This window comes from Myotis daubentonii, chromosome 3 (assembly GCF_963259705.1).
Source record: "Myotis daubentonii chromosome 3, mMyoDau2.1, whole genome shotgun sequence".
Taxonomy (NCBI): Eukaryota; Metazoa; Chordata; class Mammalia; order Chiroptera; family Vespertilionidae; genus Myotis; species Myotis daubentonii.
In genome coordinates, this window is record NC_081842.1 from 187,630,485 (window position 1) to 187,753,106 (window position 122,622).

A 122,622-nucleotide genomic window follows, 5' to 3' on the forward strand; every position below is an offset into this window, starting at 1 on the left:
GTGTTTATCACGGTGCTGTTCTCAGCCCTGCGGGTGACCGTCTGCCCAGTGTCTGCCTCCACCATGAGTCCCATGAGGGCAGGGGCTTTATCTTCCCCACTGCTCTGTCCTCATTTATTTATTCACTCAACAAATACTGAGTTCCCACTGTGTGACAGCCACCAGGAAGTATTAGGGATACAAAGAGAATAAGTATGACAGAAATCCCTGCCCTTTGGAGCTTACCTCCTAGTGTAGAAAGACAGGCAATAAGAAAATGTCATAGTCTTTGAAAGTAATAAGTATGACAAACAAACAAACAGAGGAGTATAATTGAGAGGGTTGGGGCACAATTTTATATAGAGGTCAGGTAGGGCTAAGAAGGAAGGAAGGGAACCATTTGGCTACATGGGGAAGGGCATTCCAGGCAGAGGGAACAGCAAGTACAAAAGAGCTGAGGCAGGAGGGTTCCTGGCATTTTGTGGGAAGAGCAGGGAGGCCAGGGTGGCTGGGGCAGAGTGAGCAAAGGGCAGGGCACAGAGCCGGCAGGCAGTGGAGGAACCTGGCGCTCCCTTGGATTTGGGAGGCCACTGGAGAGTGACAGGGAGTACCTTGATCTGATTTAGGTTTGAAAAGAACCAGTCTGGCCACTGTGGTAAGAACTGATCTTTCTGACACACATTATTGGTTAAAGAAATATTTTTGAATGAATGAGTAAAGAAGAATGAGAGGAAAGAGACAAGACTCGCTACCGAGGTGAGAGCTGGAGAGGCAAACCCAGAGGACACTTCTAACCTTGACACTCAGTGATTCTGAGTACTTATGAGGAAGTAAAAGGGAACAGCTGTCTGCTGAGCTGAGTGAACCTTTTTGTTGTCAGGGTATCTTAGTAAATGTTCCAGAGGTCAGAACACCTCTTGTAGGTCAAGACTAGATGGCTTCAGCACCAGTTGGTTTGGCTCAGTAGATAGAGCGTCAGCCCGCAGACTGAAGGGTCCCGGGTTCAATTCCAGTCAAGCTACCTCAGTTTCAGGCTGGATCCCCGGTCCTGGTCAGGGTGCAGGTGTATGTAGGGTGTATCTCTCTCACATTGCTATTTCTCTCTCTGTCTCTCCCACTCCCTTCCACTCTCTCTAAAAATCAATGGAAAAATATCCTCAGGTGAGGATTAACAACAACAAAAAGTCTAGATGGAGAAACTATGAGCTGTGTTCTCCGTCTGTACTTTTAGCTCAGTGTTGCAAGTGGACTCACAAGGCTCTGTGTTCTCCTGCAGGTCCTCCATCCAACCCTGAGGGACAGCAGGCCTTCCTGACCCATCTGGTCTACCTCCGTAAGCAGTACTAAAGATAGAAAAGGCCCAGGCAGCAGGCCTGCTAGGAAACATTGGCAGCGGAGCATTGTTTGGCTGGGGCCAGGAGGCTGTCCAGGGTGGCAGGCTCTCTGTGGGCAAAGTCCTGGATTCCAGGGAGCCAAGGCCAAGGAAGGCCAAGAATTCCTCGCTTTAATTTTGCCTCTAATTCCTCCCAGAAATGAGGCGTGTCAGTCATCAAATTCTCTGGTTTTTATGAGGCGATTATGGTGATTACTATATGTTGTTTTCAAAGAGGCAATTAAGTGGAGGAACCAGACACTATTTTCATTTCTCATTAAGTGATTAGGGTTTGTTTGGCAAATCCCAACATCTGTGGCTAGAGGCGGGCTCTGTAGAGCTTGACTTGGGCACTGCACAGCCTCTATGCACATAAGCATCCAGCACCTCCTTTCTTCCCTGGCTTCTCCTTGCCTGAAGAAGCTGGAAGGAATCCTTTCATTGTACCGATTATGAAACTGAGGCACAGAATGGGGAACTGACCAGCCAATATTGCATCACTAGCAAGCAGTAGTGTCAGGTTCTGCCTCCCCGAGCAAGACTCCAGCCATTATACTATGCTTCCTATTGAAAGAGGGAGCTTTCAATAAAGCTGTTTCCACTGAGGCAGCTTCGCTTCTGGGAGGAGCAGTGAAGGCTGCTTCCTTAGTATGGGGTCATTTTCCCACCTGATTCTCCTTTCTCCTAGAACAGCCACCACATCACAAGTATAGCAGATATTGGGGGTTGTCCACCCAACAGTCATCCCCAGCCTCCTTTTCTTTTGCTTACCTCTCAGCAAACAGAGGGCACCCAGCCTTTCCAGTGGTTAGGAGAGGCTACCTGACCCAGTTCTGACCAATGAAACACATGGGGGATTCTCCTGAGGGACTTCTGGGTAAGATTTCTTCCCTTTCCAAGTCGCTTAAGGAGAAAGCCTTTGCTTCATACTCACTTCCTCACTCTGCTTTTAGATGTGGTTGCTTACAAGGATGCCTGGAGCTGAGGCAGCCACCTTGTAACTTGAGGCAACATGCTAGCGGAAGAAAGCCAACTGTTCCAATTATCTATTGCTATGTAGCAAATCACCCCCCAAATTCTGCATCATAAAACAATTTGTTCCTATCTCTCACCATTCTACAGGTTGACTGGGCTCAACTAGATGATGCTCACTCAATGTCTCCTGCATGGTTGTAGTCTGACAGAGCTGAGGCAGGAGTCATCTAAAGGCTTGACTGGGCGGAGTGTCCTGGATGGCTCACTCACACACAGGTGGCAGTTGATGCTGGATGTCCCACGGGGGCTCAGCTAGGGCTCTTGACCAGGATACCTGCGTGTGTCCTACAGCATGGTCGCTGGTCTTTCAGGGCGTGTTTAAGCACTAAGCATTTTATGTATGTATGTATGTATGTATGTATGTATGTTACTCCTCACCCAAGGATATTTTTCCCATTGATTTTTAGAAAGAGTGGGAGGGAAGGAAGGAGGGGAGGAGGAGAAAGAAAGAGAGAGAAAGAGAGAGAGAGAGAGAGAGAGAGGCATCATTGTGAGAGAGACACATCATTTGGTTGCTTCCTGCATGCATCCTGACCGGTTTGGGGCTGGAAATCAAACCTGCAACCCAGGTGTGTGCCCTTGACCAGGAACACGCCACCCTTGAGTGTGGGGACCAACGCTCCAACCACTGAGCTCACTGGCCACTTTCAAAGGCCCAGAAGCCCTGGCCTGTTTTGCTCAGGGGTTAGAGCATCAGCCTGCGGACCAATGGGTCACATATTCAATTCCGGTCAAGGACACATACCTGTCAGGGGCACGTATCTCAGTTGCAGTTTCCTCAGCCCATGCAGGAGGCAATTAATCAGCAAGCTTTTGTTCTTCATTCTTGGATGCAAATGGACAAAAATCACCAAACATTTGAAGAAGCCTCAAATGAGAGTAAGACAAATAAAATGACCTCAAAGGAAATGGAAATAATGAAAAAAAAATAAAAATAAAAAAACAGCCCGGCCGGCATGGGTCAGTGGTTGAGCGTCAACCTATGATCCAGGAGGTCACGGTTTGATTTCTGGTCAGGGCACATGCCCGGGCTGTGAGGTCAATCTCTAGTAGGGGACATGCAGGAGGCAGCCAATCAGTGATTCTCTCTCATTGATGTTTCTATGTCTCTCTACCTCTCCCTTCCTCTCTGAAATCAATAAAAACATATCTAAAAAACAACCAATAAACAGAAAAGAACTAAAAAATTGTTTACATTCTATTAATAACCTCACAACGATTTAAAAAAAACCTGGAAGGTATGAAGAAAAAAGAAAGAACCAGACAACAAGTGAGAGCTCTTAAATATTTAAATATACAAATAAATATGTATTAAAAATTAATAGATAATAGAATGTTTTCAAGTTAAGAAAATCTCTCGAGGAGAAACCAAGATGGCAGCATAGGTAAACACCGGAGTTTGCTGCCTCGAACAACCACTTCAAAAATACAACTAAAAGACGGAACGGACATCATCCAGAACCGCAGGAAGGCTGGCTGAGTGGAAGTTCTACAACCAGGAGGAAAAAGAAAAACATACCGAGACTCAGAGGAGGCTCAGTGCTGAAGTAAAATACTAAGGTGTGGAGGTGCATGTGGAGCGGGCTGGCGGCTGAGGGCGCGGTTGTCTTTTTCAATCAGGAGGGAGTCTCAGGCTCTGAGCTCCAGTTCCGGGCGAGTCTCTAGGGACCTAGACTCATACGGGAGAAGCGGGACTGTCTGGCATCGCTCAGAACCCTAGGGCAGCTTTCTCCCTGTGGGGCTTGCAGCGATTACTGGGACACTGAGAAGCAGAGCCTCTGAGGGCAAGACTGAGAGCAGCCATAATTGCTAACCCCGCCCTGTTGATCCCGTGGGACCCGCCCCACCCAAGCCCTGCAGGGAGACTTTTGCTGGATAGCCTCAGGCAAAGGCTAGATTAGCACCTCCCTAGAGATCCAGGAGCCAGGAAGCCCAGAGGACCATCCAGTTTGCAGCTCTGTGGAACCATAAAAGACACACTCAGGGGGCAGACTCAGTGAGCACCAAAGCCCCATTGAAGCAAGTCTAGCCCCAGAGGGGTGTCTCCAGCACAGAAGTTCTCCCACTGCAGACACAGCTGATTCTCACAGCCAATTGGCCTGGAGGTCAATTCCTCCCAGTGACAACTACAACAATCAAGGCTTAACTACAACAAGACTGTGCACAAAGCCCACAAGGGGGTGCACCAAGAGTGTCTACCTCAGGTAATTGGGACACTTAGCACAGAAAGGCACTCTATCAACACAGTGAAGCATAAAAAAATGCTGAGACAAAGAAACAGGACACAAACAACAGAATTGGAGGAAAGCAAACTGTTGGATATAGAGTTCAAAACCACACTTTTAAGGTCTTTAAAGAACTGTCTAGAAGCCGCCGATAAATTTAATAAGGCCCTCGAAAAGACTGGTGAGACCGCCGATAAATGTAGTGAGATCCTCAAGAAATCTAATGAGACCCTCGTTGTTGTGATAAAGAACCAACTAGAAATTAAGCATACACTGACTGAAATAAAGAATATTATACAGACTCCCAACAGCAGACCAGAGGAGCGCAAGAATCAGGTCAAAGATTTGAAATACGAAGAAGCAAAAAACACCCAACCGGAAAAGCAAAATGAAAAAAGAATCCAAAAATACGAAGATAGTGTAAGGAACCTCTGGGACAGCTTCAAGCGTACCAACATCCGAATTATAGGGGTGCCAGAAGATGAGAGAGAGCAAGATATTGAAAACCTATTTGAAGAAATAATGACAGAAAACTTACCCTACCTGGGGAAAGAAATAGACTTACAAGTCCAGGAAGTGCAGAGAACCCCAAACAAAAGGAATCCAAAGAGGACCACACCAAGACACATCATAATTAAAATGCCAAGAGCAAAAGACAAAGAGAGAATCCTAAAAGCAGCAAGAGAAAGAAAATCAGTTACCTACAAGGGAGTACCCATACGACTGTCAGCTGATTTCTCAACAGAAACTTTGCAGGCCAGAAGGGAGTGGCAAGAAATATTCAAAGTGATGAATACCAAGAACCTACAACCAAGACTACTTTATCCAGCAAAGCTATCATTCAGAAGTGAAGGCCAGATAAAGAGCTTCACAGATAAGAAAAAGCTAAAGGAGTTCATCACCACCAAACCAGTATTATATGAAATGCTGAAAGGTATCCTTTAAGAAGAGGAAGAAGAAGAAAAAGGTAAAGATACAAATTATGAACAACAAACACACATCTATCAACAAGTGAATCTAAAAATCAAGTGAATAAATAATCTGATGAACAGTATGAACTGGTGATTATAATAGAATCAGGGACATAGAAAGGGAATGGACTGACTATTCTTGGAGGGAAAGGGGTGTGGGGGTGAGGGAAGAGACTGGACAAAAATCGTGCACCTATGGATGAGGACAGTGGGTGGGGAGTGAGGGCGGAGGGTGGGGTGGGAACTGGGTGGAGGGGAGTTATGGTGGGAAAAAAGAGTAACTAATGTAATAATCTGAACAATAAAGATTTAATAAAAAAAAAAAGAAAAAAAGAAAATCTCTCAGAGAGTGAAATAAAAAGATAAGGAAAGATGAGAGACATAAAGGAAGTTAAAAATCCAACAACTGGAAATTCCAGCAAAAGCAGCTTAAAATGGAGACTTACTTAAATGTTACATAAGAACATTTCCCATTAACAAAATTCATAAAGTCTTTTAATTAAAAGAGTTCAATATGTGCCTAAAAATGGATGAAAAAAATGACCCACTCTCAAGTACAATATCCTGACATTTTTTAACACAGGGATAAAGAAAAGATCTAAAGCTTTCTCTCCCTCCCTCTCTGGAATCAAACCTCAGACCCTTCAGTCCGCAGGCCAATGCTCTACCCACTGAGCCAAACCAATCTGTGCCTTTTCCTCTCTTCTTTTTCCCTAGAAGAAGGAAAGGAGAAAGGCAGAGGGTTTTGAATCCGTACCAAAAGGAGGGATAAAGAACTCTACTTGGACACAGAGCAGTCCAAGTAAGACCCCAGAGCAGGGGTGGGCAAACTTTTTGACTCGAGGGCCACAATGGGTTCTTAAACTGAACCAGAGGGCCGGAACAAAAGCATGGATGGAGTGTTTGTGTGAACTAATATAAATTCAAAGTAAACATCATTACATAAAAGGGTACGGTCTTTTTTTTTTTTTAGTTTTATTCATTTCAAATGGGCCGGATCTGGCCCGCGGGCCGTAGTTTGCCCACGGCTGCCCCGGAGGCTTGAAATAGTGTACAAGTTGGGGAATTATGATGTGTTCCAACCATAAAGTGAAAGAAAGGATGGAAGGAGATGAGGTTGGAGAAAGGGGTCCCAGGCTGTCCTCACATGGAAGTCATTACAAAGCCTCTCTTTCCCACACTCCCTCTTCACTCTCTTTCTCCCTTTCACCAGGTTCATCTATTTGCTTTAAAATAACCCCTCAATCGAAAATTGAAAACAATTCAGACCTTCGTCAGGATTTTCACCTTTATCCTGAGAACAATAGGAAACCATTTGGCAGACTTAATTAAATGAGTGGTCAGAGCAGGTTTTCTTTTTAAGTTTATTCTTGTTGCTGCATTGAGAATGGTCTGAGAAGGAATGGACAAGAAAGATTTGGACAGAGCAGTCAGGTGGTGATAGGTAAGAGAGATCATGGTGAACTGAAGTGGTGGTAGCAATAAGGTAGAAGGAGTATTGGACAGGTGTGGAAAGTATTTCTAAGGTAGAATTGATAGTTCTTGCTGATGGGTTGAATGATCTTTTACCCTCTCTGCATCCACCCCCTTGGGCATTTAACTTTGAAGTGTCCTCTGCCTCTGTCTCTGGACTTGACCATGTGCCTGGCTTTAGGTAATAGAATGAAGCAGAAGTGCAAGTATGGTGCTTCTAAGTCTATAACTTGAGAGGCCTTGCTCTTTCTTGTGTTTCTATCATCTCCACGAGGACATTCCTGAGGTAGCCTACTGGCATGGAACAAATACGTGGCAGAGACTTGAAGTGCCCAGTCAGCCCAGTTGAGACTCATCTAGAGTCTAGACAAACATGGAAATAAATGATGAAAGAGAAAAACATTAATTTCAGAAAAGCAAGGACCCCAGGCAGAAAGCTGGGAAGGGAAGTCAGGATGACAGATGTCCAGCAGGCTGGACACCAGCAGACCAGACTGGAGTAGAACAGAGGGCCATGGCAGGATATCCCTGGGGAGAGAGGGAGACTGGATGAAAGAAAGACTGGATGTAGCCCTGGCCGGCTTGGCTCAGTGGATAGAGCGTCAGCCTGCAGACTGAGGGGTCCCGGGTTCGATTCCAGCTAAGGGCACATGCCTGGGTTGTGGGCTTTATCCCCAGTGGGGGGTGTGCAGGAGGCAGCCAATCAATGATTCTTTCTCATCATTGATGTTTCTATCTCTCTCTCCTTCTCCCTTCCTCTCTGAAATTAATAAAGAAATATATTTAAAAACAAAAAAAGATGTAAACACGAGGGAAAGATGAAGGCAGTTAGGAACTGAGGAAAAGAAAAAGGGGTATAAGAAAGGAAATGCCATCTAGTACGTACCAGCTCTGCAGTGAATGATACTAACACCATCACATGAAAAACACAATATATTCATTTCTAACTTTCTGGGTACACCTATAAACAAAGCACAGAAGACTTGATTGTCCAGCTGGTGACAGAAAGGAAGTCAGAGATTCCAAGAATGAGGAAGATTCTATCTGCCTTTGTTGTCTGGGAAATGGAGGGGCCACGGGAGAAGGGCCTGCGCTCAGCCTGTAATGGAGAGAGTGCCCCGCTGGTACTAGAGGTCTGGAATCCACGGCACCTCTCCTCCCATGCAGATCAGGCCCTCCCACCCCAGCAGCAGGACCATAGCAGCGTGACCATCAGTCCTGCAATCCCGAATTCTGCCAACAGTGCGGATGCGGTTGGAAGTGGATTCTTTCCTAAGCCTCCAGATGAGAGCCAGGCCCAGCTGATATCTTGATTTCACTTTGTGAGCTGTGAGCAGAGAACCCAGACTTCTGACCTACACAACTGTGAGGTAACTAACATGTGGATGTCGTTTAAAGTTGCACAGTTTGCGATGACTTGTTATACAATAGGAAACTAATACACCTGGCATGTCTCCCTCTCCCTCCCCCCCCGTCTGCCCCCAAATTCTTACTTTGTTTATGTCATAAGAGGTGTTTTGGCCTAGTGGTTAAGCTCCCAGAATGCAGACGGGCAGACCTGGCTTAGAATTTTTCCTCTAGGAGGATTAGCAGTCACGAACACAATAAACATCCAAAAAACAGAACTGTAATTACTGTCCTTATTCATTCTCTGTTCAGCTCTCCCTCCCTCTGTAAATGCTTCCCTGACTCCCCGCCTCACTCCTCTGGCAAGTTCACCACACCCTCCCCTGCACTTTGTACTGGCTGTACTGTCCCGCGCTGAACTGGTTAAATGCCCTGGCCCGGACTGTTTGCTTGTTGAGCCTGCCACCGCCCCTGTCATGAAGGAGCTCTGAAAATGTTTATGGAGAAGGAGAGGAACTTTCTAGAAGTCCAAGCCACCCAGGGAAGAGGACTGCTCAGGGAGGGGTGAGTTCTCTGTTCCTAGGGTAGCGCCCAGTCAGGGATGCTGAAAGTGACTGACTGGTGCCGCCTGGGGTCTTTCTGCCTTCGCTTGTGTTTTGAAGCCAGGATTTGTTTCACAGAATCACACACGGAAAAGCTGGGTGCTGAGGGGTGAGAGGCTTCTCCAGCTGGGGTTGGGGGAGAAGGCAGAGAAAAGTGCTCCGCTGGGCATTAACTCATTCATTCAATACTTTTTTAAAATATATTTTTTATTGATTTCAGAGGAGGGAGAGGGAGAAAGAGAAATATCAATGATGAGAGAGAACCAATGATCGGCTGCCTCCTCCACGCCCCACACGGGGATGGTGCCCACAACCCAGGCATATGTCCTGAGTGGCTGGTTCATAGGTCAGCGCCCAACCACTGAGCCACGCTGGCCGGGTGTTCAATCAATACTTTTAACGTTGTTCACTTTTGCAGTCCATCTTTGGGAAGTGCTGAAATAGACTGATAAATAGGTGGGATGTTGGCAGCTGCTCCTGAAAGAGAAGCTTTCTATAGAGGCCACATTATGATCAAGACCTGACAGATCCAGTTCTTGGAGGAGCCGTCTTGGGACTGAGCAGGGACTCTGATGTATGCATCCAGCCAGGAGGGAGGGAGGCTGCGGAGCTGTGGTTGTTTCGGTGGTTTGGGAGAGAGAACGGGTGAGAATGGATGCAGAGAGCCTCACAGTTCCGCACAGGGATTCGGGACAGGAAGGTGCACCCTGGTGCGTGCAGAAACAATCCACCCGCTGGCAGAAGCAGCGGAAGGTGAATGCAGGATGGATCCTGGGCGCCCCTTGGTGGCCGGACTGAGTAACTACACTTAATACCACCGAGACACAGACAATGCCCAGCTGATTTGGTATTTCATTTACCTCAGGACTGGGAGGCCCACTCTCCCACCCAGGAGGGACCACCTGTTGTAGTAAAAATGATCTGTACAGTGCATGTGCCTGGGGCTGTGTGGTTGTGTTACCCAATTGTGTAAGTGTATACACGCATGAGTGTATGTATGTACATTGGTGTGTGTCTGAGAGCATGTATAGTGGAGCCAGTGATTGGACATATGTGAGTTGTGTGTACATGTATGTACTAGGTGATAGTATGCAAGCATGCATTGTGAGCCAAACTGTACATCTATATGTTTGTATGCATATGTATCTGTTGGTGTGATTGCTTGTCTGAGTGCATGTGTGTGAAGGTAACTTTTGGGGCCTTGGCTTTCTTTTTTCTTACACATTGAAATAGTTAAGCATTATAATCGTATTGTTTGTTTAAAGTTTGCTCTTGGATGCAGGCCTGTTCCAGAATAACTAGCAGATGCGAAAAGCATCCATTATGTATTTTTGCAATTAGCCGAAAACCCAGAAACTTTTCTTAAATAACAGACACAATTCTGTGGGTTGCTTATTGCTCGGAGCCACCTCCTTTCTCCAGCTCGGGCGAGCCAGCCCTGGGCCCAGCCCCACTCTGCCCAAGCCAGCGAGGGTTTGCAAACTGTCCTCAGTGAGATGGAAAAAACATTAAGGATTCAGAGTAGAACTCACGGTACAGCTTATGGCGGGGGGAGAGAGAGAATAACGAGGGGAAGTGGAGCAGCCTCCGAAATCGGAGGAACCTTTGTCAAATGGGCTCTTCCAGCCTCGCAGTTACCCAGCATTCTATTGTGGACCCAGCTAGACAGACACGATAAACCCACATTCCTCTACCTGCTGTTGAGTGCATTTCCTCGCCTTATCTTTGTACACTCCTACCTCCCACTGTTTGGTACATGGACCCCCATCCCCTCCACAGAGGGACCCCACCCCTCACTCACCCTCACTGCCATGCTTTTGCTAGTGCTATTTTCCTCTCCCGAATGCACTGCTTCTCTCCTCCAATACACCCAGGAGCCTCCTGACCACCAGTAGCACGGCCACCAGCAACACAGCCACTGAAGCTTTGTGGAGTGCCCATCCCAGACACTGGGGAGGGCACCGGGAGGCAAAAGCAGAAGCTTGAGTTAATTTCCCAGTATTTGGGTCCTTATGGGAAGACACAGACTCTCACCATGTTCCTTAGCCTTTCCTCCCACGTCCATGGGCAGGGAACTGTTGTGTCCTGGGTTACAAGAGGGCCCAGAGAATGTGGCTGGGGTTCCAGGTGGACTTCAGACTTAGTGACAACTGGAACAGGATGGCCCCAAACCACAGAATCCCAGAACTGGCAGACTAAAACATCCTGCCAAGTAGGCATCCGGTCTCTGCTTGCACACCTCCAGTAATGGGGAACCCATCATTTCCCCAAGAGCCCAGTTCACTGTTGGGCGGCTCTAAGTTCAAAAGATCTTTCTTGCATTATTTCCACTGCCCTTGCTCTGTCCTCAAGCCACACTGACCACATCTACTCCATCTTCCTTCAGAGTTCTGGAGATCGATGGTGGCCTCCTGGGCTCTCCTCATCTTTTAGGACAGTAGCAGCTGCTAAGTGAGATGAAGTCAGCCCTATGTCAAGTTGGCATTCACTGACAACTTCTTTAGTGGGAGAACATTTGTGATCCCCTTGCAGTACTTCTTCCCCCTCAACCCACAACCTTCAAGGATGGCAGACTAGGCAACTGTTTGATTACTGAGCTTTCCTGTTTGTTGTTATTAACTTATGAGTTTATCAAACACTAAAGATCTACTTACTCTATGCTAGGCAAGAAGGCTTGGTCCTTCGCCTGCAAAGATGCAAGGCTGGGAGTTCCCAAATATCTGCTCTGGTCACTTTGTTTAGTACAGTGGTTCTCAGCATATCAATATCAGCATCACCTGGAACTTCATAAGACATGCAAATTCTTAGGCCACACCCAAGATCTACTGCACCAGAAACCCTGGGGGTGAGCCCAGCAATCTGGGTTTAACAAGACATCCAAATGATTCAGATACACTTGAAAGTTTGGGAACCACTGGTTTAGAGTCACCTGGGAGACTTTTAAAATTAAGTTAGAATTTCTGGGGTTGGGGGCTGAAAGCATTAGTTTGTTTCTAAATATGGTCTCAAATACATGCCCAGAATACTGAATGAAATGTCCCTGAACCATCACAAGATCTTACTTTGCTTTTCCAAGTCCTTCTTCGGAATGATGGAGGTAGAAGCATGCAACTGTGGAGGAATGAAGCTGGGAGGAAGGAAACTGGGTGCCAGGCCTTGTTCTGTTTCTATCTGGAGGGCTTTGAGGAGGACACACTCCTTTAAATATCCAGTAAAATGTATAGACAATGTAGTAATAATAAAATATATTAAGAATCTACTCTGTGCAGGTCATTAAGAGAACTACAACGATCTCGAAAGCCTTTCCCAAAGACTCCACTGAGCAAGAACTACAATGCGTAACCACGGAGGAGAAAGCTGCTCACTTCATTCTTCCCGGCCAGTCTTTTCTACTGGAAGTCTTAGAAGGCTTCCAGTAGAAAAGTACACTAAGAAGTTTCAGATCTGTAACATGAGCCACAAACTATCAAAAGTTTCCATAAAGCAGAGATTTTCTGTCATAACACGGTAACATTAAAAGAGGTACAATAGGTAAATATCTGTCAACTAGATTGAACTATGGATAGTTGGATGCAATTTTCACCATAACATTGTTTTCTGGCCCAGACTTTCCTTGCTTTCTTTCCAAGACAGTCACACTTTAAATCTTTCTACAACTTGTGTGCTAAAAGTAGAGGAGACTGATGGGGTCAAAAATTCATCTTGGCTCCGCCCCCAGGACTTTATGGTTATCAGCTTCCAATCTTCAGGCGGAATGAGAACAAAATCCTAAGGAGATTGCAAACACACCCAGTTGGGATCCAAAGTTCAGTGATGCAAACTGTAGCTACAGTGACAGCCAAAAATAAATTTCCTTTTCAATTTATTTTTTCAACAAATATTTACTGAGTGCCTACTATGTGCACTGGGACACAGAGATGAAGGCAGACATTTTTGCTGTCCTGGCTCTTATAATGTAGCAGAGGAAAGCAACAATAAGTAAGCAAAGCAACTTCACAAATTGCACAAGTGCAATAGAGAAAATAAATGAGGGTAATAGGCTAGTGACTGGGGAAGCATGGTGGGGTATTAGAAGTCGCCTAACATTGGGCTCTATTACAGGCAGGCCGAATGGGCTGAGAGAGACAGGAAACAGCTCTCTAAGGCCCAGAGACCTGGGTTCCAGTTTTAGACTTACAGCCAACTAGCTATAAAGACTTTTCCTTCATGTAAACAAACACACAAAATTGCCTTGGGCTCCTTGGGCCTCAATTCATTAATTCATGAAACAGGAAAGTCACCATATTAATCCCCCTTGTTGGAAAAACTAAATGAGATCACACAGGTAAAAAAGTTTGCGTAAAAGCATTAAAAGCACTAAACAGAAATACAATCCATTTAAGAAAACACTGGATTTGAGCTTAACTAGTAAGCATGTTGAGGGCAAGGGTTGTGTATTACTTATTGTCATATCCCTAATAAATCTGTCTCAAACATATTTTGAATGAATGGCCAGCCAATTTTTTGTAACTTCAGCATTTTAGTGCTATTCTCTCCTGGTCTAGTGACAGACACACTGCCTAAGGAAGATGTAGATTTCCTGTAAAAACTCTCTGATCTCAGTCACAAGGGTTAGCATCTCTGAAATCTCACTTCCTAACGTGACCAGTCCGCTAAATTAAGATGGCAGATCCTTGCATGAATGTAATTATAGACTGTAATAATGCCTCCCCTATGCACCTAGCTATTATTACTTCAGCAATTGGCCATAACCTTGTATCGTCATTTAGCTGATGACTAAATTTAACAGCTACTTTCTTAAGTCAAATATACCACCTGAACTCAGAAATAGCTATAAAATTACTCAAATCACAAGTTCAGGGCAAATGGAGACAGTGTTAAGGAGTCACATTCCTGAAACTCATTTGCAACAATAAAATAATCATGGAGAGAAATGGGAATGTGGTCTATGACCATGAAGACTTTTGGGCAGATTAAAGAATGGTGTTTGGTGGGAGTGATTATGGGCAGAATTAAAGTGAGCTCTTCCAAGAGCCAACATGTCTGAAGCAGAACTGGACTGAACCAAATCCTGCTCCCTATTCAAGTGTTCACACTCCCCACCCTCATCCCATCCCGTCCCCTGGACTTCTGAATGTTCCATTAACACACAGCAGCAGCAGCCTCAGCCCAATAGTCACCCTCTTTCCCCAAACAGCACTGATCCAGATGTAAGACCTAAACAGAGGGAAAAATACAGATAGATTTTGCATTGACACATTTAAAACAAGCGGAGCCCAGCAGGTGTGGCTCAGTGGTTTAGAGCTGACCCATGAACCAGAAGGTTCCCATCCCATCCGTGGTCAGGGCACATGCCTGGGTTGTGGGCTCAATCCCCAGTTGGGGTGTGCAAGAGGCAGCAGATCGATGATTCTCTCTCATCAATGATGTTTCTATCCCTCTCCCTTCCTCTCTGAAATAAAACATAGGGGGATTGTGATGCAGCTGTTTCAACTTGGTTGTTTCGATGTAGGACTATTTTGACCCAATCTAAAAGTTAGCCATTAAACTTTAGCAACCCCCCCCCCCCCAAATAACGTGTCCATCTTGACCACTACCCCAGTTGAGGCTAGAACAATGGTAGTGCCTCCTGTGTACGTTACCTGGCGATTAAAAAGAAAGAGTTTTCATTTTGACAGGCCATTGTGATGCAGCCTCATCACAATCAGATACTTGAGCCTAGTTCTCAAAGCTGCTTTGGAGCCACTAGTGGGAATGCTCCTCTATAGCAGCTTCTCGAATAACGACTCAATGTCATTTAGTTATAATGTTGGACCCTGACTCGTTTATATCAATTAGCCTATGTTAGAATTGACTTCATTACATATCATTTCACTTACAGTTGTTAAGCGAGGACTTACTGTATAAAAATAATAAACCAAGGGTGAGCCATGCACAACAGCTTTGTGCTTCCAAGTACTAACTGCTGAACTGACTCAATGTCTTTCCCCTCCGGCTCTGGGAGCCCTCAGAGCAGGTGAGTGAGGACCAGTTCCACTGGAGTCCCCAAAGAGCTGCAGGTTTTATAAACCAGCAAAAAAACCTATTCAATCAGGGCTTTTCTTAAAAGTCCATCTTGAGTTTACTATCAATTCCCCCTACCCCCACGCCCAATATTTTAGAAGCAGCTACTAAGAGTGTATTTCTTCCAAGAAGCCTTCTAACAGGTAGTATATGAGCATTCCTTAAAGTTCACACACATGGCTTTATTTGAATTTTACTTTCTCTTTTTAAAGGTGGTTACTCAACCAAATGAGAATACATCTGCTATGTATATGGTATGCTGCTTAACGGCTTCATTCCACTGTGTAGAAGATAGCTCTTAAAGTTTGCCTCAACTATCTCCTTGAGGGCTAGAATGTAGAGGAACCCCTGCAGACGCTTTTCCTCTGGTTGATTAGGGCATGAAAGGCCAGTTAGGAAGCTGCATAGTTTCTTGAGAATGCATCATAAACAGAAAACAATTTTCTGTGGCTGAAAGAACCTCACCTGGAGAAATGTTGATTAGGAACCCTGTCTCCCTAAACAGTACAAAATAATTAAGCCCTCTTCTCTTATGTCAGGGTCTTATGAGGACAGTAATGAAAAAAAAAAAAAGCCTCTTTGGAAAAGAGGGACCCAAGAGAAGCAGGTTCTGCTCTAATGAATGGGGGCGCACAGGGATCCCATATAAGTCTGAGCAGACAGCCTATAGTCGGTATGGCTGACATGGGGTATAGGATGGGAGCCAGAAATTCAACTGTTCTCTTCAGCTCTCGACAGGAAAAATGGTGAGTACAGAACTTAATTGAGGTCCAGAACTAACATCACAGTCACAATAACCATACCCGTTCAAAGGAAAGCAGGCCTGGATCCAAGAGAGTGCTTACACTGGAGTCCAGGATGTCAAAAAAAGGGAAAGGAGATTAGGACCATTTTTACCTTTTTCCTTTGGTGCATAATAAATGAGCTTCCTTTCTTTCATTAAAAAAAAAATACTTAGAATGAAACAGTACTGAATTTAGCAGAAATATGCATGAAGGCTAGTGAGAAGTGCAGTAGACTATATGTCAGCCAACCAAGACAGCTAAAAGGTCTATCAGCATCAGTGTTAGTTTTAGACAGCAAGTTCTTGGAAGGCAGAGAATGTGTTTGTAGTACTATGGCTTGTGCAATTAATGTGTGTTTGAAGAGGAAAGACCAAACCTCCAGGACCACTGAAATGTCAGACAACCACTTAAATTACATGGACAAAGCCACAAACCCACAAAAAACCCGCATCCTGAGACACACTACTTGCCTGCTACCAATCCCCTCTCAAAGAGACAAGGAATCGATGCTGCAGGCTGGCAATGAAATCGGCTACTTGTGCCTCAATCCAGATTACTTCTTGAAGGAATGGGGTAGTAATGCTTCCTGCTTAATTCAAGATGCACAAACATAATACACAGAGCAGAAAATTCTCCTGGATCCTCAACTCTGCTTTTGCTATGTGAGGATGCACATGTTAAGTCTCCCATATGCTTGTGAAAACAGAAATCTGAACCAGCAAACAACAAAGGCCACAGCACAAAATTTATTGGAATTATTTACTAAATAATCCATATATATCTAACATCACTGAATGGAAATAATGTTAATTTTTTTTTTTTTAATTGCAAGACTTCCACTGGGTTCTTTCAAGAAAAGTCAAAAACTTCTTGGTGACTGTGTCTTTAACAAATGGAATGACCTAACTAGTGAATTTAGATGTATCTCAGTCAGCTACTAAACTCAATATTGCTGACATGTTTTTCTATTTAAGCAAACAAAAAACAAAGCTTCATAGTTTAGTAATTATTATGTTTCTTGGTTTTGGTTCTCAAATGCCGCAGAAAGATATTTGATGAAAGGAAGCAAAGCACCTAGTCTCCGCAGTCTCCTTAAAATCCACACGTTTAAGGTTGCTTTCACAACACCAATATAAATATTTAGATCCCCATCTGATAGGTTTCTTCACTTATGTGAAGAGGAACACATTCAAAACCTTAAGTCTTCACTCTTGCTTCATATTACAGCCATTTTATTAAATTACCCATAAAAGCTCTCTGTCCTGGCTGGATGGAATCACTAGATAAGAATTCATTACAACCTCCTCCAAGAAACCAAGATGTCAATACAAATTTTGGTGGCTTATATGTTATAGTACTTATGGATACTTTGTTTTTTTAATGGCAAGTATATAGCAAATTCATCATTAATAAGTGAATTTCATAATACACATAGAAATAAATAAATCTATTACAAGACGGGGTGGTGAACAAAAGTAGGTTTACAGTTGTGAGTACACAAAACAGTTAATAAAGCTGTTGTAATAATCATAATGTGCATGTCTTTTTCCATATGAACTTTAAATCTACTTTTGCCCACCCCTGTATACGAATATACACAAATTGTCCTCACTATTCCCAATGGCTTTAAATATAAAAATTTAATTATATTAACAATTATACAAAGTCAAATTTTAATTATGTTAATTATACAAAGTCAAAAAGGTGCTGAAGACCAGAAACATTTTAATAAGTCTCATAATAAGAACCTTGATACCACTTTGCATTGGTGATGTCAGAAAAAAAGAATGGAGAAAATAAATTTCTCAGAGATTTTTAAAGGAAGAATAAATTTAAGGAAAAATTCCTTTGGACTCTACAGCCTTCTTTTTCATTCTGTACCTTTCCATGCTTCAACATATGCCAAAAAATAATTTACTGAATAAAAGTAGCCAGGAAGGAAATCAAACATTTATAAGATATATTTATTATTTTTCTGACCAAAGTGCAGTGATTTTTAAATCTTCTTAAACAAATAACTATGAAAAAATATTCAAGGAAATAAAATACAAATGGGAAATTTAATCATTAGATTTCTTCTACTTTATACTAACCTTAAATTTAGTCTAGAGAACAAACCAAAAAAAAAACCCCAAACCATTTTACCATAAATCTAGTACATGCATTTCAAGGTTTCACTGCTGGGAATTTTGTTGAGATCAATTTAATCATTAATAACACTATATAATAGAGCATAAGGAACACATGTCATTAGATATGACCCTTGCCCCTTATCCTCAGATTTCTGTCAGAATAAAGCTGACAATTCTGCCAGGCTCTGAACCCCCAGTGCCCTCATCCCAGTCCCTGGAAGCAGACTATGCCATGTCATACAACTTTGTACAAATTGTATTAAAACTAAAACATAGCTGAGTTTTCTTACCTTTTTATAGGATATAGTCAGTTATTGGATAAATACTAAAACACTTCTAGCAATTCATCTTATGAGTTTACCAAACACATTGTGCAAGAACTAACTACACAAAAAGTTCCTTTGGAATTTGGTCCACAAATTCACTTAACAGGTTGGAAATTTAAAACCTGCAAGAAAAAGAGGAAGTGAGGAATCCCTAATCCTGACACGTTGTAATCACTAAAGGGATATATGCATACTAAAAAGTTTTGCTCACAGAAGGCACAAACTATAAAAGGGATATCCTTATCGAATAAAAACAAAGAACTAGCTAATGCCCTTCCTTGTTTTGTGAGCACCATAGCTAAGACAAAGTTAGACCCGAATTCACTGTCTATTCCTGTGACAAAAAAGAAAAAGAAAAATTGAAGATAAAACATTTAATTTGTCTTACTATATACTTTCTGGCCACTAATTGTGATGTAATTCTGAAAGATTAAAATTGCCTTAAAAAGGGATTGTGATAGCAGCTATCAAAGCAATATTCAAGCATGATTTCAAGGATGCTTTCAGGTTTAGTTAGCCTTCTTTGTCAAAAATCTTCACAACTTCATCAAAAACCTGTAAAGGAAAAAGATAGTAATAATTTTAAAAGCAGATATTGTTAAAATACCATGTGGCTTAGAAGTGTATTGATTTTATATTAATTTCCAAAGTAGATAATTAAAAAACACATTATGATTTCTTAGTTTTATTTATTTTACTTTTGACAGTAATATAATATCATAAATAATACATATAAGCCCTGGCCAGTTTGCCTCAGTGGATAGAGCATCAGCCTGCAGACTGAAGGGTCCTGGGTTCGATTCCCCGTCAGGGCATGTGCCTGGGTTGCGGGCTCGATCCCCAGTGTGGGGTGTGCAGGAGGCAGCTGGTTGATGATTCTCTCTCATCAATGATGTCTCTCTCTCTCTCCCCTGCCCTTCCTCTCTCTGAAATCAATAAAAATATATTTTAAAAATACATATAAAATTATGAACATGTTGCATTCAATCTTAGGACAAAATAAAACTTCTTAATCGGCTACCAAAAATTGATAAAATGGAAGTGGCTTATCTTCCTAGTTCTGATTCTAAAACACTAAAGTTTTCTGATATATTACCTCACCACTATACAAAGTGGCAATAGATTAAAAAAAAAAAAGCAAAAATGACTATACAATAACAAAGGAAGGTCCAGAGGAAGAAGATTCAGGAAATCAGGGGATGACTGGGTGAATTAAAAAGCACTAGAAATAGCTGCTGGGCACTGAGGGCTTTTGAACCACAGTTGAGAGAAGACAGCTGACTTATGAAGGAAGACAGCAGTGCTGAGCCACGGACATCGTGCACCTCTGGAGCTACGTGTTTTTATTTTTATTTTCATTGAATTTATTGGGGTGACACGGGTTATCAAAATTATATAGGTTTAGATGCACAATTCTACATCACATCATCTGTACACTGCATTGTGCATTTACCACCCCAACTCAAGTCTCTGGCCATTAACATTTATCCCTACTTTCCCCCACTCCTGCTGCCCCCTGGAGCTCTGTGCTCTGTGCCAGAAGAAATGAAGGCAGCCTCGGGCTCCTGAGCTAGATAACCTGCAATTCATATTATGAAATTTTTTTTAATGCTCATGGTCCAAAGCATAGTCTCAAATGCCAATTTTCCAGTGTTTGAGAAATGAGGTTTGGAATTAATAAACCACCCAGTTCTATGAAGACAAGTCTGAAGTTGTAAAACCCATTTTAGACTCTATTCAAAAAGGAGAAAAAGCCTAATTTTTCATTTAATCTCCAGTGTCTTGAAAAGCAAACTGTTCTGTCATACTATTTTTTTTCTCCTGCCTATGCCCTCCATCACATTTTTACTTGACTTTTTTCTTTTTAAGGGAGGATAGGGATACTCACTTCATCAACAGATTTAGAAGCATCTATTTTCTTGACTTTTCCCATTTCTTCATATAAGTCAATAACTGGCTTTGTTGACTGAAGATAGGTTTGAATTCTGGAAAAAAAAAAAAAAAGGCAAATATTGCAAGGTTCTAAGTATTCATCTGTTCTCCTCCATGTTATAGGATAGCTCAGAGAACACTGGATTTGACCCAACTGACTCCCTTAGCATCTTCTTAGATAAGCCAATTCACATAGTTAAGCATGACATTATCTTTTTCTGGACCAAAATGAGGCAAGTATTTAACCTGCTATTCAAGTTCCAAACTGAGACTGAGGTGGCTTATTGTATAAAAACTGCAAAGTACCTCTTTTCCAAGCTCTCCCTGTTGTCATCACTCCTACCACTACTCTTTCCCCTCTCAAGACATCGTTCAATACAGATCTAAAAAGAAAAATAAATACAAAGTTATTATAAAAAAAAGAAAGATATGAATTTGTCAATCTTTTAACCTGAAAAGAGAATAAAGTTTGAAGAGTTTAAAAAAAACCTGCATTAAACTGAATGTATCTAATTCATTAATCAACATGTAAAGTCCTTTTAAATTTAAACATGTGGTTCAATTTATATAAACTAGATTAAGTAAGTACAGAGCATAATACGAATTCATTCATGACTCAGTTTTTCCTGTGTATTTTTTTTTCAAACCGCAATAAAAAGAAGATCTATGTGTGTATGGGTCCATCTAGGATACATTATTAACTTATTAGGTATGAATTACATGCCTTTGACTTTGTTCTATTTTTGCTTACTTTTCAGTAATTCCATAAATATCCAAATATTGAAGAATCAACATATTTGCATTTGAATAAAGTACCCCTTGTTAATCATGAATAAACATTCCTTAGTTATAAAGCTGTGGTAACATTCTAAAGTTAACTTTGAAGAGTAAGTGAAAACATATTTTTGGGGGTTGGAAGAAGAGAGTTACATTTTAAAACAACTCAAAGGCTTCAGCAAGTCCCTCCACCAGAGGCACATTTGCAATTCAACCAGACAACTTCCTTTAAAGCAGAACTTCAGATTCTTATTCTTTCAGGCTGTTGACATTAATTTAATGAAGTTTACAGGTGTGAAAGGCCTTTTAATTAAATGAGTCCAAGAAATAAACTCAGTTAGTCAAAGGTATGTCTAAGTATGCTATTGGAAGTGCCAGAAAGAAAAAGAATGCTTTCCTGCTTTTTTTCAAGATCATTTTACACTATGAACACAAATCAGGCTATCTTAACTGTTGCCTTAAAATAGAAAGTTTTCCCAAATTCCCAGAAATACGTGCTTATTTTCCAATAAACAACCATCCCAAGGCAAGATACACTCTCTAATAGTGCATACCTCAGAAGTAACAGGGCAGCTTCATTACCTAACATTATTATACAAGTCAAGTTTTACTTAAAAACAAAGCAAAGAAAATTCTTATTATTTTCAAAATAAAGCAAAGTTTAGGTCCACAAGATTGCTGATGCCAAAAAGTGTTTAACACTCCAAGAGCAAGACAGTGCTATTCTGTCCATCCAATGTTCCAATTAAAAAAAATATTGCTGCCAATATAAAATGGAATATAAGTAAAGAGTGACTGCATTTCTTTAATCAATGAATCAAGTTGTTTAAAGCCCATGTGGGCAGATGAAGATGTTCATTACCTCATTATCACAATCAAAAAACAGAACGAAAGATACATCTGCCTTCCCATCCATGGTCTTATTCCAACCTTGAAGGTTGTCTTCATTTCTTGGAAACCCATCAATCAAGAATTTATTCTTCTGAGCATTGGCAGCCATTATCTGATCCATTTCCTAAAAGGAAGATTTAGGGTCAATACTACATTAACAATTTCTTAAGGAGGGTAGTGGATATATTGGTGTTTCTTTTATTATTCCTTAAATCAGAAGTAAAGCATGAAGGATGCATGGACAAAAAAAAGACTTAAAGAAAATGATCTGCCCTGGCTAGTGTGGCTCAGCTGGTCATGCCATGCACCAGAAGGTCGCTGGGCTGATCCCAGGTCAGGGCACATGCCCAGGTTGCGGGCTCAATCCTCAGTATGGGGATGTGCAGGAGGCAGCCAACTGATGTTTCCATCTCACATGAATCAATCTCTCTCCCTCTCTCCCTCTCTCTCTCCCTCTTTCTCCGTCTCACTTCCTTTCTCTCTAGAAAAATCAATAGAAATATATTTTTTAAAAGAAAATGATCCAATTAGTATTACCAGTAACATGATTGCCTCGAACTAGTGGAATTATGGGTATGTATCCTTCCCCCATTTTATGCACATTCACATACAATTTGTGGGCAGGTTCCAAATGTTCTACAGTAAGCATGTATTACTTTCACATACACATTCACAGCATAAAAAGAAATGTAAGTATTAATCAATATCTTCGCTTCGGCCACTAGAGACCCAAGCCAGCCCTCGCCCTCCCCTTCCCAAATCATCTTGCTGTGGTGAGAAGTATGCTGCATCTAAAGGCACTCAGATTCTCTGCAATAATTCAAGTCCAATTGCAAAAATCCTTGGGAAAATATAAAGAGACTGCTAGCATTAATGATTAGTATAGGAGTTAATATTCTCTCTCTTTTTAAACTGCAGCTAATTAAACCTAAATGTTACTGGCTACCCCGAAACACAGGTAGCAAAGAAAACAATACATTCAGAGAGACAGCAGAACACCTCACCATCCTCTTCCAAAGTCTGAATTTAGGTAGGAGAATGTGGATATGTGAATGGGGGATGCAGATCTCTGATCTCCAAATCCTTACACTACTAATCCCCACGGGCTAATAAGCTCAGATGCATGATTTGGTCAAACTCCCGAGGAGCCTCTTTTCCAAAGCAAACCAATATCTAGTCCCATAAGTGCTCACACTGTCAAGACCCCTGATTCCTTTATCTGAGTGTTGGCTTTATCCCAACATCTAGCTACTCCAATATTCACAACACTTCCACACAATTCTTTTGGACTTCTGTTATAGCATTTCTACCCCAATTATGGTAGTGGAAGATATGAGAAGAGGTACATCCATATTCTACTCACTCAACACACATTTGAGGCCAACTATCAGGGAACATGAAAAGCAAGGTCATGGTCCCTGGGGAGCTCGAAGTCCAGTGGATTATAAAATGTAATTAAATGTGCTAAGTTCTATGATGAGGTATAAAAGGATGCTATGATAAAACAAAGAAGCAAGCACTAACTATCTGGGACATTCAGAAGCTTTACCCAAGAAGGGCACATGTGGGAGGCAGTCAATCTATGTGTCTCTCTCACAGTGATGTTTCTCTCTCTTCTCCCTTCCTCCCTCCCTTCCACACTCTCTAAAAGTAAATGGGGAAAAATATTCTCAGGTGAGGATTAACAACAACAAAATTCAACAACAAAGTTCAAATATTTTCATTACTCAAAGAAAAGGCAGATTTAACTTATCATTTCCTTGCTAATTGAAATTGGTTGGCATTCACATTCCTTACCCTCTTTAACAAACTGATGGTTATCTCAACTGGCACAATCTTTCCATCTTTAATGTACTTTTCAATGAGTTCACCATACTGTGAATCTGGGTTTTTCCTTTCATCACGAAGAAGTTCTCCTGCAGAAAGGTGTGTATAGCCATATTTCTGAAAGAAACAACACATAGGGAAAAAAAAATCAGAATACATTCAACCTAATAGAACTATTGTTTTTTTCCCTTCGTTTTAATTTCTATATTCTATTTCTTTTCTTACAAAAAAGAAGTTTGGCTTGTATATTAAATAATTTAATATTTTAAGAGAGATTTCATGCGATCTCTCAGTTTGCTTAAAAATATACTTTACCACTCAGCCAGTGCGGAGTAGTGGTTGAACATCAACCCATGAACCAGGAGGTCACACAGTTCAATTCCCAGTCGGGCACATGCCTGGATTGCAGCAAAATGATGACTCTCCTCATTGATGTTTCTATCTCTCTCTCCCTCTCCCTTCCTCTCTTTGAAATTAATAAAAACACATTTTAGACATATACATTTATTTATTTTACCTACATAGGGCATGGTAGCTATAAAGGTCACAAACCATGAAATCCTCCCAAAATTTATCTAATTACTCAAGACATTAACACCTCATTATATTTCTTCACAAACACTATCAACAATCAATGTTGAAACGTTATTAACCTTCAAAAAAATGCCTAACAAGTATCCATAAGATTCAAGGCAAAAAACAAAACAAAAATCTTGGCTGTGTTTTTTATATAGCAATGCAAATGTTCAGTGAAACACCAACAATACAATTGCTCTTTATGGATTGCCTCTGCTATATGAAAAACAAATTCCATTGTTTAAAACCCACATTCTATAAAATCTGTTTCCCTTCCTTAAGCTCAACATGTCTAAAGTGAACTCATCAGCATTTACACAATCTCCATTCTTCTGTTTTATTCCCTTTCTCAGTAAACAGTGTAAGTCCTACACAAAATCAGCTTTCCTGGCCACTCTGGTCACATCAAAAAGCATCTTAGAGTATTGCTGTCTCTCCACCTAGACCAGCATCTTCCTTACTACTCTCAAATGTCCATTTCCTACATCTCTACTGAGGTCTCATTAATAGGGAAATACAGTTACCTATTTTATATGTTAGTGGAATGAGTAAATGAGATAATATATGGAAATCGCATACCAGAGAGCCTAACACATAGGAGGGGATAAAAGCCATCAATTATATATATATATATATATATATATATATATATATATATATATATATATATATATATATATAATTTTTATGTTATAATATGTGTATATATAGTCAGTGTAATGGTTTTGATAGAAAAACTAATCAAGGTGTTTAAGTGAGATGATAGATATGAGTATCTTATGAAAGGTCAGTAAGTATAGTTTCATGACTGTGATTATCATTATTATTAAGGACTTACAAATGATGTATTAGGTCATAGGTCACATTATAGGGCAGTTGAGCTAAGTCATATACAATGCTATGGTGTTGTTCTGCCATTTCCCCAAGGTCAGAATGAGAAAACAATATAGATCTAAGAAATAATACTGAAAAGCTTTCTCTACTGAACTTGCACATTCCCTCTGATTAAATCAAAAGAACCGTAAAATCTATTTTCAAAATATTTTTACTCCCAAATATGACGACACTCAGAACTACATTCAATGTTCAGTTACAGCAATCATATCATCCTAAATTCTTAAGACTTCCTAAGTGGGTTTTATCTTATCCATAATAAGTGAACAATAAATAGCTGATAACTTAAATCTTATCTTTTTTAAATATATTTTTATTGATTTCAGATAGGAAGGAAGAGGGGGAGAAAGAGATAAAAACATCAATGATGAGAGAGAATCATTGGTCACCTGCCTCCTGCATGCCCCACACAGGGGATCAAACCCACAACGGGTATGTGCCCTGACGGGGATCAAACCGTGAACTGATTCATAGGTCAATGCTCAGCCACTAAGCCACCTTGGCTGGGCTTAAATCTCATCTTTCATTTCAACATTAATATCTGAGGCAGCCCATACTCCCACCCTCCTTTCAAAGTAGTATTTCAATTCCACATTTTACAAAAACGAACTCTTCCAATTACCCAGGCTATGGTGAGTTTTTCTTCTTTTTCTTTTTTTTTGGATTGCAGAAGCCATGTTCTTTACCCCTTTTCTATTTCCAAAAATTGTTGGCAAACTTGTCCTTGCTTATTAAAGTAAGTTAACAGTTAGGTAGTCAGCAAATACTAAATAGTTTATTTGCTGACTAAAATTTGGCATAAAGTTTGGTCAGAATAAACAACCATAGTATAATTCATGTCTCTTAGTCATATAGCTCCTTCCAGTAGAAGAAATGACCAAACGTGTATTTAGTTGTTGTAATAGGCTTTTTAAAAATTTCTAACATTTACAGAAAAATGAAATATGAAAGTGTTTAATTATTTAAACTGTTATTTTAAAATTATTTCCACACCACACCATTTTAAATGCCTACTTTGTTCACCAAGTATAAGCAAACTTTTGAAAGATGGGTGTAGAAAGGACTTTATAAAAAATGAAGTGTGACATACTTTCCCATTTATTATGTACAATTTTCAAAAGGTATTTTGCATATACTGTCAACAAAATTTTAGAGCAGCTTCATTCCCCACTGCTTACTTTGGCTCCTGCTTGGAAGTCTATGCTTGCTGGTTGCTCTCAGCTGGTCTAGAGATTACAGCATATGGTAATGTTGAATAATGCAGAGACAAACAGTACTAAACAATGCAAATGTTCAGTGAAACACCAGCAATACAATTGCTCTTTATGGACTGCCTCTGCTATATGAAAAACACGAACATTTAGAAGCCCAGCTAGTGATTTAGAAATTAGTACATACACTGTTTGTTTCCTGACATTGCAGAACTCAAATCTGTAAGCTTTATGTTGCATTAAAATGGGTTTTGCATACCATTTTTAAAAGAGAAACCAGCTACAAACTGTAGAGGTATACAAATGGAATTAAAAAAAAAAATTAGTCTGTCAAAAGAGAGAAAACAACCTAATCTGCAAAGTCCTAGGAAACAAGGAATTTAAATAAATATAAGCATGTCAAACCTACATGTGTCTTTCTATTTCTCATCCACATTCCACTGTTTAAAAATCTTCCATTTATTAGTGATTTTTTATACTCTATTTTTCTTAAGGATTTTGCAGTTTTCCTCTTACCACAGAGTTTCTACAACAAAAAAAGCAGCTATTACTTACATATTAGTTATTATAGTATTTTAGTAATACTATACCTTTTTTTCCAGTGGGATGACATTTTTTTAAATTTCTTTATTGATTAAGGTATTACATATGTGTCCTTATCCCCCCATTACCTCCCCATCCCCCCCACTCATGCCCTCACACCCCTGTTGTCTGTGTCCATTGTTTAGGCTTATATGCATGCATACAAGTCCTTTGGTTGATCTCTCTCCCTTACCCCCACCCTACCTTCCCTCTAAGGTTTGACGGTCACAGTTATACTTTAAAGAGCGTGTTTTCAAAGTACTCTGCTTTCATTAAGTAATCACTGATGCCAATTTTAAAGGAAGCAGAATGGGTATTTCCTAGGCTTAACCAAAACATTTTTACATTCTCTGAAATTTCCGAGCAATTAAAACCTAGTGGTCACTAAATAGAGTCTTAAGAGCAACATTCAAAACCACAGCAAGTTATAAATACTATAAACTACAATAACTACCATGACATAAACTACTATTCAACTAAAAATAGTTTTCTAGTGACAAATGTATAAACAATTCATTTAGAGTAACTGTCTTTATGTTTTACTTTCATTTTCTTCTTTAAGAAGTTAAAAAACAACTCAACTTTTATGAATCACACACTAACATTTGGAGGGAGAAAAAAAATCCCTATGTTCTCAATAAGACAAACAGACATTCTATATTACTACAACTAGGCAAATGTTGATAATAATGATATCAAACCTCAAATCATCTTGATCAATTTCTCTCACTTCCTAGGCCTAAACCCTAACTAACTCTAACCCTGTCTTTCCTTCTTTCTAAATTTAGCTAATGTGGTTCTATGTGAACAAAAATAAACAACAACAAATAAAGAGTTCAAGGTAGCCGAAACCGGTTTGGCTCAGTGGATAGAGCATCGGCCTGCAGACTGAAAGGTCCCAGGTTCGATTCCGGTCAAGGGCATGTACCTGGGTTGCAGGCATATCCCCAGTGGGAGATGTGCAGGAGGCAGCTGATCCATGTTTCTCTCTCATCGATGTTTCTAACTCTCTATCTCTCTCCCTTTCTCTCTGTAAAAAATCAATAAAATATATTTAAAAAAAAAAAAAAGAGTTCAAGGTAAATGGCAAGTCCTTGGAGGCAAGAAGAGATCCACTGGACTGCTACTGAGCCTTGCACTACATAGAGGAAATATATATTAGATACAAATATATTTTTAAAGAAACCAGAAAGAAAGAAGAAAAACTGTCAATATTTATATATGGCATGATATTGTATATAGAGAAACCTAAAGATATGAAAAAACTACTAGAACTGATAAATGAATTCAGATTACAAAATAAATATCCAGAAATCAGTTGCATTTTTATAAACCAATAATGAACTATCAGAAAGGGAAACTAAGAAAACAAGCCCATTTACAACTGCATTAAAAAAAAATAGCCAGGAATAAGTTTAACCAAGGATATAAAAGGCCTATACTTAGAAAATTATAAGACACTGAAGAAAGAAACTGAAGAAGATACAAATAAGTGGAAGCATATACTGTGTGATAGGAAGAAGTAATATCATTCAAATGTCCATTCTACGCAAAGCAATCTATAGATTCAATGCAATTCCTACGAAGTTACATTTAATGGCTATTTCACAGAACTAGAACAAAAAATTTACATGGAACCACAAAAGCTCTAGCTGGTTTGGCTCAGTGGATAGAGTGTCGACCTGTGGACTGAAGGGCACCGGGTTTGATTTCGGTCCAAGAATCGTTGCAGACTCCTCCCCCGCTGGGGCCCTGGTCGAGCGCATGGGGGAAGCAATCAATCGATGTGTTTCTCTCACATTGATATTTCTCTCTGTCTTTCCTCTCTCTTCTACTCTCTCTAAAAATCAATGGAAAAATATCCTTGGGTGAGGATTAAAAAAAAAAAAAAAAAGACAACCCACTGAAAGGGAGAACATATTCGCCAATGACAATCTGATAAGGGGTTAATATCCAAAATGTATAAAGAACTTATAAAACTCAACACCAAAAAAACAAACAATCCAATTTAAAAATGGGTGAAGGACCCTGAATAGACATTTCTCCAAAGAGGACATACAGATGATCAGCAGACATACAAAGATGCTCAATGTCACTAATCATTACAGAGATGCAAATTAAAACCACAATGAGATATCAGCTCATACCTGTCAGAATGGCTATCATCAATAAATCAACAAACAAGTGTTGTTGAGGATGGAGAAAAGGGAACCCTCGTACATTGTTGGTGGTAATGCAGACTGATGCAGCCACTGTGGAAAGCAGTATGGAGTTACTTCAAAAAGTTAAAAATGAAACTGCCTTATCACCCAGTGATTCCACTTCTGGGAATATATTGGGGGGAAAAACCCGAAACACTAATTTGAAAGAATATATGCACCCCTGTTTTCATGTCAGTGTTATATGCAATAGCCAAGATTTAGAAGCAGCCCAAGTGCCCATCAGTAGATGAGTGGATAAAAAAAGCTGTGATAGATTACACAGTGGAATATGACTCAGCCGTAAAGAAGGAAATCTTACCTTTTGCAACAGCATGGATGGACCTGAAGAGTATTATGCTAAGTGAATTAAGCCAGTCAGAGAAAGACAATTACCATATGATTTCATTTATATGTAGAATCTAATGAACAAAATGGAAAACAGTCTCATGGATACAGAGAACAGACTGACAGTTGTCAGAAGGGAGAGGATTTGAGGGGCTGGGTGAAAAACATGAAGGGATTAAGCAAAGAAAAGAAACTCATAGACACAGTCAACAATATGGTGATTACCAGGGAAAAAGGGGGTTGGTGGGAAGTAGAAGAGGGTAAAGGGGGGATAAATGGTGATGAAAGGAAACTTGACTTGGGGTGGTGAACATACAATACAATCCTATATAATAAAAGGGTAATATGCAAATTGACCAAACGGTGGTGGAACGACTGGTCGCTATGACGTGCACTGACCACCAAGGGGCAGATGCAGGAGCTGCCCCCAGCCAGCAGGCTCCGATCGCCCGATGGTGAACAGGGAATCGGGGGTGGGTGGCAGCAGGGGACAGAAATGGCCAACCTCTTGGTCCCTCCCTCACCCTGCCCCCCTCAGATGGCAGGCTTTGATCACCTGATGGTGAACAAGGAATTGGCGGTGGGTGGTGGCGGAGGGGTGAGGCCGGCTGCCAGCAGCCGGGGAAGATGGCCCTGATTGCAGGCCAGGCCTAGGGACCATACCCGTGCACAAATTTCATGCACCAGGCCTCTAGTATACAGATAGTGTACTATAGAGTTGTACACCACAAACCAATGTAATTTTATTAACCAACATCACCTTATAAATTCAATAAAATTTTTGACATATAAATTTTAAAAATAAGTAAAACAACTGATTTAGTTACAATTATTGGATGTCCTTTAAATAGTTGATACGTTTATGAAGCATTTAAGACTACGTTTACTTTGCATTCCCTATAAGATCGGTGAACCTTAAAATCTAAATTGTGGTTATGTACTATCAACAAAGCACTTTTAGCAGAACACCTGGAAATGCTGCAGGTACTATTCATAGCCATCCAGACTCACCAGTCTGGTATTTGTTGCAAACAGTAACTTTAGAGCCTATAGCAACCCAGCAACAATTTGTGTAGGGCTCTCATTATTTCAAAGGCATTTCCAATAGAACTTTTCCCAATTACTGGGTACACTAGCTGAAATGTCTGGTAAGGACTTTCTAGGAACAGTATCTGCCAGTCTTAGGGAACTTTTCTTTGACTGCAAGTGTACACAGATAGTACTTAAAACTGATCAACTGTTTAGAGGGTTAGAAAAAGGTTTTTCATATAATCACCATTAGAGAAAGGCTAACATTAAAAAAAAAAAAAGGCTATCCAGTGGGAAAAAAACTTAAGTGTAATATTTGACTTAAATTGCTAGCAGATTTTCAATCTCATTTTTAGTCTGTCCTCATTGTATTTTCAAACGTGTGCACTGCATTTGACCATACCTATTTAATTGCAAATCTACATATTAATATAAACTATGGAAGTTTTAAACCCAGCTAAATCTTTTCTTAAGCAAAAAGCTTAATAGGGTGATTTAATAGACAGACTCCAGATTAACATGAAGCATACTTCTTTCTCTAATTAAAGAGTGATATTTTAAAAGCTTACATCCTGTAAAGGAGAAATGAGGAAGGATATAAATTAATTCAACTACAGATGATTACAGCACTATTTCATTTTCCTCAAAGTTTTGCTTTTCATATAAGAAAACCTTAATTCAGGCAATACTTGGAACTTATTTTAAATCCATAAATATTTATTGTCTACCAGATGCCAAGCAATGTGTTGTTTCAGGGAAGGTAAAAGGTTATATTCTCAAAGGATGCTTAGGATTTGCATATATAAAGTGACTTGAATCCTATTATTAATTGAGGCAATTCTTCTTCACATATGCATAACTTTTGCTAAGGAATTCAGTCTTAACCAGCACTGTCTTCCTGGGAAGAAGTTGATCCTGCAGAGACAGTGGCAAGAAGATAGAACAATAAATAAAACTTAAATGAAGGATGAGTTAGAAGCCACCAAACAGGCTGTTTCCTCATTTGTGTAGACCTGGATAGCTCTCTAACATTTTGCAGAAGGCTTCTCAGATAATTGAAGATATTTGGTATCTGATGTATATACCAAAAGGCCCCAAAATCAACTATGAATTGAAATGGTCACATTCCCAATTTCATTCCAGTTGGTCATTTCCAGTATTTTTATTTCTTTTAATTTATCTCAGCCCTTCCTAATCGAACTACATTCCCTATCGCAGAAGGGGATAGAAAATGGCCAAAGATGAAGACCAGGCCCAGATTCCCTCAGGGATTCCATGAACTTAGAGGCAATAATTTGAAAACGTCTAACATTAATGGAAAGGCACAGAGGTCTCATTGATCTTAGGAAACACTAATCTGATCTTGTTAATTAAATGATCAATTTTTACTTAAAGTCACTGCAGAGCCTACAAGCTATACACTCATATCACTACAACCCAAATATTGTAGGTGGTGTACTAGCTGGGAATTCAGTTAATTTAGTTCCTGTGAGAACACTGGAAGGACATACATCAAATCACTTAGCTGTAGCCCTAGTCTTTGAGCTTTCACCTTATGAAAAAAAGGTTTTTTTAAACACTAAGTAGGCCCTACTGTACATTTATTCTTATTTTAAAAAGGTAAATAACATTAAAATGAAAGTATCATTTACCCAGGGAATACCAAAAGAAATCACCCTAAGAGAAATAACTACTTGAGAATGTAATTTATAAAGAGCCTCATCACAAAATAACCACAACATTTTAATAGCTCAGGTTCTCTTTGAGAACTAGAATTTATTTGGATTACAAATCAGCACTTGAGAAAAATGTGCTAAGGACACCAAAATCTGAATTCAATAATATGTGCAAACATGACATTTGAGCATCGCCCAAGTTATCAAACGAATGCAGAAATGCTTTTAGAGAAACACACAGAATTCAGTAAGGATCACAAGAACATAACCTTGCATAAAGTCATCTTCTATATATATAAAAGCCTAAGCGATCCTCCGACTGGCTGACTGGTAGCTATGACATGCACTGACCACCAGGGGGCAGATGCTCAATGCAGGAGCAGAAACCACAGGCATGGAAACATGGAAGAGTGATGAATCTCAGAGGTAAGGGGGGAAGGAGGAAGGTGGGAAAAGATTAACCAAAGATTTTATATGCATACTAGAGGCTCACCTGTGGGGTCCCTCGGCCTGGCCGGCGCCCTCTCACAATCCGGGACCCTCGGGAGATGTCAGAGAGCTAGTTTTGGTCCAGTCCCCACAGGCCAGGCCGAGGGACCCACCGGTGCATGAATCCGGGCCTCTGGTATACTTGTAACACTGAACTAGAAGTTAAGAGATAAAGCTTTATAACTACATTTTGTCACAACCCAGTGTGACACTGGGAAATTTACTTAACCTTTCTTAGATCTCAGTTTCTTATTTGTAAAATAAAAATATCTACACTACCAGAAATAATATCTACACTATATAGTAAATATCATCATTAGCTGTTAGAACTAGAAGCATCTCCTGAAGAACATACTCCTAAAAATGTGCTCTGTGCTAACAGATTCAAGACCTAATGTGAGAGTACTCAGAAGGGTCAGGGAGGAGTCAAACTCATACAGGTTAGTCCTAGAGCAGTGATGGCGAACCTTTTGAGCTCGGCGGGGCAGCATTTTGAAAAACCCTAACTTAACTCTGGTGCCGTGTCACATATAGAAATTTTTTGATATTTGCAACCATAGTAAAACAAAGAGTTATATTTTTGATATTTATTTTATATATTTAAATGCCATTTAACAAAGAAAAATCAACCAAAAAAATGAGTTCACGTGTTACCTCTGACACACGTGTCATAGGTTCTCCATCACTGTCCTAGAGCAAAGTCCAAAATAACCAGTGGCTAAACTACAAATTACATACCAATAAAGGAACAGAACCACTTAAGTGGCTCAATAGCAAGTGAAACATATACAAGAAAAGAGTAATGTCAAAAAAATAACCACAGAATAAGTAAGAGTATGCTATATAAAGATCCAATTCATTATGTAAATAGTCTCAAACACAGAGGCTCCAAAATTGGCATCACAAATGTATTTGAGTACATTAAAAACCTTATGAGAACCAACAAGAATTCACCTTGCTTTCTATCTTCTTATAAACAAACAGATCAATAGCTTTCACAACTAAGAATGACTAATTAGAAAATATACTTTTAAAAGATCCTATTCAAGTCAATTATACCTAATTTTTTAAAAAATCCTATTCTAAATAGCAATGAAGATTTAAATTAATATCAAATACAAAGAGAAAAGCAGAATAAAATTCAAAGTAGCCTCACATTAAGGATAAAAAATTCCTATATAATCAGCATCATCGCCCTTGGTCAGGTGGCTCAGTTGGTTGGAGCATTGTACCATGCATCAAAAGGTTGCAGGTTCGATCCCTGGTCGGGGTGCATACGGGAGGCAACCAATTGATGCTTCTCTCTATCCCCCCTCTCTCTAAAAAAAAATTTTTTTTTAATCAATAAAAACATTTTTGGATGAGGATTTTTAAAAAGCATCATCTAATTTCAAGAAAAAAGAGAAACAGTACCTGTACAATCAAAAACTTATTTAAAATCTAAAACAAAGTAACTGCAGAGAATAGCAGCAAAAATCAATTTAAATGTTTGTATAAAAATTTCTCTGAAAAGTGATCCATTCTTTAAACAAAGGAGAAACAAAAGTATAACATAGCAACACAAAAACATACTGCATGGGCATAAAGTCAACAGTTATAGGAGATAGAAAACAGTCCAGTTTTATAGCCTAGAAACAGATGGAAATTTAGAGACACACTGTTGAGAGGATCTAAAAGGCACAGCAGCAAAGATTTAAAAGAAAACATATTTCAATGAAGCCCTACTCCAGACAGTAGAGTTCAAAATTATAAGCAAGATGTTCTGGAAATGACACTTCCATGGCTAAGACAATATATCCACACTACTTCTAGTCTCCAGAATAAACCCTTGGAGCACTTTCAGAACTTTATTGTGTCAAGCAACCTCTCTCAATTAACATTTTAGAGAAAATTACTCTTGCTGGACAACAAAGAATATCTTCATTTATAGTCTACCAACCTGTGCTAACAGAAGTGTGAGCAAAATCATTATTTGGCTTTAAAAGGTAGTACATATTAGAAGTCGCATGTGTCACCCAAGAGAAAATTAAGAAGGAGCTGGAGAGGCCTATGGATGGGGAGAAGACATGCCCATTGCTGCTGCTGCGTGTCTTCACCACCAACACCTGGTGCCACTACCGCATGGACGAGTTCTCCAGCGGGAACATGCTGTCCAGTGAGCTGCAGACCTATACCTAAATGGATGCACTCTTGAAAGAACTGACTGGCTTAGTAAATGAAGTCTACCCAGAAGCTAGAAAGCAGAGTACACACTTCAACTTTGCAGCTATTTTCACAGATATTAAAAGACCTGGCTATTGAGTTAGGCACATCATGTCTGGGAGAAAGGGGCTGAAGACATTTATGAATGCATTTTGCTTAATCTCTAAGAAGATACATTTTTGATGGCATCAAATCTTAGTCCACCCTGGGATTTAATGTTGACCATAGATAACTGCACCCATCTATATAATGTAGAGCAGAATACTATAAGGGACTCCTGATTCTTGATTAGAGCCTATCTTTCATGTAAGGAAAATGTCCTTAAAAAGTGCTAAGTTTATGGGAAAATTATATGGAAAAAATTTTTCACTGCCATAACTATACAACAGGAAAAATGTTGGATACCATTCTGCAAAATAGGCAACTTCTCCCACCCCACTAGCCTGATTTAATTTAAATCCAATTTGCTCTGGAATCAGTGAAGGGAGTAATAAGAACCTTTTACACTCTTCCTTTCCATCTACCACTATCCCTTCTCTTTCCAGTCCCAGCTCTTAGTCCCAGGTATAACATAGACACTTACAAACCTCTTTTGTAGTTGTGGACTCACTTATCAGTCTTTTGATCTCTGCACCATAGGCAATAGGAAGTGTGGACCCTGAGAATGAAGATACCTACTATGAAGGGCTCCTGATGGCTAACTGGGTTAAAAAACAAAAAAACACACCAAAAACCAAAGCCTTGCAGTCATTTCTACACAAACCCTACTTCAGGGAGAAGCCTGCACTAAGCCACCCACCTCCTTCTGCGCTCCTTCAACTGAATTGCCTTCCTGCACTGTTTCTGCCATCTGAGCATCTTCACCAACCAATCAAACTGGGAGGATTTGAGTCCTCATTTGCATGAGGACATACCAATCAGCTCCCCTCTGGCTGGGAAAGCTACTTTTCCTTTCCACCAAAGACAGAAGATTGTGTTTCCCCAAAGATGTCTGCCAGAGCAGAACAGAGCAATCTAACTAGAAAGGGGGCAGGCCCCAGGGCTGTCTCACAGCAGTACTGGTCCCTCAGCTGTTCTGCTTCATAATTATGCTGTAATACTATGAGCTGTTTCACAGCCTCGCTGTTCTCACATTTGTGCTGTATCACAATTGAGCTGTCTGCACTGATTTGAGCTTTTTCACCACACCCCAAACTGGAGATTCCTTTGGCGCTGATTTGGCACAGGCTAAAAGTATACTATGTTCTAATTAATACACAAGATGTAAGGCCTTATCAAAATTTAAAACTTCAGTGCTCTCAAGGACACTACCAAGAAAATTAAAAGATGGGAGAAAATATTTGTAAATCATATCTGAATAAGGGACTTCTAGCTAAATTATATAAACAATTTTACAACAATAATAAAAATATAAATAACAATAAAAAATGGGCAAAGACAACTTTTAAAATACAATATTCAGGGTGAGGGGGGTGCAAGGACAAAGGATCCAATTAGACATTTCTCCAAAGAAGATATACGAATGATTAGTAAGTACAGGAAAGTTGCTCAACATCATTAGTCATCAGGGAAATGCAAATCAAAACCATAATAAGATACCACTTCACACCCACCAGAATGCTTCTTAAAAGTAACAACAAAGAACAGATAAGTGTTGGCCAGTACTTAAAGAAACTGGAACCCACCCATCTTGCAGGTGGGAATGTAAGATGGTGGGGCTACTTTGGAAGTCAGGCAGTTCCTCAAAAGGTTAAAAATGAAACTTCTGCACATTATATACCTGATATGGGCTTAATATCCAGAATATATAAAGAACTTGTATAAGTCAAAAACAAAAAGACAAACAAAAATTTTAAATGGCTCAAGGACATGAATAGACATTTCTCCAAAGCAGTTATACAAATAGCCAACAAGTAAATGAAAGATGCTCACATCATTAGGGAAATGCAAATCAAAGCCACAATGAGATACCACTTCGCAATACTAAGATGGTTAGAATTAAACAAACAAATGGAAATGTTGGTGAGGATGTGGAGAAAATGGAACCCTCTTTGCACACTGCAGGTAGAAATGTAAAGTGGTTCAGCTACTGTGGAAAACAGTTTGGTGGTTCCTCAACAAGTTAAACAGAATTATCATATGACCCAGCAATTCTACTCCTAGCTATATACCCAAAAGAATTGAAAACAGGGCCTCAAACAGACACTTGTATGCCAACATTCATTGTAACATTATTCACAATAGCCAAAAGTTGTAGTAGCCCATGCCCAATAACAGATGAGTGGATAAGCAAAATGTGACATATACATACAATGAAACATTGTTCAGCCATAAAAGGAATGAAGTTCCCATACATGCTAACATGGATGAACCTTGAAAGCATTATACCAAGTGAAATAAGCCAGATACAAAAGGACAAATACTGTTTGATTCCACTTATATGAAGTATTGGAAATAGGCAAAATCATAGAAGCAGAAAGTAGATTAGAGATTACTAGGGGCTGGAGGAAGAGAGGAATTGGAAGTTATTACTTAATGGTATAGAGTTTCTGTCTGGGTTGGTGAAAAGTTTTAGAAATAGTGGTAGTTGCATAATGTTATAAATGCAATTAATGTCACTGAATTGTATATTTAGAATGGTTAATATGGCAATTCCATGTTTTATTTTGCCACAATTTTTTAACAATTAATAATGTAATATAATAAATCATTAAATCATACTTGAAATGGGTGAACTGTATCTTTTGTGAATTGCTATATTTCATTCATTTTTTAAAATTTACTTATTGACTTTTAGAGAGAGAGAGGAAGGGAGAGAGTGAAGGAGAGGGAGAGAAAAAGAGAAACACTGATTTGTTGTTTCACTTATTTATGTATTCATTGGTTAATTCTTGTATGTGTCCTGACCAGGAATGGAACCGGCAACCTTGGCATATCCGGACGATGCTATAACTAACTGAACTACCGAGCCAACGCCTCAAAGTTATTTTTTAAAATATATACATTTTTTTATTTTAGAGAGAAAAGGAGAGGGAGAAAGAGATAGAAACATCAATGATTAGAGAGAATCATTGATCAGCTGCCTTCTGCACATTCCACACTGGGGATCCAGCCCGCAACCCGGCCATGTGCCCTAACTGGAAATCAGAGGCCCACACTCAACCACTGAGCAACACTGGCCAGCCTCAAGTTATTTAAAACAAAAACAAAAACAACACAGAACACAATTTCTGAAAAATCCGAAACAACAAAATCTCCAAAGTAGAGAATTAAATAATGTACCTAATCTATAGATTATGATATTGTTATATGGATTATATGGTAAAACATTTAACATGTAATACGTTTACAACTTTATAAGTGAAAAGTAGGTTTTCGGAGAGTATGAGCCTAATAAAAAACAAAATGTCTGGAAGACTATACCCCAAAATTCTGATTATTGGTGGTTTTCTCTGGATGACAAAATTACTAGTAGTTTTTTACTCTTCTAATTTTTCTATAATGTATGTGTACCACTTATATAGTAAAAAATGAAGCAAAATAAAAAGTATACACATCTTTAATAATAGGACAATTAAGGTATATATACGTATTAGCTATAACACTTTCTGATCATTAAGTCATTTGGCATCTAATAACCCATTTTAAATATAATTAGCATTTATACTATAAACTTCTCCTTAAATCCACTTGTCCTTTCTAGAATTCTTAAATGTTCAGTTAACTACAAACATTTTCTCTAAGTAGAAAAATCTTTCACATTCAATACAATAGAAAATGTCATACCAGATTTTTAAAAATCTGTAAACTGTTTAGTGAGTAATCATTTTTTTATGCTGTAGTAAACAATGGGAATAGAATGCTCCTCAAAACTACTTTTCCAAATTACTCTTTCAATTCTTTCCTATAGATCTTTTCTAAAAATAAATAAATAAATGTTACCATGAACATACTTACTGAGTGCCACGTTCTGTGCTAAATACTGTAGAAGCATGATCTCATTTCATCTTTATAACAACCCAGTGAAGTTAGCATTATTATCATCACTTTACAAATGAAGATACAGAATCAGAAGTTAAGCAGTACAGTCACAGGTGGTGGACTAAGATTCAAACAAACATCTGACTTCAAAGTCTACATTCTTTTTAATATTATGCTATATTGTAAGAAAATTGGCCCTAATATCCCATTTCTTAAATCTTTTTAATGAAAAACCACATACATACACAATTTTTCTATTTCAAAAAACTTATTTCTTCTCCCGCCTTTACACATTCTTTGTTAACATTCTGAAGTTCTATGAAATATAGCAGGAATTTAGAACTACAATTCCTTGTTGCTCTCATTCATACAACACAGAATGGCAAAGAAGATACATATTCATAATGATTGGATAATTTGCCTCGAGTGAGCCTACATTGGATTGTATGGTATATAACACTGACATCTAGGATACAGATCTGTTTTAGGGCTGACAAGACCACCTACTTCCACACCCCTCATTTTACAAAGAGGGAAATTGAGATAAGCTGACTTGCCAGTTAGAGCAGAGAAAACTGGCACTTGAAACTAAGTCTCCTGACTTAGTGACTCTACTCCTCCACAGTGGGTCCCTGAGGTAATTCCTAGGTGACAGATATGGAGGCAGTCTTTTTCCCTCAAGCTACTATTACCTTTGAATACAGAATCCGCTGGTGGAAATTAAAAAGGAGACTCAAAGCTGATGGACTTGGTCATTCTGTTGTATCCTAGGATGGAGATGTGATCAGGAACTTTATCCATACACAAAGAGCCAAGCATATTCGACCCACCATTCAGCCAGATTACAACCATCCTTGCTTCATTTGCTTTATTTTTGCCATTCTCCACTTCTGATACCATTTCCACTTTCCACTTGTCTCACCCAATAATCATTAATTAAGTAGCAAATAAGATTTTTCCACCATTTAAAACCTAATTACATAATCAAAACATCATCTGGGCTGTCTCTCTATACCCAGTAGACACAATAGAAATTCATGTTATTATCTACCTAACCCTAAATCATAAAGGTAAGTCCTATAGATCAAGTTAAATACAATACTTTCCAATGGCAAACATCAATGACTAATACATTATGGAAGTTCCAAACAGGGCAGGGAAACAGTCTTTTCTGTGCCTCAAGTTAGGCATATTTAATTGCTTGTTGATAGAGAACACAATATAGCTTAATAATGAATGGAACCAACTTATGGGTCTTCTGGAGAAGAGTGATGGAAATCAGGCATGGAACATATCATTTCCTGGAACCCAGTCCCTCAAAGTGAAAGTTTCTGAGAATGATAGTTAAGAACAGATGTTTTTTCCTTTACCAATATGATGTTTTGTTAGTTTCGTTAACCAGGCAACACTGTCAGCAAACAATAAATATAGCCAGTTACACCTGTTCTTTATTAGGTTCTAAATGCTCTTATCACATGTTCAGTCTGTAAAAATGTTCTTGATTTGTCAGGTTAAAGTAACTGAAATGATAGAGCAAATACATTTTCATATGGCAACTGGGCTAAAAGTATTAGCTTTTAAGGTTAACAAAAGTTAGTGTGATCAGGCCAACATGACACAAAGAATAAGAGAGTTCTCCCGTCTCCACCCTTTCTACCTTGGTCAAAAAGTTCTACTACTAGAGCAACTTCTCTGAAAAACTCTTAGTTTCAATTCAGAAAGACAATCATTAAAACACTGGAACTTGCTCTGGGTGAGTCGGTGAGTGAATGTGAAGGCCTAGGACATTACTGTACACTACTACAGACTTTATAAACACTGTACATTTGGACTACACTAAATTTGCAAAACATGAGATTAAATAAAGCACAGGAGAAAATAACATAACCAAGACATGCTGTAAACATGAGATGTGGGAGGCTGCTGCTCACACAGCAAACTTTTTTTAATATAAGTAGAAAGAATAGACTCTAAAATAACAGTAAAAACAGTATGTGCTATACTTTTATACGACTGGCAGCCCAGCTTTGTTTAGACCAGCATCACCACAAACAGAATGGCTGTATCACCAGGCAATAGGAATTATTTGATTCCTAATAAATAATATTATGAGACCGCCAACACATATGTGGTCTGTTGTTGACTGAGTGCCATTATGTGGTGTATGACTGTATATATCAGAAACAAATTTTGGTCATCTAAATCACCAAATATATATATTTCTTATAAATTACAATATCACAGAGAGACAAATAATTATAAAAATAAAGGGTGAACTGCAAACTGATAAATGTTATAAAGAACAACAGAATAAAAAACTGCTAAATATTGAAAGATAAATATCACATAATCTCACTCATTTGTGGAATATAATGAACATTATAAACTGATGAACAAAAATAGATACAGAGACAAATAAGCATCAAACAGACTGTCAAACTTCAGTGGAAAGGCGGTAGATGGGGGTAAGAGATCAAACAAAGGACTTGTATGCATGCATATAAGCATAACCAATGGACACAGACACTAGGGGGGTGAGGGCATGTGCTGGGGAGGGGGCGGTTGACTGAGGGAGGTCAATAAGGGAAAAAGGAGACATATGTAATACTACATGCAATACTTTAAACAATAAAATAAGAATTTAAGAAAAAGATAAAAACAAAACAAAAAAAACTGGTAAATACTATAAAGGACAACAGAATTACAAATGGATAGATGTGATGAAGTGCTCTGAGAGCATATAGTAGAGAAATCTGACCTTGTCTAAACGTGTGAGGGCCAGTTTCAGAGGAAACTTTTGCTCGTGGTTCCCGAGCTATATGCCAAAGTGCCTGGAGTACAGCAGCAAATTCACAAGAGTGCCCTGGGTTTAAATTTCTAAGGGAAATAGTAATATTTGATGTCTGTTAGATAGCATGTGAACTAGAAGCTCAGGGTAGTTCAATTTCAATGTTAGATCATGGCACGTTCTTTTTGAAGACACATCTCTGTGATGCTAATTTTTTGGTGGACAGTTGCTGTGATAAAAACTAGCACCACATGGAAAAGGAAATGAGGATGGAAGTGTCCAATCTGATTCCAAGGTATGAGACACTACAGTGCCCAACAGGCATTTACATCCCATTAGTAAGTAATTGTGGAAAGAAAATTGCCACTTTTTGTTTTAAATAATATGTATTATTTCTTCAAACAGCTACTAAATTGTTAGAAAATATTTATTAAGTACTAGAGGCCCGGTGCATGAAATTCATGCGGGGGGGTGGGGGGGTTGTCCCTCAGCCCGGCCTGCACCCTCTACAATCTGGGATCCCTCTCGCAATCCAGGACTGCTGGCTCCTAACCGCTGACCTGCCTGCCTGCCTGATTGCCCCTACTTCTGCCTGCCAGCCTGATAGCCCCCTAACTGCTCCCCTGCTGGCCTGATTGACGCCTAACTGCTCCCCTTCCAGGCTGATTGCCCCCAACTGCCCTCCCCTGCCGGCCCGATCACCCCCCAACTACTCTACCCTGCTAGCCTGGTTGCCCCTAACTGCCCTCCCCTGCAGGCCTGGTCCCCCACAACTGCCCTCCCCTGCCAGCCTAGTTGCCCCTAACTGCCCTCCCCTGTAGGCCTGGTTGCCCCCAACTGCCCTCCCCTGCAGCCCGATCATCCCCAATTGCCTTCCCTGCTGGCCTGTTTGCCCCCAACTGCCCTCCCCTGCCAACCTAATCGCCCACAGCTGCCCTCCCCTGCCGGCCATCTTGTGGCAGCCATCTCGTAACGTCGTCACACGAGGGCATCGCGCGAGGGCGTGATGCCACCTAGGCTTTTATTATATAGGACTAGGGGCCCGGTGCACGAAATTCGTGCACTGGGTGTGGGGGGTGGGGGAGTGTCCCTCAGCCCAGCCTGCCCTCTCTCACATACTGGGAGCCCTCAGGCGTTGACCCCCATCACCCTCCAATCGCAGGATCGGCCCCTTGCCCAGGCCTGACGCCTCTGACAGAGGTGTCAGGCCTGGGCAGGGGACCCTCATTTCCCCCCATCACTGGTTCTGCCCCCAGCCCAGGCCTGATGCCTCTGGCCCAGGCATCAGGCCTGGGCAGGGGACCCCCAGACCCCTCCGATTGCTGGCTCTGCCCCTTGCCCAGGCCTGATGCCTCAGCCAGAGGCGTAGACCCCCATCACCCTCTGATCGCCTGATAGGCCCCTTGCCCAGGCCTGACGCCTCTGCCAGAGGTGTCAGGCTTGGACAGGGGACCCCCATCTCCCCCCGATCACTGGCTCTGGCCCCCGCCCAGGCCTGAGGCCTCTGGCCCAGGAATCATGCCTGGGCAGGGGACCCCCATCTCCCTCTGATCGCTTGCTCCACCCCCGCCCAAGCCTGACGCCTCTGACCCAGGCTTCAGGCCTGGGCAAGGGGACCATCATATCCCCCCAATCCCCGGCTCAGCCCCCCACCCAGGCCTGATGCCTCGGCCAGAGGAGTTGACCCTCATCACCCTCCGATCACCAATCACCGGATCGGCCCCTTGACCAGGCCTGAGGCCTCCGGCAGAGGTGTCAGGCCTGGGCAGGGGACCCCCAGCTCCCCGCGGTTGCAGGCTCCGCCCCTGCCCAGGCCTAACGCCTCTGGCTGAGGCGTCCGGCTCGGGCAGCGGGGACCCGCAGCTGCAGCAGCCCTGCGATCGTGGGCTCTGCTTTAGGCCCACGCAAGGGACCCCTAGCTCCCGGGACTGCCAGCTTCGACCGTGTCCAGCTCCCATCGCTGGCTCCACCCCTACTTCCTGCTATCACTGGCCAGGGCGGCAAAGGCGCCTGATTCTCCGATCATGGCTGGGGGGTTTCCGATCACTGTCAGTGGCAGGGGGCTTCTTCCTGCTTTCCCTTTCGCCTCCCTGCATTGTGCCTACATATGCAAATTAACCACCATCTTGTTGGCAGTTAACTGCCAATCATAGTTGGCAGTTAATTTGCATATAGCCCTGATTAGCCAATGAAAAGGGTATCGTCGTACGCCAATTACCATTTTTCTCTTTTATTAGTGTCGACTAGAGGCCCAGTGCACAAAAAATTGGACACTCGGGGGGGGGGGGGGTCCCTCAGCCTGGCCTGTGCCCTCTTGCAGTCTGGGACCCCTCGGGGGATATCCACCTGCTGGCTTAGGCCCGCTCCCCAGGGGATCGGGCCTAAGCTGGCAGTCAGACATCCCTCTGGCAGCCCAGGAGCCTTCAGGGGATGTCCACTTGCCAGCGGGGAGCAAGCCTAAGCTGCAGTCGGACATCCTTAGCACTGCTGAGGAGGTGGGAAAGGCTCCCGCCACCACCACTGTGCTGGCAGCTGGCAGCCTGGCTTGTGGCTGAGCAGAGCTCCCCCTGTGGGAGCACAGTGACCACCAGAGGGCAGCTCCTGCATTGAGCGTCTGCCCCCTAGTGGTCAGTGTGTGTCATAGTGACCAGTCATTCCCAGTGGTTCTGCTGTTAGGGTCAATTTGCATATTACCCTTTTATTATATAGGATTGTTTGGATCTAATTTAATAAATAGAATTATTAGATACAGTATTTCTTTTGGACTAGCATGGTTGTGAAAATATTTACTGAGATGCTAAGGAAATCTTTAGCCTTTGGGAGTCTCTGTATTAAGCTAAGATGTAAAGGATGAATAGGCATTTCAAACACCAGTAGAAGGAGCAAAGGACAGAAAAGACAGGGTTCCCAGTCTTAAAGACATCATACTCTAGTTAAGGAGGCAAAACTAAAAGATAAAAAGTTTTAAAACAATTTACTGTTTAATATTTGCAAAAATATTTCATAACTTTTCTCATGAAATTACATGGTGTGTGTCTATTTCCACTCAAAATTGAGAACCCCTCGCCTAGAAACTTATATCCCTGCACACAGATACAACAGTTTGCATTCAGGGAGTATTTCTGGGTCAATCGCACTTCCTTTTTTTCTCCAGTAGCAATTTTATAGCTTTAGCCTATGTTACGCTTTTCTCAGAAATGAAACCTCCAGCCCTGGCCAGTGTGGCTTAATGGTTGAGCATCGACCTATGAACCAGGAGGTCAAAGTTCGATTCCCTGTGAGGGCACATGCCCGGGTTTCGGCTCGATACCCAGTAGGGGGGGTGCAGAAGGCCAATGATCAATGATTCTCATCATTGATGTTCCTATCTCTCTCCCTCTCCCTTACTTTCTGAAATCAATAAAAATATTTTTTAAAAAGAAAAAAAACCAGGTTTCACTGTATTTGCAATTTAAATATATATATATATATATATATATATATATATATATATATATATATATTGATTTCAAAAAGGAAGGGAAAGGGAGAGAGAGATAGAAACAGCAATGATGAGAGAGAATCATTGGTCAGCTGCCTCCTGCACACCCCCTACTGGGAATCGAGCCTGAAACCTGGGCATGTGCCCTTGACTGGAATCGAACCTGGGACCCTTCAGTCCACAGGCCAACGCCTTGTCCACTGAGCCAAACAAGCTAGGGCTGCATTTTTATTTCTTAGTGATTTCAAATTAGAGAAGATTAACTTTCCCAACTAGTATGTAACTTTGGTAACTTAAAATAGAAAGGCAAAAAGAATGAGGAAGCTTTCAAAAGTAAGGATAGTAATATCTGAATATAGTCATTCCTCCAAGTTCTTAACAAAAAAGTCCTGTTACAACCACTTTTAATGAAAAGGTGGTGCTTCAGAAGAGTCAAGAATTCTGTGGACTATATCAGAGATAATTTAAACTTCCTTAATACAAAGCAAAACAAACAAACAAAAACCTATCTCTTACTCCACCTTATCCCATCAAAAAGAAAAAGGCCTCTTTTTAAACAAGTTTAATGTCCATTGGATCTTCTCATCTAGTTCCTTCTATGAATGGTAATCTGCTTCAGGGATTTGTAATCAGGAGCTTGGAAATTTTAGAATGCTCAGATTTTCACAACCATACCATTTACTCACTGAGAGTAAACAGAAATGCTACACAAGAAACTTGAGTAAGACAGAGCTAGGTTTCCTTCAAAACCTTCTATCTAAAATTGGGAGAACTAACTGCGACTTGGGCGCCCCCTGGGGATCAAATTTAAAAAATGTTTTACATCTCTAGTTTAGACTGTATCCTCTAAAAATATTCAAAGAGCCCACTGGTATGGCCCAGTAGTTGAGTTTTGACCTATGAATCAAGATGTTACGGTTAGATTCCCAGTCAGGGAATATGCCCGGGTTTCGGGATCGATCCCCAGTAGGTACCGTGCAGGAGGCAGGCGACCAATGTTTCTCCCCCTCTTCCTTCCTCTCTGTAATCAATTTAAAAATATATTAAAAAATCAAAACGTTCAAAGAATACTTATTAAGCACCTGCTGAGTGCCAGGCACAAAGTTCAACACCTGAGACACAAAAATAAGTAAAATCAAGTTTCTGATTTCTACATGCTTAAAGTCATTATCACCCCAGTCTAAGGACAGTAGGTAGGATTACCAAAGTATGAGTTACCCGCAAAGCTTGGACGTTATAACACAGAAGGTAAGAATTTTGTTGGGGTGCTATAGAAAGCAATTTGGCATGGATATATACTTCAGTATAATTTATTTATGTAAGAAAAATGTTCACCATCTTTAAAAGAGTTGGTTTAACCATCTCTGCTTGCTAACACATGCAAAATTGCAGTTCTTATTTTCAAAGAGGTTATGGCAGCATAATTTTTCTTGAGTCAAAACAATATAAATAAATTTTAATTTAAAAAACTCAAAAATAAGGCAGTATCCTCATCATGATTTTTTAGTAACAAGTTATTTCACAACAACTCTACTCTCACTAACTCTAAGAGGATTGCACTGATTTTAAAAATGGCTAATTTTCGGGGGAGAACCAAGATGGCGGCATAGGTTAACGCCGGAGTTTGCTGCTTTGAACAACTACTTCAAAAGTGAAACTAAAAGACGGAACGGACATCACCCAGAACCACAGGAACGCTGGCTGAGTGGAAGTCCTACAACTAGGAGGAAAGAGAAACGCATACGGACACTCAGAGGAGGTGCAGTGCTGAAGTCAAATTCTGAGGTGCGGAGTGCGCTGAGCGGGCTGGCGGCGGAGGGCCCGGTTGGCGTTTTCAATCGGGAGGGAGTCGCAGACTCTGAGCTCCAGATCCAGGCGAGTCTTTAAGGACCCAGACTCAAACGGGAGAAGCGGGACTGTCTGGCTTCGGTCAGAGCCAGTGCAGCTTTCTCTCCGAGCTTTGCAGCGGGTGCTAGGACTCAGAGGGGCAGAGCCCCTGGGGACAGGACTGAGAGCAGGCATAACTGCTCTCTCCGGCCCACCCTGTTGATCCTGGCGACCCCCCCTACCCAAGCCCTGCACAGAGGCATTTGCCGGATAGCCTCAGGCAAAGGCTAGATTAGCACCTCCCTAGAGGACAGAAGTTCTCTCACTGCTGACACAGCTGATTCTCATAGCCACTTGGCCTGGAGGTCAAACCCTCCCTGATATTAGCTACAACAATCAAGGTTTAACTATAAGACTGCGAACAAAGACCACTAGGGGGTGCACCAAGGAAGCATAACAAAATGCGGAGACAAAGAAACAGGACAAAATTGTCAATGGAAGATATAGAATTCAGAACCACACTTTTAAGGTCTCTCAAGAACTGTTTAGAAGCCGCCGATAAACTTAATGAGATCTACAAGAAAACTAATGAGACCCTCAATGTTATATCGGGGAGCCAACTAGAAATTAAGCATACACGGACTGAAATAACGAATATTATACAGACTCCCGACAGCAGACCAGAGGAGCACAAGAATCAAGTCAATGATTTGAAATGCGAGGAAGCAAAAAACACCCAACCGGAAAAGCAAAATGAAAAAAGAATCCAAAAATGCGAGGATAGTGTAAGGAGCCTCTGGGACAGCTTCAAGCGTACCAACATCAGAATTATAGGGGTGCCAGAAGATGAGAGAGACCAAGATATTGAAAACCTATTTGAAGAAATAATGACAGAAAACTTCCCCTACCTGGTGAAAGAAATGGACTTACAGGTCCAAGAAGCGCGGAGAACCCCAAACAAAAGGAATCCAAAGAGGACCACACCAAGACACATCATAATTAAAATGCCAAGGGCAAAAGACAAAGAGAGAATCCTAAAAGCAGCAAGAGAAAGTAACTCAGTTACCTACAAGGGAATACCCATACGACTGTCAGCTGATTTCTCAACAGAAACTTTGCAGGCCAGAAGGGAGTGGCAAGAAATATTCAAAGTGATGAATACCAAGAACCTACAACCAAGATTACTTTATCCAGCAAAGCTATCATTCAGAATTGAAGGTCAGATAAAGAGCTTCACAGATAAGGAAAAGCTAAAGGAGTTCATCACCACCAAACCAGGATTATATGAAATGCTGAAAGGTATCCTTTAAGAAGAGGAAGAGGAAGAGGAAGAGGAAGAAAAAGGTAAAGATACAAATTATGAACAACAAATATGCATCTATCAACAAGTGAATCTAAGAATCAAGTGAATAAATAATCTGATGAACAGAATGAACTGGTGATTATAATAGAATCAGGGACATAGAAAGGGAATGGACTGACTATTCTTGGGGGGGAAAGGGGTGTGGGAGATTCGGGAAGAGACTGGACAAAAATCGTGCACCTATGGATGAGGACAGTGGGTGGGGAGTGAGGGCGGAGGGTGGGGCCGGAACTGGGAGGAGGGGAGTTATGGGGGGGGAAAAAGAGGAACAAATGTAATAATCTGAACAATAAAGATTTAATTAAAAATAAATAAATAAAAATGGCTAATTTTCAAAAACAAATTGAGTATGAAAGGGCACAGAAAATAGAAACAAATAGTTAGAAAATAAAACTAAATTGAAAAAGACCAGTACAAATAAAAGGGAAAAGTCAAAACTAAAACCCCTCAAACCTTTCCTTCCCAGTTCAGAACACTTTCAGAAGATACCATATCAGATTTGCCCTTCCTTCCTCGAGATCTGGGAAAGCATGTAGTAGAGGTAGAATTCCTCTTCAGAAAGAAAAACAGGTACAATCTTCCCTCCAGTCACACTCTTGTTCCTAAAAGCAATGCCCCATGACATCAGAGGGTCAGATAGTTGTAGGTTCTGTAGCCAGGGCTCTAAAATGTACTTCTGGCAGCCTGAGTTGGAAATCAATGTACTTTTCCCAACGAAACAATTCTATTTCAGCCATATTTCAGAGCTCCTATGAGCTAAATTAGCATTGGCATGATAGTTGGAAAATTTAACCTTGTTTAAATTACAATCTTTTGGGATTCAGCTATTGTTTGCCTATATAATAAAATATTCAATCAAAATACAAGGGACTCATAAAGAAAAGAATAAAAAAACCTCTAATTTAACTGACCACAGACTTCCATTGTTTGTTTCATCAACTGGGGGACAGCAATTACTAAATTATAAACTGTTTGGAATCTGTAGACATCAACTTAATGTTTATGGCAATTGGAATCAAGAGTAACTATTTTCATGGAAGATAACAGTTTAAAACAGCTTAAGCTCATGTAACTGCTTAAATCTTAAAGAATAGGATAATAAACTATAAAACATATCTCATCAGGGAAATCTTGTAACAGGTTTAAAATGTCATCAGCCCTTACTGACCATAAATAAGAATAAATACTAGTTATAGAATGTGGAGATTATTTTTAAACCAGTGCAGTAATACGGGTATTATTAGTTGGGGTGTGGGCAGTTAAAGCCACTTTAGGATTCAGAAACAAAATATTTAAATGCATTCAAATATAATGGTCCTAAGTTTTAAAAAGTTAACACTACTACGAAGTAAAAATAACCAATCTCATAAATTAAGTACAGGAAGTCTAACACTGAGAAAGAAATTATTTGCATCTATGTGTGCCAGAGATTTTACTTCATTTAATATTCACAAATACCATACTAGGTAGAAATTAATTCCCCCTTTTTACAGAGAAACTCAAGCTAAAAGTAACAACTTGTCTGGGACTAAAGAAACAGTAAATGGCACATAGACTTTGACCCCACATCTGTTTCTTAAGTCTTTGCTCCTTCCTCTATCATGCTATGTACATATGAGTCATTTCATACATAAAACAAAAGCTTGAGATCATCCAATTGCCCACTTGTCTTCTAAAGAGTAAAAAGAACCATCAAAAATGAGAAAAATACTTATGTATTTTTTTGGTTGAGTTAGTTCCACTTTTACCCCTAAAAATAGTCAATAATGATAAATGCAGCTATAGGATATATAATGAAGTAGATGTCACCATCCGACTTTTTCTGGATGTTCTTTAGAGAATAATATATAGGACAGGAGTGAACGGTGTGCACACAGAGGGAGAGGAGTAGAGGCCCAAAGCTAAAAGAAGCCATATCATGCAACAGGGGAGGGAATTCTATCAGTTCTGTGGCAACACTTTTGTTGGTCACCGAGTTTCACAGGGACTCAGTGTTTACAGCACGCTGGTCGCCTCTTACGTTTCTATGTATCTTGTTTTCCTTCTCTCCCAAATAGTCCCCCAGACTCTCCAAGAAGCATTTCTTAGTGTCAGCGCAGGTAACCAAGTATCTGTTTGAAAATTGTTAACAGAATTGAAATGGTAAACTTATCACCACTTGAAGAAAAAAAGAATTAGAAAGTAACACAATTTCACAATTCCAGAGTTGGACGGTATTTTATACTGAGTTTAAAACTGGGTGTACAGCCTCTTAAGTTCTAGAGGGGGCAACTGAGACTCGGGGGCAGTGACCTGGCCGTGGACTCAGCGTGAGCTGGCAGCAGGGCCTGAGCTTGACGCTCAGAACTGGGCTCCACGGCTTTTCCAACCACACGAGCTCGGGCTGTCAGGGCTGGTACTGCCAACTGAAGGGGCCAGAACGCGCCACTGGCGGGCAAAAGAACACCTATCCTAACAGCCTGTCCGCCGGGATTCCTTTCTGGGCTGATCAGTTGCGGGCTTGCGGTTCAGAGAGCCCACGGGGAGGGGCAGAGTAGAAAAACCGGTCTCTTCTTCACCCGGCAGCTGTGGGCGCACGACGCCTCTGACCTAAATCCGGCTCCCGCTGCCTTCACCTACTCCACGCCCAGCGACACGCTGACCTCTGCGCTGAGGGCCCCCGAAAGCTGACCCTCTCGGAGTCCCTCTCCCAGCCCACTCTCAAGACGAACTTTGTCCCAACATATAAGGAAAGAGGGGCGCAGGAACAAAGCGACCCCAGGGAGTCCCCATCCATTCCCGGCGCCCCCCGAGGCGGGCGGACGTGGACTACCAGTCCCGACGTGCCACGCGCCGGCGGACCCTCAACCACCGCCACGCGGGTGGCGCGACGGTCGCCGGGATTCGTAGTCCGCGGCCCCGCGGCTCCGAGGGGCGCGGACCTCCGGGCGCGACAGGACAAGCCGGCCCGGCGTCTGGTCAAGCCTCCAGACCGCCAGCTGCCTGGGCCTCACCTCGACGATGCGGGCGCACTGGGTCCCTTTGCCGGCGCCGGGACCGCCAAGAACGAACACGACCAGCGGCTTCATGAGGCGGTGAGGGCAGAGGAAAAACGGCCGGCGGGTCACCAGCGGGAAACGAAGACCCAGGTCGTGCAGCAGCCGGCGGCCGCAGCGATTCAGCATACACTGCGTCTCTGACAGCAGCCCGGCCGGCTGAGGCGCGGGGCGGGACGGGGCGGGACAGCAGAAGGGGGTGGGCCAAGCCGGCGCCCGCCACGGCCCGCCGCCAAGGCTGCCGGGGCGTCCCGGTTTCGGCCGGAAGGGGAGGGGCTCCCACTGCTCGGGGGCGGCGGCGCTAGGGCTCTTCCTCGGCGGGGCGGGGCCTCCTCCAACCCTCTCCTTCGTCCGCTCATTTATTGGTTCGATCCGTGGATTCTTAACCTGGTGCAGCCTGTGTCAGGCCCGTGCTGGAGTCTGGTGCGACACTACGGGAGAGCAGAACCTGTTGTCTCTGTTCACAAGGAATTTAAGTTCCAGTGGGGAGGCAGCCGACCTGAGCAAGTCAACACACGAATAAGTAAATAAATGCAAACAGCAACAAACAAAGAAAAAATAAATACAAATAGCAATGTGAGCTTTGAAAGCATAACAAAGGATGAATGTAATTTGGGTAAAGTAGTCAGAGAAGACCTCTGAAGAGGTGACATTTAAGCCAAGACGTAAGGATAGGAAAGAGCAAAATCAGGCAAAGACTAGATTATAGTGTCCCACAAAAACAGAAAAGGGGGCCCTAACCGGTTTGGCTCAGTGGATAGAGCGTCGGCCTGCGGACTGAGGGGTCCCCAGGGTCGATTCTGGTCAAGGGCATGTACCTTGGTTGCAGGCGCATCCCCAGTAGGGGGTGTGCAGGAGGCAGCTGATTGATGTTTCTAACTATCCCTCTCCCTTCCTCTCTGTAAAAAATCAATAAAATATATTTTTTTAAAAAACAGAAAAGGTGTGCAAAAACCCCGGCGTTAGAGAAGACAGACCAGAAGTGTATGAATGACAGGGAGAACAGAAGGTGGAAGAGTTAGACTGGTGGCAGGTCATTCAGGCCCTTTAGTTATGGAAAGGAGTTTGGATTATAGTCCAATTGCACTGGGAAGCTCTTTAATTATAACTCCATTTCTCTGCCCTCTGCATGAAGGAAAAATCTTAAGAAAGAAGAAAAGGAGTCTAAGGAATGAGTCTTGTATCACAGACCTTTAAAAGTTGGAGAGAGGAGGAGGAGCCTGAAAAGGAAGAGCCAAAAAAGGTAGGAGGAAAACCATAAGAATGTGGTGTTCCAGCAGAATATCTGGAGTAGGATTTTGATGATGCATTGGTGAACATTGTGTTATACTAATAAATTGGACTTGGCATCAGGGAGAATTTAGACTTATGAACTCTATGGTGTCACCCAAAGCAGATCACACACTATATTTAATTTGAAACTAGATTGAAAGAGGAGTGCATAGGTGAAGACAATAGAGAGAATAAGGGTCAAGTCTTAGTTTATTAGGATGTCATTAGAAGTAATAATGTCTAATATGGTAGCCACTAGCCACATAAGGCTAAATTAATTATGTTAAATACAATTTAAAAATTCATTTCCTCAGTCATACTAACCACATTTCAAGTGCTCAATAATCACATGTAGCTAGTGGCAATTGTACCGGACAATGTACATACAGAACATTTCCATCATCACAAAATGTTCTATTAGACCAGGGGTGGGCAAACTTTTTGACTCGAGGGCCACAGTGGGTTCTTAAACTGGACTGGAGGGCCGGAACAAAAGCATGGTTGGAGTGTTTGTGTGAACTAATATAAATTCAAAATAAACATCATTACATAAAAGGGTACGGTCTTTTTCTTTTTTAGTTTTATTCATTTCAAATGGGCTGGATCCTGCCCGCGGGCCGTAGTTTGCCCACGGCTGTATTAGATAATACTGTACTAGAGCTTCTATTTAAGCTACTAAGATTGATATGAAAGAAAGGAACAGAGGTAATCCCTTGAGAAGAAAAATCACATGGGTTCCAAAGGGCACGGGAAGGGCCTTAGATTACTTAAAAGAACTCAGAGAAAACGAAGTTCATTTATAATAGGAGTTGGAGGAAAGGTATAGTTACAAGAAAGTTTGAAGATAAGGAAGCATTCCTGTCTGATAACTTTATTTTCTCAGTAAATAAAAGGCAATATCAGCTGAGGGTAAAGAGAAGGGAGTCGGGTGTTTGAGAAGACAGAAGGTATGAAACAGACATCTTTGAGAGTGGAAAATTGGTGTTCTAAAGAAAACTAATCAGCAGGACTGCAGAGCAACATTAGGAACTCATTTGGTGGCTGAGTTCGTCAACTATCAAAGAGAATCAATTAGGTATTCCAAAAAGGATTTATTCTGGAAAAAGAAAGGATTGTAACCCAGTATGTACAGACATAGCAGCATGTGCACAAACTAATCATGAGTTAGTCCCTCAGTCAGGCTGGGACTCACAACCTCAGCATCACCCACAAGCGCTCCTCTCTGACCTTTGGGTTAACACTGACTATGCTAAGAGATTGCACTGTTCTAGAGCTTCTTCCCAGGTTCTAGAATCTAGCCCCTTCCACAGGCCCTACCTATTGATTGATTATATGCAGGTTAAGGTCTCTGTCATAAATTTTATCAAGATCATGGATTTAACCCTTAGCCGGTTTGGCCCAATGGATAGAGTGTCGGCCTGTGAACTGAAAGGTCCCAGGTTTGATTCCAGTCAAGGGCACATGCCCGGGTTGTGAGCTCAATCCCCAGTGGGGGACTTGCAGGAGGCAACCGATCCATGATTCTCTTTCATCATGGATGTTTCTATCTCTCTCTCCCTCTTCCTTCCTCTCTGAAATCAATAAAAATATATTTTTAAAAAGAGATCATGGATTTAAAATATTTGAAGATGTTTGACTGTTCAGATGCAGGCATAGAGAAGACAGTGTTGAGTTTAGCCAGGGTAGGAGTTTTGCCAAACAAGCACAACAGAAGGAGAAAGGACCAAGAGGGTATTTGCAACAGAATGTTTATGATGATGTTTGTGAGCTCAAACCATATAGAAAGCATTTGGTAACCGGAAGTGTTTAGTAGTGTGAGTAGTTTTGTGAACAGAGAGAGGAGACACATGGAAGAGTTTTTCAAAAACACGTATCTTATCACACCATGTAGTCACATGAATCCAAGGAGGCTAGGATTCATGAAAGACACCATGCCTCTCTGATGCTTGAACATTTAACTCCTTCTTAGCCTTATAATAGTGCTCCTACTCCTTGGTGGTGGCAGAGAAACAATGAGTCCCACCTAAATGCAGACAACAGACCTTCAATAATAATATGACTCCATAAATATATATTGAATAAGTGGATGTTACCCAGTAGAGGGCCATTCCTTATCTGAATTCATAGATTGAATCCATAGATTAAATAAATTGAATGAATATATATTGAATGTCCACTATGTATCAGGTATTTGACTTACATTACATTTTCTGAAGCTACAAGAGGTATCCTCAAAACCCACTCCTACCTATATGTGTTTATTTATCATCAAGTACATTTCACTTACATTACCATTTAATAATCATTACAATTATAATATCTGTAGAGATTTCTGGGCCAGGATTTGCTGTCCTGGACATCAACCCTCTAATTGTTGGATCATGGAAAGTCATTGATGTCCCAGGAGAGGAGTGAATGGTACACAAAGTGCTCTTATATACCAACCCATATGAAAATAATTCAGTATTTTAACCATCAATAGAGTCTTACAAGTTTTGTTGGCTAAACATCAGCCTTGCCTTATAAAATCCTTGTAATGCTGTGAAGTTAGTACTGTCATTTTGCAGATGGAGAAACAAAGCCAGAAAGTGGAAATACTTTAAGACCACATAACTAGTAGATAGCAAAGTGAATTTCAAACTCAGCATGTACGGCTTCAAAACCTGCATTCCTTACTATGCTGCTGTAAAAAGGAAGGAACTCTTACCATTTGCAACGTCATGGATGGAACTGGAGAGCATTATGCTAAGTGAAATAAGCCAGTCAATAAAGGAAAAATACCACATGATCTCACTCATTCGTGGACAATAGAGACCATTATAAACTTTTGAACAACTATAGATACAGAGGCAGAGCTGCCTCAAACAGATTGTCGAGCTGCAGCGGGAAGGCCGGGGAGGGTTGGGGGGCAGGAGGTAGGGGGGTAAGAGATCAACTAAAGGACTTGTATGCATGCATATAAGCATAACCAATGGACATAAGACACTGGGTGATAGGGGAGGCTAGGGGACTGTCTAGGGCGGGGGGATAAAATGGATACATATGTAATACCCTTTGTAATACTTTAAGCAATAAAAATTAAAAAAAAAAAAAAAATCAAAAAAAAAAAAAAAAAAAAACCTGCATTCTTTCTCTACAATACTGCCACCTTAGGAGATAAAAAGTTTCATATTCACAAAATCCCTTTAAAGTTAATGTTATTACAGATAAGAAGACTGATTTCAGAAAGAAGTATAACAAGAGGTATCCTCAAAACCCACTCCTATCAATATGTGTTTGTTTATCATCAAGTACATTAGGTCTTTTGGGCATATATTCAATGCATGCATACTATTCCCATATATAGTCAAGTTCCTAGAAAAGTCTGTAAGAGCTTCAGAAATAGGGCTTCGTCACCATTTATTTGTCCTATTGATCATAATTGCCCTTTAGAGATAGATCATCTGTTCCCATACTTCCACTTTCCCATTCTTCACCACGCCTCTTTGCTGGTATATGCTATTCATTTTCCAGGATTCAACTCAGATTTTACCTCCTCTAGGAAACGCTCTCTAAATTTTCAAGACTGGGTTAGGTGCCCCTCTTTTGGGCTTTTACACATACCACCTCCCCACTTACTGTGTCCCTTGTTTACTTCTGTTGTAGCACTGTGGTGTATTGTGTATCTCCACACTAGATTTACAGATCCTTGAAGGAAGGGACTAGGTCTCATTACTCTTTATACAGTATTACAATGTATTAATTGTTGTAACATGACTCACTGGTATGTGTTTTTTTGTTAATCCTCACCTGAGGATATTTTTCCCACTGCTTTTCAGAGAGAGTGGAAGGGCGGGAGAGAGGAAGGAAAGAGAGAAAGAAAGAGAAACAGTGATATGAGAGAGACATATTGACTGGTTGCCTCCTACATGCACCCCAACTGAGGCCTGGGAGTGAATCTACAACCCTGGTACATGCCCTTGACCGGGCATTGAACTGCACGCTGATGCTCTAACCACTGAGCAAGGTCATGATTCACTCTTTTAAAGGAACTCCAAGGTTCTTGGAAGATTTAGACTAGAAATAAAGATATGTTACAAATAATACCGCAGAAATACAAAAGATCCACTATGGATAGCTATATACCAAAAAAGTAGAGCTAGAAGAAATTGATAAATTCCTAGAAGCATACAACCTACCAAGACTGAATTATGATGAAATAAAAATCTGAACAGATAGATTATTAGCAAGGAGATGGAATCAGGAATCAAAAACCTCCCAACAAACAAAAGTCCGGGACTGTCAATGTCCTACATCCCACACGGTTCAGGGTTTGGGATCTGGAGAAGGGGCTGCATGCAAATGAAAGAGATGAGACAAGAAATAATAATTTGGAAATATTGGGGGCCAGGGGAAAGAACTTCCACTGGTGCCCAGGCCTTGCCAACCTTTTATTCAATTTTGGATACATATCTAGCTCTTAGGCATGTAATTGCGGTAATAGACAGACTATCTTAAAGGTCAGTAAATATTAGAAAGATTTACTCTGAGAATATTTGGTCAGGAAATAGCTTGAGCCCTCATTGTCTGGACTAAACAATCGGTGCATAGCTCTAGCCCTTGCCATGGGCTCAAGGTTCACCAGGTTCTGGGATCCTTGTTTACTCTTCTCTGATAGTGAAGACACGGGACCTGACATCTTCACTGGTGAATTCTACCAAACATTAGTACCAATCTTTCTCAAAAAAAAAGAAAAGGGGAACTACTCAAACACATTTTATGAAGCCAGCATTACCATAATACCAAAACCAGACAAGGATGCCACACACACACACACACACACACACACACACACACAAATATTACAGGCCAATATTCCTGATGAATTTAGATGCAAAAATCCTCAATAAAATATTAGCAAACAGAATTTAACAATACCTTAAAAGTATTTTATACCATGACCTACTTCTTATTCAATATAGTATTGGAATTCCTAGCCAAGAGCAATTAGAGAAGAAAAAGAAATAGGCATCCAAATTGGAAGGAAGCCCAGCCAGCATGGCTCAGTAGTTGAGCCTGTGAACCGGGAGGTCATGGTTCCATTCCCGGTCAGGACACATGCCCGGGTTACAGGCTCCATCCCCAGTGTGAGGCATGCAGGAGGCAGCCAATCAATGTTTCTCACTCATCATTGAGGTTTCTATCTTTCCCTCTCCCTTCCCCTCTGAAATCAATTAAAAAAAAATATTTTTAAAATATTTTTAAAAATTGGAAAAGAAAAAGTAAAACTGTCACTATTTGCAGATAACATACTATTATACATAGAAAACCCTAAAGATGCCATAAAAAAAAAAGTTAGAATAGGCAAATTCAGTAAATAAAGTTGCAGGATACAAAATCAATACATAATGTTTGAAAGAGAACAATCCCATTTACAATTACATCCAAAAGAATAAATTACAATTTCACCAGGGATTTGAAAGACCCAAATACTGAAAACTATAAGACATTTTAATTAAAGAAGACACAAATAAATGTAAAGATATTCTGTGCTTATAGATTGGAAAAATTAATATTGTTCAAATGGCCATACTACTTAAGGCAATATACAGATTCAATGCAAATCCCTATTAAAATCCCAATGGTATTTTTCACAGATATAGAACAAACAATCCTAAAATTTGTTTTGAACCACAAAAGACTTCAAATAGCCAAAGCAATCTTGAGAAAAGAATAAAGCTTGAGGCAGCACACTCTCTGGTTTCAAACTATGTTACAAAGCTATGGTAATTAAAACAGGATGGTATTGTCATAAAAATACACACATAGATCAATGAGACAGGGTAGAGAAACTAGAAATAAACCCATTTTCTTATAACAATATTTGTGCAACAAATTTATATAAATTCACATATGGCCATTTAATTTACAACAAAGGAGCTAGTTTTCTTGAATACAAAATTAGGATGATGGTACATTAACTCAAATTAGCAAAAACTTTCAGTGAATTTACTGGTGTGTGTTATTTACTTATTCTAGTCTTTTTTTTTTTTAAACATGTTTTATTGATTTTTTACAGAGAGGAAGGGAGAGAGATAGAGAGTTAGAAACATCGATGAGAGAGAAACATCGACCAGCCGCCTCCTGCACACCCCGCACTGGGGATGTGCCCGCAACCCAGGTACATGCCCTTGACCGGAATTGAACCTGGGACCCTTCAGTCCGCAGGCTGACGCTCTATCCACAGAGCCAAACCGGTTTCTAGTCTTTATTTCAAACAACTTATTCTAGTCTTTATTTCAAACAATCCAAGCTTTAAAAAATAAGTAAAATAAGTCAACATGAGTTAACACATAAATTGTTATTGTCACCTCTAACAAGAGGCTTAAGAATCTATAAGGAAGTTTGCATAAATTGACAGATTAGCAATTCCCCTTAAAAATATGATGTTCCTTAAAAGTGAAATTGTAGTTATTTTTAAAAAGCAATCAGCTTAGTTCAGAAGTGTAAATAGAGGAAGGGAAAGTTGGGTGTTGGAGAAATTTAGTAAATGAGTAGCAGAATTGACAACTGATTACAACTTCCCTGTTCCTGGTGATAACAATAGCTCTTTAATTCCCAGAGCCAGCCTATTAACAGGAACGTCAGCATTCATAACATTAAACATTTACCTGGTCTAATCATAAGGCCATGTCACATAGATAGTGACTAAAAAGGAAAATGAAAAAACAAAAAATGAAGACAGTTGATATGTTAGGATATAGACTTTTGGATGATTCTCTTTTCATTTGCAATTTTTTCTTATAACATTGTGCAACAAATTCATACAAATTCATATGTTAAAAAGCGTATCATAGTTCACTGTGAAGAAAATTAAAGAACCTGCAAATTTGAAATATAAAACTGGTAGCTTTTCTCTGTTAAGGCCAATAGCTATAACAAGTCCATAGTGTCCTAAAATGACACTATGACACAAGAATTTGTGCACTCAGGGGGGTCCCTCATCCCGGCCTGTGCCCTCTCGCAGTCTGGGACCCCTTGAGAGATATCCACCTGCTGGCTTAGGCCCGCTCCCCAAGGGATTGGGCCTAAGCTGACAGTCAGACATCCCCCTGGTAGCCAGGGAGCCCTCGGGGGATGTCCACTTCTCAGCGGGGAGCAGGCCTAAGCTGCAGACATCATTAGCGCTGCTGAGGAGGCGGGAGAGGCTCCCACCACTACTGCTGTACTGGCAGCTGGCAGCCTGGCTTGTGGCTGAGCAGAGCTCCCCCTGTGGGAGCACACTGACCACCAGGGGGCAGCTCCTGCATTGAGCATCTGCCCCCTGGTGGTCAGTGTGTGTCATAGTAACCAGTCATTCCCAGGCGTTCTGCTGTTAGGGTCAGTTTGCATATTACCCTTTTATTATATAGGATAGAGGCCTGGTGCATGGGTGGGGGCCGGCTGGTTTGCCCTGAAGGGTGTCCCGGATCAGGGTGGGGGTCCTGCTGGGGTGCCTGGCCAGCCTGGGTGAGGGTCCGATGGGTGTTTTCAGGCTGGTCACACCCCCTTCAGGGTGGGGGTTCCCACTGGGGTGCCTGGCCAGTCTGGGTGAGGGGCTGATGGCAGTTTGCAGGCTGGTCACACCCCCTTCAGGGTGGGTGTCCCCACTGGGGTGCCTGGCCAGCCTGGGTGATGGGCTGATGGCTGTTTGCAGGCTGGTCTAGCCCCCCCCCCCCCTGCCTCAGTGGGGATCCTCACCCCATGGAGGTTTGGCCAGCCTGGGTGAGGGGCTGATGGCTGTTTTCAGGCTGGCCACACCCCTTTAGGGTGGGGGGTCCCCACTGGGGTGCCTGGCCAGTCTGGGTGAGGGGCTAAGGGCCGTTTTCAGGCTGACCAAGCCCACTGGCAACGGAAGCTCCCACCCTCTTCTTTTTTTCTTTTTTCTTCTGGGATTTATTTACCTTCTATAATTAAAACTTTGTTGCCGTCACTGGAGCTCAGAGCCGGCTCCTGCTCGCTCCAGCTTCATGGCCACGGCCGGCTAAAAGCAGGTATCTGGGGTTTATTTACTTTCTATAATTGAAACTTTGTTGCTTTTAGAGGAGCTCAGAGTTGGCTGCGGCAGGCGGGAAGTTGGCTTCCTCCATCACTGGAGCAATCAAGCCTCCTGCTTGCTTCAGCTCTGTGGCTGCTGGCCGCCATCTTGGTTGGGTTAATTTGCATATAGCCACTCTGATTGGCTGGTGGGTGTGGCTTAAGGTGTAGCAAAGGTACAGTCAATTTGCATGTTTGTCTTTTATTAGTGTAGATAGGGATTAAAGAATAGCATAGCATGTATTCTGTCTATTTAAACTGGCTTGCAATCTAATAATAATACATATTTGCTTTGGATTATTACCTCTTATTACCCTGTCTATAAAATTGTACCTTATTTGTTCTATGCTTGTCATGTCCTTCCAATTCTCCATTCATTCCACATTGCAGGAAGCTTACTGTGTAGTAGGTCCTTGTTAAAGCATTTGTAGATTTTATTTCAATAAGTAAAGTCCTAAAATTTAGCTTACTTTTTCTCTTTATTCAACTGAAATAGCATCTACACTATGCATATCGTTAAATATATACCCTGCTTAAAGTCCAATAGTAATAAAATGTTTAATTGAAGTTCTTTTTTTTTCTTTCTTTTTTTTTTATTAGTTAAGGTATTACAAATGTGTCCTCATCCCCTCCATTAACCCCCAACCTTCCCCCCCACCCCCGCCCCGCACACTCATGCTCCCATCCCCCTGTTGTCCATGTCCATTGGTTTGGCTTATATACATGTATACAAGTCCTTCTGAAGTTCTTTTTAGTATTTGAGTTATTAAACAACAATAAGATATTTTATTTTGTTCAATAAATAGCATATGCTTCAACTCTCCTCTTGCTTTCCCTTTTTTCTTTTTAACCAAACTTTATTTTTTATAGCAGTTTTAGATTCACAGAAAAAATGAGAATGTAGTACAAGTTTCCATGTACCCTATATACACACAGCTTCCCCTATTATTAATATATTTAGTATGGTACATTTATTACAATTAACAAACCAGTATTGCTACAATATTACTAAAGTCCTTCATTTATTTAGATTTTCTTAGTTTTTAAAGTAGTGTTATTTTTCTGTTCCAGGATCCTATTCACCATCCCACATTAAATTTAGTTGTCATATCGCTCTAGGCACCTTGATTAGTTTCTGGCTTCCCTTGCTTTTGATAACTTTGACAGTTTTGAGTACAGGTCAGGGATTTTATAGGCTTCCTCATGATTGGAATTGGTCTGATGTTCTTCTCGGGACTGAGATGTAGGTTATTGGAAGGAAGACAATAAAGTGCCACTTTCATCACAGCATAAGTGTACATACTATCAACATGACTCACCACTAATGTTAGTCTTGATTATGTAGCTGACATATATTGGTCAGATTTCTCCACTGTAAATTTACTGCCCCCCACCTCCCCCCAATCCCCTTCCATACTGTACACTTTGGAAGGATGTCACTATGTCCAGGATTAGGGAATTATGTGTTATGCTTATCCTTTCGTTTTGTCTAATCCATATAATCTTACATTTCTCTTTCCGGTATCTTAAAGTAGTTCTAAAGAAAATTAGAGGAAAGTAAGTGGCATTTCAAATCCTGACTCACTAGCTTGTGCGATCTTTAACCCTACTTTGCGGGTTAGCACAATTGTGTAAGAAAATGGCCGAGAACGCCTAATTAACCAATACTGTGGAGATACCTATGAATTGTCACACCAGTATTAATACCATAGGCCACATAATATACACATATGCCATATATACCACATGCCATTAATATATGAAGAAATTTTTTTAAAAGATGTTTGTTATGGAAAAGAGAGGGCGTTTCTTAGGAAAACACTGAGAGAAATCTAACTTCCTCTTTTGCCCATTCAAGTAAAGGGCTTCTCCCGCTTCTAGTCGCGGAAAGACGACAAAGGAAGCGAGCACTTCCTCCGCCAGGCTCATCTCGGCCAGGCTGGGCTTTTCATTGCGCGTGTGCAAGGCCCGTCCCACCCCGGAACTTAATCGTTTAAGAAAATCAAGTGTTTAAATCCTCCGGAACCTGATCCTGGAACCCCGGTGTCGACCTCATTTCTCCAAGGAGGCTTGGGATTGGTCGAACGCTGTCCGTTTCGGGGCGCTGATTGGCTGGTGCCCAAGTCCGTCGCGGAGAACGTGCGTAATGCTTCTAGCACCGCCCCTGCGCCCTGATGGGTCGGGTTTCTGACCAGTCAGCGGGCGCGGCGCGGGTTTCGGTTCGACGAGCTAGTGTTTGCCGCCTCAGTTCCCGCGACCCCAACGTCTCAGGGCGGAGTCGGTGGAGGCGTTTCCTGGAGTCCACCTCTGTTTCGGCTCAACAAACAGATCCGGCCTCAGCGGAGGTGGCGGTGACTCGGCTTCATGCTTCGCCTTCCACTTGAGAGGCCGAAGCGGGGACCGGAGAAGGACCCCGGGCGACGTTCAGGACCCCGCGTTGGGTTCAGCCCTCCAGGAGCCAGGGCTGACTCCGTGACGGGGAACTAGGGGGAGAAATAAGCGGATCGCGGATTCCTGGAACATCATTTTTGCTTAGGTATGTGAAAGAGGTTTCCAGTGCTGTTTATAGTTGTTTTCGCTGAGAAGTTTTCTTGAGAACTGAAACCCTGCATGCTCTTTCTTAATTCCTCATTATCTAGCTCAAACAGCTACATAGTAAGGGATCGGTTAATGTTTGAAGTTCGTGGTCCGCTGTAAATAATGTGTAAACAAGCAAGTGTGAAAATGCTACGTGTATGAACACGGGCGAAAATAAAATCACCATGATGTGTAGGTAGGAGGTGGTTTCACAGAGGAAGGAGAATTGGAGTTGGGCGGTGAGGGATGTTGGGGGGTTACCCGGGCATTCCGAGCGAAGGGGACAGACAGGCTGTGCTGGGACTCAGACTCGGGGAACTGCAAGCAGTTCCGTTTGAATAGGATGTCGGATGAGTGGATAAGGGACACAGTTGGAATAATAGGGTGGACCAGATTGTGATGGTTTTTTATTCTGTATAAAAAGAAGAGCCATCAACTTTTAAAGCAGGAAACTAACCAGGTCAGATTTATGTAGAAATAACCTTATAGTAGCACTGTGGGGAGTTTACAGTAAATCTGGTGAGTTGATGAAATCAGGAATTACGTGGAGATGGAAAGACAGACATTTTATGGGGAAGATGAAGGAGAGATAAGGATGACTTGATGATTTCTATGTAATACAAGATGCCATCGTCCAAGGAGAATATATTTTGCTAGGTATAGGTGTTATGTGGTTTTAGGTTCCCTAGCTTTAATTACTTGGGTGGTACAATGCATGAAATTTGTACAAGGGGCTCGGCCCCTTGCAGCCCTGGCTTCCTCTGGAAGGTCGTCTGGCTGTCCGGTCTAATTATCATATTATGCTTTATTATTATAGATTGATTTCAGAGAGGAAGAGAGAGAGATAGAAACATCAGTGATGAGAGAGAATCATTGATTGGCTATCTCCTGCAGGTTCCCCACTGGGGATAGAGCCCGCCACCTGGGAATGTACCCTGACCAGGAATTGAACCCTGACCTCCTGGGTCATAGGTCAACACTCAACCACTGAGCCATGCTGACTGGGCTGTATTGTTTTAAATGAGAAATGGATCAACATTATCTTTTTACCCTAAGTCACAAAGAAAGAAGAGACATATATGGAGTTTTAAACCACTTCTGCTTAATGGCATTTTATATGCTTCCTATAGTTACAGTTACCAAGAATCTAAATACTGTTATCCATGACAACAAAGCATCATAGAAGGGCTTTAGAGTTTAAAACTTGCATCCACAGAAGCTCTTCACGAAGTCCAGATACCTCCAAGAGGATCTTAATCAACCTTACAACGGCACTTTTAATAGAATTTTGTTCTTGTAAATGTTTTCAGACTCTGAGTTTATCTAAAAAATATCTTCTAGCGCTGGCCGGTTTGGCTAAGTGGTTAGCGACCATCGATCTCGGGTTCAATTCTGGTTTAGGCTCAATCTCCAGCACAGGTCGGGGTGTGTGGGAGAGGCAGCCAATCAATGTGAGTCTCTCACATTGATATTTCTCTCTCTCTCTTCCCCTCCCTTCCATTCTCTCTAAAAACCAATGAAAAAAGTATCCTCGGGTGAAGAGTAACCAAAAATAATAATAATAAAAAGTATCTTCTAAATAATGAATAGATATAATAAGTAACCCAAGTTTGTCTGTAATTTGTTAAGTGGTTAAATCATGTTTTTTTTATTTTATCATTCATTAGTAATACTCTTTTCTTTAGGATACTGAGCATTTGAAATTTAATAAATCATTCATCAACTATCGTGGAGCCTCTATATCCTCGTGCAGGGTCCCAGATGAACACCAGGTATAGAAATATTTTTATACAACTTTTTTACAGCTGCTCACATAACTTGGAAAGATAGGGTGAAATAGAAGGGGGAAAAAACTAGAATCAGGAAAATCTGGGTCTATATTTTAGCTCTGCCATTTATTAAGTGGATGACTTTGATCAAATTAATTAACTTCTCTAAGCCTCAGTTTCCTCATCTGTAAATTGGGGATAAGTAATTTCTTTCTAACAGAAGATTTTTTGTGAAGGTTTAAATAAGATTACTAAAGGGTCTGGCACATAGTAGGCACTTGGTAAATTTTAGTCTTATTCCTTCCTTCCCTTATTTTAGTTTCACAGAGGATCATTTTACTGATAGAAAATAGTACCTAAACTCTTAAGGCTAAAAATTTATTTATATCCTAGACAAGTGGGAAAGTGGTTGGGTTCCTTGCTTCTTCTAAACCCTAATTCCTTGGGAAAATTTTCACATTGGAGATACCTAGTTTCCTTAAATGTCCCTAAGCCTTTTTCCACTCATGTGGAGTAGGAAGGAGGAGCTTGCCACCTGTCTCCAGTTTTCTCAATCTGTCAGTACTAAGGGGACCATGCAAATTGACTGTGTTATTTGCTTCTTTGGATCATTTATTGTTCTTTTTTTCCCTTAGGGAAGAACAATTAGTGCTGACAAGTGATTTTTTTTTCTTCTAAGCTAGAATTGCGTCCATGAGTGACCTTTAGTCTCTGTATTGCCTTTCTTTATGCCAGATGTTCTTGATGAAGACAATGGAAACGTGACCCAACGAGGCTATCATATGTCTTTCGCTTATTTTTGGCCCTTCTGTTCTACTGCCATCTCTTATTCTTTGAAAATTTGTCCACAGTTCTCTTTGCTAACTTATTTTTGGGTCAAATTTATTCCTTATATTCTTGGTAAAATAGTATATCTATGTGTTTTAAACTTATTATTCCTGGCATATTCAATTCTAGTATTTTTGTGTGTGTTTTTAAAAATAATATTCAACTCTAGTTTTCGGTTGGTTGGTTGGTTGGTTTAGTAAAACCTCTGGTTTTCAGCAATCTATGGATTTTAGGACAGTAATTTTGAATTATTTTGAAGTTACAAACTGCTTTAAATAGCTGGTAGCCATGAATTTCATTACATGAGAAAAAGTTTTTATATACATACATGCAAAATTTTGCACCCAATTTAAGGGTGCTTTTGTCTCCCCTGCCTCCAAAGTCTAAGTGTATACCTTAGATTAAGCAAAAAACTAACAGCATTTATTAAAATCTTGCTATGCCAGGTGCTTAGTGTGCATTATTCTTAATTACTTTTCACAAGAAACTTATGAATTGTAAGTACTATTATTATCTTCCTCTTTTTTTTTCTTAAATGAGGAAACTATAGCCTAGAGAGGTTAGCCAAGCTAAAGTTATACAATTGGTAAGTGGTGTAGCCAGGATTTAAACCTGATGTGACTTCCTCTCTACTACGATGAAGTAAACCTGAAGTAGTGCAGATTGGGCTTCAAAGGCACTATGGACTCCTGAGAGCAAAAAGAAATACCTAACATTAATATTTATAATAAGCCAGGAATTCTTCTAGAATACTGATATTATGCTGTTTAACAGGTGAGGAAACTGAGGCACACAGACATTAAATAACTTGATGAAGTTCACACAGCTAGCAAATTTTGAAGCTAGGTTTCAGACCTAAACAGTTGACCTCTAGACTTTTAAAAACATCCTCTCTGGAGGATATATTGATTTTAGAGGAAGCGGGAAACATGATGTGCCCTGACAGGGAATCAAACCCACAACCTTTTGGCGTACAGGACGATGCTCCAACCAACTGAACCACCCAGTCAGGGCAGTCTTCAGACTTTTTTCTTTTCTTTTTAATATATTTTTATTGGTTTCAGAGAGGAAGGGAGAGAGAGAAACATCAGTGATAAGAGAGAATCATTGATCATCTGCCTCCTGCACACCCCCTACCTGGGATGGAGCCTGTAATCCTGGGCATGTGCCCTGACCAGGAATGTAATTGTGACCTCTTAGTCATGGCTTATACTGTTTTTCTGTTATTAAAAGAGGATTTTATAGGATTAGTACTCCTGGTTCTTTTTAAAAAACTTGTATGTATATAAATTTATGTATGCATAAGAAAAAAGTTATACCTAAATTTATAGTGCTGCTTCTCTTGATAGTAGTTACACATGATTTTTTTCTTTTACTTCTTAAAAATATTTTCAACTCTTCTAAAATAACAAAAGTAATCTGCAAAGCTTCATCATATAACGTTAAACTGTTTCTTATAAAGATTCTAAGTTTGCTTTTCATTGTTCTTTGATTTGAAAATTTTCTTTTAAGGTTTTCTTCAAGCAGGATGGTACCATTTTACTTTCCTCCATCAAAATGTGCACTTTGGAACCCAATGCCAATTGGAGATTTCATCCATTTACATCTTAATTACTACAGGTATAAGATGTTTCTCTTTTCAATTCATAAAAACAGGAGTCAAAACAATGTTTAAGGCAACATTGATTACTGTGACTAATTTTTCTTTTTACTTTCCTATTCAGAATTTCTTCCCTTCTGCTGCTTCTTAAATATATTCTTCATGCTTTTGAGAAATAATTTCTGTTTAAATAGTCTGCAAACCTAAAGTTCTAAGTATTATAAGAATTCAAAAGAGACTAAATAATAAAAACTGAAAGGATTTTTCATAATGCTTCAATTCAGCATGATGTCTTTGTATAGCATTAGAAAGATTGAATTGATTTTGAGTGATTAGATCATATTAAAAGGGATATACAGTGGGGCCTTGACTTACGAGTGTCCCAACTAACGAGTTTTTTGAGATATCAGCTGTCTCTCGGCCGATTTTTTGCATTGAGTTGATAGAGTAATTTGAGTTAGCAAGCTCTTAACGAGCTTGGTCTCGGAACGAATTAAACTCATAAGTCAAGGACCCACTGTATAATACCATAAATATGGCCAGGTTCTTGAAAGAAAGACAGAAACTTAGGCTTAAAGTGTTAGAAAATAGAGATCCATTGATAATTTTTTATATAAAGGAGTTACTTGTTAAAAGCAGAATTTTAAGGATGGATCATAGTAGGGAAAACTTAAGAGTCAGCCTAGCTGTGAGATGGTTTTGCTGTTATATAAGAAACATATATTGCTGGGGTCCAACCCCAGCAGGTCCAGGGGTTCCCAAAGGTGTAGACGGAGTCGGCGAAGAAGGAATGACACGGAGACAGCGTTTAGTTGATCAGCAGCCTAGCCAGGATCTCCAGCCAAGTTCTGGTCTGGATCTCCAAAGAAGTTCTGCCGTTTATTGTCTTGTTACATCTGTATTTATACCAGTTGATTTTAATCCTGTCAATTTCTATTGCAAAGGTTAGGGCGTTTCTTATCTCCATTCCAGGGAGTAAAGATTATGTAGCTTAAGCATGATTGTTTGTAGTTAAAGTGATTAACAACCCGCCTGGCACTTAGTTAAGGGGTTTTATTCCCTCCCTAACTTCGGGGGAAAATCCTTACCTGGGTAAACAACCTTTCTCAGAGAGGTGACCTTGGTTAAAACATATAGCGCCAAGGTGAGCAAACATATTAAGAACAGTATGCCATATACGCCAGGTCACTTGAAACAGCAAGGATGGACCGGCTCCCGGCAATAGATTTATGCCATATTGGTTTAAGGAGCTATAACGAATCAGACTGTTTAGAGGGTCAAATCCTAATTTTACTATTTCTTATTTATGTGACCTCAGTAAAGTAGCTAAGGATCAGTTTCCTTATCTATACTAATAAAAGGGTAATATGATAATTAGACCAGGAGACCTTTCGGACATCCTTCCGGACAAAGCCATGGTGGTGGGGCCAATGCAGAGGCGGTTAGGGGTGATCAGGCCAGGTGGGAGGGCAGTTGGGGGCGAGCAGGCCGGCAGTGGGGGCAGCTGGGGGCAAACAGCCCGGTGTTGGGGGTCATGAGGCCAGCAGGGGAGGGCAGTCGGGGATCATGAGGCTGGCCGGGGGGGGGGGGGGCGAATTGGGGGTGAGCAGGCCGGCAGGCAGGGGCAGTTGGGGGTGAGCATGCCAGCAGCGGGGGAAGTTGGGGGTGAGCAGGCCAGCAGCGGGGGGGGAAGTTGGGGATGATTAGGCCGGCAGTGGGGGGAGCAGGTCAGCGGGGAGGGGCAGTTGGGGGTGAGCAGGCCAGCAGCGGGGGCAGAAGAGGGTGAACAGGCTGGCAGGGGGGCCGTGGGGGCCAGAAGGACAGCGGGTAGGGCAGTTAGGGGCGAGCAGGCTGGCGGAGGGGGGAAGTTGGGGGTGATAAGGCCGGTGGGGGGGGCGGCAGTTGGGGCTGAGCAGGCTAGCAGGGAGGGGCAGTTTTGGGCAAGCAGGCCAGCAGAGGGGGCAGTTGGGGGTGAATAGGCTGGCAGGGGGCGCAGTTGGGGGCAAGAAGGCCTGTGGGGGGGCAGTTTAGGGCAAGCAGGCTGGCATGCAGAGTGGTTAGGGGCAATCAGGCAGGTAGGCAGGTGAGCGGTTAGGACCCAGCGGTCCTGGATTGCGAGAGGGATGTCTGACTGCTGGTTTAGGCCCGATCCTGTGTCAGACATCCGCCGAGGGTTCCCAGATTAAAGAGGGTGCAGGCCAGACTGAGGGACACACACCCCCATGCACAAATTTTGTGCACCAGGCCACTAGTTTATTTATAAGATGGGGATGATGATACTTGTTCCATAGTACTCTCATAAGGATTAAATGAGTCACTCTGTAAAGAATCAGTCAGCACAGTGCCTGGAACATAGGAAGTATTCAATAAATAGTAGCTTTTATAAAGATTTAAAGGAGTATTGAGATCAAGAGGAAAGAATGAAACAAGGTGGTTTTGAAGAAACAGTTTATAGCATTTGATGATCTACTGAATAGAAGAACTAAATGGAAGATACAAGTCAAAGAATATTTAAGAGAAAGGTGGTATCTGACAGAAACAGTCTTGGAGAAGTTCAATTAAATATTTGTTAGGCTTGTTCATTTCTCCTTGTCTATATTTCCTATTATCTTTCTGTGCTACATTTTGAGTAATTCCTTTTGTTCTTCAACTCTACTAATTTTCTTTGTAGCTGTGCTTAGTTGCCATCTAACCTGTTCATTTAGGTTTTTTAAACATGGAAGTATAATACACCAGTATGTGAAAGACTGTTTATAATATACTAGAGGCCCGGTGCACAAATTCCTGCACGGGTGGGGTCTGGCTGGCCTACCCCAATCAGGCCAATGGCGGGGGCGGGGCCGTGGGCAGTTGGCTGTCCAGCCCCACCCCCTAGTCAATCTCCCAGTTGAACTCCTGGTCAAGGGGACAAATTGCATATTAGCCTTTTATTATATAGGATATGTATAGTTTCTAGAATAATAAACATTTCTGTACCTATCCCCAGTTGATTATATAGGGTGTCCCAAAATTCACGCAAGATTTGCAATTGAATTGAATTGCAAATCTTGCGTGAATTTTGGGACACCCTATATAATACTCTGAGTTTTTAATTATTCTGTTTTTAAGTCTGCAAGTTTTTTTTATGTTTTTTTTTTTTTTCAAATTGGCCAGTATTTTTTTAAAATATATATATATATATGTGTGTATGTGTGTGTGTGTGTGTGTGTGTATATATATATATATATATATATATATATATATATATATTTTTTTTTTTTTTTTTTTAAATACAGTGGGGCCTTGACTTACGAGTGTCCCAACTAACGAGTTTTTTGAGATACCAGCTGTCTCTCGGCCGATTTTTTGCATTGAGTTGATAGGGTAATTTGAGTTAACGAGCTCTGTCTCAGAACGAATTAAACTCATAAGTCAAGGCTCCACTGTACATTTTATTGTTTTTTTTACAGAGAGGAAGGGAGAGGGATAGAGAGTTAGAAACATTGATGAGAGAGAAACATCGATCAGCTGCTTCCTGCACACCTCCTGCTGGGAATGTGCCCACAACCAAGGTACATGCCCTTGACCAGAATCGAAACTGGGACCTTTCAGTCTGAAGGCTGATGCTCTATCCACCAAGCCAGACTGTTCAGGGTATATATATACTTTTAAATATATTTTTATTGATTTTTTTTTTTTTACAGAGAGGAAGGGAGAGAGATAGAGTTAGAAACATTTATGAGAGAGAAACATCGGTCAGCTGCCTCCTTTATGCCCCCTACTGGGGATCGAGCCTGCAACCAAGGTACATGCCCTCAACCGGAATCGAACCCAGGACCTAACAATCCATGGCCCGACGCTCTAACCACTGAGCCAAACCAGTCAGGGCTAGTATTTTTAATAGTATCTTATTCCTTGCTCATATTTTTGTCCCTTTTATATTTCTTTAAACATTTGGATAATATTTATTTATATTTTATATTCATACTAGATAATAAGAAAACAATGGATGTGACTATTTCAGTCAAATTTTACAAAAAAAGGAGGCTAGCCTCATAGTTCTCATCCCCTGTTCTGATTCATAACAGTAAGCAAGTGCCTGGAGAACAGATATAACCTCAGTGTCTGCTTATTGTAGTTCTGATTTCCAGGCAGCCTTTGACCTTGGGATTTTCTGACAATGATTTTTCTGTACATTTTTAAAGATGTGAGTTATGTTTCAGGCAGCATTTCATGGCAGGAGGGTGTTTTGGGATATCAGATCCACTACCTTTATAAAAGACTTGTTGTTTTTCAGAAATCCAAAGCTTGTGGTAACTGAGAAGACAATCCGACTTGCTTGTCGACATGCTAAGCAGAATAAAAAGAACTTGCCATGTTTTTTACTTGGTTCTCTCACAGTAGATGAAGGTAATATACTTTAAAAAATTATTTTTATTACTACAATAGAGTTTATGTTTACTGATCTAGCCAATTATTGTAATGTATTTTGTGCTATTGTTCTTTGCTGTATGCCAGTGATGAAAAAGAATAAAAGTTGACACTATTCATAACAGAGTTCACAGTCTGGTCAGGTGGAAATATACATGTGTATGCTAGGAGTTTAGGGTTACCATTAGTATGAATACAGTGTTTTGTTATAATGTATGCTTGCTTGCTTGGTTTCACATTTTTAGTTGGCATGCTAAATAATAATTGCTATTTTTGTACTTTAGATGAAGAAAGTGTGATATTGACAGTAGATCGCTTTGATCCTGGTCGAGAAGTACCTGGATGCTCTGAAAGAACTCCTACTGCTTCTCTTCCTGGGGACTTTGTGATTCCATGCAAAGTCCAAACTAATGGACTTTGTTCAAAAGAAATAATAGTTCACAATGCAGATGACTTCAGTTCAGCTTTTAAGGTGAGATTTGTTGATAACTTGATTCTTTTTTTTTTAATATATTTTTTATTGATTAAGATATTACATATGCGTTCTTATCCCTACGTTACCCCCTACCCCCCCCCCCATGCCCTCACCCCCCCGTTGTCCGTGTCCATTGGTTAGGCCTATATGCTTGCATATAAGTCCTTTGGTTGATCTTTCCCCCTTACCCCCACCCTCCCCTACCTTCCCTCCAAGGCCTGACAGTCCAATCAATGCCTCTCCGTCTCTGGATCAGTCCTTGTTCATCAGTTTATGTTGTTCATTGTATTCCACAAATGAGTGAGATCATGTGGTGTTTATCCTTCTCTGACTGGCTTATTTCACTTAGCATAATGCTCTCCAGTTCCATCCATGCTGTGGTAAATGGTAAGAGTTCCTTTTTCTTCTTCCTCTTCTTAAAGAATACCTTTCAGCATTTCATATAATGCTGGTTTGGTGGTGATGAACTCCTTTTGCTTTTTCTTATCTGTGAAGCTCTTTATCTGACCTTCAATTCTGAATGATAGCTTTGCTGGATAAAGTAATCTTGGTTGTAGGTTCTGGCTGTTCATCACTTTGAATATTTCTTCCCACTCTCTTCTGGACTGCATGGTTTGTGTTGAGAAATCAGCTGACAGTCATATGGGTACTCCCATGTAGGTAACTGAGTTTCTTTCTCTTGCTGCTTTTAAGATTCTCTCTTTGTCTTTTGCTCTTGGCATTTTAATGATGATGTGTCTTGGTGTGGTCCTCTTTGGATTCCTTTTGCTTGGGGTTCTCTGCGCTTCCTGGACTTGTAAGTCTATTTCTTTCACCAGGTAGGGGAAGTTTTCTGTCATGATTTCTTCAAATAGGTTTTCAATATCTTGCCCTCTCTCTTCTTCTGGTACCCCTATAAATTCTGATGTTGGTACGCTTGAAGTTGTCCCAGAGGCACCTTACACTATCTTCATATTTTGGATTCTTTTTTCTTTTTCGGTTGGGTATTTTTTGTTTCTTTGTATTTCAAATCTTTGACTTGATTCTTGGGATCCTCTTGTCTGCTGTTGGATCTCTGTATATTATTCTTTATTTCAGTCAGTGTATGCTTAATTTCTAGTTGGTCTTTTTTCATATCCTCCAGGGTCTCACTAAATTTATCGGCGGTTTCCATAAAATTCTTGAAAAACCTTATAAACGTGGTCTTGAACTCTATATCCAGTCGTTTGCTTTCCTCCATTTCTGTCATTTGTGACCTGTTTCTTTGTCTCTGCATTTTTTTATGCTTCCCTGTGTTGGTAGAGTGGTTTTCTGTACTAGGTGTCCTGTAGGGCCCAGTGGCTCAGCCTCCCCAGTTACTTGAGGTGGACACTCTTGGTGCACCCCCTTGTGGGCTTTGTGCACAGTCTTGTTGTAGTTATGCCTTGATTGTTGTAGGATCACTTGGAGGAATTGACCTCCAGGCCAATTGTCTGTGAGAGTCAGCTGTGTCTGCATTGGGAGAACTTCTGTGCTGAAGACACCCTTCTGGGGCAAGACTTGCTTCAGTGGGGCTTTGGTGCTCACTGAGTCTGCCCCCGGAGTGTGTCCCTTATGTATCTGAGAAGTTGTAATCTGGATGGTCCCACTCTGACCACTGGGTACACTGGCTCTTGGATCTAAGGAGGTGCTAATTTAGCCTCTGCCTGAGGTTACCCAGCAGGAGCTACGAAGAGAACTGCAGGTTCCCCTTCCTTTTTTGGAGTTTGGAGGTGCCCAGATGAGGCCCAGCTGTGAAGCAATGCAAGCTGCTGTGGGGCCTTGGGCCTTCTCTTGGAAGTTCTGGGTCTGTCTGGCCCAGCTGCAATTTGTTAGGTAATTTTCAGGTTGCAAAGGGCCAGGGCATTCATATGCAAAAGCCTCTGCCACAGCCTGGGTGGGGTGGGGTCTCAGGGAATCAAAGGGCAGAGCAAGCAGCTTTGGTGGATCCTCAGCCCTGCCCTAAGGGGCCTGCATCTCAGTGTCCCGGGAGTTGCTGCAAGCACCTCTGAGGGAAAGCCGCCCTCAAGTTCTGAGTTCTGCCTGCTGCCAGACAGTCCATTTTCTCCCCGTATGAGTCCTGGGTCCCCAGAGACTTCCCGGAACCGGAGTTCAGAGCAGTCGGGAGCTTGTGACTCCCTCCTGATTCAAAAAAACAGCCACGTCCTCAGGTGCCAGCCCCTTTCCGTGCGCGCTCTAGCCTCCGTACCTCTGCACTTTACTTCCGCACCTCCTCTGAGTCTCCGTGTGCTTTTCTCTTTCCTTTTAGTTGTAGAATTTCCACTCAGCCAGCCTTCCTGTAGTTCTGGATGATGTCCGTTTTGTCTTTTCGTTGTATTTTTGAAGTTGTTGTGGGAGGCAGCAGTTTCTGTTGTTTACCTATGCTGCCATCTTGGTTTCTCCAACTTGATTCTTAATTGAACACAAGAATCAAACTATGTTGTATTTTAATAATTACATATTTACTAAGTATTCATAATAATTTGTTGACCGAAAATGCAATTAAACATGGTTTCTACGGGCAGAAATCCTAGATAGGTAATATGGGTAGCATTCCAGAAGAGGAAGCATTGTGACCAGGATAGCTAAGTGCAGTATGTGCTCAGGGTGATTTTACTGGTATAGATTTCTGCTGGATTTGTCTGCAGTCAGACTGGAATATTAGTTTGGCCAGATTATAGAGAGCCTTGCCTGCCAGGTTAATGAATTTGAACTTTGTCATATGGGTCATGTAGAGTCATTGAAAGTTTCTGAAAAGAGGAAATGTTAATTGTATAGTTCTAAAATAATTGTGTAATGTTGATTCCTCAGGCTCTGCAGTACCATGTACGTAGCAAAGATTCCTTGGATTGTAGTAAACTGCTTTCCCTAAGAGCTCATATCACTTCCAGCGAGAGTTTGGACAATGTGGATTTTGACTTACACTGGGCAGCAGTAACTCTAGCAAATACCTTTAAATGTATACCAGTGAAGCCCATCTCCATTATTCCTACAGCTCTGGCAAGAAACTTGAGCAGTAATCTGAACATTTCTCAAGTTCAAGGTATCTATAAATATGGGTAAGTAAAAGATCTATTAATCTAAAATTTTAAATGTTGGTCACATTAATATATTTTCACGATATGCATATAATCCTATATAATAAAAGGGTAATATGGAAATTGACCCTAACAGCAGAACAACTAGTCGCTATGATGCACACTAACCACAGGAGACAGACACTCAAGGCAAGAGCTGCCCTCTGGTGGTCAGTACGCTTCCACAGGGGAAACACAGCTCAGCCAGAAGCCGGCTCATGGCTGGCCATTGCAACGGCGGTGGCAGGAGTCCCTCCCACCTCCGCCTTCACCTCTGAGGCATCCTAAGCCTTTAGTTGGACATCCCCTGAGGGCTCCTGGGCTGCCAGAGGGATATCTAACTGCCAGCTTAGGCCTGATCCACCAGAGAGTGGGCCTAAGCCATCAGTCAGACATCCCCTGAGGGGTCCCGGACTGCGAGAGGGCGCAGGCCAGGCTAAGGGACCCCCTTCGAGTGCATGAATCTTGTGCACCGGGCCTCTAGTATGAAATAATTGTGTAGTCAGTTTTCATGCCAGAGATCTGCAGTGCTAGATAAATAACCAGGGAAGATGAAAATGGAGTTATTAATTTTTTGCTGAGTATAGTTTTCTTTCAAAGAGTTGTGCCTACCATACCCAAAAAATTAGTGGTAAAAATTATATTAAAATTGGCAGTATCGCCAAAACCGGTTTGGCTCAGTGGATAGAGCGTTGGCCTGCAGACTGAAAGGTCCCAGGTTCGATTCCGGTCAAGGGCATGTACCTGGGTTGCGGGCACATCCCCAGTAGATGTGCAGGAGGCAGCTGATCGATGTTTCTCTCTCATCGATGTTTCTAACTCTCTATCTCTCCCTCTTCCTCTCTGTAAAAAATCAATAAAATATATTTTAAAAAAATAAAAATAAAAAAATAAAATTGGCAGTATTCTATGATTTGAAAATACTAGGAAAATTATTCTCTATAATACCATTTTATTCCTTGTATTTTGCCTAGGTTTTAGGTCATCTTTTTTTTACTTTGTCTTTTTTCCTCCTTGACTTTAGTAGTGATTATGAGCCTAAAAGAGACTTTAGAATTCCTTCATTATTAAATCATTTAATTATTAATAATGAACATTGCAGATAGAGAAGGGAGATAAATAATAATTTGTAGTACTTTTGCTTACCAAATTGTCAACCACTGGAGGGTGGAGTTTCCTCACATACTGGAGCAGTATCCTCTCCAGCTTCCTATCAGCACTCTTAGTTTCTTAGGAAATGTAAGCCAAATTGCATGCTTTCTGCTCCTCAGCAGGGCTGCTTCCCTGAATCCTCATCTACTTTCTTTACCCATTGTCTACAGAGCTAGATTAGACAATGTAAGCACCCTCTGCTTTAAAGTCTAAGCAGTTCACTTCTGGCTTCCTTTCCCACTAGACTCCACCCTAGTTCCTGTTAGGTCTCTAGAGCCAGAAATGTTTGCCAAGGTACACTCAACTCCAAGTCTTATTCTCTAAAAAAATGCCTCTTCCAAAGAGGATAAGGAGAAGGGAGGATTTTCTTTTCAGAGGGTTCCTAGAATAGCAAGAAAGATCCCATTTTGAGTCCCACATGCTGACCTTTCTGGTTGGAGTGGCATAAAAAAAAAATGTTGGTATATTCCAGAATCATGGATGGTTAAATGTGATGGTAATAAAAATGTCTGAATTAAGTGTAATGTTTAATTTACATGGAGTGTCCTGGCCGGTGTGAGCAACTGAGCAGCGGTTAGAGCAGCCGTGGGCAAACTACGGCCCGCGGGCCGGATCTGGCCTTTTTGAAATGAATAAAACTATTGAAAAAAAAGACCGTACCCTTTTATGTAATGATGTTTACTTTGAATTTATATTAGTTCACACAAACACTCCATCCATGCTTTTGTTCTGGCCCTCCGGTCCAGTTTAAGAACCCATTGTGGCCCTCGAGTCAAAAAGTTTGCCCACCCCTGGGTTAGAGCGTTGGCCTGAGGACCAAAGGGTCTCGGGTTTGATCCCCAGTTAAGGGCACTGGATTGCAGTTTCCATCCCCAGTCCCACTTGGGGTGAGTGTGGGAGGCAACCACTGTATGCATCTTCCTCAGGTTGATGTTTCTCTCTCCCCCTCCCTCCTTTTCACTCTTGCACTCTTTCTGAAAAGCAATGGAAAAATATCCTTGGGAGAAGATTAATAAAAAACAAAAACAAAAAAGTAATTTCCTTGGAGTAGTAAAGTTAGGACATGGGAATTTGTATTAATTAACAAAAATATTAATTTGTTATCCTTAATACCCATGCCCACCTACTAGTGAACTACCTTTCTATAAATAATCCTTCTGTGACCCCTTGGCATGCTACCAGTAACTCATGATGTTCAATATTCTAATTTTCCATTCTCCTTGCCCCTTATTTTCTATAATATGTATTAAATTTATGACATTTGCCCTTTTCCTTGACCATATTCATTTGTTTACCCTAATTTATTAGGATCCATTATGGAATAGGTATTATGTTAGACACTGGAATTAAATGGATTTTTAAAAGGCATGCTTATTGTCCATTAAGTATACTAATGTGTAAACATGATGTGGGTAAAGATAATAGGGGTTTATGTACAGTGTAGGGGAAGCAGGAAGGTATGTGTGAATTGCCTGAGAAAATCATGGAAAACCTGAGCTGGTTCTTTTAGAGAGTAGGAATTTATCAGGTAAGCAAGGCAGAAGAGCTTACAAAATATGTGTAAGTGTGTCACCGATAAACCCCCTGACAACTCAGGCTTAATCATCTTGTCACATGGGCTGATAAATTCGTTATCTTTGTGTTTTAGAGTTATTATAGCAATTAAATATATCCCCAGTAGACTATTGAGACTTAATATCACAAATAGCATTGTAGTTATTCATATCCTTAAAACTTACTGTAAGTAATAAACATAACAAAGTATAAATATATTATAATATCCTTTTAGAGACTAGTGAACTTTTGAGTTCTATCATGATAGTTCCAAAGTTCTGTGATAGTGGTTGGAGGACTATAGTACATGAAGGTTGACTATATCTCACCTAATTCAACTTTTTTCAGTGAGAAGTTATATCTGTTGCAGTCTTATCAAGTCTTATCAAGTCAGCTGGATGTTTGAACACTTACAGTAAAAGAAAATTCACTTCTCTGAGAAGCCTATATGGTTCTGAAATTGTTAGCCTTGATTTTAATAATTTTTATTAAAATAAGTTGACACTTTTAGAGCAAAACCTTTTTAAAGGGTGTGTAATTTTCAATGACCATTTTAATAGATTGAATTTTAAGATATTGAATATCTTTAATCTCTTCTTACTGGAGTACTTTTTTATACTTTGAACTGTTTTCTTTGTGTACATGTGTGTGAAAGAAATTATTCATTTGAATTACCTCCCCTGCCTAAAATGTGCTTCAGCACTCAGATGATCTCTTTTAAAGGTAAAAAGTACATACTTACAATTGTTTTTACATGAATGCTTTCTGTTTAGATATCTTACCATGGATGAAACACGCAAATTGTTACTTTTGCTGGAATCTGATCCCAAGGTTTATTCTCTACCATTAGTGGGAATGTAAGTGTTGCATTATTTATGAAACCTTTTCAGTCACATATGTGTTCAAATGTGTATGATAAACATACTATGAGTATTTTATTAATAGTTAGATTACCTTATAAAGACACAACAGCCAATGATTCTTAAGCTTTCTTATTTTAATAGCAGAATCAGTTAAAACAAGGTTTTTGTCCAATCTTAGGAAGAACTTCAATGTATAAAACATAAAGTTGGGCTCTTCTGGTTGAAGTCAAAGTGTTGGAGCACGGTTTCTTTAACTTTACTCCTCGTCCTTAAGGCACGTTGAAGAACACAGGGCTAGAATAACACTTTAAATTCATTGTTGAGCAATTTTTTAGAACTTCCCCTAAAATGTTAATGGTTTTCTCTTTTGAGTTAGTGATTAATGACATTTAAACAAATTATTCAGTCAGAAATTTATATTCCATATTTATTGGGTGCTTATCATATGTATAGTATTATGTTTGGTGCTGTATTAAGATTTAAAGCTCCTCAAGAGATTTTTAATCAAGGCGAGGTGGTAAAATATTCAAATATTCATGCATAGAGAGAAATAATAAGGAAGTATATGATTTGCTATGAAATGAGCAACATATCAATAGTTAGCATTATTAGTACTTGTAAGAGGGATGATGTGGACATTTTCTTAGAGAAAGCACTCTTGAGCTGGACTTTTAAGTGTTTGGATCATAGGAGGGAGGATTGGTGAGGAGGGAACCCATGTGAGGAAATAGTATGTGCAGAATTTAAAAACGAGAATACACATATGTCCTGTGGGTCATGAAATCTACTTAATTCTGTTTGCTTTGCTTCTGCTATTGGCTATGGGCCTTTGATGCTAAGTGAATATTTTTTAATTGAATTTATTGGGGTGACATTGGTTAATACGATTATATAGGCTGCAGGTGTACAATTCTATTATACATCATCTGTATATTGTGTGTTTACCACCCAAGTCAAGTCTCCTTCCATCACCATTTGTCCCCTGTGCCCTCTTATACCTCCCTCATTCCCCCTTTCCCTCTGGTAATCATCATACTTTTGTCTAAGACAGTGGTTCTCAACCTGGACTGCACATTAGAATCACCTGGGAATCTTTTTAAAATCCTGATTTCTGGGCCTCATCCTCCGGAAATTCTGTTTCTTTGTTATGGGGTGGGGCCACAACATCAGTGACAAAGAAACAGAATTTCCGGAGGATGAGGCCCAGAAATCAGGATTTTAAAAAGATTCCCAGGTGATTCTAATGTGCAGTCAAGGTTGAGAACCACTGGTCTAAGAGTTTGTGTGGGTTTTTTTGCTTTAATCCCTTCACCTTTTTCACCCAGTCCACCAACCCCTCTCCCCTCTGACAGCTGTCAGTCTGTTTTCTATATATATGAGTCTGTTTTTCTAGTTTGTTAGTGTATTTTGTTCATTAGATTCTACATATGAGTGAAATCATATGGTACTTTTCTTTCTCACTAAATGAATATTTATTAAGAGCCTTTTATGTTTCAGGCTACCTATGTATGTTACAGTATTCAATCCTCTCAGTAACTATTATTTTGGGCTTGTTAACCATTTTCTCTCCCACCATTTTCCCTTCATCTCAGGTGGAAAAGGACTGAGAGAAAGAAGCTCTCTATTTATATATTTGTACCTATTCTCTCCCTTAATTATTATCATGGTCTAGTGTTCATAGATTTCTTATTTATGAGTCTTTAACGTATTGCTGGTGAATGCAAAGAATCTCTGCCATATTACCCTAACAACATAATCTAAAGTATATTAAGCATCAATTTGTAAATGACTACAGTTTTTTATTTCTTTTTTTTTTTTAGATGGCTCTCTGGCATTATGCATATCTATAGTCCTCAGGTGTGGGCTTGCTGCTTGCGTTACATGTTCAATTCCTCTATTCAAGAAAGGCAAGTGATATTGTGGTATTTTATTTTGATCTTTTCCTCCATTCATATTTTATTGATCTTAAAATTCATGCGAAGCCTAACCTTTTATAATACTTATAAACTAGAAGAACAAGCACATTAGAAAAACAAACCTTCAATAAAAAATAAATAAATAAATAAATAAATAAATAAATAAATAAATAAATAAATAAGAAAAACAAACCTTATATTAAATAGGAATAATACCAAAGATGAGGTCGCACTATATTTGGAAATATGAAGGAATTTACTTGCCTAACCTCAGAACTGTAACACAAAAGATACACTTTTTAGGAGTTGGGGGAAACCCTAGACATCATCTATTCTAGCTTTCTATTTTATAAATAGATTAATTTTCAGTGAAATGGCTGAAATGAATTTGAATTTGTTACAAGTGTTTTATTAAGTTACACAGTGATACGACTAGCACTCTAAGAAATATTTGAGAGGAAATGTTTGATTTTCTTCCTGGAACTAAAGTACAGGCATTGAAATTAATAGGTACACTTTATTTCTAACCTCACCTCCTTATTTAATTTTGTTACTTTGTACAAAATTTTTTAAATTCTCACCTGAGGACACCACTCTTTGCCTCTTGCCTTCTTCTATTAAATGAAAATTCCATGGTGTGTTTCTGTCTACCTTGGGTGGCTATGATACACTTTGGAAAAAACTTCATTCAAATATATAGTAATAAATCAGACAGACATAAATTAAGATACACAATAAAAATATCTTCTACTGCATTCCACCAGACCCTATCCCCAGAGACAATCACTATTAAAATAGTATTTTGTAATTCCTTCCTGTAACATGCAGTGCACAATCTGCTGGCCTATAAAAATTAAATCACAAATGGGAGCATACCATTTTTTTCTGTATATTGCTTTTTTCTCTATATCATTATTCTTTGTAGATCATTACATGTGTACAAATTTAACACATTTTAAAACTGAATAGTAAATAATATATACCACATTTTAAAAACTTGTCCTTTTTGCATTTATCTTTGTGTGCATATCTTGGAATATTTGTAGAATAAATTCCTAAAAGTGGTCTTTCTGGTCAAAGAGTATAATTTTAAATATTGGTAGACAATGATAATTTGCCCTTCAGAAAGACTGCCAATTTATTGTCCCGCCAGCTTGGCTCAGTAGTTGAGAGTCAACCTATGAACCAGGAGATTTGATTCCCGATCAGGGCACATGCCTGCGTTGCAGGCTCAATCCCCAGTGTGGGTTGTGCAGGAGGCAGCCGCTCAGTGATTCTCTTGTTTCTACCTCTCCCTCTTCCTTCCTCTTTGAAATCAAGTATAATAAAGAAACTTTAAAACAGAAGACTGCCCTAGCCTGTTTGGCTCACTGGATAGTGTTGGCCTGTGGACTAAAGGGTCCCAGGTTCGATTTCGGCCAAGGGCACATGCCTGGGTTATGGGCTCGATGCCCCCCAGTAGAGGGCGTGCAGGGGGCAGCCATTCGGTGATTCTCATCATTGATGTTTCTATTTATCTCTCTCCCTTCCTCTCTGAAATCAATAAAAAAAAAATTTAAAAAAATAAAATAAAACAGAAGACTGCTAATTTATAATTCTTCCAACAGTGTTTGAGGGTGCATGTTTTCTCCCTCCCCTCACTAACACTGTGGAACAAATACTTAGTGAGCACCTACTATGGACCCAGTACTGTTCATGATATTGGGAGCGAGGCAGGAAGCAAAATGAAGACCCTGTAGATATAGACAGTAAATAGAACATATAAGTAAAATAAACAGTATTTAACAAGGTGATGAGTTGTGGAGAAAAATAAGCTGGCGAGGAGGATGTTGTGTATCTGGATGGTAGTGGTAGGTAAAGAGTAACAATTTTATATAGGGTAGACAGGCAGGCAAAGACTTGAGGTGAGGGAGTAAGCCATTTGGCTGCCCGGGGCAGTCCGAGGCAGGGGATACATTAAGTCCAAAGACCATGGTGGAACCTCACCTTGTATCTTTTTTTTTTTTTAAATCTTTACCTGAGGATATGTTTTTATTGATTTTAGAGAGAGAGGAAGTTGTGGGGAGGTGGGGAGAGAAACTGATGTGAGATAGAAACATCCATCAGTTGCCTCCCCAACAGGGGATCGAACCCACAACCTAGGTATGTGCCCTGACTGAGAATTGAACCCGCAACCTTTTGGTGTACAGGTTGATGTTCCAACCAATTGAGACCCGGCCAGGCCTCACCTTGCATCTTAAAGGAACAGCAAGGAAGCCAGTGTGGCTGGAGAGGAGTGAGGGAAAGGGGAGGTGTGTAATGGTAATGATCTTTTCCAATGTTTTATAACCACCTTCTGGGAACTTGTTATTCATGTCTCCTGCCATTATTCTCTTGCATTGTGAATCTTTTCACATTGCTTTGAAAGAGCTCACTGCCTTTTTCTCACTCTATTTAGTCAATGCCATAACAACATTTTGGTCAACAACAAACCACACATGGACTATGGTGTATCATATAGCCCAGGTGTGTAGTAGGTTATACCATCTAGGTCTGTAAGTACACTCAGTGATGTTCACACAACAGTGAAATAGCCTAACAATGCATTTCTTAGCATGTGTCCCTATCATTAAGCAGTGCTTGACTGTGTATGTGTACATGTATGTATGTATGTATTTGTAGAATAAATTCCTAAAAGTGTTCTTTCTGGTCAAAGAGTGTAATTTTAAATTTTGGTATACAATGCTAAATTGCCCTTCAAAAAGACTGCCATGTATGGATACACACACTTTGAATAATTATAAAGGCAATGTTTATTAAAATACATTTCATTTTCATAATTTAGCTAATGGCTATTAAAGTTGATATACATTTTTTGGGACACCCTATATATGTAAAATATGTAGAGAAATAATATTTATATTTATATGGCAAAACTTTTTTCCCTCCTGCTTGTCATTTGACTTAACTTTGGTTAATGATTTTTTTTTAAACAGACTTTTTTTTTTTTTTTAAAGTCATATTTATAAATTTTTTTCCTATCTTACTTAGAAAGGATTTGCCCACTCCAGGAGTATTTATTAAAGTGAAAAAAAATCTCTTGTGCTTTCTTCAGATGCTTTTAAAGTCCTACTTCTTACCTTTTATTTTTAACTTTACAAGATAGTTTTATTTGCAATAAAAGAAATGTTCATTTTAGTGTATTTTTGCAGTTATTTGTCAATGACTGGGCTTGCTTTAAGTTCTTACTGACAGTAAATGCTCAGTAAAATTAATTTTGAGGCTCAGTATGTGTTCAGTCTGAAGCATTAAGGAATTTCTTTAATACTTGAATTCTTTAATTACTGCAAACAGAGAGGAGTCAGCACTGCTTAGCGTAGCTTAGGTACTTTAGAGCATTCTGATCAGTGATCTTGGCTAACCCCAGAGAAAGAAGTTGGGCAGAATAAGCGTTCTGCCTCTCCAGCCTTCGCTGCTTTGTTTTGTTTGTAGTGTAATATATCCCCAAACTATTTCTTCTTTTAACATTTTATAAAGTAGGGACAACTACTGAAGGTATTATTAAATAGTTGGTTTTAGTATATATTTTAAAGACTCTTGATGACTTTTTGTAAGGAGTAAAAAAGTAAATGTTCTCTTTATATGTGTTTATAATAGTGAAACATTGTAAGTAAAGTCTAGGAAAATCAATAATGGCATATCTAAAATCATAATACTGGTAGTTGCTAAAAAAAGAATAAGGATGCCTGAGGTGTAATATTGAAAATGACATGGAAAGAAATCCAGGATAGTTAAATAAGAAATAGCAGTTGCAAGTCATGTGTATCGTATGGACTCGTTTTTGTTAAATTGTATAAAATGTCCTTGTATGCCTAGGAGAAAATCTGGAAAGATATATACTAAACTGGAGACTGGAGTGGGGTACTTTTCATTTTCTATTTTATATTCTTGTGTTGTTTGAAGTTTTACAAGACATTTTTTTCATAATAAAATGTATTTTTTTAAAAATATATTTTATTGATTTTTTACAGAGAGGAAGGGAGAGGGATAGAGAGTTAGAAACATTGATGAGGGAGCATCAATCAGCTGCCTCCTGCACACCTATTGCGGATGTGCCCACAACCAAGGTACATGCCCTTGACCGGAATCAAACCTGGGACCTTTCATTCCGCAGGCTGACGTTCTATCCACTGAGTCAAACCGGTTAGGGCATAATAAAATGTATTTAAAAATTAAAAATTGCCCTGGCCAGGTAGCTCCACTGGTTAGAGCATTGTTCCAATATGCCAAGGTTTCAGGTTTGATCCCTGGTCAGGGCACATGCAAGAATCAACCAATAAATGCATAAATAAGTGAGATGACAAATCAGTGTTTCTCTCTCTCCCTCTCCTATTCCCTCTCTCTCCTATTCTCTCTCACCCTCCCCTCTCTTAGGAAAAAATCAATGAAATTATAAATTAATAACATTAAAAAGTAAACATGAATTTGCTCCCCAGTTTTCTCCCCAAAATTTTAGTCTATTAACTAGATTGAGAGATTCATATAGAGTTCTTTGAGTATACTCTTGTTACCCTCAGTAAATTTTAATTAAATGACATTTTTTCATCCAGGGTTTTTTCAGAATCTGGAAATTTTATTGTAGTTCTATATTCTGTGACACATAAGGATCCTGAGTTTTATGAATGCCTCCCTTGCGATGGCAGGTTACCTGACCTTCAATTCCAGCTACTAACCAGCAAGGAAACATTACATCTTTTTAAAGTAAGTGATTTGATTTGATTAATGATTGTTTAGAGTTGCATGTTATCAGGGTGTTTTTTTTGCATGTTGTCAGTTTAAGCCCAATATCCAAAGTAACTATTAGGCTTTGTGTATTTAAAATCAATCTTACTAAATATTACTTTATTCATTTATGGTTAATTTTGTTTCATTAACTTTAGGTCATATTTCCAGAACTAAATTATAATACGGGGTCAAAGGTTATCCACAGAATAGCTTGCCTTTTTTTTCCTCCCTAAAACCTTTGAACGCGATATCAATAATTTACATGTTGTATCATTTTATGATATGGAGAGTTAATTTGTAATTTTAGTGTTTTCTTTGTCCTAATTATTACTTTTAAAATATAGGGGTGTAACTGATGGTTTTTCACACTTAAAAGTCAGTGTTAATCACACTAGTATATAATCCCAGAAATCAGAATATCTTGTTGCTGTAGCTAATAAATACATAAAAATACATATGTGTCATTTTGTAAAAACATTCAAAAACCACTTTTCAGTAAAATGATTAGTTCTAGATCTCAGATCAATAATAAAAAAATTCTGCATTTTATTACAAAAAATATTGAGTAACTGAATAACCATGTGTTTTCACTCAGATCTTATTTTGTGCCTGATTTCATTTTATTTATAGGTTGTATCAGTTTATGAGTTAAGTTTTTGCATTTCAATTGTAAATATAATCATCTTAAACAAAATCTAATTTATTTCTATTTTAGAAACATCATTTACTCATTTTATTCTTTAGGTTGTATCAGTTTAAAGTTACCCTTTTAACTGAATCCCTATTTATTGAGGGAGTTATATAATACAGGTGATTAATACTTTACTTTTGTAGCAGGGACATGGACAGTATAAAAGAGGTAGTTACATAAAAACAGGACTACTATGCGATCCAGCAGTTTCACTGCTGGGTATTTATCTGGAGGAAATGAAAACACTAATTCAAAAAGATAACAGCACCCCCATGTTCAGTGCAGCATTATTTACAATAGCTGAGGCATGGAAGCAACCCTAAGTGTCCATCAATAGGTGAATGAATAAAGAAAACATGGTACTTATATATAATGGAATATTATTCAGACATTAAAAACAAGAAAATTTTGGCACTTGTCACTTAGCATGAAGGCATATGCTAAGAAATAGAGAAAGACAAATAGCATATGATCTCATTTATATGTGGAATATAAAAAAATAAAACGTAACTACAGAGAACAGATTGGTGGTTGCCAGAGGTGGAGTTAGGAAGGTTAGAGAAATGGGTGAAGGTACTATAAAGGTACAAACTTCCATCTATAAAATAAGTAGGTTCTAGAGATGTAATGTACAGCCTGATGATTATAATTACTATATTGTATACTATCTATCTATCTATCTATCTATCTATCTATCTATCTATCTATCTATTTTCAGTTGACCATCGCAGTTCAAACCCACACTGTTCAAGGGCCAACTCTGAGGTTGGGAATCTGGGTATGCCAGAGGTCCAACTATTGTTATATGTGTATTTTCCTGCTCGGGATGTTGGCACCCCTAGCCCCTATTTTGTTTAAGAGTCAGTTATATTTGAAAGTTACTAAGAGAGTAGATCTTAAATGTTCTCATCATAAGAAAACAAAATTGTACTTAACACCTATTATCTATATGATAATAGGTGTTAATACAATTACTGTAGTGAGCATTTCATAATATATACAAATATCGAGTCTATGTTGTACCCAGAAACTAATGTTATATGTCAATTATCCTATATAATAAAAGTCTAATATGCAAATTGTCCCCTCAGACCAGGAGTTTGACTGCTTGCTATGATGTGGGCTGACCACCAGGGGGTGGTGTGGAACATGGCGGGCATTGGCGATGCACTGTGACCTCTCGCCGGCTACCTGGGGGCGGCTGGGGAGGGGGTGACGGGGACGGAGGTGCGATGGGAATGCGGGGTGTCCTCCGAGCTCGCTCTCACTCCCCCTGCTACCCTTCCCCAGGACGCCAGGGCTCGTGTGCTGGGGAAGGCCCCGTGCTCAGGTGCTGGGCGCCCGCAAGGAGCCCACCCTGCACCCGCATGGCCTCTTCTGGGTGAGCGGGGCTCCCCGTGGGTTCGTGCAGGAGCTGGTCTGCGAGGCTGGCTGAGAGAGAGCACACTGCCTGCTCGGCGGCGCCACTGGGCGGCCCAGAGGCCCATGCTGCTCCCCAGCCCGCTACATGCGGCCGCGCTCACCGCATCTCCGCTCACCGCATCATCGCATGGAACTCAGGTGCTGTGACTCAGGCGGAGGGCAGCACACAGGGGCCCGGGGACCCAGGTGCTGCCCAGGGCCCAGTGGTCAGCTGGGACCTGCCCTTCCATGCCAGATGCTTGCACTTGGATCACCAGCCAGACCTAGGGACTGCACCCATTCATGAATTTCATGCACTGGGCCTCTAGTATCACAATAAAATGCTTTTTTAATATAAAAGGTTACAGTTATAGAAATCAGAAATCTCCCTCTCCCCAGTGATTCAGAGCTACTTTTCATCTACTAGGTATACCAGTTAATAATGCAGATTTTTTTCAATAGATGGAGTTACACATATGTTGATATATATGCAATTTGATATATATGCTGTTTTGTTGTATTGACAGCAAGCTTCAAAACTTAATATGTCAAATTTGCTGAAGGTGTTAACATCATAGATATTTTTACACTTAGAAATGTCGAATTTTGTGCCCAAAAAAAGCATTTGCGGGAAGTTATAATTCATTATTTTGAAGAAGAAGTTATATATTTTGGGAAGTTATGGTGAACATGCTCCCCATCTCAAGATACTTGTGAATGCTGGTTTAAATGCTTTAAAAGTGATGATTTCAGTGTGAAAGACAAAGAACGTCCAGGTCAACCGAAAAAGTTTGAAGACCAATAATTACAAGCATTATTGATGAAGATGTGTGTCAAACTCAAAAACAACTTGCAGAAAGATTAAACATTGCTCAGCAAACAATTTCCGATCACTTACGAGCAATGGGAAAGATTTTAAAGGAAGGAAAAAGGGTGCCACTTCAACTGAACGAAAGACAAATGGAAAACCGAAAAGTCATGAGTAAAATGTTGCTTCAGCGGCATGAAACAAAGTCTTTTTTGTATCGAATTGTGACTGGCGATGAAAAATGGATTTATTTTGAGAATCCCAAGTGCACAAAATCATGGGTTGATCCAGGTCAACCATCAACATCGACTGCAAGGCCAAATCGCTTCAGAAAAAAGACAATGGTCTGCGTTTGGTGGGATCAGGAAGGTGTGGTGTATTATGAGCTTCTAAAACGAGGTAAAACCATTAATACTTATCGCTACCAACAACAAGTAATCAATTTGAACCACACTTTGATCGTAAAACAACCAGAATGGGCCAGAAGACATGGCAAAGTAATTTTGCTTCATGGTAATGCACCATCACACACTTCAAAACCAGTTAAAGACACGTTTAAAGATCTTGCCTGGGAAGTATTAACCCACCCGCTGTATTCACCAGACCTTGCTCCTTCAGATTACCACTTGTTTTGATAGATGGCACACGCACTTTCTGAGCAGCACTTCAAAACATAAGAAGAAATGGAAAATTAGGTCTCTGAATGGTTTGCCTCAAAACAAGAAAAGTTCTATTGGGGTGGTATCCACAAATTACCTGAAAGATGGGGGAAATGTGTAGCTAGCGATGGACATTACTTTGAATAAAGCACTTTTGATGTTTCTCTTGAAATTATCATGTTTTCTTTAATTACGAAATCTGCCATTATTAATTGGTACACCTAGTAAATAGAATTCTCTGGTGTTATACATGTCAAATTACATCTCAAAATATGACCTACTTTATTTCAGAATGTTGAACCTTCTGACATGAATCCAATACATTTTGAACTGAGTGCTAAAAGCCAAAATGCAGAAACAGAGTTTTTCAACAAAGTTTGTAAGAATCTTTCAATTAAGAGGTAAATGATACAATTTTATTATCTTTGTACTTTGAAGTTATTTTCATTAGTTTTTAATGAGTAATTAAATTAACTCCCCAATTATTTCTGATGAAATTGTTTGTATATCTTATATGTTTTTGCTTTAAATGCATTCCTTCATACTCAGTAGTTGGATGATAATTTTAATGAAGTGGCAGCTCTAATATGGTTCTTATTTGAGTTGATTTTTTACATAAAGGGAAAAAGTATTTGTCAAGCAGTTATCTTGCTTAGGAAGAAGCTTCCTGTTTTTGGTTAGTTTGCCTTTTGCTTGTTTCTTCCCTTCCTTTTAGTTTTAAAACTTGGGCCTATCAGATAAACTACTATACAAAAATAATTTCTCTACTGAAAAAGAAATAGTTTGTTTTAAAACTTTTAAAGCAAATACACTTGGGGATTATTAATTAAATAACAGTTTGTGACTTTGGGGGTCAGTATATCATCCATCCATGCTGCCTGCTGTCTGCTGAGGTTTTAATTTGCATCTTGGTCTTTGACAGTAGGTTCCTGCTGCAATGCGATCTATCTCATTACCCTGTTCAGGTCACTGGCTCTCTGTGTCATATCCATGCTGCACTGAGGTGTATGGCATATCATTCTGTATTCTCCATGTCATTCTTTGGTGTGTTTAAGACAGTAAATATGTATTTATCAACAGATTATAAAGTTTTTGATGGCAGGTGCTATGCCTTATTTATTTCTACATTCCTCCAAGTGGTTAAACAAAAGATGCTCAGTAACTTTTGATTTCTTGTAACATTAAGAATAACTAGGTTACTAGTAAATATGCCATATTCAGGCAAAGGGATATTTTATTAAGCATGAGTCCGATTGGGCCAGCTGTCCTGGGCAACTAACATAGGCCTGAAAAATAAAATAATCTGTGGTTGTCAGACATTAAGTTAAATGATCCAGATATGACTGTGGGTTACGAAAGCACTTTCTTCAACTTCAAAAAGAAAGAACAAACACTAGATTACTGAAGACTTTTTCTTATTTCCCCTCTACTCTTTAGATCTGCCCAAAAGCTATCTCCAGGGAAAATGCCAATAAATGATCACGACTCTGGTGTTGAAGATGAAGATCTTTCTCCAAGACCAGTTCCTAGTCCTCATCCAGTGAGTCAGAAGGTATCACTGAACTTAAAAAGTACTCACCTTGGTGGTTAGAAACCTAAAAGTCTCTTCATGTTAAAGCACTCAGTAATGCAACCTAAAACTTATTGAAATTTTATTCTAAGATATATCTACTTATATGTATGTGGCTATATCTATATATATTCTTCACAGGTAAATATAATTATTTTATGTAGATACATGTGTCATAAGTACATATTATTCCCAGAGAAAATTGAGACACAGATTGGTTAAGTTACTTGCCCAGTGTTAATTGCTAGTAAGTAGTAAAACTGGAATTCTGATTCAGAAGGTTTGATTTCAGAATCTGGTGCTTTTAACCCATATTAAAATATCTCAAACATATTTTCTAAACATTCCATGCTATATCACTAAAGCTTGACATTGGGTCTTTCTACCGTATTCTGAGAAAACATGCTGTTTGCTTTTGGAGATTGCTAATATCTCCTGCCATAATTTTTTTATTGCAGCCAACCAGTGGGTTATTTTAGGATTGTTGTGCCTTAATTGGATTAATGGCTTATTAGAAGGAAAAGGAATGGGAAAGATTTTTTTAAAGCAATATCAAGTTATAACCAAATTTAGCACAGTGAATATTTTGTTTACTCTTTCCTGCTCTCTTCCAACTCTTTTCAGTTGGTATCAGTAAAAAAATAACTAATTTTGCTGAGTGGGGAAATATTCTGAAATATTTATTGGAAGATTCCTTGTTATTCAAGATTCAGAAACATTATTTGCTACTAAATCTGTTGAAGGATTTTGCTTGTGATAATTTTTTTGCAGAAAGAGTAAAAACATCTATTGTAGAATAGTTTCTCATACTGTGATCTGTGACCTAAGTAATGTTAATCAGGGTCCCAATAAAAGGAGTTCCATCATTATATAAGTTTGTGAGATGCTTAGTTTCATTCTTTTCAGGCAAGCACCTTGTTTATTTTGCTCACAATTGTATTACTAGTGCCTAGCACATAGAAGATGCCCAGAAAATATTCTACATAAAGAATAAACCCTTTTTGATAAATAACTATATAATTTGGGAAATACTGGACTAAGAAAAGAGAAGCATATGTCTTTTTCCTAAGAAATACTTTTCCTCTTTTATTTTTTTTCTCATTTACAGGTTTCTAAGATCCAACCATCAGTTCCAGAACTTTCACTTGTGTTGGATAGCAATTTCATTGACTCAAACCCTCTGCCTAATCCTTTGGAAATGGTGAATAATGAAAATCCTCCTTTGTTGATTAACCAGTCTGAACACTTGGAACCACTGCAATCCCAGCTTTATGATGAGAAACACAGCCCAGAAGCTGAAGTTGGAGAGCCTTCCTTGAAAGGGCTTCCAAATCAATTAAGCCAGGGCACTACTCCTTTGAGACACTGCAAAATTCAACAGCTAGCTACTTGCCAGAATGAGAACACCCAGATAAGGAACAGTGTTAAACCATCTTCTCTTAACGGGCCACCTTCTAATGCATCTGAAAAGCTTCAAACAGTTTCTTCTGGAAATGCACACAAAGAAGAGTATTCTATAAGAGCTTCCACATTTAATTCCAGGCAGTCTTCTCATGCCCCACAGTCCCACCCACACAATTTTACTTTTTCACCTCATAATTCAGGAAAACCAATGGAATTTCAGATACCTACTCCTCCATCACCATCTTACTATTCCACAAATGTTTGCACTTGTTGTCAGCATCATGGCCATATTCGGTATAGTCCAGTAAATTCTTGGCAAGGAATGAATACCGTAGGATCCGTTCAAGACCTCCAGTCTGAAGCACTTCAAAAGCATACATTATTTCACCCAAGTGGATGTCCAGCTCTGTGTCATAATGCATTCTATTCTTCAAGTAGTCCTGTAGCCTTGAGACCTCAAGGAAGCATGGGTGGTTGCTCTCCCCACAGCAATGTAGAGCCGTCGCCTGTAGCAAGACTACCTTCACATGTGGACTCCTATAACCTGCGGCCGTGTGCAGTGTGCATGCACACACCCAAGACTGAGTCAGATAATGGAATGATGGGACTATCTCCAGATGCATATAGGTTCCTCACAGAACAAGACAGACAGCTGAGACTACTTCAGGCACAGGTTTGCTGGGAGCTTTCTTAGTTCTTTAAAATTTCTGGTATTAAAGTGGTTTCTGAAAAATAACCAGCAACTCTTCAGTAATTATATGTTATGGAGTGGAATTGTAGAATGTCAGAACTAGAAGGAGCCTTGGAAACTGAGTTCTGGCCCTTGTTTTACAGATAAGTAAAATGAGGATAGAGAGAGAAAATAACTTACCTAATGACACATTGCTAATTGGGAGTAGAATCAGGACTAGAAAACAAGCCTTCATTTTTCTGTTTTGTGCGTATCCTAACCTACAACATAATTGTATTTTTCTTTTCATTTTTTGCTTCCAATGAAAAGTCTATATACCTTACTAAATTTTTATAGACAACTAAATACAGGGTAGGGCAAAAGTAGGTTTACAATTGCTCATGTCCTATATAATAAAGAGGTAATATGCAAATTGACTGTCATGCCCACGCACAAGATGGCCGCCCCATGTGGTCACAAGATGGCCAGCAGGGGAGGGCAGTTGGGAGCAATCGGGCTGGCAGGGAAGTAGTTAGGTGTCAATCAGGCTGGCAGGGGAGTTTTTAGGGGGTGATCAGACTGGCAGGCAGAAGTGGTTAGGGGCAATCAGGCAGGCAGGCGAGCGATCGGGAGCCAGCAGTCCCCGATTGTGAGAGGGATGTCCTACTACTGGCAGTCGGACATCCCCCGAGGGGTCCCAGATTGGAGAGGGTGCAGGCTGGGCTGAGGGGCCCCCCTCCACCCCCAGTGTAAAATAATAATACAAGAATAAACTCTTTGGTGCACGTACTCACAACTGTAAAGTTACTTTTGCCCCGCCCTATATAAGGGCTGCACAATGTATTCTGATACGGCTCTAGTTTGTGAACCCTATATAGTATGTATACTTAACCCTAAGAGAAGAGTTTTAGAACCTCTTTAGTGTACTAGTATCTATAGTAGGCTTGTTCCACTCATTTTATTCTGAAAGTTTCCTTTCCTCTGGTCTTTATGGCAAAGTTCTTAGTCTTTTAACGATATTCTTGCACAGTCGAGTCTTTAAGTATTGCCTTTTTTTCCTTTTCTTACTGACAGCCCTCTTCCGCATACCTACCCCAGATCATTCCTTCCTTTCTTTCCCCCCACCCCAGTGCAAATGGAAACAACCCAAAATATACTTCATTTTTTCCCCCATGATCCTGTAATTATGCAAATATATGTATAATGGGCATACATACATGTGGGATTTTTTTTTAATCTTTGTTTTATAAAATTGGAATCATAGTGTTTGCATTTTACAAAACCAAAAGATAATGATATTTTTCAAATTTAAGAACTTACAGAGGCTAAAAATCTCAGTTAATTGGGATTTATATAATCAAAATGTAAATTATAGATTACTGGCTCTAATCTCAATTATCTGAATCACTATACTTGGATAATATAAAAGGCGATATAAAAAATGCTTCTATGCTAAATACATGTAGTATTTTGCTCATGTGAATTTTTTTTTAAAATATATATATATTTTATTGACTTTTTACAGCGAGAAAGGGTGAGGGACAGAGAGCCAGAGACATTGATGAGAGAGGAACATCGATCAGCTGCCTCCCGCACACCCCCCCACTGAGGATATGCCCGCAACCAAGGTATATGCCCTCGACCGGAATCGAACCCGGGACCCTTCGATCCGCAGGCCGACGCTCTATCCACTGAGCCAAACCGGCCAGGGCTCATGTGAATTTTTTGTTATTAATCCTCACTTGATATTTTTTCCATTGAGGGAGGGATGGAGAGAGAGAGAGAGAGAGAGAGAAAGAAACATCAATGCGAGAGAGACACATTGATTAGTTGCCTCCTGCATGTGACCATCTAAGAGTTGGGAGCAAATCCACAACTCAGGTTTGATGCTCAACCACTGAGCAACACTGGCCAGGCAAGATATGTATTTTTCATGATTCTCAGATGTCTGGCCCCATATAAATATATTGAATAATATATTTTTTGTTAATGATTTAGAAATGCATTTGTATTGTATGATGAAAGTATCATGTGTTTACATCTATTTTGGTGCTGTATTTTGCTCTGTTGATCTGCCTATCTATTCTAGCACCAATACCATTCAATTTAATCACTATAGCTTTATAATCAGTCTTCTACACAGTGTTTCATAGGTGATTTCTCTAAACCTCACTTTATCATCTGTAAATTTTGAGTAGTGATTGCTATTACATGTACTCATGTGTATTATACATGTACTAGAGACCCAATGCACGAATTCGTGCATGGGTGGGGTTCCTCGGCCTGGCCAACGATTGGGGCAGTGGGAGGTCCGCTGGGGGGAGGGGCCGAAGGAGGTTGGTCAGCCAGAGGGAGGGACAGTGGGAGGTTGGCTGTGGGAGCGCACTGACCACCAGGGGCAGCTCTTGCATTGAGCGTCTGCCCCCTGGTGGTCAGTGCACATCATAGCGACTGGTCGTTCAGTCGTTCTGTCACTTGGGCTTTTAAATATTTAGATAAGTACTTAGTGTAGGACCTGGCTATAGTAAGTACTCAGCGAATTACAGCTAGTTTATCTCCTAAAAGTACATAAACTATTTTGTATTAATGCAGTTTAAATTTCTACTGATTTTAACAATTTATTAATAATACTTATTTTTCTATACTAATAAAATTAACTTAAAATTAATGAGATGAGATGAACACAATAGTATAACTTATAGGGAAGTAGAAAATCACATTGTTTAGAAAGGGAGGCTCTTCCACTCTTAAGTATATATCAAAAATAAATATTCACACAAAAAATTGTATATAAATGTCATAACACCATCTACACTAATAAAAGAGAAAAATGGTAATTGGCGTTCGACGATTGCCGGGAGCCGGTCCATCCTTGCTGTTTCAAGGGACCTGGCATATATGGCATACGGTTCTTAATATGTTTGCTCACCTTCTTGGCGCTGTGTTTTAACCAAGGTCACCTCTCCGAGAAAGGTTGTTTCCCCACGTAGGAATTTTTCCCTGAAGTCAGGGAGGGGATGCCTCTCCTAGAAAGGTTGTTTCCCCAGGTAGGAATTTTTCCCTGAAGTCAGGGAGGGGATGAAACTCCTTAACTAAGTGCCAGGCGGGTAGTTAATCACTACAAACAATCATGCTTAAGCTACATAATCTTTACTACCTGGAATGGAGATAAGAAACACCCTAACCTTTGTAATAGAGATTGATAGGATTGAATCAACTGGTATAAATACAGATGTAACCAGACAGAGAGACAGAACTTCAGACACAGAACTTTGGAGACAGGGCTTGGAAGACAGGACCAAGAGAGACAGAACTCAGAACACAGAACCTACAAAGAACGTTCTCTAGAGACAGAAGAACTTCGCTGGCGAGAGCATGCCGGAGGATCCTGGACAGGGACTGGCCTGGGAGCCTGGAGGCGGAGCCTGGCGAGAGAGCATGGCAGGGGATCCTGGACTGAACCTGACTGCGGAGATTGGCAGGAGAGCCTGACTGGAACCTGGTGACTGAGCCTGGCTGGAGAGCCTGGACGGAACCTGTCTGGAGATCCTAAGCAGAACCTCTCTGGAGATCGAGACCAGAACTTGGCTGGAGATCCTGGCTAGGCTGCTGATCAACTGAACGCTGTCTCCGTGTCATTCCTTCTTCGCCGACTCCGTCTACGCCTTTGGGGACCCCTGGACCTGCTGGGGCTGGACCCCGGCAGACGATACCCTTTTCATTGGCTAATCAGGGCTATATGCAAATTAACTGCAAACTATGATTGGCAGTTAACTGCCAACTAAGATTGGCAGTTAACTGCCAACAAGATGGCGGTTAATTTGCATATGTAGGCACAATGCAGGGAGGCGAAAGGGAAAGCAGGAAGAAGCCCCCTGCCACTGACAGTGATCGGAAACCCAGGGGGGAGCTAAGAGCTGGGGGGCAGGGCAAAGGCGGCCCTGGGGCCGCCTTTGCCCTGCCCCCCAGCCATGATCGGAGAATCAGGCGCCTTTGCCGCCCTGGCCAGTGATAGCAGGAAGTAGGGGTGGAGCCAGCGATGGGAGCTGGACACAGTCGAAGCTGGCAGTCCCAGGAGCTAGGGGTCCCTTGCCTGGGCCTAAAGCGGAGCCCACGCGATCGCGGCGCCCCCGCTGCCACTTCAGGTCCCCACTGCCCGGGCCGGACACCTAGGCCAGAGGCGTTAGGCCTGGGCAGGGGCGGAGCCTGCAACCACGGGGAGCTGGGGGTCCCCTGCCCAGGCCTGACACCTCTGCCGGAGGCCTCAGGCCTGGTCAAGGGGCCGATCCGGTGATTGGTGATCGGAGGGTGATGAGGGTCAACTCCTCTGGCCGAGGCATCAGGCCTGGGCGGGGGGCTGATCTGGGGATTGAAGGGATATGATGGTCCCCTTGCCCAGGCCTGAAGCCTGGGTCAGAGGTGTCAGGCTTGGGCGGGGGGTGGAGCAAGCGATCAGAGGGAGATGGGGGTCCCCTGCCCAGGCATGATTCCTGGGCCAGAGGCCTCAGGCCTGTGCGGGGGCCAGAGCCAGTGATCGGGGGGAGATGGGGGTCCCTTGTCCAAGCCTGACACCTCTGGTGGAGGCGTCAGGCCTGGGCAAGGGGCCGATCAGGCGATCGGAGGGTGATGGGGGTCAACGCCTGAGGGCTCCCAGTATGTGAGAGGGGGCAGGCTGGGCTGAGGGACACTCCCCCCCCCCCCCAGTGCACGAATTTCGTGCACCGGGCCCCTAGTTATATATAATAGCCCAAAATGAAAATCACCCTAAATATCAATCAACTAATGAATGGATAAACACAATGTGACATATACATGCAATGGGATATTATTCATCCATCAAAAGGAATAAAGTATTGATAGATACTATAGCATGAATGAACTTTGAAAACATTATGCTAAGTGAAAAATTAAGATAATAAGGCCACAGATTGTATGGTTGTGTGTATATGAAATATCCAGAATAAGTAAATCTATAGAGACAAAAATTTCTGGTTGCCAGGGCTACAGAGAGAGACTGCTAATGGGTATAGAGATTTTGGGGGGGGATTGATGAATATAAACTTCATAAATACACTAAAAAAACATAGAATTGTATACTCTAAAGGAATGAATTTTATCGTATGTGAATTATACCTCAATTTAAAAAGGAGGAGGGGACGTTTTTGGTGGTGGAGCCTTAGCTTTGCTACTTTTTAATTATGTGACCTTGGGACTTGTTAATTTTTAATGCCTGAAGTTTTCTAATCTATAAAATGTATCTAATATGTTCTTCATAGGTTGTAAAATTCTACATAAAAGCTCTTAGGATTAGTGTCACGTAAACAGGAAGCACTAAGTAACTGTTAGCTATTATTAATATTTCCAGTTTCAGCATGGCCAACCATGGGCAATTCTGATTAACTTTATAAGAAGAATCTTGTGTAAATATGTTTAACATTTGGTACATGGAGTTGAGATATACCTTCTACCATACTTTTAATTTTTAAGTGAAATTTTTAATGAAATGTAGGATTGAATTGTTAACATTTAAGCTTTTCTACATGAGTGTCAATTTAGGAATGCTAATCCACTTTTAAATTTATATATAGCCCAAAGTGTTTCTTAATAACAAATGATAATGATTCTCTACATTGAATAAGTTTTATGGTATTATCTAGTTGAAATGTTAGAAAATATAGTTAAAGTTCAGTTATATTTATAACTGGGGCACTATGTAATTCATATTTAAACTCACTCTCGGTTTAAAGTATGTTTTTAATTGTTACAGATTCAGCGTTTATTGGAAGCACAGTCTCTTCAATCCTGTTCCCCTCAGACAACTACCGTTGAAAACAAGGGGCAGACTGCAAGACAAGTGGAGTTGGTTTCCATGGAAGCACAGTCACCCCCTGGTTTACACATGAGAAAAAGTGTAAGCATTGCTGTGAGCACAGGTAATTTTTTTTTTTAATTTGTAAGGAATTTTTTAAAATGCTTTTCATGTCTACTTTAAAATGTTTTTACATTGAAATTGGTGCATGGTACAAATAGAACCAAGACCAAGGTAATAAAGTATAACTTTTTAAAGTTTTTGTGTGATTTTCCTCTTGATGAAGTAAAAGTATACCTGAAAACAGTTATGAAACTACATAACAAAATACATTGTTTTGCTACTTTCCCAGGCTGGACCCAATTCTGATAAGATAAATCATCTGTAGTGTGAGAGATCAGGGAAGGTTTCATCAATGCACTGTTACTGAATCTGGGCCTTGAAGGGTATGTAGAATTTTAGTAGGTGGAATTCAGAGATGACAGAACAGATTGGGTAGAGAAAATAATATGGGCTCGGTAAAGAAACACAGGGCCCTGAGTTGTTCAGTACTCTACATTACAATGTTAAGGAGAGCCTTTTTTACATCTTTTACAAAGGACTATCTACTTTATTTGGTAAGCAACATTGAAGGCACAACCATGAAATCTTCAAATACAACTTTGTGTCCTCAGGTTCCAGCAAGATGTCTGGTACATAGGGTAGTGGTGATAAGAATGAAGAGGAAGAGTCATGTAAGATGTTAATAAGTTTTGATAACTGATTGAATATAGCCATTGAGGAAGAGGGAGATTCAAAGCTAAATGCAGTATCATATCCTAAATTGGATCCTAGAACAGAAAACATTAGTGGGAAAATTGCTGAAATCCAAATAAAGTCTCTAGTTTTAGTTAATAGCAATGTGCCAATGTTAGTTTCTTGATTTTGAAAAACGTATCATGGTATTTTAAGATGTTAACATCAAGGGAAACTGGATGAAGAATATACTGGAACTCTCTATTACCTTCTCTGTAAGACTAGAATTATTCTAAAATTAAAAGTTACCCCAGGATTTTAAGCCTAGATGATAGAGGGAATGGTGATAATATTGAACAGAAGAAGGCAAGTTAGAGAAGCCAAGGAGAGTGGATGAGTTGAGTCCAGTCTGTTGAGATTGAGCTACTTTGGAAATGAAGAGTGGAGGTGAGTTAATGACATAAGATTTGCAAAAGTGACAGATGAAGATTTCAGCCAGAGAATAAAAATTTAAGAGGGATAATAAAGAATGAAGACAGACTTCTATATTCTTTTTCTGGAGGGGAGCAAAGAGTGAGGGTAGCAAAAACTTCATGCACATTCATAAATTGTATTACTCAGTGTAGGTTCTTTGGCTACAACATAAACCACTTTGAACTAATTTAAGCAAGGAAGGAGAGTTTATTGCGAGAAAATGTGGATGTTTCATGAAAGCCAAGGCCAAGAATGGGGCTAGACTTCAGGAAAAAGACAATTAGAAACTAGAGTACTGTTAGGACCACCCAATTATTCTTTGTGGCTCTTTTACTCAGCTCTTTCTGCAGTCTTCAGTGCTTTACATTACAAAATATAGCTCACCCAGAGTTCCAAAGTTTATGTGTTACGTAATTCTAGCATAAGCACAAACCAAGTCAATCCCAGTATCAAATTGCAGAGAACCTGCTGTAACTGGTTTGGCTCAGTGGATAGAGCGTCGGCCTGAGGACTGAAGGGTCCCAGTTTCGATTCCGGTCAAGGGCATGTACCTTGGTTGCGGGCACATCCCCAGTAGGAGGTGTACAGGAGGCAGCTGATCAGTGTTTCTCTCTCGTTAATGTTTCTAACTCTCTATCTCTCTCCCTTCTGCTCTTTAAAAAAATCAATAAAATACATTTTTAAAAAAATTGCAGAGAACCTGAATGGCCAAGTTTGGGTTAGATTTTATTGTCTGATTCAATGGTAAGGGCATTGAGAATCACATAACAAGAACATATCTCCTGGGGTTCCATCTTAGTTAATTGCAGGGGTGACAGTTCCCAGGGAAAGTGTGTGTATATGTTGTAGAGGGATGGTGGAGAAGGAGCTGTGGATATTGTAAACTAAATAAACATACCAGAAGTGCAGTTTTCTCTTATGCCCTCTTGTAAAATTCTGTACATAACTGTATTACAGTTGTTTATCATCTGTATATGTCATAAACTAAGCATCTGGAACAACATAACACCTAAATGTGTGCTGAATAAGTGATAATCGAGTAAAGTTACTCACATTTGAACTTATATTCTGAAATGATTTGAAATGTTTTCAAGCATGATGTATATAGAATTCAGTATTTTAAAACTTTATGTATTCAAATTCGGAGTTGTTACTTATATACAGAAAAATAAACTATTATTTGGATTAAATGGCTCTTAGAAGCACATTTATTCTATAATAATACTTAATTCCCCAAAGAGTATATAATGATACATATTCAGAAAGAGTAGCAGTGCTTATGTAACTTTTTCAAAATTGCCCCTAAAACTTTTTAATGTTTAGGTGAATACAAGATTAAATCATTCTTGTATTATTTTCATAAAATTATCCAAGTGGGCCACAAAGTAGAGTCCATTTTGGCTTGGATTTACTTTTTGGTTTTAACTATTTAAATCATTTTATAAAGCCATATTTCCTGAATTGTAGAATGTATACTGCTGAGTTCAAAAGATGACTTGGGTTGGTATACAGATGAATATTTTACACTTTGTAGGTATATTCTTAGAAGTATTGGGGAAAAAATATAACTCTTCTGATTGATGATTTCTTGGAAATGATGAAGCTAGGTAAAAATTAAGTGAGTTGACAAAGAAAAATAGCAACCAAGTAATACATGCAAATAAATTATGCAACTGATCCATAAAATTAGGGTAACATTTGATTTTTAAATACATGCCTTATATTACATATGTCTGATACATCCCTAATATAGCCTTATAAATATTGCATTTAAGTATCAAAATCAGAAAGCCTAAGGATTTGTATTTTATATATTTTCTGTTTTTTAGAGCAGCAGTTATCAACACACACACACACACACACACACACACACACACACACACATACGCACATACCAAATTGTATTCAGAACCTTAATATGTAAAACATCACTTGAGAGCCATACCTCTTGAACAGCGGTTCTCAAGCTGTAGGTCGCGACCCCTTTGGGGGTCAAATGACCCTTTCACAGGGGTTGCCTAAAACCATCGGAAAACACATATATAATTACATATTGTTTTTGTGATTAATCACGATGCTTTAATTATGTTCAATTTATAACAATGAAATTGGGGGTCACCACAAGATGAGGAACTGTATTAAAGGGTCACGGCATTAGGAAGGTTGAGAACCATTGCTCTTGAAGAATCAGGGCCCAGAATATGCCCTTCCCCCTTTGTACCCCAGTTTTCTATTTTTTCACCTTCCACTTAACTCTTCGTGACATTTCTAAGGAAATATAATCTGAAAACAGTTCTAGGTAATTTTGTTAAAATAATATAGTCTTATGTAACAAAAGTTTGTCAGAGAATTATTTTTGTAGTGGAATATTTGTTTCATTATCTGCTAAAACATTTTATCTCCAGGTGCTAGCTTGTTTTGGAATGCAGCAGGTGATCATCAAGAACCTGGCTCTCAGCTGAAGCAAGATGATACCAAGATTTCCAGTGAGGACATGAATTTTTCTGTGGATATTAATAATGAAGTCACAAGTACTCCGGGTAGTGCATCTTCACTAAAAGCAGTTGATATTCCCAGTTTTGAAGAGAGCAACATTGTTGTGGAAGAAGAATTTAATCAGCCACTTTCTATATCCAAGTAAGGTCTCTTTGACTCAATATTTATCCCACTTTTTTTCTTTATATAAATTCTAAGATTCTTTTGGTGATCTAACTCTTATGTGCATGTTAACCCATGCCTACATCTACATCTACATTTATTTCTATATGTATCTATCTGTATTTGAAAATCCTTGACTTCATTCCAGTCTTCTGATTCCAATCCTACACCCTTTTTTCTTATTTAAAACTTCTTTCCCCAACAGTGAAAAACCTGGCTCTTGTTATTTACACTACACTTACTTAGTCTTTCAGTCCTAGTATACACATACAGTAGTTTCAGCATTACTAAAAATCCTGAATTTTACTAGAGTAAATTTACTAGAGTATGTTTGTGTATAGTTTTTATCTTTAGCCTTACAATATTCAGTGAAAATACCTTTTTTAAAAAAGTTATTTGGGTTATTTTTTCTTCCCTATTCCCTTATGTTATTTTTTTTGCATTGCCATTAGGTGTTACTATTTGTACTCCATTTTGAGGTCCTTCCATATTCTGGTTTTGTTTTTTTCAGTGTGTGAAACATCATTCTGGTTCTAACAAACCAAGCTATGTAAAAAGATAAACACATAGAAAATTGTTTCTTTTTCATCTGGGCTACCTTGATTCTAAATTCTGCTTTTTCCATTTCTTTTTTTACATCGGATCTCTTTAGTTATTGGCTTATCTTTCCTGTATTTATTTTGTACAAATGAGCTTATATATCTGTATTTTATGTTAGTTCTTTCTTACATGAAGTGTAGAAAAGTAGCATGCCATAGATACTCTCCTAAACTCTTTTCACTTGGCAGTATATCCTGGAAATCACTCCAAATTGGTTCCTAGAGGTCATTATATAGCAGAGATGTTAGCTGATTATGGTATATTTTGTGAATATTTTCTTCCAGTTTGTCAGTTGTCTATTGACCTTATTTGATGTTTTTTGCCATTTAATGGTTTTTTACTTTAGGTAATCAAATTTATTGACTTTTTTCTTTAGAATTATATCTTAACTGATATTTTACAGAGATTCATTTCAGCGAATAGTTTATTGAGATTATCATGTACCAAATGAGTGCTTGGCACTTCATATCAAGTTAAAATTAAACAGTATGGAAAAAATTGAAAATAAGCTGAGTTTTAAAGAACAGGTATGGTTAGAAAATTTATACCCTGTCTATAAAATGAAATATTATGTAAAGATCAAAACTTGTTTTTAAGAATATTTAATGAAATGGAAAGATACTCATGATGTAATATTAGGTTTTTAAAAGCAGCTTCAAAAGCTATAATATGGTTCAGTTTTTTAGAGAAAATACATATTTATAGAAAAAATATAGATGGGAACACTGAAAAATTAACAGGTTATCTCTAGGTATTATATTACCTGTGACTTTTATTTTCTTTATACTTGGTGTAACTTTAAGCAGTTACCTAACTAACCTCTGTGCCTCAGTTTCCTCATCTGTCAAATTAGGATAAAACAGCCGTGGGCAAACTACGGCCTGCGGGCCGGATCCGGCCCGTTTGAAATGAATAAAACTAAAAAAAAAAAAAAAAAGACCTTTTATGTAATGATGTTTACTTTGAATTTATATTAGTTCACAAAAACACTCCATCCATGCTTTTGTTCCGGCCCTCCGGTCCAGTTTAAGAACCCATTGTGGCCCTCGAGTCAAAAAGTTTGCCCACCCCTGGGATAAAATGTAGTGTCTATCCCAGAGGTCTTTTTGATAAAGAGTATATGAGATGATGCACCTGAAAGAGTGTATGGCCTTTTTTGCTAGCTAACATTTATTATTACTTTTCCCTATTTTCTACAATCACCACATATTACTGTTCTTACAAGAAATGTTTTTAAATAATGCTTTCCATAGTTATTTTATAAATATGTATTCTAATTTTGAAAGTAATAAATGCTCATTTGAAAAATACATAAAAGCATAAAGAAGAAAAATACCACCAAGTATGTAATGTGATTATAAATGTCAACCTAGGAACTCTCATTTGACAAGGATCTTAACTGTTTTAAGACTTGAAGTAAACAAATAATACATTTAAAATTTTCAGAGTATCTAAAAAATATGAATTAAGCCTTTCCTATCTTTAAATTCTAAAAAGCATCTAGTTCAGGAGAAATCAACAGGTTGTTTTCCAACTTTCCAAGAAAGCTGTCTAAATATATTATAAATAACATAACTCAAAAAGGTATCATGACCCAGCTTATATACAGCCTATCAAGATGAGATGGCCATCACTAAGAACTAAAAATGCAAACCAGAATACTGCTTGTGTCTTACCGCTTTCTTCCAGAGTTACTGTACTTCAAATATATGTGAAAGGTACCTTGAGAACTAACAGTTACATCATATACTTATATCCTTTCTAGCAGCTCTTCTCCAGTTGTGAGAAAAGAACCTGATGTGCCTGTGTTCTTTCCGAATTCCCTGCTGGCAGAGAGCACAAGCATGTGCTTACAGAGTGGACCCACAGAGGGTGCTAGTAACAACTCTGTAACATCAGAGGAACCAAAAATTGAGCAAGTAATGCAACAACCCTTGCCTCATCAAACATCAGATAACCAGAAAATATACCAGGATTTATTGGTAAGAAAATGTAAAGCATCTCATCTCTTATGAAATAGTTATTTAGTCTAGGATATACTAATCAAGCCTTTCCTACGTTTAAAACTGATTGGGACCTTGATATAAAAAAATTTTCTGCAAATTAATATAATTTATTTCTTTTAGCTTTTTATAAATTATGATAACGTGAATTCAGTAATTTACTATAAGTTTTCCAGTTGTCAGGTACTTAGATAGCCAGGAAATAAAGCCTTATTTTAAAAATAGAAAAGTTGATATTAGGCCAAATTCAAACTGAAGTTAGTACCATAAAAAGCAAGCAAGAGTTTGCAGAAAGTTTGAACATTGGAAAGAAGTAGATAATTTGTGATAATATTTACTGATTTTGATTAGGTAAGCAGCATTTTATTGAATACGTAGCCTAGTCTATGAAAGTGAACTAAGTAAAATAGATAATATAAAAGACGAATATGGCAGTCTCTGCTTTTGAGAACCCAGGGGAAATAACACATGGATACCAGTAACAAACAGCTCTAGGGCAAGTTGAGAAGTGCTGTAAGCAAAGGCAGTGCAGACCAAAAAGGGATAATTCTGGTTGGAAGAAATAGGTGTCTTGGAAAAGTTAGAGTGTAAACTGGAACATAAAGGTCACATAGCCCTGGCTGCCACTTTCATCCAAATTGTAGACTTTGGAACATTTGATTTCTTCATTTAAAATTGAAGGCTGATTAAGCTTACTTCACAGGGCCATAAGATTTCCTCAATGAACACACATTATTTGCCTGCTAGGTCCTAGACTGATGTGAGCAGCTGTGTGCTTAGTAAATGAGATGCGCTTTAATACCAGGAGGACAGAGATGGCATTCATTCTCACTCAAAGTGAGAAAAGGAAGAAGTCAAATTCTGAAAGTAGCAAGGATCTACAAAATGTATAATTGAAACATTACCATTTTTAAAATGAAAGCATAGTTTAAAACTTTTGTTTATAAAGAATGTACTTATAAGTCCTGAAAACACTGGAAAAATAGTACTCAAGCAATTTTAAAACTGAAGGTTTTTAAATGAACAAGTTCTGAACAGACATTCTTTTTTCTTTTTAAATCAGTACCAAAACTTTATTCACAGATATTGAGAATTTAATTATTTATTTTTTAATTAAGTTTACTAGAGTGGCATTGTTAATAAGATTATGTAGGTTTCAAGTGTACATTCCTATAATACAGGATATATATATATATTGTATTGTATGCTCACCACCCATGAACAGATATTCTAAGTTTCCTCTAGGGTCTGATGAAATTATTCATTAGGATGGGCTGCTTTTATTAAAATACCGATAATACTTGCAAATGTACTTACCTTAGAACTTGGGAAGATATTATTTTGCTTTTCTGTGGCCTTACTTATGCTATTATTTCCTAAGATTGTTAATAGTGATTTTTCAAGTATGTCCTTTTTCTTTTCATCAGGGTCAAGTGAACCACCTATTAAATAACTCATCCAAAGAAACTGAGCAACCATCTACCAAAGCAGTAATTATCAGCCATGAACGTACCAGAACCCAAAATGTTTACCAGGCAAAGAAAAAAAAACATGATTCGGGACTGGTGGACAAAGATTGTGTTCTTAATGCAACTCTGAAGCAACTAAGAAGCCTTGGAGTAAAAATTGATTCTCCCACTAAAGTGAAGAAAAATGCTCATAAAGTGGATCATGCCAGGTAATTTTAAAATTTGTTCTAAATGATGAATAAATTTTAGATGTATTGCAGCAGTCTGGTGAGAACAGGTATAAGCTTGCCATTCAGTTCAATTGATTTATCATTTATTCAGTGTCTGCTATATGTGTGATGAATAAGAAATCATCTCTACCCTTTAGATTCTTCATTTTAGTAGGAGAGAGGGTTATGTAAGTAATTACAGAGATATTGTGGGATGTCTCCTGGTTAAAGATGTCAGTGAAATCTCTGGGAGTCCTGGGAAAAGAGAAATGAGCTTTTATTCATTTTGGTGTCTGGAAAGTCCTCCTGGAGGGATAATGTCTATGCCAGTGATGGTGAACCCATTGAGCTCAGCATGTCAGCATTTTGAAAAACCCTAACTTAACTCTGGTGCCGTGTCACATATAGAAATTTTTTGATCTTTGCAACCATAGTAAAACAAAGACTTATTTTTTTTTTAAACATACTTTATTGATTTTTTACAGAGAGGAAGGGAGAGGGATAGAGAGTTAGAAACATCGATGAGAGAGACACATCGATTAGCTGCCTCCTGCACACTCCCCACTGGGGATGTGCCCGCAACCAAGGTACATGCCCTTGACCGGAATCGAACCTGGGACCCTTCAGTCCGCAGGCCGACGCTCTATCCACTGAGCCAAACCGGTTAGGGCAAGACTTATATTTTTGATATTTATTTTATATATTTAAATGCCATTTAACAACGAAAAATCAACCAAAATAATGAGTTCGCGTGTCACTTCTGACACGCGTGTCATAGGTTCGCCATCACTGGTCTATACCAGCATCTGGATAGTAGGCAGTTGTGCCTTCTAAAAGGCAAGAGGATAGTCACATGAGGCTTACCAGTTCCAGCTTGTATGTTCTTCTGTTCAGATCCCGCTTCATCAAAGTTGACCTTAGCAAATACTTGTTTTTAAAGATGATAAAATCTGGAAATTATATTAAGGTTAGCATGTTCTCTGTTCATTATTTTTGTTGCTGTAGTTTAGTTACAAAAGTAATAGTTTCATGATTTTAAAAAACATCAAATAATACACAAGAATATCAGATAAAATACAAAAGCCCCTACTCCCCAAACTTCTCAGACTCCTCCAAGATTATTTCTCTTGTTTGTTTTATATTCTTCTAGAAATATTCAAATATATACAAATGGTGATGAGTGTTGTGATTTCGATTTTATTGTTTAACATTTATAGCTTATTTTTATAAGCATATGCAGTTCCTTCTCATGCATTTAAACAGCTACATAATATTCTGTGGGACCCATGTACTATAATATAGTGAACCCTAGTCCTCTATTAACGGCCTTTTAGCCTGAATCTCTTATTTCTTATCTCAAGCAATGCTAAGTGAAATCATTCTACAGGTACTTGTACAAGTATCTTTGCAGGATAAATTCCTACATAAGTAGGATCAAAGGCTATGTGCATGTGAGGTTTTGGTAGATGTTGCCATTGGCCACCAAAATAGTTGTACCAGTTTACATTCCTTCCAACAGTGTGGGAGAGTGAGGTAGCATTTGTGACGTAGAAGCTATATAACGTCTGTTAGAATGCACAGATCACCTGCTATCTATATAGAACCCTTACATTTTAGTATGACTGCCTTTAGGGAATAGTTTTTAGGTAATATATTTCTTCACAGTGGCCACCCTATTTTAATGTCTCTAGTGTGAAACATTGAAATTAACATATTTTAGTATATAATGAATTTACTGAATTAAGAGTTTACTTTTCAAATTATTTACATTAGTATTATCTGTAGATATGTATTTTTCTGGTTGTGCATGTTTTCTGATTTAATATGCAAATTGCTTATAATTTTAGTATATAAGCAAAGAAAGTAGAAAAGGACTGTATATTCAGAAGATATTATCACTATACTACATCATAAAAGTATAATGTCTGGATAAATTGGTAGTGTGTATTTCGTCTTATTCATTCTCCAAAGTATTAAGTACCAAGAAGGTTAAGGAAGAATTCTTTATAAGGACCAGCAGTATTAACCATGCTTTCCCATTGCTTGGTGATGAGATCGCTGGTTTCAGGGAATATTAACGATGAGAATGAGAATACCTGATAGTTACTTGGATTTTGTAGAGGTAAGGATGCACATAGTGGCTGGCACATATAAAATGGCTGAATTTCTTCATTGAATTATATGGAAAGTCATAGCTTATTCTTTGCCTAGAACAGTGGTTCTCAACCTTCCTAATGCCGCGACCCTTTAATACAGTTCATGTTGTGGTGACCCCCAACCATAAAATTATTTTCGTTGCTACTTCATAACTGTAATTTTGCTACTGTTATGAATCGTAATGTAAATACCTGATATGCAGGATGTATTTTCATTGTTACAAATTGAACATAATTAAAGCATAGTGATTAATCACAAAAACAACATGTAATTATATATGTGTTTTCCGATGGTCTTAGGCAACCTCTGTGAAAGCGTCGTTCGACCCCCAAAGGGGTCACGACCCACAGGTTGAGAACTGCTGGCCTAGAATATACTGTTTACCACAACAAGTAGTACACAAAGGGCTCTAATTTTTAGGGAACAGAAAAACAGATAGCAAAAATACAAGTTGCTGAATACAGTATAATAACCAGTGGTTATAGAACCCCAGAAAGTAAGGCAGACCTGATCTCAGCTTGCCTGTTACTAGCTGCTCAACTTAAGGAAATTAGTTAAAAATCTCTATTCTTCAGTTTTCTCAACTGTATCGCTTCTCGGCCTTTTGGCTAAGATCAAGTGTAGTTTTCTCAACTGTAAAATAAATGTAATAATAGTACCTACTTCTTTTATTCATTTGGTAAATTATTGAGTACCTGCTACCAGGCACCAAGGGATACTATAACGAGGACAGAAATTTGTGGACTTTCCTGAGGGAGCTAGACAATAAATAAGAAATGTGAGTTAATAGATAGCCATAAGTGCTAAGGAGAAAACAGAAAAGTAGGGGAAGGGAAATGTGAGGTATTAGAGTGGACAATAAAGTTGAGATATTTGATATGGCTGACCTCTCTGAGAAAGGTTTCTGTGAGGGTTAAATAAGATAATGTTTAGCAGAGTGTCTGGCACATAATAAGGCATCCATAAAAATTAGCAGCTATTATTGTATATATGATATAAAGGGAAAGGCAAGTCAATTAGTTAACATTAACAAGATAACACTAGCCAAAGTGAGTTGAAGGTTATATCTAATGAAAGAAAGTCAGTGTGTATACACACACACACACACACACACACACACACACACAGTAGTCCATATCCAAAGACTGACTGATGTTTATTTATTACAAATAGAATCTCTTCAACTATGAAAAATTTAATATTCTTAATTATTTACCAGAGCTTGTTATGTTATATTATCAAATATGTTTTCTATTTTATTTATTTATTGTTTTATACTTGACCAATATTTACTTTACCAATGACTTTTACATTTGGGGGTCTGTATTTTCTCTTAAAACCATGACTGATGTTTAAATCTAGGAAAATTAATTTGTGTTTTGTGTTCCACTTTCAGTCTGTGAATCATGGATTACCTTCTAGGTTATCGTATTTATCCCTTGAATATATCTGGGTCATCAAGACTTAGGTGTTTGAGCACTCAGATAAAAAAGCACCATAAGCCTTAGAGCTGAAGACCTTTTGTTACTTAGATGGAATACATTTAGAATAACACTATTTGGTACTCAAAATAAGATAAAATGATGGCCTACTCCATTTTGTCTTTCAGTGTGTTGGCATGCATCAGCCCTGAAGCAGTGATCTCTGGATTGAACTACATGTCATTTGCTAATGTTGGCATGAGTGGCTTAAGCCCTAACAGTGTGGATTTGAGCATGGAGGCAAATGCTATAGCTCTGAAGTATTTAAATGAAAATCAGCTGTCACAACTGTCTGTCACTCGATCAAATCAAAATAACTGTGACTCATCCTTTAGCTTTCTGCATATTAACACAGACAGAAGCACAGTGGGGCTTAGTTTAATTTCACCAAACAACATGTCGTTTGCAACCAAAAAATATATGAAGAGATATGGACTTATACAAAGCAGTGACAATAGTGAAGATGAAGAGGAACCTTCAAAGAACACAGATAACAAGAGTGAACATTTATTGAATCAGAATCCCACATGCATACCTGAGCAACTGGATTGTCAGAAGGAGCCTTTTAGGAATGCCTGTGAAATAATTAATTGTAATAACTGTGAATCCTTGGGCACCCCCACAGATATGCCAGTATTGAGAAATATTACAAATGAAGTTGTTCAGCCAAAAGCAGCACAGCAGTTGAATGAAAACCCAGCTTTTTTATTAAAGAACCTTAAGTCAAGTCCTACAGTGAATCTCCGAACTGGAAAAGCAGAGTTTACCCAACATCCTGAGAAAGAAAATGAAAGGGACACTCCATTTTTTCCTGAAAGTTTGAAACCTTCTGAAACTTTAAAGCAAATGAATAGTATGGATTCTGTAGGCACCTTCTTAGATGTTAAGCGTCTCAGACAGTTGCCAAAATTATTTTAAACCTTTTAACTCCCTGCCCTGATATGAGGACTAGGTGTCTTCTGAGGATACTTAGAGAAGCCAGAACCCTTTGGTAGTTTGGGGATTCCTAATTAAACATGGGTCATCCTGTTGTTTTTTTATAACAGCTGATTGCAAAGAGCTGAACAAGTGACCTGATTGTAAGATGGCTGGCTGGTAAGAGGGCTAAGTTCTCTTTGTTAGAGAGCTTTCAGTGTCACTGAAACCTTTTTAAAACAAACAAAAACACCCCCCCCTAAGATTAGTTGTTTCAACAAATTTAGGTAAACAGACACCATCCAACTCTGGATCTTAACTGCTCTTTATACATTTTGAAAAGTAAGTCTGTTTTCCTAGCATGTTGCATCTCTACATCTGCCCAGTATCACCTAAAAGAACATAAAATAAAGTTATCATGACCCTGACTAAATTAGCTAGATCAATCCTTACTAAATTTAAGGGGAAGTTTTGTAAAATAATTTAAGATCTTTTTATTCTAGGAGTGTATATATCCTCTTAAGACCCATATTTGTTAAATCCTATGGAAGTAAAAGTTTTGCTATATGGTGGGTTATATATTACTTATCGCAGAATAAGAAAATTATTGGGTATGAGTGTTTTATAAACTTTGTGAGTTTTTCAAATGTTTTAATAGAACTAAAATACCTATTAAATTTAATAAAAATGTCTAGATTGACTGTTCTCCTTTGTTCACTGCTATAGCATATCCTTCTCCACTTTAAAAAAAAGAAAAACTTTTAGGCCCCAGAAAGTTACAAAAATAGTAAAGAGTATACACTTCACCCAGCAACCCCCAAAGATAGTATCTTACATATCCATGTAAATGATTAAAATCAAGAAATTGACATTGGGTATAGTATTAATAATTAAAACAGACCTTCCAGGTTTCACAAGTTTCTACATGCACTCATTAACTATACCATTATCACATTAGCTCTATGAAATTTTGTCATCACAATCACTGTAAAGAAAGAACTGTTCCATTACCCCAAAGAAACTAATTGTACCCTCCTGCCAACCCTGACCTCTAACAATCAATGGCCTATTCTCCATCACTGGAATTTTGTCATTTTGAGAATATAAATGGAATCATAGTATGTAACTTTGAAATTGGTTTTCATGCAGCATAATGTCCTTGAGATCTATCCAAGTTGTTGAATGTATCAATAGTTGCTTCCCTTCTCCCCTCACCTTTTTTTTTTTTTTAAGTATATTTTATTGATTTTCTATAGAGAGGAAGGGAGAGAGATAGAGAGTCAGAAACATCGATGAAAGAGAAACATCGATCAGCCGCCTCCTGCACATCCCCCACTGGGGATGTGCCCACAACCCAGGTACATGCCCTGGACCGGAACCGAACCTGGGACCCTTCAGCCCGCAGGCCGACTCTCTATCCACTGAGCCAAACCGGTCTCGGCTCCCCCTCATCTTCTTAAATATTAAGTTTTAAATTGTTATTTCTAGATATAAATGAAAAAATCTTCATTCATTTGAGAAATAAAGCTCTTCTGCTGAAGTTAAATGAAGATATTGCCTTATACTAGCATCTAAGCTTGATGTATAAATTGGAAAGATACAGACTTTGGATTTCTAAATACTTTCCAACCCAGCTGGGGCTTTCTGAGTTAATAATCTGATAATTTATAGTTAGCAAGCCCAAGTATAGCAACATGATAGCCCTCTGCTGTTCCCCACTGGAGCCAGGGACCCATTTGTGCATCTTTTCCTTCAGTATTGCTCTTTCAGGTTAAAAGTAAGATGAGTAAATAGCAATGATATTGTGTTTCCCTTTGTTTCCATAGGCATTGTTTGAAGCTTTAGCTATTTTATTTATTTATTTATTTATTTTATTGATTTTTTACAGAGAGGAAGGGAGAGAGATAGTTAGAAACATCGATGAGAGAGAAACATCGATCAGCTGCCTCCTGCACATCTCCCACTGGGATGTGCCTGCAACCCAGGTACATGCCCTTGACCGGAATCGAACCTGGGACCCTTTGGTCCGCAGGCCAATGCTCTATCCACAGCCAAACCAGTTTCGGCGAAGCTTTAGCTATTTTATTTTATTTTTATTTTTTTTGCAAGTCCTTATTTATTTATTTATTTATTTTTAATTAAATCTTTATTGTTCAGATTATTACATTTGTTCCTCTTTTTTTCCCCCCCATTACTCCCCTCCTCCCAGTTTCTGCCCCACCCTCCACCCTCACTCCCCACCCACTGTCCTCATCCATAGGTGCACGATTTTTGTCCAGTCTCTTCCCGCATCTCCCATACCCCTTTTCCCCCCAAGAATAGTCAGTCCATTCCCTTTCTATGTCCCTGATTTTATTATAATCACCAGTTCATTCTGTTCATCAGATTATTTATTCACTTGATTTTTAGATTCACCTGTTGATAGATGTGTATTTGTTGTTCATAATTTGTATCTTTACCTTCTTCTTCCTCTTCCTCTTCTTAAAGGATACCTTTCAGCATTTCATATAATCCTGGTTTGGTGGTGATGAACTCCTTTAGCTTTTCCTTATCTGTGAAGCTCTTTATCTGACCTTCAATTCTGAATGATAGCTTTGCTGGATAAAGTAATCTTGGTTGTAGGTTCTTGGTATTCATCACTTTGAATATTTCTTGCCACTCCCTTCTGGCCTGCAAAGTTTCTGTTGAGAAATCAGCTGACAGTCGTATGGGTATTCCCTTGTAGGTAACTGAGTTACTTTCTCTTGCTGCTTTTAGGATTCTCTCTTTGTCTTTTGCCCTTGGCATTTTAATTATGATGTGTCTTGGTGTGGTCCTCTTTGGATTCCTTTTGTTTGGGGTTCTCCGCGCTTCTTGGACCTGTAAGTCCATTTCTTTCACCAGGTGGAGGAAGTTTTCTGTCATTATTTCTTCAAATAGGTTTTCAATATCTTGCTCTCTCTCATCTTCTGGCACCCCTATAATTCTGATGTTGGTACGCTTGAAGCTGTCCCAGAGGCTCCTTACACTATCCTCGCATTTTTGGATTCTTTTTTCATTTTGCTTTTCCGGTTGGGTGTTTTTTGCTTCCTCGAATTTCAAATCATTGACTTGATTCTTGCGCTCCTCTGGTCTGCTGTCGGGAGTCTGTATAATATTCGTTATTTCAGTCCGTGTATGCTTAATTTCTAGTTGGTTCCCAATATAACATCGAGGGTCTCATTAGTTTTCTTGTAGATCTCATTAAGTTTATCGGCAGCTTCTAAACAGTTCTTGAGAGACCTTAAAAGTGTGGTTCTGAACTCTGTATCTTCCATTGACAATTTTGTCCTGTTTCTTTGTCTCCGCATTTTGTTATGCTTCCTTGGTACACCCCCTAGTGGTCTTTGTTCGCAGTCTTATAGTTAAACCTTGATTGTTGTAGCTAATACCAGGGAGGGTTTGACCTCCAGGCCAAGTGGCTATGAGAATCAGCTGTGTCAGCAGTGAGAGAACTTCTGTCCTCTAGGGCGGTGCTAATCTAGCCTTTGCCTGAGGCTATCCGGCAAATGCCTCTGTGCAGGGCTTGGGCAGGGCGGGTCGCACAGAATCAACAGGGTGGGCCGGAGAGAGCAGTTATGGCGGCTCTCAGTCCTGTCCCCAGGGGCTATGCCTCTCTGAGTCCCAGCACCCGCTGCAAAGCTGGGAGAGAAAGCTGCACTCGCTCTGACCGAAGCCAGACAGTCCCGCTTCTCCCGTTTGAGTCTGGGTCCCTAAAGACTCGCCTGTATCTGGAGCTCAGAGTCTGCGACTCCCTCCCGATTGAAAACGCCAACCGCGCCCTCCGCTGCCAGCCCTCTCTGCGCACTCTGCACCTCAGAATTTGACTTCAGCACTGCGCCTCCTCTGAGTGTCCGTATGCGTTTCTCTTTCCTCCTATTTGTAGGACTTCCACTCAGCCAGCGTTCCTGTGGTTCTGGGTGATGTCCGTTCCGTCTTTTAGTTTCACTTTTGAAGTAGTTGTTCAAAGCAGCAAACTCCGGCGTTAACCTATGCCGCCATCTTGGTTCTCCCGATTTAAACTATTGGCTATTTTAATAAGTTGCATGAAAGTCCACCTATGGACTTCATTGGAGTAAAAATTAAAAAAAAATTTTTAATCTTTTTCTTGATCTCAGAGAGGAAGGGAGAGAGAGACAGTAACTTCAATGATGAGAATCATTGATTGGCTGCCTCCTACACGCCTGCCCCTCACTGGGGATCTAGCCCACAACCCAGGAATCAGACCATGACCTGGTTCATAGTTCGACGCTCAACCACTGAGCCATGCCAGTCGGGCATTGGAGTAAAATTTTAATGGAATTGTCAATGCCACACTTTAACAGAGCATTATGTGCTCTGTAACTTTTTAGCCCTCAGTGTTTCACCTAAGAGAGTGTAGGTACAATTTATATTGCACATTAATGAACAAAAAACTAGGGGATGTTACTGAATTAACTGACAACCTCATTAACAATACCATTATCACTGGGAACCCACACCAAATAAGAAGCTCTCTCTCTGAACAATTAAAACAACCTGAGGCTTGTTAGGCAAAATCAAATTCCATCACCACATCTAATTTAAGGCCTCTGGTAGGATGCTTAAGCAGTTTGGAGAATGATTTTAGACTGCAGATGAATTCAACAAAACATGTCTACTAAATGCATTTCCAGAGAAGAGGGACCATCACTGAAGCCTCACTACAGAAAGTTCTCTAAGAAGAGTGTTTTACTATGGTAGGTTACTTGGCAAGCTATTGCTATGATAGCATTTAGGCATCTTTGGAAAAAGCATTAGTACTGAGAAAATTGGATTAAAAGACTTTTGAGATGATTGTCTCTCAAATGATATTTCTTTGAATTTTTTTCATTTACCCAGTCCCCAGCATGCTGCTTATAGATATGGGTGTGCTACTTCAAATGAAATAAGGAAACAGTGGAATTTCTGCATCCAGAAACATACCCACTAGTTTGGGTCCTGGCCAATTGGCCTACCCCCCGTCCCCCACCCCCACACACATATACCAAGTGTCTGCTAACTCAACCTCTGAGCCCCTTGGTGGCTAACTGCTCCATGGTCATTTGTCCTTTGCCTTGCCCTGCAGAAGTGGATGTAGACATGTTAGACATGAGCCTTGTCCTTTGCCAGCTGTAAAGACTAGGGAAAACAGATGCACCCTGAAAGCAGTCACACACAGTATATGATGAAAAGACAAAATGAGTGATCCAGACGAAGCCACAGCAGTGTAATCATGATAGTTTCCACCTTTTTAGAACTCACTGTGCAGAGTACTTAATATGTGTTAGTTCATTTTAGTCCCTGCTGACCCCAACTGGTGATTGTCATCCTCATGGATGGGGAACAGCCTTAGGGAAGTAACTTATCCAAGTAAGTTGCTAGGAGAGACTCACACTCAAGTATAACTCCAGAGCTCAAGTTCTTATTAAGCCACTGGGAAAACAGCTTCTCTGAGGCCTGAGGATTTCAGGAAGAGCTTCCTACAAAAAACAAAACAAAAAACACGAGAAACAAAAACAGATGATTTTGAACATTTCAGTCAATGCTGTCTTCAAATATACACTGTCCTCCACGCTGCCCTGCCGTATTTCCCCCTAAGAAGGCGTCCCCTTGCCCTTTAGCCGTGACCAGAAATGACTATTTTTTTTACCCAAGAGCCCTGAAGGAGGCCACCCAAGCTATGTTATGTTAATATTAAAGGATTCATTTCAGTGATTTTCATCATGGTAACCTCCTTAAGTCTACTGTTAGGGCTCCAGGAAATTGGAGGAACAAACGATTTTTCTGTGCCCTTGTTTTCTAGACATTACTCATAAGGGCAGAACCTTGGTTAGCCTCCTAGATGAGAGAGGCCTTTATGCTTGCAAAATAAATTCCATGATAATGTCTTAGGTTGATAGACTATTTCATGTATTTTTCAAAGTGTGCTTTCCCACATACTTCCTCTTATTAATACTTACAGAACCGGGCTGAAATATATATGGCAGTATCATTAACCCCTTTTTTCAGATGATAAGACAAATAAGGTATAACTGGACCCAGGTCACACACCTATAGTTAACAATCTAGTGTCCTTCCATAGCATCTAGCCCAGCAGCAGCCATTCCCTCCATGCTTCTGATCCCCATCAGCACCATTTTCACTCCTAGTCATTCCACGGGTATCTAATGTTGGTTCTGCTGGGCACTGAGCTAGGTGCTGAGCATAAGGTGATGAACAAGACAAAGTTGCCCTGTAGGAACTCTCTCTAATGGAGCCAGACATGCAAACATTAGCAATGCTGAGAGGTCGGTGGTCCTAAATGAAATGGGAGAATAGATGAAGAGAAGCTTGGAGGAGGGTTATTCTGACAATGCTGGAATTTTCCAGAATCTTGCAGGAGCAAGAGGGAAGAGAAGGGAAAGAAGTGATAGTTCTAATAGAGGGAATAGCTTGTTGGAAAGCATGGAGATATGAATAGGTACAGCATTGGAGGAGGGGGTTGGGGACAGGAAACCAAAGATAGGTAAAGGGATAAAATATACAAGTAGAAAGAACACTGAATTAGAAGTCAGCAACAGTTGGATTCTTCTCGTTGCTCTGCCCCAAGTTCTGTGACATTGGGCAAGTCACCTCATATCACTCGGCTTCAGTTTCCCAATTTTTGAGGTGAAGGGGTTAGCCATGTGTCTCTGACATGCTGTGATTATATAAACAATGATTCAGAAACAGGGTATGAGGAGTGTTTTACAATCCCGGAGGAGGGGAAGGCTTCCATAAAAGATCATTAGAGTTGGGCCTCCATAGGTATAGATGAGGAAAAGGAGATTTTCCTACTTTTTACAATGCTTAATGTATTTCACAATTTAAAAAGAAAAAGAGAGTTCCCTTTTCCCCACCAAAATGTTGATTAATAATATCTGTTCCAAGGGATACCAAGATGCCTTTTTCCAGCTCTGAATTACACATTCCCTGTTTTTAAGGAGTTCAAAGTACAGTGTGAAAAAACATCAAACCCATGGAAAGGGGATTTAGGGTTTGGAAGCCTGGGTGATGTTCCTTATCTCCTCTCTGCTTCCCAAACCGGAACTGTCTGGGTCACTGAGAACATCCTCAGAGGAAATCCTGTTTTCCCACTTCCTGGTCAGAGACTGAACTCCAGGAAAAGGAGAGATTAGGGGAGAGCCCTGTGTCCTGTCTCTTCACGGGAGGTCTGGGACCAGGAGGGCAAGAGGGACTAATTAAAAACATAATGGAAACAATGACGTAAGGTATCCAAGCTGCAGAGCTCTCAGAAATCACTTGGGTCCTCATTGTACGAATGAGGACCCTGGGGCCCAAAGAAGAGGAGGGACTGTTCAAGTTCACACAGCTTAGTAAGCACAGAGCTGGGACTGGAACTCAGGTCACTAGCCTCCCAGCATACCATCATATGTCACGGTATTTGAGTCAGTAAGTTGGGTATCAAGCAATCAAACCTCGGCCCCCCCTGCTACCCTTGATACCATAAAGGAAAGAAAGGGCACACACACACACACACACACACACACACACACACACACACACACACTTCTTGCTTTGCTCACATTTCTCCCTTTGCCTTCAAACCCTCCACAGGTTCAAAGCCTTGTGTGCCCTTCAAAACCTAGCACTTTTGTTAACTTACTTATTCCTCACAACAACTGTATGAGGTACATACTTTTATTAGCCCCAATTTTATGGAGTAGAAAATAAGAGCAGAGGTGAATTAAATTTTCCCAAGATCACACAGCCAACATGAAGAACTAGGATTCAAACTCTGGCAGCCTCACTCCAGAGCCCTTGCTCTTAACCTGATCATTAGGTTGGGAGTATGGAGACTCAGGGGTAAAGTGATGTGCCCAAGGTCACACAGGTGAAGTCAGGATTTGAACTCAGGTCTGTCTGACTTCAAATCCCAAGTTCTCTTCTCCTTCTCCTTTCTCTCCTCCTCTTTCTCTCTCGAGGGCAGAGGGCTGAAGTAAGAATGTGTTTCACTTCCCTAAAGCCCAATATTCCTACCTTGGGAAAGCGACACCAGGTCGTAGACACTGGCTGGTTGGAAGGGAAGCAGGTGCATGAACCAAAGCTGAGTCCATTCCTGGTGAGTGATTGCTCCAAACTCCCAGACTCACCCTAGAGCAGGGATGGCGCACCTCTTGAGCTCGGCTTGTCAGCATTTTGAAAAACCCTAACTTAACTCTGGTGCCGTGTCATCAAAATATAGAAATTTTTTGATATTTGCAACCATAGTAAAACAAAGATTTATATTTTTGATATTTATTTTATATATTTAAATGCCATTTAACAAAGAAAAAATCAACCAAAAAAATGAGTTTGCATGTCATAGGTTCGCCATCACTGCCCTAGAGGGACCTGCTCTGTGACTCTCCAAGCCCCCTGCCTGTGTTCCCCTCCCCACCCAGCACAGAGAGTATCTGTGAAAATAGGGAGAGTCCACCGCCCTCACCCCAATCAAGGCCTGCGTGTCTTCACAGCTTGTATGATCTGGAACCATTCCTCTCTCTGACAGGGGCCTTAAGGATGCACTTACATGTTCCCTGTGGCTGGTTTTTAGGACCAGGAAGGTTGGCCAGTTCCACTTCCTCTAAGTTCATGGCCCAGATTCCTGGTGGATGGTGTCTCTCTCCCTCAATTTCTTTCTCCAGGTTCGTCTCTGTCACTCTTATTCAACATACATTTGTGGTGTTCCTCCTCTGTCTGTGCGATAAGCCAGGCCCTTCAAGGGGCTTGGTTGGGTACACAAGCACCCAGATACGTGTGGTCAGCACCATGTTGGAAGGATGGTTAGTAGACACAAGAGGAGGGACTAGAGGCAAAACTTCTTTTCTGCTGGAAGTTTTCCATACTCTTGTCTCTTCCATAATGTTTTAAAAAATTTTTTTTCTTTATTGATTAAGGTATTATATATATGTCCTTATCCCCCCATTGCCCCCTACCCCCTCCACTCAGTGGTACATCTACACAATGGAATACTACGCTGCGGTAAAGAAGAAGGAATTCTTACCATTTGCAACAGCATGGACAGAACTGGAGAGCATTATGCTAAGCAAAATAAGCCAGTCAGAGAAAGGTAAATATCACATGATGCATAACGTTTTCTAGATTATTCTGTATTTTTGTATGTATCAGTAGTTTGGTTCTTTTATATGGCTGGGTAGTATTCTATTGCATGAATGTACCACAATTTGTTTATCCGTTCACCTGTGGCTGAGCATTTGGATTATTTCTAGTTTTTAGCTACTATGAATGAAGGTGCTATGACTATTTGTGCACAAGAATTCTTGTAGCTATATATTTTTCAATTCTCCCAATTAAGTATGTGTTTATAAACTGTTTGTTGATAAGGAACTGCCAAAGGGTTCTTCCAAGTGGTTGAGTCAGTTTTGCATTCTGTTCAACAATGTAAGAGAATTCCAGTTGCTCCACATCCTCACCAATACTTGGTACATCAGCCTTTTGTGGCACAGTTATCATAGTTTTTAGTTGCATTTCCTAATGCAAGTTTGCACATCTTTCCATGAGATTTTCGGGTATTTGTTTATCTCCTATAGAGTCACTGGGTGGTCTCTGCAAGTCGCTCAACCTGTCTGCGCTTCAGTTGGTACCTACAAAATGGAGCCCCTGTTTCATGGGTTGTTGTTAGGATCCACTGAAGTAATCTTTAGGAAGTGGTTAGTCAGTGCCTGGCACCTGGCACTGCCATATAAATGCACCCATTGGAAATTAGCCTGGCTGCCCACCAGAGCACACACAGCACATCTCTCAGAGGACAAGCCCAGGGGAGATTCGCTGGAACCCAGAGTCAGGGGAGGGGAGGGCAGAACCACTCGAAAGCCTAGAATTTGGAGTTGAGGGAGAACTCAGCCTTGGTCCGAGGTTGAGGGGGCGGTGGGGGGACAGGTCAGAGAGGGGACAACGTCTCAGGTCCAAATCTTGGCTGGGCTGTTCTCTCCAGGCTGCTCAGCTCCAGGACCAGACTCCAGACCAACCAGTCTGGGTCCCAACCTCCTCTCCGCCTTGACACCCCAACCGAGGAGCTCCCGGGTTTCCTGCCTGACAAGGCCCCCCCCCCCCGCCCCCGCTCGGGGCTGGCGGAGGAGGGCTGGCATTTCCTGACGGGGCCACAAGCGGCGTCACCCGCTCCTGGACGCTGGGACCACGCGCTGACCGACAGGCACCAGATGCTATTTCGGGCGGCGCCCAGCTCAGTTCACAGTTTCCGTTTTTCCACTGACGGGTCGGGTCGGAAACAGGGGAGGGGGAGGTGCAGACGTCACCAGCCCCCAGCCCCAGGCGGGAGGTGGTGGGGCCTGGAGGACAGGTTGGGACCAGCCGGCAGACTGGAATGGGGGGCGGAGGGCGGGGGGATGTCTGGGGCAGGGCTGACAAAAGGCTTGCCTCCCTGTTTCTTCTTCACAACTCTCTCGGACACGTCATCGCCCCCTAAGTCAAGACATCAGCCTGTTGGTGCCTCAAAGGCACCCAAAGTCAAGGAATTCAAAACCAAATGCAGAATCTTTCCCTGAGTCTCTGAGCCTCCAGGGAAGGAGAACCAAAAACTCCCAGGGTTCCTGGATTTCTCCTTCCTCCTCACCCTCCAAATTCTTACAAACCTGGTTTTGTATTCTAAATATATGTCATCTTCATCTGCCTTTTGCCATCTCTTCTGCCAGCATCCCAGTCCACATACCTTGGACCAGGACATTGGCCTCAGAACCTGTCTTTCCACATCCTTCCCACCCACATGCACCTCTTCTCCACTTTGCAGTCAAAGACATTCTAGAAACCCAAATCTCCTCATAGGACCCTACACCTACCCTCAAACCAAATAAACAAAAGGGTTCTCTGAAAATCCTTTGGATTGTCCATAGGCTTGGCCAAGCCATCCCAGACTATTTTCTGTTCCTTTCATGAACCTGAGCCCTTCTGCTTTAGCCCTTTACCCACCTGGAAGGCTCTTGATGCTCACTCTTCCACTCACCCTTCAGATCCCACTCTTAGATCTGAGTCCAGGCATCATTTCTCAGGGAAGCATTCCCTGGCTGGGCTCTCTGATATGGGAATGTCCAGCCCCTTTTGTACAGGGGCTCAGAGACATGAAATGACTTGCCCAATGGCGCCACAGCTCAAGTGTAGCAGAGCTG

The 122,622-nt window shown here is 40.1% G+C and overlaps 2 protein-coding genes and 1 pseudogene across 3 annotated transcripts; 2 read left to right on the forward strand and 1 right to left on the reverse strand.

Moving 5' to 3' along the window:
- Positions 1-17,798: 17,798 nt before the first annotated feature.
- CMPK1 (cytidine/uridine monophosphate kinase 1) lies at positions 17,799-51,612 on the reverse strand. The gene is made up of 6 exons (XM_059689669.1): positions 51,376-51,612; positions 23,708-23,854; positions 21,882-22,034; positions 20,549-20,625; positions 20,199-20,295; positions 17,799-18,865 (listed from the first exon to the last, which is right to left on the reverse strand). The coding sequence occupies exons 1-6, from the start codon at positions 51,544-51,546 to the stop codon at positions 18,824-18,826; spliced, it is 687 nt and encodes a 228-aa protein (XP_059545652.1). The 5' UTR covers positions 51,547-51,612; the 3' UTR covers positions 17,799-18,823.
- An 11,327-nt stretch (positions 51,613-62,939) lies between these two features.
- Positions 62,940-111,687, forward strand: STIL (STIL centriolar assembly protein). Of its 2 annotated transcripts, none has more exons than XM_059689671.1 (17): positions 62,940-63,280; positions 65,007-65,093; positions 67,431-67,538; positions 71,795-71,907; positions 72,213-72,400; positions 75,212-75,459; positions 78,957-79,040; positions 80,867-80,953; positions 85,552-85,702; positions 89,577-89,686; positions 90,723-90,837; positions 91,964-92,932; positions 98,697-98,862; positions 102,353-102,584; positions 104,971-105,187; positions 106,636-106,886; positions 110,653-111,687. In XM_059689671.1, the coding sequence occupies exons 2-17, from the start codon at positions 65,083-65,085 to the stop codon at positions 111,440-111,442; spliced, it is 3,840 nt and encodes a 1,279-aa protein (XP_059545654.1). In that variant the 5' UTR covers positions 62,940-63,280; positions 65,007-65,082; the 3' UTR covers positions 111,443-111,687. The 2 variants fall into 2 exon arrangements, with proteins under 2 accessions (XP_059545654.1, XP_059545655.1); XM_059689672.1 differs by having other exon boundaries at positions 62,941-63,280; positions 104,974-105,187.
- On the forward strand, positions 109,632-109,767 carry LOC132231967 (U2 spliceosomal RNA; annotated as a pseudogene).
- Positions 111,688-122,622: the final 10,935 nt, after the last annotated feature.

Coding starts and splice junctions, on each gene's coding strand:
- CMPK1 (XM_059689669.1), bottom strand. CDS start 51,546: ATGCTGAATCGCTGCGGCCGCCGGCTGCTGCACGACCTGGGTCTTCGT. Junction 22,035..23,707: donor CCATCAGTTTGTTAAAGAGG/GTAAGGAATGTG, acceptor TCTTCCTTTTAG/GAAATGGATCAGATAATGGC. Junction 18,866..20,198: donor CTTCTAAATCTGTTGATGAA/GTGAGTATCCCT, acceptor TTTCCTTTACAG/GTTTTTGATGAAGTTGTGAA.
- STIL (XM_059689671.1), top strand. Junction 67,539..71,794: donor TTACATCTTAATTACTACAG/GTATAAGATGTT, acceptor GTTGTTTTTCAG/AAATCCAAAGCTTGTGGTAA. Junction 75,460..78,956: donor CAAGGTATCTATAAATATGG/GTAAGTAAAAGA, acceptor CTTTCTGTTTAG/ATATCTTACCATGGATGAAA.